The 121,437-nt window shown below is 39.2% G+C and overlaps 1 protein-coding gene and 1 long non-coding RNA gene across 4 annotated transcripts; one reads left to right on the top strand and one right to left on the bottom strand.

Moving 5' to 3' along the window:
- Positions 1-16,568: 16,568 nt before the first annotated feature.
- Positions 16,569-21,731, bottom strand: LOC103680717. The gene is made up of 3 exons (XR_573159.2): positions 21,018-21,731; positions 20,696-20,854; positions 16,569-17,074 (listed from the first exon to the last, which is right to left on the bottom strand). It is a non-coding gene; the product is annotated as an uncharacterized LOC103680717 (long non-coding RNA).
- A 531-nt stretch (positions 21,732-22,262) lies between these two features.
- On the top strand, positions 22,263-115,375 carry OXSR1 (oxidative stress responsive kinase 1). Of its 3 annotated transcripts, XM_008710194.2 has the most exons (18): positions 22,263-22,685; positions 40,196-40,308; positions 49,453-49,561; positions 57,243-57,384; positions 69,589-69,644; positions 82,744-82,853; positions 85,827-85,928; positions 87,412-87,545; positions 92,532-92,580; positions 93,207-93,272; positions 95,869-95,991; positions 100,875-100,910; positions 104,173-104,319; positions 105,708-105,772; positions 109,599-109,651; positions 111,070-111,138; positions 112,214-112,278; positions 112,699-115,375. In XM_008710194.2, exons 1-18 carry the CDS (start codon positions 22,616-22,618, stop codon positions 112,771-112,773), a joined length of 1,584 nt encoding a protein of 527 aa, XP_008708416.2. In that variant the 5' UTR covers positions 22,263-22,615; the 3' UTR covers positions 112,774-115,375. The 3 variants fall into 3 exon arrangements, with proteins under 3 accessions (XP_008708416.2, XP_040492886.1, XP_040492887.1); XM_040636952.1 differs by lacking the exon at positions 112,214-112,278; XM_040636953.1 differs by lacking the exons at positions 22,263-22,685; positions 40,196-40,308; positions 49,453-49,561 and adding an exon at positions 51,943-52,188.
- Positions 115,376-121,437: the final 6,062 nt, after the last annotated feature.

The raw sequence follows: 121,437 nt of genomic DNA, 5'->3' as shown, positions 1-121,437 counted from the left end.
TAGGCACATGACTGTTCATTTACGTATATATATGACCAAGAAAAGTCAGAGATGGAAACCACTGGAGAACAGAGAGAATTAAGAGCTTTTCATCAGGCAATCCCAAAGCTCTCTGTCCTTTTCCTCTTCTTTGCCTCTGTATGCCTCTGTTCCAGCTGAATTGTAACAATCTCAAATTGTTCCTTCCTCTTTTTCAGGTTTTCATCATCTTCAGACTTTCTAGAGATTGAAGAGACATTCAAACCAAATCTTTGAGCTCTTTCCTTTAGTTTATCCAGGTTAACCATAGGTTTGGCATCAGATGACAGGCCTTTTGAAGGAACTGAAGAAATCCCAAATCTCACTGCCCAGGAGGCGGTCTTACTCTCCAAGCTCACAGGCACATTGAATTGTTCAGCTCTCTTCTGCATTTCCTCAGTCTGTGGTATCTCAGATGCAATTTTTACCACTTTCTTCTCTGCAGCCACATCAACAGATGCTGCTCCATCTCAGGGGGTTCTTCCTCTTTGACAGACAGTTCTATGGGCTTTGGTTCTTTTTCCTGTCTCACCTCCCAGTACATTTTCTTCATTTGCCTCCTCTTCAGCATACTTTCAAGCTATACCTGGAGCTGGGGCGCCTGGGTGGCTCAGTAGGTTAAGTGTCTGCCTCCAGCTCAGATCATGATCCCAGCATCCTGGGATTGAGCCTCACATTGGGCTCCCTGCTTGATGGGAAGCCTGCTTCTCCCTCTCCCTCTGCCTGCTGCTTCCCCTGCTTGTGCTGTCAAATAAATAGCATCTTAAAAAAAAAAAAAAAGATATGCCTAGAGCCCGTTCATAAGATCTTGTTTTATTCCCTCAGTCTCCAAATCACGAGCAAGACATTACTGTTTTAGTTCATCAAGCTTTGGCTTATGGAGCTCCACTGTCTCTGCCGCCATCTTCTTACCCCACTAGTCTACTCACAAACGCACTTTAAACCAACAACAACAAAAAATAGTCTTGGCAAAGAAATAAAGGAAATGAAGAACTAAATTGAAAATCTAGACCTGAAAAAAAGTGAAAAAAAAAAAAACCCTCACTGGATGAGTTCTATGGTAAAATGGAGAGGACAAAGGAAAGAATCAATGAACTTGAAGACAGATAATAGAAATTACCCAATCTGATCAGACAGAGAATAGATTGAAAAAAAAGTTAACAGTATCTCAAGAATTTGTGGGATTTTGAGAAAACATCTAATATTTGTGTTGCTGTGATGTGGAAATGGTGGGGTTTGGAGCCAATAGACCAGAAAGAATTCTTGAGATGTCTTCACTGCAGTGGTTTTATTAAAGGACAGGGACAGGACCTGTGGTGGGAAAGAGATGTACTGGGGTTGTGAGGAATTATACTTTGGAGTTGGGAGAAGTAAAGACAAAGGAAGTTTCCAAAAGGATTTTCATATTTAAAGAGGACTGGATCTTGGAGGTCAGGTTAATATTAAGATAAGGTTGCCTTTTGCTTAGCATATTATCATTAAGGCAGCTAAGCTCCTTGAAGAAGGTCATTCTGCCTGTCCCAGGTACTTGTCAATGGGCTGTAAGTCATAAGGAGATTTAATTTAAAGTACAATTCCTTTGCCTTTATTCTCCACATCAATTGGAATTCCAAAAGCAGAAGAGAAAGAAGGTAGGGCTTTAAAAGCATTCAAATAAATATAGCTGAATATTTTCCAAATATGACAAAAGACCTAAACCTACAGATTCAAGAAACTGATCAAATCCCAAACAAGATTAACCCCCCCAAAAATCTATACCAAGATATATCATAGTCAAACTTCTGAAAACTAAAGACAAAATCTTGAAAGCATCCAGGGAGAAATGACACCTTCCCTATAATGGAAAAACAATTTGAATGACATCAGATTTCTCATTGGAAGCCTTAGAGATCAGAAAAAGTGGCATAATATTTCCTTTCCTTTTCGGCACAACATTTCTAAGTGCTAAAAGAAAAGAACTGTCAACTCAAAATTCTACATCCAGTGAGAATCGAGAATGAAGAGGACATGGACATTCTCAGATGAAGAAAAACAATGACAATTTGTCAACAGCAGACCTACCCTTAAAAAGTAGCTACAGGAAGTTTTCAAAAGAGAAATTAAATGATTAAAAAAGGAATCTTGGAACATCAAGATGGAAGAACTAAAGTGTGAAAATAAGTTAATATGTTTTCCTTCCCTGTTTGAGTTTTCTAAATGACATCTGATGGTTTAAGCAAAGGATTAGTGGTTGCGTATAGGATAAATTAGGGAAGTTGGTAAGTGTAGTTATAATTTCTCCTTCAAGCAACTGCACAATGAAAAGGAGAAATGAAGTGATGGCTGGCCAGGAGGAGGGACTCTGGGGTTCCTATGACTTCCTCTTTCCTCAAAAGATCAAAGCCCACCAGGCCCAGTCTAGTGTCCCCTCCCAGTCTGGTGTCTCCTGTCCCATATACTCACTCATGCATTGCCTGATGTGATTCTCAATTTATACAGAGGAAATTTTAAGACCATTATAAACAGGGGCAGGTAAAGGGACTTGAAGGGAAGAAATTTTTGACATCTCGCTGAAACTGGTAATGTTAACACAAGTAGAACTGAGATAAATGATATACATACAATATTATACTGAGTACCTACTAAATCTCTATAAAAAGAAATACTCTTCAAACTCTGTCAATAAATCAAAATGAAATTCTACACAAATGACCAAATTATATGGGGTGCCTGGGTGACTCGGTTAAGTGTCTGCCTTTGGCTGGGGTCATGATCCCAGGGTCCTAGGATCAAGACCCACATCAGGCTCCCTGCTTGGCTGGGAGCCTGCTTCTCCCCCTGCTTGTGCTCTGTGTGTGTCAAATAAATAAATCTTTTTAAAAAATGAGCAAAATTATAGAAACAGAGACTAGATTAGTCAGGTGTTAGGGCTGCTGGGGGGGGGAAGGGAGTATGTATATAATGTATATATAATTCTTATATTCTTTATCCATTCATCTATCAGTGGGCACTTAGGTTGTTTCCATGTATCGGCAATTATAAATAACGCTGCTATGAACATGGTAGTGCAGATATGTCTTTGACACGGTGTTTTCATTTCCTTTGGATATACACCGAGAAGTGGAATTGCTGCATCATATGCTAGTTTTATTTTTAATTTTTTTGAGGAATTGCCATACTGCTTTCCATACCAGCTCTGCTAGTTTATATTCCCACCAACAGTGCATGAGGGTTTGTCTTCACATCCTTGCCAGAATTTACCTACTATCTTGTTTTTAAAAAAGAATACTCTTCATTATAAAAATGATCACTGGTAATACATATTTATGCATAAATAAAAGTCTTTATATTTTCAACTAGCATTTTATGTTGGGAAAATGAACCAAATTATGTTTTTTGAGGATCTACTCATTACATAAGCTCTGGTCAAAAGCAGAATTCAAACAAAACAAACAGGGCTCTGTCCTCAAGGAACTTAAAGCCCAAGGAATCAAGGCACAAATGCAGGAAAACCTTCATAACTCAAGAGTTACACAAGATAGCCCTCCATAACAGAAAGGCTAGATTGTGCCAGAGAAAGCATGTCTTACAAGTTCTGAGGGCAGGCTTCTGTGGGCCAAGTCTTGAAAAACCCCCATGGAGGCAGATAACCTTGAAGTGGGCTTTGAAAGGTAGAGTTGGTGGAGCCGGAGATTCAAGCAGTAAGGAAATAACTTAAGATGGATGGGGAAAGTGAGAGACACACTGGGAGCTGGTGGACTGGAAGGACAAGACCCTCTGATTCAGTAGGGAGCCCCTGGAATGGAGGCTGCAACTGGGTACATTGATCTGGGCAGGAAAGGGCTAAACCAGAATGTAGAGATTAGTTTAGTGGTTGTGTGCAGGACAGATCAGGGAAGTGGATAAGCACAGTGGTAATGTCTGCTTCAGACAACTGCATAAACAAGAATGAGAAACGAAGTGACTGCTGGTTGGGAGGAACAACTCTGGGATCCCCAGAATCTCCTCAAACCTCACAAGGTTCATTCCAGTGTCCCCTATCCCAAGCACTCAGCGTTAATTCAACCTGCAACTACCCAAACCTGAGGTCCTGAGGTCCGAGGAGTGGGCCAAGTCCAAGGAGGCAAGTCTCACATGGTCCCTGCTATATTAGGTTCTCCTCCTCCTCCTCCTCCTCCTCCTCCTCTTCCTCCTCTTCCTCCTCCTCCTCCTTCTTTTTTTTTTTTTTAAGATTTTATTTATTTGACAGAGAGAGACAGCCAGTGAGAGAGGGAACACAAGCAGGGGGAGTGGGAAAGGAAGAAGCAGGCTCCCAGTGGAAGAGCCTGATGTGGGGCTTGATCCCAGAACTCCGGGATCACGCCCTGAGCCGAAGGCAGACGCTTAATGACTGAGCCACCCAGGCGCCCCTATATTAGGTGCTTCTGACTGAGTATCCATAAGTGAAAATGAATGTTTAAAGACCACCACCCTTATCCACTTCATAACCTCCTTCTAGAGTAGCCAACAGAAATATATAAGCCACACATGTATTTTTAGATTCTCTAGTAATGTATTAAAAGAGTAAAAATAGGTAAAATTAACTTTAAAATATATTTTATTTAACCCAATATATGTAAAATATCATTTTAACATGTAATCTATATGAAAACTCTTGATGAGATTTTAACTAGTTTTCAGTCTTCAAAACCCAGTGCATATGTACACTTACAGCACATCTCAAGTTAGACTAGCCACACTTCAAATGCTCAATAGGCACACATGTGGCTGGTGGCTATCATACAGGACTATGTAGCCATAAAACCTTGCTACTCAAAGTGTGGTCCTTGGACCAGCAGCATCAACATCACCTGTTAAAAATAAGGAATCTTAGGCCCCGCTCCAGACCTAATTCATCAGATTCTCTAAAAGGATCCCCGGATAATCCATAGGTACAAAAAATTGAACAGTTCTGCCTCATATATTAGAGGAGAGAGATACAGGGTGCACAGAGTTTTGGCTGTTCGACATCAACGTTTCTTCTAGTCGTCAAAGTTCCACACCATGATTTCACTCAGTCCTAGCTCTAAGAGATCTAAGCCAACCAGCACTTCTTGGTGCTGAGCGCTATGGTTCATTCAGGTAGTTCATGTGAGCCAACAAGAGTCAATGAGACCCAATGAATCCTTTGATAGATTCCACTGTGTTTGAATGAAAAAGGCCGTGCACTCTGGAGCCATTTGGGGGCATGATGGGAGAGCCTGCCTGTATATGGGGCCTGTGAATGGAGGAAAAACCACATATGACCACCTCATTTCAGCCCGTTTCAAGGCTTACAGCTTGACTTTTCAGACGTGTGAGCCAGTAAATTACTTATTTGTTTAAACTTGTTTGGGTTGTGTGCTAGATAGATATCGGTCTCCTCCTCCACCTCTCCTCCCCTGGGTCTCTACCAGGCTCTGAGCCTCAGGGTATTGACATTCAAGGATTACATCAATAGGCTCCCTTTGCCCTCTGGTTCTCTATTGGGCTTGGCCAATGGGAGGTACCAGCAGGAGATCGGAGAGTCAGAAGAGATTGAAGTCAGGGTATGTATTCCACTTGCCTCCCTTCTTGCAAGCTTGCTGAGGGCTAACTTCTTCCTGTCAAAGGCTACAATCACTTTCAGGTAGCTTTCTCCTTCACTTACCTTCTCTGGTTCCAGTAGTCCTCTGTCTCCCTGCTCCTTCATGGCCTAGGGCTGTTTGCTCCCCAAGGTTGCCAGTCCTGGACTACTGCACAGTCCTTTTGGTTTCCCTATTCCCTGACCGTGACTCTGCAAAAAGCTCCTTTATCAAACTCTCCTCGAGGTATCCATTTTGAGTGTGCAATTTATTTCCTTTTGGGACCTGACTGGTACAATAATTAGTATCAGGAGTGGTCTTAAAATAGGATTACACACACCCACACAATGAGCTATTACTCAGACATAAAAAAGAATGAGATCTTGCCATCTGTGACAACATGGATGGACCTAGAGGGTACTATGCTAAGTGAAATAAGTCAGACAGAGAAAGACAAATACCATATAATTCCACTTATACGTGGAATCTAAAAAACAAAACATATAAGCAAGCAAACAACAAACAAAAAACAGAAACAGACTCTTAAATGCAGAGGACAAACTGGTGGTTGCCAGAGGGGAGGTGGTAGGGGGATGGGTGAAATAGATGAAGAGGATTAAGAGGTACAAACATCTAGTTATAAAATAAGTGATGGAGATCAAAGTACAGGATAGGGAATGTAGTCAATGATATTGTAATAACACTGTATGGTGACAGATGGTAACTCCAGTTACTGTGGTGAGCACTGCATAATATATAGAATTGTTGAAAGAAAAAAGGATTCCAGAATTGAGTTGCTCATGTATATGAGAAAGACATGGATAACCTACTTGTCGGGGTGAAATGGGACCCTGGCAATCCATAACTTGCAGTGTTATCACATATAAGCCAATTATCACTGGGAGTGGCATGGGATAAAGCAAAGGTAGAGGAGGATCAAGATTTGAGTAGATTAAACCAACCTGAAGTACCTATCACAAACTGTGTATTATCTAGTCCAGTGAGCCATAAAATTGGAGAGGCATATCAACCTGCCATTATAAAATATAAATGGTATATACTGGTCAGGTCCAAAGGCATAGAACTACCTGATTCCCCTCGTATCCAATGCCGCTGCCTGACCACATCTCCTTCAACCTTCTTCCCATGCCCTCAAGAGGAACAAATAAGGTCAGTTGGCGGAGGAAAAGAAAGCACAGGCTTCTCTTACAGAAGCAGCCAGAAGTGTTGTACCCCAGCCTACTCTGGAGTGGCTCCCAAAGTGAAGGAATATTCTCCAGTGAGCAGAGATCTAACCTGATTTGTGGGTAGTAACTAATAGGCTGTCCAGCTGGTCAGGAATTTACAGAGAATAAGATCTGAAGACCAGGGACAAGGAGGTCAAGGGAAGGATAGACTTCTTGCCATCCACAAAGTATAAAGATGTTCACGTTCCACATAAATGCTCATCCAAGGGCCTCTGTTGTAGACGAGACTCTGAATAATCGGGAGGACAAGATGATCCAACCCGTGGACATCAGAAGGCCTCTTCCTCAGATACTCTGGTGCTTGGTCAATAGACCCATTTACAAAGTGGCTATGGGGACAGGAAAGGAGACGGTGATAGGCTTAACAGCATAGACTTGCCCTCACCAAGGTGATCCGGCTACTGCCAACATTTTCTTTGTGTGAGTGTGTGGGGGGTATTTTAACTACAAATTCAAAAATTTTAATAGAACTCTACGCAGGTTATCTATTTTTTTCATAAATAAGATTTGACAGTTTGTGTCTTTCAAGAAATGCATCCATTTTGGGGTGCCTGGGTGGCTCAGCTGGTTAAGCGTCTGCCTTCAGCTCAGGTCACGATCCCAGGGTTCTGTGACGGAGCCCCGTGTTGGGCTCTCTGCTTAGCAGGGGAGTCTGCTTCTCCCTCTCCCTCCCCTCATTCATGTTCTCTCAATTAAAATCTTTAAAAAATAAAGGCATAAAAAAAAAGAGAAATGCATCCTTTTAAATTTATTGGCATTAAGTTTTTCATGATATTTCTAAATTATCCTTTCAATATTTGTAAAAACTGTGATGATGTCAACTCAATCATTCCTGATATTGGAAACCTGTGTTATCTGTACTCTTGAGCAGTCAGACTACTGGTTTAAAAACTGTAGAGATCTGGGGCGCCTGGGTGGCACAGCGGTTAAGCGTCTGCCTTGGGCTCAGGGCGTGATCCCGGCGTTGTGGGATCGAGCCCCACGTCAGGCTCCTCTGCTACGAGCCTGCTTCTTCCTCTCCCACTCCCCCTGCTTGTGTTCCCTCTCTCGCTGGCTGTCTCTATCTCTGTCAAATAAATAAATAAAATCTTAAATAAATAAATAAATAAATAAAAACTGTAGAGATTTGTTTTTCTCAAAGAATCAGTTTTTTTAGTTTCACTGATTTTTCTCTATTTTTTGTTTAGTATTTCACTGAATTTCACTCTGGTCATTATTTCTTTTCTTCTGTTTACTTTGAGTTCAAATGACTCTTTTTTTCCCCGATTTACTAAGATGGAGGCTGAGGTCATTGATTTTTGACCGTTCTTCTGTAACATAGGATACTTAGTGCTACACATTTCCCTGAGTACTGCTGCTGAGTGTCCGGCTTGTTTATTCAGAAGCTGTGTTGAGCCCAGAAATGGTACCACTGCCGTAGGGACCAGCCAGACGCCTGGATACTGAACCCCTTTCAACATGCTGGGGAAAGTTGTCTTTACAGGAGTAGACACTTAGCATGGAAATGGATTTGCCTCCCCCGCCTGCAGCATTTCTGCCAGCATCACCAGTTTCGGACTTGCAAAATGCCACATTTATCTCACACTATGCTGCTTCCATCAAAGTGACACATTTTATGGCAAACCAAGTGGGACGGTGGCCTCACGCTCTTAGAATTCCTGGTCTTACCACATGTTCTATCACCCAGAAAGAGCTAGTTTGGTAGAACAGTGGGTTGGCCTGTTTAAGGCTCAGTTTATAAGCCTTAAAAATCAGCAGCCAGTCTACAGCACCATCTCCCCCATAGCCAGAATGCATGGCTTTGGGAAACAGGGGTAAGGAGGGGTTCACCCAATGAACTACAAAGAAATTTTTGTGCTTCTCATCTCTGCAAACTTGGGCTTCGTGGGTTTGGAAGTTCTAGTGCCAAAGAGAAGGATGCTTCCACCAGGGAACACATCCATGGTTCCATTAAACTATTAGAAGAAACTGCCTCCTGACTGATAAACGCCATGGCAGAGACTGTTCTCAAAATCTAGCTTCCTTTTCTTTCCTTGAGAATAGAACTCCAGAGTTTGTTTGGTTGTTTTTTTTTTTTTTTTTTTAAAGATTTTATTTGAGAGAGAAAGAAAATGAGAGAGAGATAGAGAACATGAGAGGAGGGAGGGTCAGAGGGAGAAGCAGACTCCCCGCTGAGCAGGAAGCCCAATGCGGGACTCAATCCCTATCCCGATCCCGGGACTCCAGCATCATGACCTGAGCCGAAGGCAGTCACTTAACCAACTGAGCCACCCAGGTGCCCCAGAACTCCAGAGTTTTAACTGGAGTTAAAATGGTCACCCTGCTGAACACCATAGGTGACATTATCATTTACAAGACATTTATTCCTTCTCTCCTCTCCTCTCTTTGTGAGAGTATACGTCCTGCCCCACTGATGTTGAGTTTGGGTATGTGACTTGTGTGGGCCAATGGGATGTTCGCAGACATGATCTAAGAAAAGGCTTTAAATATGCTTGTGAGGAGCGCCTGGGTGGCACAGTGGTTAAGCGTCTGCCTTCGGCTCAGGGCATGATACGGGCGTTATGGGATCGAGCCCCACATCAGGCTCCTCCGCTGTGAGCCTGCTTCTTCCTCTCCCACTCCTCCTGCTTGTGTTCTCTCTCTCTCGTTGGCTGTCTCTATCTCTGTCGAATAAATAAATAAAATCTTAAAAAAATATATGCTTGTGAAATTGGTGGGCTCAGACCTTCATCTTGCCATTCTGATTCTGGACAGGTAAGTGCAGAAGTAAAAGGGTTCATACCTCTGCCAGGTCACCAATCTTACTCTAAGGAAATCTTCTCCACATAGCTTATAACCTATGTACATAACTTACCAAGGCATATGTATGTTGCTATAACCATGGAAGTCATTACCGTGAAGAGCACGTGGCCTGGGGAGCGTGCTGAGGGCAAGAGGAGGAGAGGTACATCCCAGAGGATGAGATCTGAAACCAAGCTGTGGTGAGCCATGTCCAGCTGAATCCAACATAGACTAGCCAAACACCAGTGCATCTGTAGACACGTGAACGAGAAATTAATGCTTACTGTTGGCTGCCACTGATATTTTGTGGGTGTTACACAGCATTTTTGTGGCCACAACTAACTGAGACCCTAAGTGTGGCCATGTGACTAACTTTTGGGAATTAGGATGGAAGAGGAAGTTATACATGCAACTTTTAGTTCATGACCTCAGCAGTAAGGTGTGTGCCCTCTACTTTTCCTCTTCATGCTGCAGGAATGTGGTGATGGGAACCAAGAGCTGCATGCTGAGGATGGTAGACACAAGATGGGAAGGGCCTGGGATCTCGACACTATGGCATTGAACTATCAGCATAGGACCGCTTACACTCAGACTTTTATGTCAGAAAGAAACAAATTTTTATTTTGGTTATCAATACAGCAGGAATGCTAGCAACCTAATGTAGCATGGGTTTTCTGTCAGTAGCAACCAGGAGGTCCTAACTGAGAAATCATTTTGTTGCAAGCCCCCTGCAGTGTTCATCCAACCACAGTCCCATGATGTCTGCTGCTGGTCTCCTTCTTGCTCTACTGTGGGTCCTGCCCATTGACCACTGCACACTGGTCTGCCTTGGATTGCTGCTGCTCCTGTCACGAAGGCTCCCATTTCCTGCTGTACTGCTAGTGGTGAGGGTATATCTGACTTGAGTGAAGGGCTAACTGTAACTGGACACTTTATATGCCTGCCCTATAGTCTAAAGCACAAGAAAAATTAAAGCAGGGATGCATGTTTACTCACCCTGTAAGTCAGACAATGCAAAGACAATGGAGCTTCTGTTTTCTAAAATCTAATCTTTCTCATATGCCCCTGCCCTGCTGGGTGCACGAAGGGGAGATTTAGACTTGCCAGTAAATAATAGATAGGATTAGTTTGGTTCAAACAGTGTCTTTGGGGGTAACTTGGTCTCTCTTAAGTAAATGCTGCTTCTCTTTTCCCTTCCCCTTCATCTTTTCTTTTTTTAAAGATTTTATGTATTTATTTGAGAGAGAGAGACAGCCAGCAAGAGGGGGAACACAAGCCTGGGGGGTGGGAGAGGAAGAAGCAGTCTCACAGTGGAGGAACCTGATGCGGGGCTCAATCCCATAACGTCGGGATCAAACCCTGAGCTGAAGGCAGACGCTTAATGGCTGAGCCACCCAGGAGCCCCGCCCTTGATCTTTTCAAGATAGTTATCTGGGAGTATGCGAAAGGAAAGATACAAACATGACTATGTGATAGAAGGAAAGAGCTTCCTTGGATCCCTGTGAGCAGGTCCTTATACTGTCCTCTGGTTCTGCCACGAAATACTGGGTTTGATTCCTGAGTTCCCATAATTACCTGCTGAGATGCAGGGGGCCTAATCTGGTCTTTGGAGTGTGATGCCAGCACCTAGAGCTGAAGTCCATTGTCCCAACATATGCCTTCTCCCAAAAAGTCCTACCTCTGCAGGCTTTTCATTCCAACTCTCAGTGTAAGCCTCTACAACACTTCCTCATGCCTTCTTGGGGCACAGAGAAGCTTTTGATCTCCTGTGGAACAAGTTTAGGCTGTCAGGGACTGGGTACCGTATACTGGTTTTCATTGGCCTAGATTCTGCCCTCCATCATTGCTACATTATTGTTCCTACAGTATTTTGGTCACGATGCAAAGCTAAGCGCAAGGCTCCTCCTAGCAGCCTGCAGCCTCCCTGATGCCATACCTGGGGAAGTGGTCTACAAGCCTCTGATGTTCTTGGGTTCTTCATAGTCTCTGTATCTGTCTTCTAGAGTTTCCCCCGGTCAAGATCCGGATGGACTGGGGAGGATGGGTAGGGGAAAATGAGAACCCTGGAGCATGCCTGCCTTCCTTCCTTTCCCTCTTCTGTTTCTCCTGTCCACATGCCTGCAGGTTGGAAAACACACATGTTACTTTATTTCCTCTTCCTTTTTTCCAGGGCAATGACCCTCATGATCTGGACATTATAGGCAGTTGGGGTTTCATCCCTACAGTATGGAAGGAGCACCATGCTCTGACTGAATTAGGCATGGCTTCTGATATGAAGGCTGCAGGGTATTTGTGAACTACGGCCCTCCAAGAACAATTATATTGATGGTTCATCCCTCGAATGTTACCTGTTGAAAGGTTAAGGCACTCTGCTGGGGTGCTTTGTGCAAGCATCCTAGTTGCTGGCTCTACTCTACTACCCTCAGGTCTGCCCACTTCTCTTTTTCAAATATTCACAGTGCAAATTCCTTTCTATTCTTTCTACACCCAGGGGTATGGCACTAAGATCAGCTCCCTTACCTCGGGCAATCTGTGGACACGCGCATCTCCTGGCCATACATTTCCTACAGCCTGATTTATTTAACCTGTAAGAATGCCACATTTGTATGTGCCCTTGCATATGCACCTGCTTCCCCAGGACCCTCCAAGGGCTTCTCGGCACTCCAGATATGCTTCTTTCCAAGGTTTCCCTACCAGGTGAAACATTAGTAACACACCATGCGCACCATATGCACATTTACAGGTGAAATGATCCAACTTCTTATTGAGAAAGGTTTTTTCTTGCTGCAACACAGTCTCTACAGCTTTACTTTCTGAAGACCAGTGGGTGCTGGTGCAATATGTGGAGTTAGTTCCTCTTTTCNCCCTGCTTTCAGGCTGTTCCCCAAGGCTTACCAGGCACATAAGAAGGCCCATGAGAGCACCAACTATTCTATAATAGTTACCACAATGCTACCAAATCTTTAACTATTTTTCTCTCTGGGATTTTGGTAGATTAAATTCTTAGACAAGGCATACTGTAGAACACTTTTATGTAATTCTATTTAAGAGGTCAGGGTGGGCTTTGTTATCTTCACGCCCCACTAGATGCTCTATGGGAGCATGGCATGGGGATGTGGGAGGGCTAACTGGGTTAGCATTTACCAAAGAGAGATCAAGTTTCCCCCATAAGACTGAACCAGAAGAGTCTGTTAATAGTAGGATAACACCTTCTCTGTCTGCTGGATGGGGTACTCAGACTCTGCTCTAAGGTCACAGGGAGCCCTCCCTCTGTCATGGTCTGTTGCCATTCACCAGGGAAATAACACCAGTTCTGGGGGCCAGGTCCCTTTGGGAGAATGGAAGGCAATTTCCTCTTTAGGCAGACTGCTCACAGCTGTGCATATAGAGAATGGTTCATAATCTGGGCACTGCATTTGATAGGGCACTTTTGGACCCATTTCTTGTGTCCTGAATTTTCCAACTCAATGTCCAGGCAACGGGGGGCCTAATTTTGGTAGACCTGAAACCTGAATTCACTTTTTCAGGTTGGGTGCTGAAGGCAAACAAGCCCTCACAATTCCCTGAGAATCAAAGAGAAAGCCTTTATTTCCTTCATCAGATTTTGCAATCAGAAATGAGGCAGTGCCGGGGCGCCTGGGTGGCTCAGTCGTTAAGCATCTGCGTTTGGCTCAGGTCATGATCCCAGGGTCCTGGGATCGAGCCCGGCATCGGGCTCCTCTGCTGGGAGCCTGCTTCTTCCTCTCTCACCCCCCCTGCTTGTGTTCCCTCTCTCGCTGGCTGTCTCTCTCTCTGTCAAATAAATAAATAAAATCTTAAAAAAAAAAAAAAAAAAAAGAAATGAGGCAGTGCCATTGGCAGCAGGGCAGCAGTATGGAGTGAACGACATCACGCACATGGTGGTGGAAACCTGTTTGTCCTGAGTAAGCAGACCCGGGTCAGACGTACAGCAGGCACTGCTGCTCAACCTCCATCCCCAGAATGCGTCCTTGCTCTATTCCCACCAACTAGTAAATGACAGCTGTCACTTATTCAGCACTCACAACAAGGCAGGTACTGTGCTAGGCATTTCCAAGAATTTCTGGAGGCAAGTTCCTCAAACTTTCTGAGTTTGTTTCCTCATCTGTAAAACTGGCATAAAAACCTCACAAGGTTATTTCACTGACTATATGAGGTATTTATATCCCTTAGCACACTGCCTGGCACATCATAAGCACTTAAATCTAATTGTTGCTACAAAGATTTTATTGGGCTTTTTATCTGAATTTATATTAGGAAACTAGCCATTAAGTTCTAGGCTGTCTGAATCTATTCAGCTCCTGAGTTCAGAGAGGGAGGGATACCAAGTTATCAGGTTCCTGAGTTTAATGAGAGATACCTATAGTTTTAAATTTTCAGAGATTCTGAAACCCCTGCCTGAGGATGAGAAGTAAATGGCATATACCTTTTTGTAAACTTCCCCAGAAAGGAGAAAAATGTGGTTCTTCATACATTTCTAAATTGTCATCATGCTAGCAGAGCTTAAGGTGGGTGAAAAAGCAATACAAAATACGAAACCCAAAACTCCACAAAAATCCTTTGATTCCTTTCTAGTGATAGGGTATTCCCCACTCCTCATGGGTGACCCACAACCTAATCTGAAATACAGAATAATCACAAAAAGAGAAGACTATGGGTCCGTGGCAGCACAGGCTCAGCGCCCAGAAATGGTTTGGGTGAGGTGGAAAGCGTACATGACTTCACTCAGGCCTGGAGCAATCCCAAAGCATTCAAAGTGTTGGGGGGGGGGGAACCATCAGCTGAAGCTGTCAGAGCCAGCAAGACTTGGACAGGTGGACAAGAAAAATGGCGTCCCTGAAAAGAAGACCAATCTGAACAAAGGGGCCAAGGGAGGCACAGTGAAACCAGGTTGAAGAGCATGCTGGAAGGCCCCTCAGTGTGAAAGAAAAGAGCACGTTGTGGAGTACTATAAACATCAGTACTGCCTGAGATATGAAACTTAAACATACACAAGTAATTGAGCACTTGTAACCCGAATCTTGAAAGTCTTCTGTGTGACTGACACTGGTGGCATCCCTCTCCTTTCCCTAGAGCCAATCACCAAACTGGATTTTTTTGTTTCCTTGCTCTTCGTATCAAATACAGAAAAGCTTATTCAATTGTGCCTACTTTTGACCTTTTTGTGAGTGCAATCACAGTATATGTATTCTTCTGTTACTTTGTTTCTACTGTTTTGGAGATTTCTCTGAGTTTTTTATATAGCTGTAATAAGTACCTTTCCACTGTACAGTACCCATTCTATAGATTTTTTTAAAAAGATTTTATTTATTTCTTGACAGAGAGAGAGAAAGAGACAGCCAGTGAGAGATGGAACACAAGCAGGGGGAGTGGGAGAGGAAGAAGCAGGCTCCCAGCGGAGGAGCCTGGGATCACACCCTGAGCCGAAGGCAGACGCTTAGCTTAACGACTGAGCCACCAAGGCGCCCCCCACTCTATAGATGTTTTTACATTCCATTTGGGTGACGTCTTTTGTTTAGCTAGTCATTATAAAGCCTACTGATATAAGCATAAGTATTTATATATATATTACTCAGAATATACGCAGAGGAGTTTATTCAGGATCGATACCAAGGAGTGGAACTGCTGGGCTGCAGGGGAAGCGCAGGTGCTACTTTGCTAGGGAATACCAACCTGCTTTCCAAAGAGTTGTATCAAGTGACGTTCAACTAGCAAAGTCATAATTTCTGTTGCTCTTCATCTTCGTCAACACTTGGTATTTTCTGGCTTTTAAATTTTGCCCCGCTGGTAAGGGTGAAATGGTATCTCACTTTAGTTTTAATTTGCATTTCCTTGATTATTATTGCAGCTGAGGTTTCTATTTCTGGGTCCCCAATATACTCTTGTGAAACATCTCCAGAGGCAAGAGAAACAAAAGAAAAAATGAACTTGTGGGACTTCATCAAGATAAAAAGCTTCTGCACAGCCAAGGAAACAGTCAAAAAAACTAAGAGGCAGCCCACGGAATGGGAGAAGATATTTGCAAATGACACTACAGATGAAAGACTAGTATCCAAGATCTACAAAGAACTTCTCAAACTCAATACACGAGAAACAAATAAATAAAAAAATGGGCAGAAGATATGAACAGACACTTTTCCAATGAAGACATACAAATGGCTAACAGACACATGAAAAAATGTTCAAAACCATTAGCCATCAGAGAAATTCAAATCAAAACCACCTTGAGATACCACCTTACGCCAGCCAGAATGGCAAAAATGGACAAGGCAGGAAACAACAAACGTTGGAGAGGATGTGGAGAAAGGGGATCCCTCTTACACTGTTGGTGGGAATGCAAGTTGGTACAGCCACTTTGGAAAATAGTGTGGAGGTTCCTCAAAAAGTTAAAAATAGAGCTACCCTATGACCCAGCAATTGCACTACTGGGTATTTACCCCAAAGATACAGATGTAGTGAAGAGAAGGGCCATATGCACGCCAATGTTCATAGCAGCATTGTCCACAATAGCTAAATCATGGAAGGAGCCAAGATGCCCTTCAACAGATGAATGGATAAAGAAGATGTGGTCCATATATACAATGGAATATTACTCAGCCATCAGAAAGAACGATTACCCAACATTTGCAGCAACATGGATGGGACTGGAGGAGATTATGCTAAGTGAAATGAGTCAAGCAGAGAAAGACAATTATCATATGGTTTCACTCATTTATGGAACATAAGAAATAGCAGGAAGATCCATAGGAGAAGGAAGGGAAGAATGAAGTGGGGGTAAACAGAAGGGGGAATGAACCATGAGAGACTATGGACTCTGGGAAACAAACTGAGGGCTTCAGAGGGGAGGAGAGTGGGGGATTGGGACAGACGGGTGATGGGTATTAAGGAGGGCACATATTGCATGGAGCATTGGGTGTTATACGCAAACAATGAATCATGCAACACTACATCAAAAACTAAGGATGTACTGTATGGTGACTAACATAATAAAAAATTAAAAAACAAAAAACAAAATACTGCTGTGGAATCAATCTAAATGAATTACTTCAACAATTTACATTGTTAGTGCTATAAATTACTGGAATGTTTTGTTCTTACGGTTATAACAAGACATATAAAGCAAATGTGTCTTGCACCTCCAAACATCTCCCAGAACTTATTCTATATATTCACATACACGTATGTTATAGACTAAACTTTTGTGTCTCCCCCAAATTCATATACTGAAATCCTAATCCTGAACGCGCTATTAGAATTACTGCTGGAAGGTAATTAAGTTATAAGGGTGGAGCCCTTGTAAATGGGATTAAGGCTTTCTCCTGCTCTCTGCTCTGTGCCATATGAGGAAACAATGAAAAGACAACCATCCACAAGCCAGGAAGCAGGCTCTCACCAGACACCAGATCTGCCAGCACCTTGATCTTGGACTTCCCAGACTCCACTCCAGAACTGTGAGAAAAAGACGTTTGTTGTTTAAACAAGCGGTCAACGGTAATTTGTTATAGTAGCCCAAACTAAGCAATGCTGAAATCTATTTTATCCACGACTTGTTTACCTTAATTGTAGATCATCCCATTCCAATATGCATAGATGTACTTCATTCTTTCTAACTGCTGTCTAATAGTCCACGGTATGGATGACCCATAATTTCAGTCTCCTCTTTAATTAATTTTTGAACCGGTAATATTTGGATTTATAAAATCCAATGTGTACAAGAGCATATTCCTTCTACTCCTCTTCCTCAACAAATCAGTAGCACTGGCCTGGAGACAACGAAAGTTAGCAGCTGCGGTAGAAGATTGGCCAGATGCTCACCACTCTTATTTCTTCTTCCTGAGCACAGGGGAAGCCACGTCCCAGTTTCCTTGACTTTGGCTGGGGTCAGACAACCCGGTCTGACCAACACAACATGGGAGGAAGTAACAGACACAAGTTCCAGTGTCCGCTACCTTTCGTGGTTTTCTCTCTCTTAGCTAACCAGCTGGCTGAATGCAGAGTCCAGTGGAGGACTCCAAAGAGGCCCTAGTAGATGGCGCCACAAGACATTAGAATCCAACATCTCTGATTCTCTGCTTGGAGGAGAAGAACTAGGAACATCTGTATTGGACTTTACGTGAGAAATAAGCTTTTGGGTTAAACCAGTCAACTTTTGGGGTTGTAATTTTAGCTAGCATTAATTATAACAACACACACATTTCTTATGTATCCTGAAATGTTTGAAGTAATATATACAAACAATTGCCAGTCCTCTGTCAACAGACATGTAGATTACTTCCAGTTTTTCCCTATTACAATGATGCTACAATAAACATCCTAATGAGGTAGGTTTTTAGACATAGTAAACCTTTAAGAGTAGTGTTTGAAATGGAGCAGGCACCTAGCAACCTGCGTCACCTCAGTGAGGTATTTCCCATCTTTTCCTTAATTCAGCTTGAGCTCATCAAGTTGGCTGCAAGGTGCCAGTCTGAGGTGAACTTCAATCTACTCCCTGGCTCAGAATCCAGCGTGATGCTGAGATTCTCCTTCCTGCACAGAATGATTTTTTTCCTACAGTAACCTTTGCACCTACCTATTTCTTACACACTCTGAGTGCCTGTCCCCTTGGACATTCATTTCCTGGGTTTGCCAAGATATCAGCTTCTCACCAGGCTCCACACTCCTAGTTTGTGCATGTCTCCTATAGTCTCATGCTCCATCTATTTATTCACCACAACACCTGAATATGTGCCTGTGTGGGGTACTGTTCCAGGCACAAGGGGGGAAGCACACCTATGTAAGGTATGGGTGTTGTCCCCTTTCATAACAAGAGATGATATTATACCACATGTGACATGCGATAGGGACTGATGAGGTGGGGGGCAGACTCCAGCAATCTACAGTTGGTCCTGGCACTGACATGGAAGTGCTGAGAAAACTGGTTTATAACAAAGACATAAAATTGTGCTTTTCTTTATTCAGGTTACTTATATAGGATACACATCGATTTCTAGACTTCAAAAATTTTCTTTCATTAAAGGAGCCTACAAAACTTGAATTATTACAACTGTAATTACCACTTGAAAGCATCACTAGTCCTGAAATCAGTCCTTTTTCCTCTATCCTGTAGGTGCTAAAAGCAGAACACAATGCAGGTAAGCTGCTTAAAGGCAACAAAGAAAGAAGGTGAAGCATGAATATACTTTCCCTCTGGGTTTCTCAGTCCAGGCAGTGATTCTCAACTTTTGGGTTTATACACTGTAGTAGATGCTGTCTATACCTTGGGGGCTTACTCTGGAGTTTGCTTTCAGAGCATTCCAGTACGTGAGGAAGACCGCCTGTGTCTGTAGCCTGAGTGCATTCTCTGACTTCAGGAGCATGCTTTTCCCAGCACTGAGCTGGACAGAAATACAGGAGCATTAATACCCTAAAGAGGGAAAGGAGGTGGTGGGTAAGTACCTCAGCTACCTTGCTTCTTCGTGGGACAATTCTGGGGTGTGTTTCTGTTTCTCAGTTCACCGCATGATTGAGCCCACACAGTAACCCCTCATTAATTCACCCTTTAATGACTTTCCTTCCTGTCTCACTTCTCCACCCTGTCAGAGTGCCTCTTGGGGACACCTCCTAAATAAACTATTTGCATCCAAATCCTGGTTTCAGTGCCTGATTTTGGGAGAAACCCAAACTAACACAAACACTTTTTTGAAAATGTGAGGGAAAAACAAGGTCTCTCTCCCCAGGAAAATATGTCATACTTTCAAGAAACCTAGATAGGATTTAGTAAAATTTTGATATTAGGGCCAGGCTTCCAGAATCACCCTAACTTCTCTCCCTCCTCCCACTTCCATCTTCCAAAACATTACTGAGGGAGCCATATACAAGGACTAGCAGCCTAAGAGGAATGAAAGTATCACTTTAATAGATTCAGAAGTGCCTAAAACCCCTTTTACCTGTTTAAATACTCTCTGTATGAACGGCGTCCTCTACAGTTTTCTCTTAGAGGGTGTTCGCCAAACTCCTTTTTTCTAGCACAGTATACAGATGGTCCGCAATTTACAATGGGTCAACTTATAATTTTTAGACTTAATGATGGTACATTCTACATTTGGTAGAAACTGTACTTCAAATTTTGAATTTGGATCTCTTCCCAGGCTAGTGCTATGTGGGAAAATCTTCTCCTGTGAGGCTGGCCAGGGGCAGCTGTTGCAGCTCCCAGTCAGCCACGTAATCACCAGGGTAAACAACCATACACTTACAACCATCCTGTACCCATACAGCCATTCTGTTTTTTACTTTCGATACAGTATTCAATCAATTACATGAGATATTCAATACTTAATTATAAAACAGGCTCTTTATTAGATGACTTTGCCCAACTGTAGGTGAATGTAAGTGTTCTGAGCATGTTTAAGGTAGTCCAGGCTAAACTATGATTTTGGGGGTTAGGTATATTAAGTGCATTTTCGCTTACAATATTCAACTTACGATGGGTTTATTGGGACATAACCCAATCATAAGTTGAAGAAGATCTGTGCCGGCCTTTTCTGCATGATGCCTTATGACATAACTATTTATCTACGTATATGCTTAGTTGTTTGCTGTTTCTCTACTAGACATATATGCTCCACGAAAACAGGAACTAAGCCACTTTGTTTACCACTGTATACCCGGTATTTATGACAATGTTCTCACATGGAAGATACTCCATAACCAGAGAAAGAGGTTGAGGTTTGGGCTCCCGGGCTCCAATAGACACCAATTCCTTGCTCATTAAAAACATGGACTCAACCTCTTCAGGCCACATGGAGAAAGCCCCAGAGTAGGCAAAATAAAATGATCAGATCTGCAGAGCAGATTCTGGCTCAACTACACCATCAAGCTATGCGTGTGGAGGAGGGAGAAAAGAACTCATTGATGAATGTATAGTGACCCTCCCCACCCACCAAGAATGTGGGTCAATTAATAAACTAATTTTCACTATTAGGTTAGTAGCTCTTTTCCTTGGGGAAGGGGGAGAAAGGAAGGTGGTCAAAATCTCACCCTGAAGTATATACTATTCTGCATGTAATTTCAAGGGAGTAAAACAAAACTTACACAAACTTCTGAAGTCCGTCCATGGTCCATGCAGGCCAACAATCCCAGGTTAACAATCTCTGTGGATTTGTTTTTAACCAGTACAAACCTTGAGATCTCTAATCTTTACCAACAGATTTAGCTCCTATCTGATATATTTGATCCTCATCCCTCTTCTCCCTGCAAAAAGAAAGGCAACACATGGCTGTAAAGGTGTCAGTGGTAATGGCTGAAATAAATTCCTGCAGCAAGGCCTGTGCTCTGCTTTCAAACTTGGGAAATGGCCCTTTGGCTGCGACTGGAATATTCTATCTTGTAAAGTTCCCACCTGTTGAAATGTTACCTTTGCAGGGCCTGGTACAAATGCCAAGTCTTCCACGAGAAACGTTCTCCAATCCCACCAACCAGGAAACCTAACAGTTCCATTCTCGCAGCTCCTAGTTGACTACTTTTGTTTTATGGTCAGTGGCCCTCCTATAGCAGACCTCAGCACAGGACTTCCAGGGCCTGCCAGGAAGGTCTCAGCGAAGGTCTCTCTTAATGACTACTGTCATTAACGTCTGAAAGGTGCTCGAGGGAACAGTTTTGCACCAGGCCCAATTCATGCTGATCCTCTTTCTTCCATTTTACCAAACGCGTTCAATTTTCACCTCAGGAATTTCCCCAATGGACTTAAGTGGTCAACCTGAGAAAACTCAGGTTCAGGGAGGTCACACAAAAGTCAAGGCCCTTGCAACGACGCCAAACCACATGGACCGAATATCACTTCTTTAATGGCCCAAGCCGCGGCAAGACAAAAAGCCCAACTTTTCGAGGCCCCCAAAGACAGGTTTGAGCTCTGGATCCAAAGTTGAGAATGGACAAGAACTTCCTCCCTGCCCAATAAGGTGACAGAGAGGGCGGCGATAAACGCTGCAGAGAGCACTTCCGCCTTGCGAAAAGTGTTGTCAAGGGACAAGCTTCCAGTTCCATTCCCGGCCCACAGCTCAAGGCCTTTCATCCTAGCAGGCAGTTGTCCACACCCCAAGGCTACCCCACCCAGCTGCGCCCTCCAGCTTCTCCACACCCTGCCAAGCCGTTTGCACGTCTCGAGGGTGTGACGGTTACGCAGTGACATCACTCCGGGAAAAGGGCAAAGCTAGCAAGGTCCTGGCGATCTTCACGCGGTCCTGGCGCTGAGAAGCGTGCAGAAAGTCTAGAGGCGGGACTAACTTTGACTGACGTCCACACCCACCCATTGCCTTTCTGATTCCTTCTCAAACAAACCAATAAATGAGACGACGGAGACGGCAACGTGCCCCAGACCCAAGGAGTGGCTCCGCCCCCTCCACTTGGGCATCCTTTGGTCTCCATGATTAGTGTGGCTACCACCTTTTTGCTACTTTAGGCCCTCTTCTGGCTTTCCGATACCCTCTCTGAACTCCTTCCTAAGCATTTGTTCCCTTCCACTGTCAACTTCCACCTTCTCGGGATTCTTGCTGGCTCGGTGCCTATACAGCCACACTTGAGATGGCGGCCGGAGGCGGGACCAAGGCGGGGCCTGCCCGGCGCGGTGACGTCAGCGCGCTGCGTGTCGGCAGGTGGAGGGAGAAGGGAAAGTTTGGCCCGTGCGTGGGGCTGGGGTGGAGGGCGGGACAGAGGGGTTGGGCCCAGGCGAATACTCTGTCGCTGCTGCAGCGGAGGCCGAGGCCGGGACTTGGGCCGGGCGGGGAGTGCCGGACGCGGAGGAGCAGCGGGCGAGGTCCGCTGGAGCTTCGAGTCCCCGCCGCTCTGCCGCGCGGTGACCCCGCGCCCAGACGCCGTCCGACCCGAGGCTGTTCCCAAGGCGGTTGGTGGGGGCGCGGCGGCGGCGGCGGCGGTGGTTGGGGGTGGGGAGAGGCGCGGCGAGGAGACGAGAGAGGTCAGCGAGTTTGAGGGAGGATCGCGAGCCGTGCCGCCGTCATGTCCGAGGACTCGAGCGCCCTGCCCTGGTCCATCAACAGGGACGATTACGAGCTGCAGGAGGTGATCGGTGAGAGCTGGCGCCGCTGAGGGGGGAGGCGCCGCGTTGGGTGGCGGGTGACACGCGGGAACGTGGGTACCCGCGGGAGCTCGGGGAGCGCAGGACTCACAGATAACTCGTGGGCGCTCGTGGGGTCCGGGGTTTGTAGGGCGCGTGGGTGAGCCTTCGGGTTTGTGCAGCGCGTGCGAGGCGGGTAGGGGATTTTGTGGCGAGCCTGTGAGGCTGGTGGGGTGGGGTTTGAGGGGCTCGTGAGCGATTTGGGTAGTGACAGATATTTGAACCTGAGCGATATTTGGGTAGTGACAGATATTTGAACCTGGGTCTGGGAGGGGAAGAAAAGTGCAGGCACTGGACAGGCCTTTAGGAGGCTGTGTGAGGCTGTTGAGTTGTGGGCACAGCCACCTATTTTGGGGATTGTGGGATAGGAGGTTTTAGTTCATTCCCGCGCTGGTGTGAGAACACTAGAGTGCCCACGAAGTGCCAAACATTGCTGGGGTGGAGCTGAGGATCCTCTCCAGATGAAGCTGAAGGTACCGGGCACCGAGGCAACGTAGACACAACTTCCTACTGTTCGGGAGTAACAGTCTAGTCAGGGAGGTAGACATTGAATAAGTAGACAAATGAAAAGAATTTCAAGGTTTGGCAAGTGCTAGGAGGGAAATAAACAAGATGTTCTGATAGAGAGTGACCTGGAGACCTAGTTAGGTTGATTTCAAGGAAAATTCTTTTTCTGAGGCGTTGACATTTAAGTTGACCGCTGAAGGATGAGGACTCTTAGGATTCCAGGGAAGATTTTTCCCTACTGAGGGATGAGGAAGTGCAAAGGACCTGAGGAGGGAAAGAGCTTGATGGGTTTCAGGACCTGAAGGAAAACTGGCAAGGATAGAAAGGGGATCTTCTCAGGCTTGGTAAGGTTTTTGGAATTTTGTTCTAAGTGTATTGGAGGGCTTCAAGCAGAGACAGGACATGATCTGAGGGATCTGGCTGCTGTGCGTGGAGTGGATTTGAGGTCCAGGAATACCAGTTGGCAGAGACCAAAACTTGCACAAACGTGGATTGTAATTCTCAGGCACAGTGACTGGGGGAGGGTGGGGACTTGGGATGAGGGGAGTATTTGTTGGACAACAATAATCCAGTGACTTTAGAAATCAAAAGGGGGTGGGTTTAGCTACACAGAAGCTCAATCTCACTGACATGAGCAGACCCCTCTGTATTGGAGGAAGGAGATTGTCTACTTTGCTAGATCAGCATCCTGTCCTAAAATTAGTTATAACAAAGACTGGCTGAAAACTCCTTAGCTGCCTTAAGAGTTGTGTTTATTGCAATGTGTCTGTATTTTAGAGAGACTTTATCATATTTCTTTTTTTTTTCTTTTTTCCTTTTTTTCCTCTTGTTTCAAAACAAATCTGGGCTAAGTTTTATCTGAAAGAAATCATATCTTTTTCCTTAAGCCACGTCATGGGTGTCCTTGCTAGGTATTTGACATGTACTGGTTTGTTCTAAAGACAGCTAGCTAGGTCTCTGTCTTGATTGATTGCTTCTGGGTCCCTCAGTCAGTTTCATACTGAAGAAAGAAATTAAGTGAGAGATTTGAAAATGATGTCTGAAAAGTAAGGGAAGGGGATCCTTTTCATTGTTTTGGAAAAGGAATTTTGCTTTCCTTTCTGGAAAGGTATACATCTTTCTGTGGTCATTTTTTATGCCCAGCTGTTAAAGGTGGCATAGGGTTCTAGACACTTAGAAACTTATTAATTTGGTATCCGCGTGCCAGTAGGGGGTCTGTGAGTGGGCAAAAGGGAGTCTTAGTCCTCTGGGTTAAGGTTAGTCTTCATCTCATTCTTAAAGTGGGCCCTGGGTAAAAGGTTAAGAACTCCAATGTGATTTGACCATTTTATTTTTAAAAATAACTTTACTGAGGTGTAATTTAATGCTCTTCACCCATTTTTAGGTACAAAATCCAGTGGTTTTTAGTAGATTTACTGTGCTGTGCACCAGCCAGCATAATCCAGTTTTAGAGTATATTCATCACCCAGTAAGATCCTTGTGCCTGTTTACAGTTAATCCCTGTTCCCGCCCCCAGCCCCAGGAACCGCAAATCTTTCTGTCTCTATAGGTTTGCCTTTTCTGGACATTTTCTGTAAATGAGGTCATAATAACATATTGTCTTTTGTGTTGGGCTTATTTCACTTAGCAAATATTTTTTCATTTGTAAAAACAGTTTTACTGGGTTATAATTTATATACCACAGAATCCACCTGTATAAGTTTACAATTCTATAATTTTTTAGTAAATTTACAGAGTTGTTCAGTCATCCCCACAGTCCAATTTTAGAACATTTCCATCATTCCAGAAAGATGCCTCATGTCCATTTGCAGTCACTCCCTGTTCCCACCCCCTGCTGCAGGCAACCACAAATCTACTTTCTGCCTCTATAGATTTGCCTTTTCTGTATATTCATGTAAATATAATCATATAATATGTGATCCTTTATGTTGGTTTCTTTGACTTACTGTAATGTTTTCCGAAGTTCATCGATGTTGTAGCCTGTATCAGTACCTTGATTCCTTTTTATTGGACACCACATAATGGACATTGGGTTGTTTCTGCTTTTTGGCGATTTGGGATAATGCTGTTATGAGTATTCACTCATCAGATCTTCATGTGAACATGTTTCATTTTCCTTGAGTGGAATTACTGGGTCATATGGCAAATTTATGCTTAACTTTTTAAGAAACTTATAAACCTTTTCAGAATGACTGTATCATTTTTCATTCCCACCAGCCATGTATGAGGGTTCCTATTTATCATTGTCAGCATTTGTTGTCTTTGATTATAGCCATCCTGGTGGGTATGAAGTGGTATCTAGTGGCTCTGTTTTGCATTTCTTAAATGACTACTGAGGGTGAGTATCTTTTCATGTGTTTATTTACTAGCTTTTCATATATCTCCTTTGGTGAAATGTCTATTCAAATGTTTTGCCCATTTGGGTTGCACTTGGGTTATTTTCCTATTGAGTTATAGGGTGTGTGTGTATGTGTTCATTTGGTTGTCAGTCCTTCACCTGATACATGATTTCAAGTATTTTTCCCCCTGGTCTGTAGCTTGTCTTTTCATTTTCTTAATGGTGACTTTTAAGGCAAAAAAGCTTTGAATTTCGATAAGGTTTTATTTATCACTTTTTCTTTTATTGATGATACTTTTAGTGGCGTAGCTAAGAAATTTTTACTAATCCAACATTACAAAGACTTTCTTTCCTGTGTTTTCTTCTAAGTGTTATAGTTTTAGCTCTTACATTTAGACCTCCAATACATTTTGAGTTAATTTTTTAAGGAATGATGTGAGGTAAGATGAACCATCTGTTTCACAGATGAGGACATTGGGGCGTAAAAAGGTAAAATGACCAGTCATAGAGCTAATTAGTGCACAGCTAACACCTGTGTCCAACTCTCCTGTTGCCTAATTCAGCATCCTTGTTTCTGTGTAGGAATTTGATTGGTTTTTGTATATAAAATGGAAAATAATAGTCCTAGTCTGACAAAGGGAAATTTTGAGGGTTTAAGTGAAATTAATTAAAGGAAATATTCTTAAAATGAGGGATTAAGGGAAATACAATGAAAAATTAATAGGAGCAGATACTTTGAAGGTGACCCTTTTGGATATAGTAGAATTTTTCTTTTGTGTATCCTATTTTGTAAGTTTTAAATGTCTCCCCCTCATTTGTAAATTCCCTAAAGTTCCCAACAGGGAGGGGAAAAAGATTCTTTTCCTTGAACTATAGCTTATTACAAGTAGCCAGCCCCAACAAAGTGGTGTATTCTTATTCTGAATTTGCTTCCATGCTGAAATGTTCAGAATACAATATTTTGTAATAAGCTATAATCTCCAAAATGAATCTTTGTGATTTTTTCAAACTACACCTAATTTTTTCAGGAAACAAATGATTAGAGTTCAGAAAAAGAAGTTTGGGGGATCATTTGAATTTTCTGTTTTCAAAGAATTTTATTTTAAGGCAGTGGTTACATGATGTTTCCTTTCTGATCAAAGCACATGCATTTATTTGAAATGTAATTTTTTTTTACACTTTCTACTTAGCCTATAATATTTGTAGGGTTGGGGCGCCTGGGTGGCACAGTCGGTTGAGTGTTGGACTCTTGGTTTCGGCTCAGGTCTGATATCAGCATCATGGGATTGAGCGCCTCTTCAGGCTCTGTGCTCAGAGCGGAGTCTGCTTGGGTTTCTCTCTCCCTCAGGTGCCCCCCCCCCCCCGCTGTCTGACAAATAAACTTTTTTTAAGATTTTATTTATTTATTTGAGAGAGAGAGATTGAGCAAGAGCATAAGCCAGGGGGAAGAGGCATAGGGAGAAGCAGACTCCCCCACTGAGCAAAAAGAGCCCTACGTGGGGCTCAGTCCCAGGACCTTGGGATCATGACCTGAGCCGAAGGCAGATGCTTAACCGACTAAGCCACCCAGGTTCCCCCTTAAGATCTGTTTTTAATAAGGTATGATTTCTCTAGCTTCGATACTTTGGTGAGGGCAACTCATTAGCTTTATTCTCTACTTTCTCCTCTCCTTTTTTATTTTCATTATTGTTCACTAGCCACACATTTTGGTATCTGAAAGTAGTGGTTGTCAGGTACAGGTTCCAGGATCCCACCTCTAGCCCCTCCATAAATGTGAAAGACATCATGCTTTATCAATAGAATGATGCTTAATGGTTAGTGTATTTTCTCCCCCTGATTGGGAGACTTAGCTATGGTGATACAATCAATAAAGGCCAGCATTGGGCCAACAACCTCATAAGGCTGTATCAGATAAGGGATTGCATTGGCCGCATGTAATGGAAAACAAATAATAATAGCTTAGTAAAGTACCTTTTCAGCCTTCTGTAACTGGAGTGGCAGCCTCTGTGCCCTAATTAAGCACCCAGGCTCCTAGTTTTTACTCCACCGCACTTAGCATGTAACTCTCATTCTCATAGTTGTAGCGTAGTTGTTCTACCCCTAGCCTCATGCTTGTGTTCTAGCCTGGAAGAATATGGCAAAAGGACAAAGGTACGTGATGCCTGAGTTGGCTCCCTTTCAAAGAACTTTCTTTCCTGGAAGCCTTACCCAGTGACTTCCATTTCTAGTTTATTGGCCAGAACCATGTAATTTGGCCATTTGCAAGGGAGGCTAAGAAATAAAGCTTTTTAGCTGGGCACATTATTACTTAAGCAAAATAGGTCAAGGTTCTCTTATTAAAGAAGAAGGGAAAATTTTATGTTGGATAGACAATTAAAAATGTTGGCTTTGGTGGTTTTTTTTAATTAAAATAGTTGAATACATTACAAGTAAGTAATTTAACCATAGTAATCAGTTAATAAGTGTTAGCTTTACTCTAAAGCGGCAGTTGCTAACCAGTTAAGATCATGGTATTGAGTCATCCTGTAGTTATGGTTTCTAGACCCTACTCTGCCTCTTACTAGTTTATGACCTAAGTCTTATTTTTGTAATTATTATTATTATTATTATTGCATTAGATGAAAAAGTGAAATGCAAGTAAAAGTGCTCAGCATGGCACACAGAATAAATGTTCGATAAATGTTAATGCTCCTGATGGTAATAATGAGCTCATGCCCATGAAGACTGGGCCATTTTTGTGTTTGCTCTGCCTTAAATGAGTAATTTTTTCCCTTGAACTTCTATTACGTGGCAGGTACTGTTCTGGATGTTAGGGATACAGCAGTGAAGCAGACAGAAATCCCTGCTTTTATGGAGTTTATAGGATTATAAACTGGTGGTGATAAAAGTGGTGATAAAAGACAAAAATAAAGCAGAGAAAGGGGTTGGAGACTGCTAGGGATAGAGGTGAGGTTTTTTTTTTTTTTTTTTTAAGATTTGTTTATTTTAGAGAGAGAGAGCGGTGGGAGGGGCAGAGGGAGAGAGAGTCTCAAGCGGACTCCCCACTGAGTGCAGAGCCCAACGCAGGGCTCAGTCCCAGGACCCTGAGGCCATGACCTGAACCTAAATCAAGAGTCTGAAGCCCAACCCACTGAGCCACCCAGGCGCCCCTAGAGGTGAGTTTTAACTAGGTCAGGGAAAGCCTCACTGAGAAGATGATATTTGAGAAAAGACCTGAAGGAGGTGAGCAAGTGAATATTGTGGTTATCTGCAGGAAGCTTGTTCCAGGCAGAGGGAGCAGCAGGAGTGAAGACCCTGACGTGGAATGGAAGCATGCTCATGTGACTAAGGAATAGGAGGCAAGAGTGGCTGGAGCAGAGTGAGATGTGGTGAGGAGGCAGACTGGAAAAGATCAGAAGAGAAGGGAGGTAGGGTTGTGTGGTCCTGACCATAAGATGAGGTGAAACCTTGTAAGTCATTGTGGGTACCTGGCTTTTGCTTTGAGTAAGAATGAAAATCATTGCAGGGTTTTGAGCGGAGGGTGAATATAACTGTGTTTTAATAGGATAATTCAAATCTGCTGTGTAGAGAATAGTTTTGTAAGGGTGAAAGGGTGGGAAGAAAACTTTATCCAGTGGGGAGAGGTAGTATTAGAGGTGGTGAGAAGTAATCAGGTGCTGGATATAACATAGTTTGGAGTTAGAGAGTTGCCATTGGATTAGATGTGAAAAGATTCTAAGAGTTTTGGCTGGAGCATCCGGAAGGATGGAGTTACCATCCGTTGAGATGAGAGATTACCAGAGTGAATAGGGGACAGAAAGATGATTCATTACAAAACCATCAGGCTGTGTGAATAATCACTGAAAGCATATGGCAGTGTGTCTTTATTTTCATCTTTGTATGGAGAGAATAGCATGATTTTTATGATGATGACTATTCTTACAGCTGTTTTACCGGTTCTAGGAGCTTTAATTTGCAACATGACGCTGACAAGAGAAAAGGGTTTTTAAAATTGTAATTTCCTTATATTTCCCTTGATTCAGGTGACAGTGCCTTAATCATCTTTCAGAATGATGAGTCTGGGCTAGCTCTTTAGTCGAATGCAAAACCTTACTAAAGAACACTTAAAATCTTTAGAATATGTATCTGTTATAATGATGGCTGGCCAAGATTTGGAGGAAATTATCTTCAGCTGATTTCCTTTATTTTTTCCTCACAGTTAGGAATAATATCCATTTTTAACTTTATTTCTTAAATTTCTGTGTCTAGTAAAGTGGCCAGAGACTAAACATTTTTTTAGTCCTCCTCATGCCTTTGGGCATCTCCTTTTCTGTCTTGAGGGATGTAGTTACCCAGTTTGAAGAATTTTAGGAGAAAGCTCATTCATATTTTTGTATACTTAATCCATTCTGTATGTAATGTATGTTAAGACTGCAGTTTAAGAGCTCAGTAGGAGGGACGCTTGGGTGTCTCAGTTAAGGGTATGTCTTCTGCTGGGATTGAGTCCCACATCCGGCTCCCTGCTCAGTGGGGAGTCTGCTTCTCCCTCTGCCTGCCCCCCCCCCTTGTGCTCTCTCTCACTCACTCTCCCTCAAATAAATAAAATCTTAAAAAAAAAAGAGCTCACTAGGAGAGGACAGAACAGTGGAAAAAACGGGGACGTAGGGAATGGTACATGGAGGATACACAACTGTGTAAAGTAGTGAAAGTCTGAATTAGGATGTTCTATTGGAAACTGGTTTACATTTTCCATTATATTATTCTTCACATTAGTCCCATGCTTAGTATTGGGCATTAGAGCAGTAGCTTTTACACTTTTCACTAAACCGTTCCTAAGAGATTTCTTTTACAATTTGCATGTGTTTTTATAATGAAGTAAAAGTTTCACTAAGTAACATTTACTATGTGCCATGCATACTTATGTTTTCTATTTGACTGTATTTACTCTAAGAAAAGTGATGGCTGAAACTCCATAAATTGACTTGTAGTTTGAAAAATTCCTCATAAAGGAACATGCCTTAAAGAGACGAGTATTTTTAAAATTTGTATCTCTCTCTTTTTAAAAAATATTTTATTTTATTTTTATTTTAAGTAGACACCATGCCTAACATGGGACTCGAACTCACGACCCTGAGATTAAGAGTCACATGTTCTACCAGTTGAGCCAACCAGGGCCCCAAAATCTGTATCTCTAATCCTGTGTTTTCAAAGTCTTTCGAAAAATTGGTGAATAGTTATAAAGACATTTTAAAGGTATTCTTCCTGTCCTCTTATCTACATTATATAATTATTTTCTGTGAGTAAATTTTTTCTGATGAAAGATAGAACATCCTTAGCTATTCTGAATTAGTGGTGTTGAGTATTGCATTTTTACTGAATTACCATAAGCCTTTATGTTAGAACCTTAAAATATTTTTCAGTTTCTGAATAGTGTTTTGGTATTTGGGGAATATAATATGAAGGTCAATGAAAGTGATTTATTGTTAGCATGGAAGAACTGGAGCCTGCAAGTCTCTTTTTATCATTAAATGTGGGAAGTGCTGGCGACTTTGTCTTTCGGCCTTTTGTTAAATCACATCTTGCTTCTAGGGAGAATTTTTATTAAATGAGTGATTCTTTGTGTAAAAGAAAGGTATTTTAGTATGTAGACAATTATGATTTATAATACCTAGGTTGAGTGTTTCATTATTAGTGAAATCAAGTCTGTGCTTAATAATGACTAGGAATTAACTCCCCAAATTGCTATGTCTGTATTTTTAATGCCAGCATGGTTTTGGTTTATGTATGATATGACATTAGTATGTTTAAAGCTAGTATTTCAAATTTTGTATAAATAATCAATGCTTGATTTTCCAGGGGTAGAGTAAGTGGTTTGAGAGTTGATACTGGTTTAAAAAAATACCACTAGGTAGCACATTTGCAAAAAATAAAATGATAACGTGTCAGGGAATACCTTTAACATATTGGAAGACATCTGTTATCTAGGATCGAAGGTACCCTGTAGAGGCCTCATTGTGTCTTCTTTGGCTTAAGAATGCCTCTCATCTTTGCCTGATAGATATGTGACCTGCATGATTAGCTTCCTTCCTCTGGGACTTCCCAGAGTGGGGCAGCGGCCTCTCACTGAAGGCAAGAGAGTTGTTAAATTTTCTAAAGGCATTGCATGCAAAAGAACTTGGAAAGGAAAGGATGGGAGAGGGAGAAAAGTTAATGCCAGGCACTACTGTACTGCTTAGTTCTGTCTCATACTCATGTGCAGAGCAAAGGGAGTTCAGCGAAGAAGCAAACTGCAAACTATTTCAATAGTAGCCTATTGGATCGATCGTTCTTATCAAGGAATATGTTAGTGATCCTAAACTATTGTCAAAATAATTCAAGTACACTATTGGATAATGTCATTGAATGGCAATGTGTTCTTGAATATTGGATTTTATTTTGAATTTTGCATGTCATGAGCTTTGTGCAGAGTTTTTGCTTGGTTTGTTATAGTTGTGATTTGGGTTTATCCATATCAGTGTTGACTGTGGTTGTGTATGTATGGCTTTGATCAGGGACTTTCAAATGGATTTCAGTGTAATGAACAAATTCTGTTGAATTTATATAATTGTATGTAAATTGCTTTCAAATCTTAATATCTATAGCACATTTATACTGTTAGAAATTTGATGTCATACTTGAAGGGATTTTTTAGTAACAGCTTTATTGAGATACAATTTACATACTATGAAATTTGCCCTTTTAAAAGGTTTGCTGTTCCGTGTATTCACAGAGTTGTGCAGCCATCACCACTGTCTAATTCCAGAACATTTTCATAGCTCTAGAAACTCCATATCCATTAGCTGCACTCCCCATTTCCCCCTTTCTCTAGTCTCTGGCAACCTCTAATCTACTTTCTGCATGTATGGATTTGCCTATTCTGGACATTCTACATAAATAGAATCATACTGATGTGAAATGTTGGGGTCTGGGAGCGAATGGTCAAGAAAGAATTCTTGAGACGTCCTCGGTGCCAAAAAAGTGTGGTTTTATTGAAGCATGGGGACAGGACCTCTGGGCAGAAAGAGCTACACTGGGATTGTGAGGAGTGACTGATTACGTACTTTCAAGTTGGAACGGAGTTAGGGATAGCATAAGTCTCTAAAGAATTTGGAAGCGAGGTTTCCAGGACCTTGAGGGGCTAGCTATTGTTAGGAAAAGGACATTTACTACTGTCTAGTAAAACTTTAGTCATAAGATTCTTCAGATGTCTATCAGTGGGCCATATGCTTGGAGGATGATTACTAACATATATCTTTGGGGCGGGGGTAGAGATAAAGGAAGTTTCCAAAGAGATTTTTACAGGATCCTGGATATCGGGCTATTAATGTCAAGCTAAGGTTGCCTTTTGCCTCTAGGAAAATATTAACACTGAAGTAGCTAATAAGCTCCTGGAAGGTTACTCTGCCTGTCTCAAGTAGGGCTGTAAGTTATAAGGAAGTGTAATTTTTTTCTTTTGCCTTTGTTCTCTATATCAGTGCCATATATGGCCTTTTGTGTCTGGCGTATTTACTTAGCATGTTTTCATGGTTTGTCCATGTTGTAGCATGTATCAGAACTCTTATTTCTTTTTATTGCCAGATAGTATTACCATTGTGTGAATATACCACATTGTCTTACTCTGTTCCTCAGTTGATGGGCATTTGGGTTGTTTCCACTTTTTGGCTTTTATGAGTAATATTGCAGTGAACGTCTGTGTGAAAGTATTTATGTGTGTACGTTTTTTGTTTTCTTGGGTATATACCTAGAGGTTGAAGTTCTTGGCTGTATGGTAATCTGTGCTTAACATTTTGAGGAACTGCCAGACTCTTTTCTAAGGCTAGTGCATCATTGTACAGTCCCACCAGCAACGTAGGAGGCTTCCAGTTTCTCCACATCCTTACCAACACTTGTTACTGTCTTTTTGATTACAGCCATCTTAGTGGATGTGAAGTGTTATCTTGCTATGGTTTTGTGAAGAGATTTTTAAAATTGAAAACTTTGTATTACAAAGTGTTAGCTATTGTAGCTTGTGTGTTTATTTTTAAAGTAAATATTTGAGGGAATATATAAGAACAATAAATAGTAATTAATGAAATAACTTTTAACACTGAAATAAATGATAATTACAAAGGGTAAATTTAATACTATGTTGTCTGAGCCTGACTTTTTTAGATATTTCACTATAGTTAGACCATATAAACATAGGTAACTCTCAGTTCGTGTTTAAGATAGTCTTTTCTTTGCCATATTCTGGTGTTCAGGTAAGTTGACTTGTAACTTGAAAATGATTTCAAAATCATAACCAAGCCTTTTTTCTTTCTTAGAAAGAAATTTCTTAAATTTCCTAGAATCCAGAAATCTTCTGGAAGATTTGCATATTTCATTTTAAGATGGTATGATATCTCTTGCTCAGTCTGATGGGGGCCCCCTAATGTGGGGTGACAACCTGGTGGAAGCCAGCAGTGCAGGCAAAGGATTCACCAAGGCAGAACAAAGGAGAAAGGAGATAGAAGTTTACTGAATATACTGCAAAGGAGCAGCAAGACACAGAGAGAAGGAGAGCAGAGAGAGGGAAGGAGGGAGGGGGAGAGCCACATAGAGACACACACATACAGAGACAGAGACAGATGTAAGTAGCCCATTGGTTAGTTAGAGCCTATGGATATTTTCATATGGGTCGCCGGTGGGCCTGTGGGTCCCCGTGGGTCCTTTCTACATTCCATTGTTCAAGCCTGTTTGCCTAAAAACAACCTCTACAGATGGTAGAAATGGAAATTTTTTCTGGTAATATACATAATAATATGATGGCAAATTGGGAAAAATGAACATTTAAGGATGGAATACTGTATATTTTTTATTTTGTCTTCTGGTGATAAGGTCCTCCTTTTCACTGTTAACTGCTTCTAATTGTTTCTGTGGATTTTTTAAAGAAAACTTTTAACACATATGTATCCTTTTGTAGAGTGTTTTGCTTTGCTTTTTTTCACTTAGATAATTTAAGTTTTAAAGCCCCAGGTGTTAAATTGCCATATACTTCTCTTGGATGATCTAATTAGCTCTTTTACAGGCTCTCGTAGAATCTTATTAAAGTAAATATCTCATTCTCCAAACTGAATCCTTTGCCTGAGAGTGGCTAGGTAGTATTTCCCCCAGAATATTGAAAGCATGTTGCATTTTACATGAAGCATTGTGCTCAAGGTTGCTTTTTCTTAATATAATTACTGTGCAGTACATAGAGCACTTTTTCTTTCCCTGTGTTCTCATTTGCCAACATTTGGATAAAAATCGCTATTTGGGAAGGGGATGGGAGAAAGTAGAGGAAGGAGGAAAAATTTAATGATTGCTCATTTTTCCTTTTTTAGTATTTACAATTCAGTTTTGTTCAAGGCTGAGTATTTGTACAGGACAGTGTTTAGTCTCTGGTCATACCAGTGATTAAAACTGTGAAAAAAACCAATGTTAGTGGAATGGGTATAGATGGGGAGTTGGTGAGGGTGATTTTTCTTCATGCATTTTGCTTAAGATTCAAGTACCTTAGAAGTGTAATAAACCTGCCCTGTGCCAAATACTTAAGACACAGCAATGTCTTTTAACAGTTTAAACATTTAACAAGAAGATAAAGGGTAAAGAAATGAACAGTAGCGACAATTATTGAGCATTTATGTGTCCCTGGCACATAGGCAGGAAATGAAGACTTACTCTGCTAACAGTAGTGGGGCTGAAGTTTGACTCTGTGTTTTGCATGAAGCTTCCTGAAGTTGGGTGAGTTGTACATTGGGCTTTCAAAGGAGGGGCAGGTATGGATTAATACGTAGAAAGCAGGGTAAATGGCATCTGCAGAGGCCTGGAGATGGGGATAAATGAATTGCATCTGGAATGTGGAAAACAAGTTGTTCAGTTATCAAGTGGTACTGTGTCAAGTAGCTGCTGTGGTTTACTGATCTGATGAGTGACATTGTGCAAATGGTGTTTGAAGATTATGTTATTAATGGCAGAGGACGGGTTGAAGCCTTTTTTTTTCTCTCAAACCACAGAATTTACTCAGATTTTGTTGGTTTTATGTATACTGTACTTATTTGTGTGTGTGTATCTATATAGTTCTATGCAGTTTTGTTACATGTGTGCTTTTGTGGAACTACCAGTAAACTCAAGATACAGAACTTTATCCCACCACAGAGTTCCCTCAGACCACTGATAGCCGGGCTACTGATAGTGGTACTTAACCTCTCTCTCCACATCCGTATTCCCTGACAAGCACTCATCTGTTCTCCGTCTTTGTTGTTATTTCAAGAGTGTAATATACAAATGGAGTCCTAAAAAAGTGTAACTTTTTGAGATTGGCTTTTTTTACTCAGCATAATGCCCTTACGGTTCATCCAAGTAATTGTGCATATTAATCGTTTGTTCATTTTTCTTGCTGAATAGTATTTCTCTGTATGGATGATTCTGTTCTTCTGCCAATACCACATTGTCTTGATTACTCTAACTATATCATAAGTCTTTTTTAAAAAAATTAATCAGTCAGCATTTATTTTTTGAGAACCTAATATGTATTTTTTTAATTGAAGTATAATTGTCATGCAGTAGCCTGTTAGGTGTACGTCATAATGATTTGATTTTTGATCCTTTTGAAATGATCCTCGTGATAAGTCCAGTTACTGTCTGTTACCATAAAAAGTTATTACAGTTTCATCGACTATATTCCCTATGCTGTACTTTATATCCCCATGAGTTACCTTTTTTATAACTGGAAGTTTGAACCTATAGTAAGTCTTGAAGTTAGATAGTATGAATCCTTCAGCTTTGTTCTTCATAAAAGAACTTCATATAAACTTTAGAATGAGCTTGTCTGTGTACAAAATACCTTGCTGGGGTTTTGATAGGAATTGCTTTAAACTTATATATAGTCATTTTGGGGAGTATTGACGTCTTCAGTATGTTGAGTTTTCTAATCCATGAACATGGTAAGTTTCTCCCAATTTTTAGACCTTCTTTGCTTTCTTTCATCAGTATTTTATAATTTTCAGGATACGTATCCTCTTCATATTTTATTGGATTTATACCTAAGTATTTCATTTGGGGGGAGCAATTGTAAATGATAACTGCATTTTAAAATTTTGGTTTCTACTTGTGTTTGCATATGGAAATGAAGTTGATTTTCATATGTTGATCTTGTATCTTGCAACCTTGCAAAACTGTCTTACAAATTCTGGGAACTTTTTTTGTACATTCCTTGGGATTTTCTTTATAAACAACCATGCCATCTAAAATAAGGACAGTTTTGTTTTCTTCTTTTCCAACCTGTGTGCCTCTTATTTCTTTTGCTTTATAATGAAGGCTAGGATTTCCAGTACTCTGTTGCTTATGAGTGATGAGAATGGACATCCTTGCCTTTTTCCCAATCTTAGAAGGAAGATATTGGGTCATTCACCATTGAGTATGTTGTTTGCTATAAGTTTTTTTGTAGGTGTTCTTTATGAAGTTGAAGAAGTTCCCCTCATTTCCTAGTTTGCTGAGAGCTTTTTATTATGAATGGTGTTGAATTTTTTTTAATGATTTTCTGTGTCAATTGACATGATCATATGATTTTTTTTCTTTAGCTTATTGATATGTATTGCATTGATTTTTTTTTTTTTTTTCATATTGTACCAGTCTTGCATGCTTGGAATACATGTTACTTGGTTGTGGTGTATTAGCTATTTTGGATTCAATTTGCTAATTTGTTAAGGATTTTGCAGCTAACTTCATGAGAGAGATTGGTCTGTAATTTTCTTAATTCTTGTGATGTCTTTGTCTGCTTTTGGGATTGGTAATAATCGGTTTCATAAAGTGAGTTGGGATGTGTTCCCACTTCTTGCATTTCTGGAAAACGTGTAAAATGGCTATTAATTCTTCTGTCAATGTTTGGTAAAATTCTCCAGTGAAACCATCTGGGCCTGGGGATTTTTTCAAGAACTTTTAAATTACAAATTTGATTTCTTTAATAGTGTTAGTATTATTCAGGTTATGTGTTTTATCTTGACTGAGTTTTGATAGTTATTTTCAAAGAATTGGCCCATTTTTTCCTAAATTGTGTAATTATGAGCTAAAGTTTTTTTGTTTGTTTTGGTTTTTTTTAAGATTTTATTTTAAAGTAATTGCTACACCCAACGTGGGGCTCCAACTCAAAACCCTGATATCAAGAGTTTTATGCTCTACCGCCTGAGCCAGCCAGGCGCCCCGAGCTAAAGTTGTTTGTAGTATTCTTTTATCTTTTTTAAGAAGTTGAGGTAGAAGTTGTATAACATAAACCCCACCATTTTAAAAGTGTACATTTCAGTGGTTTTTTAGTATATTCATGCTATTTTGCAACTGTTGTCTAATTCCAGAGCATTTTCATCACCCCAGAAAGAAATCCTTTTCCCACTAAGCAGTAACTTCCCATTGTCTTCTCTTCCTAGCCCCTGGAAATTAGTAATGTATTTTCTGAATGGATTTTCCTGATTTGGACATTTAATATAAATGGAGTCATACAGTTTGTGATTGGTTTATTTCACACAGCATAATATTTTCGTGGTTATCCATGTTATTGAATATATCAGTACTTGTTCTTTGGTTCATGGTCCCATCACTCTGACCTCTGCTTTCATTATCTCATCTTCTTCTCGGACTCTCCTGCCTTTCTCTTATAAAAGAAAGACCTTTATAATTACCTTGGGCCCACCCAGATTATCCAGGGTAATCTTCTCATCCTTAATTTAATTGAAAAACACATGCGAAGTCTTTTTTGCAATATAAGGTAATGTTCACAGGTTTCAAGGATTAGGACATGGATACTTTGTGGGAGGCCATTATTTTACCTACCACATGGACTTTAGATTTTTTATTATTATCCACTGCTCCCTGAGGCTCTGTTCTTTATTTTTCAGTCCATTTTCTCTCTGTTGTTTAGATCCAGTAAACTGTTGCTCTTGTCCTCAGGACCGAATTTATCCTGTCATCTCTACTGTTGAGCCTATCCAACACATTTTTATTTTGGAAATTGCATATTTCAGTTGTATACATAGTTTCCATTTGGTAGTTTTTAAAAAAATAACCTCTGTTTCTTTGCTGAAATTTTCTGTTTTTTTTTTTTTATCTAAGAGAATTCTTAATTGTTTATTGAAGTATTTTTATGGTGACAGCTTTAAAATTCTTGTCAGATAATTCCAGATTGTGGTTCATTTTGGTGTTGGCATCAGTATGGTTCTCTTTCTTATTCATGTGTGTTTTTCCTGATTCTTGGTGTGTGAGTTTTAAAAAATTTTATCCTGGAATCTAAGACATTAATGTCAGGAGAGTCTTTATCCTGTTTAAATCTTCTATTTTTGTAGGCAAATAACTCTATTTAGGTTTAGTGTGTAGGTTCTGGACTGCTTTTGGGAGCTGTGTATTTCCTATGATAATTTAGTTTTCAGAGCTCTTGCAGTGCTATTCTCTTCTTTATTATTCTGGCATCACAGGAACTCCTGCTTGATCTCTACAGGTGTTGCACGGGCTGACTGGTAGGTGTGGGTCCCCATCTCTGCTACTGCTAAGGGCAGATTAGCTGGACGTTGCCCAAGTGTGGCAAATACGGCCTACTGCTGTCTGGGGATGGGGTGGAGGCCCTGCTAATGCCAATGTTGTAGTGAGTTGGGGTCTCCTGCTATCCTGGATAGGGACTGGGGAGTCCTGGGAAGGGTCTGTCTCCCCTTTAGGTCTCTGATAAGCTTCCCCTTTTACAGTCCTTTGGCCAGAAAGCAAGATTTTCTCATTTGTTTGTCTGTCTGTGTTGATGGTTCTGGGTTGCAGGCTTTTCCTCACATCCCAAGGCCCCTAGCTCATCTACCTTCTTTCCACCTGTCAGGGCCATTATATGATTGTTAAATTATTTCTAGGGTATTCAGGTGTATTTAGAGGAGAGGAATAGGGAAATGTGAGCCTGTGCCATCATGCGCTAGAACTGGAACTGTAGCCCTTTTGATTCTTCCTCCCAGCTGGTATTAATAGCAATTCTATGAAATGGTCAAGGCTTTGGCTTTTATTGACACCCTACTTTTTCGAGTGTTATCTGTCGTTGAGTGTAGGAACTAGATAAGAACTATTCTCTTGTTAATTTTATTTTATTATTTATTTTTCTTTTTAGAGAGAGAGAGCATGTCCCCAAGCTGGAGGTGAGGGGGAGAGGGAGAGAGAAAATCTTTTTTTTTTTTTTTTTAAAGATTTTTACTTATTTATTTAACAGAGATAGAGACAGCCAGCGAGAGAGGGAACACAGCAGGGAGAGTGGGAGAGGAAGAAGCAGGCTCACAGTGGAGGAGCCTGATGTGGGGCTCGATCCCATAACGCCGGGATCACGCCCTGAGCTGAAGGCAGACGCTTAACCGCTGTGCCACCCAGGCGCCCCAGGAGAGAGAAAATCTTAAGTGGAGCCCAGTGCGGGGCTCAGTCTCACAACTCTGAGATCAGGACCTGAGCTGAAATTAAGAGTCAGGTGCTTAACTGACTGAGCCACCCAGGCACCCCAAATTATTTTCTTGTTTAAATTGTGTGGGAATTAGAAATGTCATGTTTTTACCTATTCATCTATTTATTTACTCATTTATGTATTTATTTTTAGGAAGTGGAGCAACAGCTGTGGTCCAAGCAGCATATTGTGCCCCTAAGAAGGAGAAAGTGGCAATCAAACGGATAAACCTTGAGAAATGTCAGACTAGCATGGATGAACTCCTGGTATGCACATTTCATATTTTTTATGTGAAGAAATATACTCGTATGTGTATTCATGTTGGAGTGGGAAATAACTTGAAATTTTTGATTACTTTTCCAAAAAAAAAGGTGTTGTGATTTGCTCGTTAAGTAATGCTTATTATAAATTCATAAAAATCCAGTTCTAATCCTGGATTAGAATTAATTAAATTTAGTTAATTTAAATTAAGTTAAATTTAAATTAAGTTAATTTAAATTAAGTTAAATTAAATTCTAAATTAATTTAGAATTAAAATTAGTTCTAATCCTCTCATTCTGAGATTAACACTTGCTATATAGTCTTTTAGACTGTGCACATTTAAATATCTTTGTATTTCTATGATAATGTAATCATTTATTCTTTTCATTGAAAAATTTATCAAATTCTTTCTGTATCTATAAATATGAATTAATACACCTTTCAGTATGTATGTAATGTTCCACTGCATAGGTAGACCACATTTTATTTAACCTGTTTCTCATATTGGACAATTACCTTTTTCCTCTTTTTTATTGTTTTAAACAATGCTTGTTTACTGCTCTCTTTCCTTAAAATAGTATCATGCAATCATGATACCTGGTCAAATGGAATATGCTTTAAAAGGCTTTGGCCTCCTAGGAACATGGTACCAATCTGCATTCTGACCATTGATGCAAGATGAGAGGTAGAAGGTGGCATTGCCTTCTCCAAAGTCTAGGGGAAAAGAGAAGAAAAGGAGTCTCAGGGATTAATAGCTGCAAGAGATGTTCTGTGACATTAAAAGCCAGACACACAGGGATTGTTTTATACTACTTTTATGAACCGTGACACCCAGAGTTGTTTTGAGTATATAGTAAGTGCTCAGTAAAGGACATGAGATTTTCAAATCATTTAACTTTGTAAATCCTCAGTTTCTTCAGCTTAAAATGGAAGTAATAACATCTGCTTTGTGTACCTCCTGAGGTTTTCCTTCCTTTTTTTAAAAAAAAATTTTAAAAGCTATTTATTTATTTATTTATTTATTTATTTAGAGAGTGGGGGGAGGGGCAGAGGAAGAGAGAATCTCAAGCAGACTCCATGCTAAGTGTGGAGCCTGATGCAGGGCTTGATCTCACAACCCTGAAATCATGACCTGACCCAAAATCAAGAGTTGGATGCTTAATTGACTGAGCCACCCAGGCTCTCCCTTCATGAGGTTTTTCTTGAGGATCAAATGATCCAGTACTTGAAAACTATAAACTGCCATACGAATAGGGACTAATGTTATTTTATTAAGTATTTCTCTAAGGTCACGTACAGCTAGTGATAGAGAGGCAGGAGTTATCACTGGGATGATCTAACACTCCAGAAGTCTTTCTGCTCCCAGGTTGGATTTAATTTCTGGTGGAGCCTGTGCTGAGTATTAAGGAATATTGGAATAAAAGGAAAAGAGATAATAGAATTATGTATTGAACTTTCAGCAGATTAAAGAAATGCATTTCTTCAGGGGTTGGTAATGTGTGAGCAGAAGCTAAAAAAGAAAAGTGCTAGAGTGATCTTGAGCCTCTTTGGTGAGAGAACATAACACACACTGGGAAAGAGATGCTGATGGAAATCCTGGGTACTGATCTTAGATTTACAGGTGGCCACAACCCCTTAGAGCATCATTTAGGTATTTGAACTGCAGTGATCAGAAAAGAAGGCTGTAAATTGTAAACTAATTGTTTTGAGGAAAAACAGAATTTTTAACCTACATATTAAGACTGGAATTTGAGAAGCCCAGTATGAATTTGTATCATTTGCCGGTTATTTTACATAACCCGTAAGGATAGCATAAAGGTGAATGAAAGTCTTATTTATTCCCTCATGATTAAAGAAATGGAGGTTCAAAGTTTACATAACTTGACTGTGCCCACATGATGGTAACAGCAAACATCTGTTTAGTGATAGGCACTTAAGTGTACTTTACCCTCATAAACGCCTCCATGAGACAGGTGGTAGCTCCAGTTTAGATGAAGGAAATAAATCATACAATAAGTGACAGTCTGGATTAAAAATCAGGTCTTTCTGAGTGAAGTCTAGTATTTTCTACTTCATGTAATGGTAACTAATTATAATCTTGGTTCAAAAGTAGAAAGACCATCTATTCTTGGATATTTGACATCTTGAAAATAATATCTGTGTTATAACACTAGGGCCTTACTTATAGAGGGATGCAAATTTGGTATAGCTTAGTAAAAGAAAAAAAATAAATTAGACCTCCATAATTTTGCCCACATAGTCCAGTAAGCTTTACATTACAAATATAGTATTTATATATTTAGCAAATAAGGAGGGGGAGAAGTGACTTCTAGTAAAACAATTTTTTTATTTTTTATAATTTTATTTATTTGAGACAGAGAGAGCATGAGTGGTGGGGAGGGGCTGAGGAGAGGGACAAGCAGACTCCGTGCTGAGCACAGAGCCCCAGGTGGGACTCTATCCCAGGACCCTGTGATCATGACCTGCGCTGAAGGTAGATGCTTAACCGAATGAGCCACCCAGGTGCCCCTTAATAAGACAAATTTAAAATAATAGGCCTTTTTGGTGGGCAAACAAGTTAAGATACCACTAAAGTCTAAAGAAACATTGAGAATATAAAGAGGGCTGAATTTATATGTGGTGTTTGTAGTGTCAGGGACCTGAGATCTGAGTGAGAAGGGCTCCATTTCTAAGAGATAAGAAGCCCTTTAGTTTGTCTTAGAAAATCTATTAGATCCGCATACCAAACTTGTGGTATCATGATTTTAAATTTGTTTTCAAAATGGTCTCTACTGTAATATAGAAAGGGTGCTGACGTGAACCAGGTTCTAGGTGTGTATCCTGTGTGACAGTTACTAGTGAGGAGGCAGCATATTGTTCCTTTCTCTTGTCAAAATGTTTTCTTGTCTGACAACCTTTGCTAAGTGTGATGGGAAAATCGGCTGTCAAATCTTACTACATTTATTTTTTCCAGAGATGTTACTCACAGGCACACTAAGCAGCGTTTTGAGCTTTTTCTCTTCTCTGGTAGATGTTAGGACTAGATTCATTGGCCAGACAGCTGAGGGGAACATGAAGAGGCTTAAAATGTCTTTCCTTCTACTGGGAGGCTCACAGTCCAGTTGAAGAGGTAAGGCTCTTGCCTCTTGCACAAGGCTGAGTATGATAGACTCCTAGGAGAGGTGTTAAGTACTGTGAAGTAAGAGGAGGAGGCTTGCTCCTTGTATACCCAGGGCTGGGTATGCTTTGAACAGAGATAGATAGAAACCCTACCAGGCAGGGGTTTAGAATTAGGAAAGAATTCTTTTTTATGTATATATTCATAAATATTAATATAACTGAAACAACATTTTCATAAAACAATTCTTAATTCTGTGGACTGCACTCTGATTTTCTATTTCTTTTTTGTTTCTAACTTTATCTACTTAGTTTGTGTCATGGCCCATGTGGGTTGCAACCCATGGTTTGCGGTACACAGGGCCACACAAAGAGGTATGTAGACTCTAAACTGAGGCAGTAACAGTGATAAGGGAAAGGAAAACACATTCCATAGACATTTTATAGATAGAAGAATTGTTTTATTTATTATTATTATTTTTTTTGGTGGGCAGCAAAGCAGGGTTTGTTGAGCAATAGCAAAGTGATAGCACAAAGCTCCTGAGGAGGGAGGGGACCTGAGGCGTTGCCCCAATTGTTAGTTTTAGAATGAACATTCCATGAGGGTAGGGACTTTATTGTGTTTAGTCAGTATAAATGAATGAGTAAATTAACATTACTTGAGGACTGACTGAATGGTGTGAAGTGGAGGAAAACTGCTTGCATTGGAGTAGTAAAAAACCAGGAGTAGGGGCGCCTGGGTGGCTCAGTTGGTTAAGCGGCTGCCTTCAGCTCAGGTCATGATCCCAGGGTCCTGCGATCGAGTCCCGCATTGGGCTCCCTGCTTTGTGGGGAGCCTGCTTTTCCCTCTCCCTCTGCCTGCCGTTCCCCCTGTTTGTGCTCTTTCTCTCTCTTGCTCTTTCTCTCTCTTGCTCTTTCTCTCTCTTGCCCTCTCTCTCTGTCATATAAATAAATAAAATCTTTAAAAAAAAAAAAGAAAGAAAGAAAACCAGGAGTAAACGTTAGAAATCAAGATGAGTGAGTTCCAGGAAAGAATGAAAGTCATCGTTAAGCAATGCTTGAGAAAGCTTCATGTGGAGAACAGAGAAGTCCACACAAAAGCTCTGGCAGCAGCAGGTAACAGGACTTTCAAGAAAGCACTTTCAGTAGGAGGGGTGGAATTCATTTCCATGTGGAAGGGAGCTACTGAGAAATTTGAGTCAGAGTGAATATAGCACTCCTGCAAAGCACTTAGATATTTATTTTTGCTTGAGAGGAGAAGGAAAAGGAAAAGGATTACTCCAATGGGAGTTAAAATAAAGGAACCCCCCCCCCACACACCCCACCTTTGAAGGAATAGAAGAGAAGGAAAGAAATATTTAAGGCCTTTTCAGTTTGCATTTGATGGTTCTCTGATAGTCTCCTGTTAGAGGACCTTTTGTGGTTCCCCCTCCCAGGGTAGAGCTGAAAATCCTTAGCTTCACTTTTAAAGTTTCACCCCAATTCTGTGTGTGTGAGTTGTTACCTTCTGTCTCCCCTCCCCCATTCAGTTGGTCACCAAGTCCTGTGATTTATACCTCTTCAGTATACCTCTTGACTCCTTCCTTTCTTTCCATTCATATTGCCATATATTTATTTATTTATTTAAGATTTTTATTTATTTATTTGACAGCACAAGCAGGGGGAGCGAGCAGGGAGAGGGAGAAGCAGGCTCCCCACTGAGCAGGAAGCCGGATGTGGGACTCAATCCCAGGACCCTGGGATCAAGACCAGAGCGGAAGGCAGATGCTTAACCGACTGAGCCACCCAGGCGCCCTGCCTTGTATTTTTTAAAAACTATTTTGAGGTAGTTTTAAACTTCTAGAAGAGTTACAAAAGAAGTACAGAAAGTTCCCATATGCTGTCCACCCATCTTCTCCTAACGGTAACATGACCATGGTGTTTATCCATGATTATCCAAACTGAGTAACTAGTTCTTTATCGATTTTCAGGCTACTTTTCATCCCTCACACAGGTCATAGTAACAGTATTCAACAGTGTCGTTGCCTCTAGTCGTGCCTTCTCTCATTTATTTTCTATATTGGAGCCATAGTGATTTTTATGAAACGGTACATATGGTTAAACCTTTGATGCCTTCTCTTTGCTGTTAGGATGAAGCCTAAATTCTTGAACACAGTTACATGGTCCTTTTGATATGGTCCCATGTAATTAAACAGTCAAACCCATAAAGTCTAGTTATTTTTCTTGTGTCAGTGTAGTAAAACTTCTTACAGGAAGCCTTCCCTGATTATCATTCCTATTTTCTGATAATTTGCCTCTCCAGTGAAATCATGTAGCATCTGGTACTTCTCCTATCCAACTGTTTATCATTGTGTGTTGTTAAATTAATATTTGTCTAACATCTTCACCAGTAGTCATTGTAGTCAAGCAGCTAGCACTGTGCCTGGCACATAGTAGGCACTTGGTAGATATCTGTTGAAAGTATGAACCACTTACCCTAGACAGGCTTACTCATTGTGTCCTAAAATATGTTTTGCATATTTTATCTTTTTTTTTTTTTTTTGTAATTATGTGTGCCTTTCACCTTACACTGCTGTAATTTCCCCATATCCTGCAGAACTAAACCTGGTTCCCACCTCTCTTGAGAGGACTTCTTGCCTGCCTTCACTGTTCTTTCCAATGGATTCTTGTAATATTTACTATCTTTACTACTCATTGGCAATATATGTTGTCATATATTTGTTCTCATATGTACTTCTCTTATCTCTTTTAATCTTGTATAACTATGTCAACAGGGAGGTGCTTACTTTAGTTTTACTTAGTTTTTAGTACAGAAGACTATGCTGGTGACTTTGGAGGTTGCAGAAATGTATATGATAAGATCCTTGGTATAAAGGAATTTACATTCAAGTAGAGAAGATGAGAAAAGAAAAACTAATGTTCATGGAGCAGTGCTTTTGAATCAGATTATGGGCAACTTTTACACAATTGATTTTTACTTAACAAATACCAAGGTCATAGGGCAAGTACAGTACTTGAATAAGTAAAAAGTTATATAAAGTACTATAGGATTTAATTCATTCAGTGAATATTTATTGAAGGTGTACTGTGTGCCAGGCACAGTGGTAAGTGCCATGAATACAGTCTTAGCTTTCACTGAGCTTAAAGTTTTGTGAAGGATACAGAAAAATAAGCAGTTATAGTATAATATGATAAGTTCTGCAGTGTTTAGAGAATCCACTTTTTTTCATGGATTTTTTAAATTCAAGTATAGTTAACATACAGTGTTATATTAGTTTCGGGTGTACAGTATAATGATTCAACAATTCTGTGCATTACTTAGTGCTCATCACGATAAAGGTACTCTTTAATTCCCTTTATCTGTTTTACCCCCCCCCCCATTTCCCCTCTGGCAACCACCAATTTGTTCTCTGTATTTAAGAGAGTGGTTTTTTTTGGTCTCTTTCTTTGTGTTTTTTTTTTTTTTTTTTTTTTTTAAAGATTTTATTTGTTTATTTGACAGAGACAGCCAGTGAGAGAGGGAACACAAGCAGGGGGAGTGGGAGAGGAAGAAGCAGGCTCCTAGCGGAGGAGCCTGATGTGGGGCTCGATCCCAGAACGCCGGGATCACGCCCTGAGCCGAAGGCAGACGCTTAACCGCTGTGCCACCCAGGCGCCCCTGTTTGTTTTGTTTCTTAAATTCCACATATGAGTGAAATCATATGGTATTTGTCTTCCTCTCACTTACCTCACTTAACATTATACCATCTAGGTCCATCCATGTTGTTACATATGGCAAGATGTCATTCTTTTTTTATGACTGAATAATAGTTCAGTGTGTGCGTGCATGCGTGTGTGTGTGTGTGTGTAATATGCATCGGCTTACATTTAAGGATCCACTTTTAAGTACTTGCTTTATGGAGTTCTCAGTCCACCAGGGAGGGACAGGTAAATAAGTACCCAAGGTACTGTTCAGTACATATGTGCCGTGATATAAAGAGATACACAAGGAGTTTGGAAGCCAAGAGACACCTAACTCAACTTGGGGAGCTGGTGGAATTGATATTTTGGCTAGATCAGAAGGAAGAATTAGCATTTTTTGCCAGGGTAGAATAAATGAGGGATGTACATTTGAAGTAGAGGGAACAGTAGCATTAAATATCCATGGTTAGAAGAAGCATGCTCACCTGGGGTTTACTATGGCTGGATTATAGAGGGTATGCTGGAGTAGGGGTCAGTGAGGGAGTAGGATTGAGACTAGAGAGGTGAGCAGGGCCCAGATCACTCAGGGCTCTGTAAGTCCTTTTGTCACACCCAAGCTAATCTAAATTCATAACCTGAGGTAGAATAAGCTTAGAGGGAGCTCAGGTTTCTACTTTGGACTTAGTTTCTGATCTTTCCATTTCAGGATATTTCTCATTAGAGTGAGAATTGTTAATTATTTCACCAAAATGGGAAGAAACTATTTTCAAAATAAAGTAAAACCCACAAACTAAAAAGCACCCTCTACCTGAATAGACATTTTTCCAAAGAAGACATCCAGATGGCCAACAGACACATGAAAAGATGCTCAACATCACTCATCATGAGGGAAATGCAAATCAAAACCACAATAACGTATCAACTCACATCTGTTAGAATGGCTAAAATAAAAAAGACAAATAACAAGTGTTGGCAAGGATGTGGAGAAAAGGGAACCTTCATGCACTATTGGTAGGAATGTAAATTGTTGCAACCACTATGGAAAACAGTGTGGAGGCACCTCAAAAAATTAAAAATAGAACTACCATATGATCCAGTGATTAATTCTGCTGCTGGGTATTTACCCAAAGAAAATGAAAATGCTAATTTGAAAAGATATTTGCACCCTTATGTTTATTGCCATAGCCAAGATACAGAGGCAACCCAAGTGTCCACCTATAGATGAATAGATAAAAAAGATGTAATTTTACACACACACACAGAGACAGACACACACACAGTGGAATACTACTCAGCCATAAAAAGAATGGAATCTTGTCATTTGTGACAATGTGGATGGGCCTAGAGGGTATTATGCTAAGTGAAGTAAAACAGACAAGGCAAATAACATACGATTTCTCTTACATGTGGAATCTAAGAAATGAAACAAGTGAACAAATGAAAAACAGGCTATTAAATACAGAGAACAGACTCACTGCCATGGGCCAGGGAGATTGGTAAGAGAGATAAAGGGGGTTAAGAGATATAAACTTACAGTTATAAAATAAGTCACAAAGATGGAAAGAAAGTACAGCATGGGAATATAGTCAGTAGTATCATAGTAATGTTGTATGGTGACAGATGGTGACTACATTTGTGGTGAGCAGTGAGTACTATATAGAATTGTCAAATCACTATGTTGTATTCCTAAAACTAATGCAACATTGTATGTCAACTGTACTTCAATAATAAAAGTAAATTAAAAAATAAAGTGGGGCACCTGGGTGGCTGTGTTGGTTAAGTGTCCGACTTGATTTCGGCTCAGGTCATGATCTCAGGGTTGTGAGATTGAGCCCCAAGTCTGGCTCCTCATTCAGCATGGAGTCCGCTGGAGATTCTCTATTCCTTTCCCTTTGCCCCTCCCCCTGCTCGTGTGTGCACACCCTCTCTCTCTCACTCTGTCTGTCTCTGAAATGAAATTTAAAAAGAAAATAAAGACACTTTAAGACAAGCAAGATAAAGCAAAAACCACCCTCTATTTATTAGTAATTATCCTCTGTGGCTGCAAAACCAGATTTCCCAAGAGAGTTTTTCAAGGGCACCTTGAAGAAAAACATGTCCTAGTGGAGGCCTCTGTGGTGCTATGTAATGCTGTGATTAATAGTGCATGTTTCTAGTTTCAAAGATTATGAATGGAATTAGTAGTCAGAATGGACTAAGGGAAACGGAGGAGTTTTTCGGTTTAACTGCTCTCGAAAAGGTCAGAGCCATGGCTCACAAAGGTTGTAATATAGTCTTGGGATTTTCAAATCTGAATTCACTAACTTGAAGGCTTGCATCTAATAAATTATCATGGTTTCTCTTCTTTGTAGAAAGAAATTCAAGCCATGAGTCAGTGCCATCATCCTAATATTGTGTCTTACTACACGTCTTTTGTGGTAAAAGATGAGCTGTGGCTAGTCATGAAGCTGCTCAGTGGAGGTGAGTAGAGTACAATGAATTGCTAACTTCCACTGGTTGGAAAATCCCTAAAAGTATTCTTTTTTATTCTGGTTTGGTGTTCATGGACATTTGCATTTGAGGAAATACTGAAAATACAGTATCTACTAAAGATGCTAGTGTATGAGCTGAGACAGTTTTCACACATGGCATTTGGCTGCCATGCCTCTTAATCTGTGATGATTCCCTCCAGCTTCCTCTATTCCATGACAGAAACTTATTGAAGGTTCTAGTCTGGAGGGTCTGAGAATAACTATCTTGTAGAATGACCCACATTTTGGATTTATCTGCTCATTTCTTCCTGGTGATACTTCACTTGATTTGTATTCCTCTCTTTCTTGCAAATTGAAAATTGGACCCAAAGGCTTGATTAGATTTAAGTTAAAATTTTTTGACAATATTTCGTGAGTAATGCTGTGTGTTCATAGTGCATCATACTGGAAAGTATTTGTACTCTTGTTATATATTTAATGGTGATGTTACTTTTGATTGCTTCAGGTTTTGACAGGTAGGCCTCAGCACGGAAAGGTTAACTTTTTTCCCTTTGCAGCTAGCAAGTAATCTGTGAGGTGATACTCGGGCACTGTGAGTATCCAGTTCCCCACCTCAGGCTTTTTTTTTTTAAGATTTTATTTATTTATTTGAGAGCAAGAGAGCGCACAAGCAGGGGGGAGGAGCAGAGGGAAAGGGAGAAGCAGACTTCCTGCTGAGCAGGGAGCCAGACTCAGGGCTAGATCCCAGGACTCTGGGATCATGACCAGAGCTGAAAGCAGATGCTTAACCAGCGGAGCCACCCAGGTGCCCCCTCGCCACCTAATAAGTCTTTCATTTAATGATTTTAGCATCTACTCATAATCCTTGTTTAAATCAATTATTCTGTCAAGGGTTGCACAATGGTAACTTATGGTATCCTTTCTTTTACACTTAAAAACTAGCATTCTTCTGTGTAAAGGAACTTTACCTCATTAACTGGGGCTCTTTGATTTAGTAGTTCCTACTAAAAATGGAAGGTATATAATTGATTCTTTTTTTTAAGAATCAATTTTCAGAGTAAAAATTTGGTTTAATATTCACCTCCAACAGTAACAAATGAGAGGGTTCCCCCCCCCTTTTTCCTGTTGGGTAAGGCTTTTATATTTTTTGAATATCATTATATAGACACACAGAATTTTATGTATTTAGTGACTTTCAGTCAGTTTTACTCTATTTTTTTGATGCTTAGATTGTCCAAAATTTTGTCAGTGAGTCTCACTTTAAGCTTACTCTTGTGTCCTTTTGACATGAATCCATTAGTCTTTGGTTACTTCCTAGTTTTTTGGTTCAAGATTTCCTAGGGTCACATTTATATTGCTTTTACCAGACCCAGAAGCAGCCAGTATTCTAAGGTTTTTTTTTTTTTTTTTTAAAGATTTTATTTATTTATTTGACACAGAGAGACAGCCAGTGAGAGAGGGAACACAAGCAGGGGGAGTGGGAGAGGAAGAAGCAGGCTCCTAGCAGAGGAGCCTGATGTGGGGCTGGATCCCAGAATGCTGGGATCATGCCCTAAGCTGGAGGCAGACGCTTAACGACTGTGCCACCCAGGCGCCCCATAAGGGGTTCTAATCTTTGTTAGGAGAAAGGTATCCAGAGAGCATAACTGGGATGTTGGGGATGTTCATTGCTACTACGTTGTCATCATTTCAAGTTGTAAGAACTTGGAAATATAGTGTATTAAAAATTATGATTTGAAATTAGTGTTTCCAGTTTGTTTAACATTATAGACTTTTAAGACTTCTTTTTTAAATTATACTTGAGTCTCTTCTCTTACACAGAAAATTTTGATCCCCAATATTAATATAATTAATTATGGTGCTTTATCCTGCAGTATGTATACAATTACTTCTGCTCAGGCCCTTAGAATAAAATGTAAGTATTGCTGATTGCCAACAGCGGGCCATCATCGTGTATAGATTGAAATGTTTTATTATGGTTACCTGAATGCCCAAGTCACCTAGTAAATTAGACATTTTGCCAAGGCATGGATTTGGATCATGTGGCAAGATTGAGACAACCACCCAACCTCCCCATCACTATGCTTCTTGGTTTTTGTTTGCATATGTATTTTGTGTGGGAGCATGATTTTCCGTTTTAGAATTGATAATATAGTACCTCATTGAACGCCTTACTTCCACAGAGAAGCCGTAAAGGAAAGAGCATAGGCTTTAGAATTAAATTCCACTTTTCCTACTTAGTAGGTTTATGTCATTGGGCAAGCTATTTAAACTCTTTGAACCTGTTACTTTTCTGTCAAATGGGGATACCTTTCTGTATTTTAGGGTATTGGGGTGTAATAAATGAGGTGACGTATGTCACCAACTGTCATTGTGCTGACATGTAGATGCACAAGAAATTTAGCCATTAATAATAATCCCTTATTATTTGGTGCTTTTCAGTGTAGCCAGAATCACCTTTTTGTTTCAATCCCATTAGTGTCACACTGGAGAAACTGGATGGCTTTGTTAAAGGCCCTGTTCATATGATGGTTGGAATCCTTGCTAACACCAACCACCTTTCAAGATGGTGGTCAAGCATGGTTCTTTCAGTATGGACAGATATGGGAATATTAGGTAATACTGTATCTTTCATTATTGATCACCTATAGCATAATTTTCGTTATTTGTAATTTACAAAAATGTATAATACAAAGTTTTTAATGTTTTGCTTAAAAGTCCTCTGATGAATAAGAGTACATTGTCTTGCTTAATTCCTTCATCCATACCTGTATGCCAGCCCATCCTTTCTGCTACTCCTAAGCAGAATGAATACATATTTTTAAAGAATCCCTGTTTCTTTCTCAGGGAGTATATATTCTGATCTTAGAAGGGACAGGACATGTAGCTGGGTGGGATGTGTTTTAGAGGTACCACTCTGTCCTTCCTGGTCTTAGGTTCCTGGGACAGTGCCCAATTTTTCCAGCCCTGGGACTCAGCAGATTTCCTGGAGGATAATTTTCAAACATATTCCAGCCATTAGCTCTCTTTTTAATTATTTATATTTTTATGAGTCAGCATAATCTTATATCTAAACTTTTAAGATATTAAAGAATTGACATCTCTTTTTAGGAAAATGAAGTCTTGCTTTTTTAGTTACAAAGCGAGTAAACATTTAAACCAAAGAGGTACATTAAACACTTTTTAGAAAACAAAAGATAGAACTAAGCACAACTTTAAAATGTTTTTAAAATACAGAGAAACTGTGCCAAGATTTAGAGCTCAATTAAAATTCCATTCATCAAATACTTATTGATGACCAATACATTGCTGAATCATGCTGTTAGTTCCTTGCTCTTAGGGGCCTCATGGCTAATAAGGAAAAGTTACAATTAAATAATTATAAGTATGTAGAGGACCAGGAAGAAGTATCAGGTGCCAGGGGTACAGGTACCAGGAGAATGTGACCTTACTGAGGGAGAATAGATGCGGTGGGGTTAACAAAGACTTCCCTCAGGAGGTGATACTTAGCTGAGACCTAGAGAATTGGTGATAATTAGCAACGTGAAGTGGGAGGTAGAGGTGGTATCAAGGGAAAGATGGGGGAAGTGATCCAGATAGAGGGAACACTGTGCAGAGAAGGTTCTGGAGTCAGGATAGAGGTGTATGGTGTGAACTGATGGAGACCTACAGTTGGAGCCGAGAGAGTAAGAGAAGACCATTGATAAGCAGGGGCTCCCTTTGAATAATAATATAAATAACCAGAGTTAACAGAAGTATCTTTAGACTGCCTTCTTTCACATCAACTTTTTTAGCCAAAATATTTAAAACAAAAGTATATTGTTCATTTAGCAACATTGCCCTGATGTAGAATTTATTAAACTAATTAAATCATAAACTGAATTGCAGTTATCACTTTTAAACCTATCAAGCAGGTGGACATCGTGGTTAAAGTAAGTTTAGATTCAGTGTGTCAATATTATAGTCATTTCTTAACTGCTTCCTTGTAACTGATACTCCTCTGTGAATTAAACTCTGATGTTGAATATTGGAGTATATTAGCATAGGAAGTAAATCTTCAGAAATTGGAAGCAGTTCTGATCTAAATAGCTATTTCTGCAATTTACTAGTACCAAACTGCAATTTAAGAGTTTTAGAAATCAAAGTAATTAAGAAAGCTTAATTGCCAATTAAGAAGAGAGAGAATTACCTGTAGGACTGAGAGGCATGCATTGTGGCATTGAAGAAACCTAATTTAAATTCACTCTCTTAGTGAATTATTTTGTTGTTTAGAGATGCTCTCAAGTTTGTCATCTTCCAAGACATAAAAAGTATGGGAACTTCTTTAATCTAAGCAGGACCCAGGTAAAATACCTGGTATTAATAATAGTGACCAGCTTTGGTTGTTAAAGCAACAGTAGAGTGGCATGTCTGTTTGAAATGGAATACTTAGCCCAAGCAAATTTTGTCACCTTTGAAACCTTCCATGGCTCAGGAAGACACAAAACCCAGTGGTTAAATAGTGGTTGAAGCTTCTTGGCAGAAATTCTAGTAACCAAAATGAGTGAATTTTGGATTCAAAGAGTGTTTTTTCATAAAAGTAAACTGAGGAAATGAACATGTTGACTGAATAATTTGAGCTGTAATCATGAGACTTAACAGGTGTCTAAACCAGCAGCTGTTCTGTCACTTTTTCAATATTATTTTAATATTTAGTAATGATTTTCTTGGGCAGTTTAAGTATTGCATTGCTTTTTAAATGTTCTATGCCATGGGCTAGGAAAGCAGACATGAGATGGATTTTTTGGAATAGGTGTCTACATTTCGGCTTTTTGCTTTGTTACCAAATTTGTACCCATTCCCGCTTGTTTTCTAGTCTCCTTGATTTTACTAATGCTTACATTTCAGTGGACACTGGTCATCAGGTAGCCAAGTTTGTTAAAATATGTCTTCTAGGGCCTACTGTGGATCTCTTGAATGACAGTCTGCGAGATCTGGAAATCTGCATTTTTAACTAGTTTGCCAACTAATCCCTTCATGTGTTAAAGTTCGAGAACTGATTATCCCTGCAGAATATTTCTTTCAGATTGTGCCCAAGGACATAAGATGGTGTGTGCTGTTATAGCCTTCCCTCGTTATTACTGCTCCTTAAGTGTTAATTGAATCATCCAGTGATAATATACAGTCTTCTTTTGCTTAACGTATTTTACCTTCACTTTTCTTAGTTGATATGAAGAGTTCTATGTAATTTCGATATTTGAGGAAGGAGGATTATAAGCAACATCATCATGTTAGATGCTGCAAGATGCTGAAGAAATAATTCAGGAAAAAATGGATACCTTCCAGGCCCAAGATTTGTCAGTTAAAGATCAACGTCTTCCTGACATAATTATCCCTCCACCTGTAAGGGAAGACCGAAATGGAAAAGAAACTGTATATAAGAAGAGGGGATTTCTTGGGGTACCTGGGTGGCTCAGTTGGTTAAGTGTCTGTCTTTGGCCTAGGTCATGATCCCAGGGTCCTGCCCACATCAGGCTCCCTGCTCAGTGGGGAGTCTGCTTCTCCCTCTCTCACTCACCCTGCTGGTGTTCCCTCTCTCCCTGTGTCTCTCTCTGTTCAATAAATAAATAAAATCTTTAAAAAAAAATCTTTTAAGATTTTAAAAAGGAGTTCCTGCTTCAAACTCGTTAAAAAATACAGATCTAATAACTTTCTGTATGCCCCAAGTCTCTCTTGCTCCATTTTTTTGATCCCTCAAACTGGAAGTTCCCAGAAAGTCAGCAGTTATACCATGTGTATCTTGACATAGTTTGTGGTATCCAGATCTAGTCTTGCATCTAATATGGCCAAATTGTTGAATAAATAAATTGTGTTAATTTTTAATTCCTAGCAGGAATTTCTTCCTTTGCATTCCTTATTTTAGATACTCTTTATATTACAAACATGTAATTCAGTTGGCATTTATTTATACAACTGTCTTCTTACTAGGCAGTTCCTATGTGGCCTGAATTTCTCAGAAGAATGAAACATATAGCCTGTTGGTATAGTTACTCTGCTTTGGGGACTAATATGTGATTGATTAAACTAAGCAGAACAAAATGTCTCCTTTAGGCCTCTCCCTGTGTGAGTCACAGTCTTGTGAATCCCAGCAATAAAGAGGGGAAAGTATGTAATAATGTATTTGAAAATGCCACCTGGAATCTGGAGTCTTCTTGGTTCATTGTCTCCAGAGTAAACTGCCTGTCTCCTGGGGAGTGGCAGTGGCCTGGCTTCCAGAGAGGGGGGAAGAATTTGGGCATCTTCTTCCTGGATAAATGAACTTTCAACCAGTTTTCCTTTTTTCAGCCCTTTTCTTCAATCCCCTCTCATTTCCCCTTAGGTAGGCCTTGCTGTATGTGCTCTATAGGGATACGTTGTTTCCTGATTGGCACACACTCCTCCACAGGCATCGCAGTTCCAGATTGCTCTACTCTGCTTAGTCAGTTAACTTGTTCTGTGTTCCTTCCTCCAAAAAATGATTGTTGTTTCTCTTCCTTATCTTCTTTGTTTTCTTTTTCATCCTGGATTTATGCCTTTTTTTTTTCTATTGAGTTTATCAAGTTAGTGAATTTCAAGTGGGAGCTGAAGTAAGTGTGTGTGTTTTGAAGGATTTCATCTAGACCTTTCCATCTATTTGGAAGTACTTTTTTTCTTTTTTTTCTTGTAAGGGTGTGAAATAAAAGCACACACTAGGGCAAGTTTTCACCGTAAGTGTGTGTTTTAATTTTAGTCTTGATCATGGAGGTCTTGAGCCAAGAAATGGAAATCTAGTCTTTTCTGTCCTATTTATGTTATATTCTACTTCTTGGCACAATTTCTGAGATCAGAGATTGTTTTGTTTTGATTCTGTGATCTTTATGGGCCATTGTACTGTCAGAAATCGTATGAATCTCTAGCAAGCTTTTTTTGATTATAATAATTAGTTACGGTAGTCAACATTCTATGATTTTAATTACTACGTAGGTGTCTTTTCCCTGTCTCCCCCCAGTTTTTAGTCAGAGCATTATTTCTGATCTGGGGAAGAATAAGAGTGATAATACATCTGGTATTATCGTATAGATAATACGTCTATTATTGAAAGAGAGCTGCCATTTTTATCCTTTTCATTTTTTTCTTGCCTTACCTATTTTATTATTATTTATTAATCTGAAGAATAATTTTAACCCTTAAGTTAGTTTGCATATACATGTGATCTTTACTTGCTAAGCATTTCTTCTGTAATTTGACCTGCATTGCAATTGTATTTTTGTATATTTATTCATACAATGTTGCATAATCTGATCCGTTGTTGGAAACCTAAAGTAGTCAATGATATCTTACCACTAAAGTGTTATTGATGGGTATGGTTTACCTAGGTATTCTTCAGATGTGGTTAAAAATCCTCTTACCTTTTCCAAATTCTTATTTTAAAAGTCTAAAGGAGATGCTGGTGTAACACTGCTATTTGGATATTAGGGTGCTTTCTGTTTTAGATTGCAATCAAGAATATGTTACTAATATTAAACGTCTGTATTTCCTTGTATTTGCTTTTTTTTTCCTTTCCTACACAATTAAATTTATGAAAAGGCTTACCTGTGGATTGATTTCAAAATGGCTCTGAATTATATTGAATGAGTCAAAAATTTATGGCAAATTTTGTCTTCTGTTTTCAGGTTCTGTTCTAGATATTATTAAGCACATTGTGGCAAAGGGGGAGCACAAAAGTGGAGTCCTAGATGAACCTACCATTGCTACAATACTCAGAGAAGTGCTGGAAGGGTTGGAATACCTGCATAAAAATGGACAGATTCACAGGTATGTAAAAGACAACACTCTACTGTTTTGGAAAACGTAGTAGTTGTGCTGTATCATTTTGTTGAGACTATTCCCCATTTTTCTGCAGAATTGATCATAATCTCTGAGTGTTATGGCTTTTTGTATCACTAGTTTTAGCACATTGTGGTTAGGATTTTAATTACACAGCTAGCAAGTATTTAAAAAGTAACATATTTTAGTCGAATTGAAAAATACAAAAACAGGAAAAATTCATCATTTCCTGTTAGGAGGCAATCATTGCAATCACTGATGACATTTCGTGATATTTCTTTCCAGTTTCTTTTATATGCTTAAAAGATACTTAAGACAAAACTATGTATAGGTTTTATTGTTGTTTTTTTTTTTACCTTGAGTATTTTCTCAAATTACTGAAAGCTCTTTGTAAAATAACTTTTTATTAAGACTTTTTTTTTTAATGTAAAAAGATATGTATCATTTCATAGTCCAAGTATTCCTGGTTGTCTCTATCTGTTCAGTCCCTGGGTAGGGATAATAAGAATCCAAATGGCGATGGATGGTATGTTACCCAAATCTGTTTAATCCCTGGATTTAGTTTTCCTTCATATCAGGCAATCTTTTCAGCCATTCTTAAGGATAGTCTCATTGGATATAAGAATTTGCTGTTGACATGGCTTTTCTCTCAGCAATTGAAAGATGCTGTACTACTTCATTCTGGCCTTCAGGGTTTCAGATGAGAAGTCTGTCGTTTGAATTGATGTTCTAATATGTTATTTTTCCCTGGCTTCTTTCAAGATTTTTTTGTCTTTGGTTTTCTGAAGTTTAATTATGATTTCTTGGTGTTGATTTCTTCAGGTTTATTCTGTGTGTGGTTCCCAAACTTCTCGAATCTGTAGGATTTTGCCTTTTACCAAGTCTGGGGAGTTTTTAGCCATTATCATCTTTGGGTAGTTTTTCAACCCATTTTTTTCCTCCTCTTTTTTCTGGGACTCCGATAATGCAAATGTTAGCTGTTCTGTTATTGTGCTGTAAACCCTGAGGCTCAGCTTAATTTTTGTCATCCTGTTTCATTTCTCTGTTCAGATTGAATAAATTCTCTTGATTTGTTCTCAAGTTCTCATTCTGTCCTCTGTATTCTGCTCTAGAACCCATTGAGTTTTCTATTTGTTATTGTAATTTTTTAGGTAATTTGGTTCTTTTTTATAGCTTTTCTCTGCTGATATTTTCTGTTTTTCATTTGTTTTGATAATCCTAAACTGCATGTTGAAGCATTTTTATAATGGCTGCTTTAAAATTCTTGTCAGGTAATTCCAAGATCTGATTCATTTCAGTGGTGATGTCAGTTAATTGTCTTCACTTATTAAAGTTCTTCCTGGTTCTTGATATGATGAGTGATTTTTTAATTGTACCCTGGATATTTTGGATATATGTTAGGAGACTCTTGATCCCCTTTAAATATATATTTTAGCAGATATTTACCCTGTTTGGGGTTAATATATAAGTCTTGGTCTACTTTCGTGGGCTGTAGTTCCAGTGACAGTCCTTACAGTGCTGTTCTGGTTTGTTTTTTCACCTGGCACTATTGGGACTCTCTACTCAATCCATGCTGATACAACCATTGAGAGCAAAAATGCACGACCCCAGGCCTGGTGCTGCTAGGTGGAAGGTGGGAGATAGATGCTGTACCTGTGGGTCTGTGAGCACTTTTATGGGCCTACTCTGTGGGCCAGGCCACTTGGTGCCAGTGGGGCTCCCATTCATTCTCTGATGGTATTGCCTGTGGGGATGAAGGCATTTGCCTGAGCCATCTTTTGCTGCTGAATAGAGAGTTGGGAGATACTGGGCCTGGGTTGTCCTTTGCCACTGTGTGGAGGGCCAGGAAGTGCCGGGCCTGGGTTGTTCTCTGCAGCTGGATAGAGGCTGGGGGTTGCTGCTGGTGTGGGCAGTATGGGCCTACCTGCTGCAGTGGATGTGGGGCGGAGAATGGAGTTTCCCATTTGGTTCTTCATTTAAATGTCTGGTTCTGGCATAGTGGGCCAGCCTGCAACTCCAGCTATGTGGTCCTTTGCTAGGTTTGTGCTAGGTTGCCCCTTTCCTGCTTTTGGCCACAGAGAGCAGGCTTGGAGGTTTTTTTTTCTGTTTTTTTGTTTTGTTTTTGTTTGTCATCTATGCCTCTTGATACTAGTGCCCAGTCCAGGATATGTGAAATTAAAAGAAAAGTCAGAGAAGTCATAGAGTGCTCTTTGAAAGTGGACTTGGATTAGTGTAAATGTTTATAGCAAACTCTAACACAGCCACTAAAAAAAGAAAAAAGAATTAATATTGCAGAGAGGAGAGGAAAATGGAATCATGTAAAATGCTTAGTTAAAATCAAGGCAGAAAAACAGGTGGAAGACACAGCAAGATTGTAATCTTAAAAATCACCTACCTTTAAGGAACTAGAAAAGAAAACTAAGAACAAACTAGCCCAAAATTAGCAGAAGGAAGTAAATAAAAAGATCAGAATAGAAATATATGAAATACAGATGTTTTGGATGTGACACTAATAGCAAAAGCAACAAAAGAAAAATTAAATGACTGGGACTACACCATACTAAAAAGCTTCTTCATGGCAAAGCAAAACCATCAACAAAATGAAAGGGCAACCTAGGAATGGGAGAAAATATTTGCAAACCACATTATCCAGTAAGGGATTAATATCCAAAAATATACAAGGAACTCCTACAACTTAGAGACAAAAAACGATAAATAACCTAACTAAAAAGGGGGAGGGGCTCCAAATAGACATTTTCCCAAAAAACGATATACAAGAAAAAGTACTCTATATCACTAATCCTTGGGGAAATGTGGTTAGAACCACAATAAGATACCATCTGACATCTGTTAGGATATCTGTTTTTAGAAAGACAGAGATAGCAGATGCTGGATGAGGATGTGGAGAAAAGGGACCTTTAGTGCACCAATGTTGGCGATGTAAACTAGCACAGCCACTATAGGAAACAGTAGGGAAGTTCCTTATAGAACTACCATATGATCCAGCATTTCCACTTCTGGGTATATACCCAAAGGAAGTGTAAAATCACTGTGTCAGAGCCAATTTGAAAACAACCTACGTATCCATCGAAGGGATAAAGATGTGGATTATTATTCAGCCATAAAAAAAAAAAGAAGGAAATCTTGCAGTTTGTGACAACACGGATGAACCTGGAACACATTATGCTAAGTGAATTGAGCCAGACAGAGAAAGACAAATACTGCATGGTATCACTTATAAGTGGAAAAAAAAAAGTCAAAATCATAGAAACAGATAGTAGAAAAGTGGTGTCCAGGGACTGGGGATTTGGGGATATAGGGAGACATTGGTAAAAGAGTACAAACTCAGTTATAAGATGAGTAAGTTCTGCTAAGAGAGTAGAACTTAAATGTTCTCACCAAAAAGTAAATATGTGAGGTGACAGATGTGTTAATTAACTCAATGGCGAGAATCCTTTCCCAGTGTATACATCTATCAGACCATCACATTGTAACACTTTAAATTTAATCTTACAATTTTGTCAGTTATACCTCAGTTTTTAAAAAATCACCTACTTAACCCTAATCCTTCAGCAAATAGATAAGCAAAGGCCCAGAAAAGTAACTGATTAAAGATCAGGCAACTGGGACGCCTGGGTGGCTCAGTCGGTTAAGCATCTGCCTTCAGCTCAGGTCACGATCCCAGGGCCCTGGGATCGAGCCGCATGGGTCTGCCTGCTCCCCCTGCTTGTGTGCTCTCTCTTGCTCTCTCGCTTTCTCTGACAAATAAGTAAAATCTTAAAAAAAATAAATAAAGATCAGACAACTATCAAGTGGTGAAACTTAGGTTTTAAGGAATAGAATATGGAGGGGGAAAAAAGCAAGGTATCTCCCCACCCCCACCACACACACACCTACAAACTTTTAATTAGGTTATTCTGAGAATAGCACCATTTTAAAGAAATTATGTCAGTGAAATTAGCCCATTTATAAAAGTATCTTAGTCTAGGAAAAAAATAATGCCTCTAGTTGTGTAAATTTTCCAACCAGCTTACATCTTAACAAAGAAAGGTGAACTCTTTTTATGGTAATGAAGCAGAACAGTTGACTCTAGGGAATAATATTCAAACTAGAAATCTTGGAAACATTGAAGGCATATTCTTCAGACAGTAGGACTTTTCATCTCAAATTATATCCATTTGTTTCGTACCTAGTTAAAATAATGTGTTAACAGATGACTGAAAAAGGGCATGACCAAAGGTGAAACATTTGGGAGTATATTTCCTGTGCTCTCAAGAGGAAAAGGTGCCCTGAAAAACAAGATTCCCATCCTCTGGACAGTGATAACCCTATGGATACATACCTTGATACTAGCAATAAGCATAATTCAGTTACTACCTCAGTTCTGATTTCATGTTCATCAAGCAATCTTCTAGAAAAAAAAAATGTGCCAGAAACTGCTAATTGGCCCCTAGCGTGTCTCTTCTTTTTGAATCATAAAAACATGACATTTTTACCGGGCATATGACCATCCAGCAGAAAGGCAACATTTCATAGTCTCCCATGAGGACCAGATACAGCTGTGTAAATTAGTGTCTAGCCACTGTGATGAGAACAAAAATGCATATACTATTTCAGAGTCGTTCCCTTAGCAGGTTTTGTCAACCCCCAGCCCTAGTGACATTAGGGCTGGACAGTGCTTTGTTGCAGGGGCTGTCCTGTGCATTATAGGGTTTATTTAGCAACATCCCTGGCTTCTACCCATTACATACCAGTAGCACCTCCCCCGCCCCAACCCAGTGTAACAACCAAAGATGTCTCCAGACATTGCCAAATGTCCTGAGAACCACCGCTAATAGAAAGTGGCATAATCTCTATTTCTCCTTTCCTTCCTTCCATTGAAATGTGGATGTGGTGATAAGCCATCTTGGACACCGTAACAGGAACTTAGGGATGGTAGAACAATGTGATAGAAGGAGCCTGAGTCCCTGATTCTGTGGAGTCACCGTGCTGGACCAATGTCACTTATGCCTAGACTATTATATGAGAGAAAAAAAAGCAGTCTTCTACAGCCATGTAGATCATCGGGGATTGATAAACTATAGCCCACCAGTTAAATCCAGCCTGATGTCTGTTTTTTGTAAAAGCAGCAACAAAACAGTCAGTGCCCATTCATTTACAGATTGCCTGTGGCTGCTTTAGCACTATGAAAACAAAATAATGGTGACAGAGAACATCTGGCCCATAAAGCCTAAAATATTTACTCTCTGGCCCTCTAAGAAAGTTTGTTGACCTCTGGTGTAGATAATAACAAGCATTCACTGAAACTTGTGTGCCATATAGTATTCTGAGTAAATCGTGTATGTTACCTCATTTAATCTTTATAGTTAATTGATGAGGTAAGCTACTCTCTCATCCCCATTTTACAGATGAGGAAACTATGGCAAAGAGAGGTAAGTAATTAGCCAGAAGTCACCTACCTAGTGACATAGCTGGGACCCAAATTTAGGCAGTGTGCTTCTAAAACCTGCTGGGAAGGAAAGACTATGCTAATCTGTGAAGCTGAGTATACGTTAATTTAATATCAGTTACATTTTTTTAGTTAACTAAATAGAATTTAGATCTGTCGCTGGAGTTATTTTCTTTAAATACACTATGTGTTGTCTCTTTTATTTAATATATCCAGTCCCTGTTTTAAAAGTCGAAATCTTCACCCAGAACACAGGAAAAAGTATGTTTTTTATCCTAAAACTTTACATATACAGACTTTATATAGTTAAAGGAATACACATTAAGGTCACTGTCTTTTTTAGAAAGCAGTGGATAGAGTCACATCAAGTTGAGGCAAAAATTCAATCTGTGTTCAGTTTTGTATGATTATAACATCTACTTTGAATATGTATCAGCCCTCATTTAGCTAAATGAGTAAAAGAGCCAGAAAAAATACTGGAAGAAAATAATGGCCCAAAATTGCCAAATCATGAACCATGACGAGGATGAATACAAAGAGATCTGAGTAGACACACTGTAGTTACACAGTATCTTGAAAACAGCAAGATTTGGAAAACAACTCATCATGTAGGGAGAGTGGGAAAGACAATGTTTGTGTCTCCTCAGAATTCATATGTTGAAACCTTATTAGTATTGTGATGGTATCTGGAGGTGGGGGTCTTTGGAGTGTGATTAAGTTATAAGGGTGGTGTGCCCCCATGAATGGGATTGTCCTTTTAAAAGAGACCCTAGAGAATTCCCTTGCTCCTTCTGCCATGTGAAAAGATGGTCACCTATTGTTAGAAGGTGGAAGAGGGTCAGTAATCTATCCTCCACACTGAGAAGGCATTTGGAGACCGAAAAATGACACGCATCACTCCATACTGTTTACACAGTTTTATTTGGAGTAACTTCCTGATAGGGGGATTGCATGGACTGACAGTCCAGGCAGCGGTGCGACTCTTCTCTGCCCCCATTCTCTGTCTAGTCCAGATCTTAACCAACAGTTTTTATAGTGTGAGGGGCATGGGGGTGATATCAAAGGGTAGTTACCTAAAGTGGCGCCTTCTCTGTGTGTCAGAACAAGCCTCCCACATCTGGTCAGGGCATTCATTAACCTCCACGGGGCCTGGAACATGTGGCTCCGCGGGAGGTCATTGTGCAGGCATGGACAAAAATGGAGGGCCAAAGGTGGAGTCAGTGTTGTCAGCACTCCTATGCCTATGAACCAGGAAGTGGATCCTCAGCAGACACCAAATCTGCCACTGCCTTGATCTTGGACTTCCCAGCCCCAACCGCGACAAATAAATGTTCATTGTTGAAACCACCCAGTCTGTGGTATTTTTGTTGTAGCAGCCTGAACAGAACAAGCTAAGACAGTAGCAATATGATTGAGAGCTGACCGATCAGAACAGTGGAGGCCAGAGATTAGTGAGAAGGGGCCCTACAACCCAACAACCCCTTCAGAATTCTTATCTTCCTGGGGAATTATTCCTATTTTTTAAAATTATATAATGGCCCTTTCCATTCCTAGAAATGCTTTTGTATTAAAGACAATTACATCTTATTTTAATATGGATGTACTAGCTTACTTTTGCTAAGCATGTCTTTCACTGTGGCTCATTTTTTCCTAGGGTCCTGATTTTATGAAGAGGTCTCAATTCTACTCTCAACTTTAAACTAGTCCAGTGCCATGTGTTCTGTTTAGGGGGTGGGTTTTAAAACCTGAGGTTTTAGCCATTTCTTCTCTCTCCTAAGGCTTACTCCTCTGGCTCCTAAGTGTCCCTTTCATTTTTGAAACTTGAGGATTTCCTTGTCTTTATTTCCTGTTCAGCTATGTGACAGTTTCCCTTCCTAATTTATCCAGCATTTCTTTGTTTGTAGCAGGGAAATGGTGGGTTTTGCAGCAAAGTCCTGGGCAGTAATGATGAAAGACTGTTTGCCATGTTACCGGAATGGATTCTCTATCTCATTCTTTAAATCAGAGACTCTCAACCTTGGCTGCTTATTGGAATCACCTGGGAAACTTCGGGCGAGTACTGATTCCTGGATCCATTGCAAGACATTCATTTAATTGGTCTGACATGAGGCATTGGCATTCGGGCTTTTAAAAGCTCCCCAAGTGATTCTAATGCAGCTGAGGTGGAGAACCCCTGCTTATACTTCAGTAGGAACCACTCTGAGTTGTGAGCTTCACTGAGACTTCAGCACACTTTGATGTTGGTCTTACTGGGAAACAGATGGACCTATTTAGTAGGTTTCTCTTGCTACTCCTCATCTTTATTTCTGGTCCATTTGTGTGTTAGCCTGGTGGCTTGGGTCAGATAATTTTCCTCCATCTTCACTATGATCCCCGCTGACCCTCTAGGCTTTAGAGGTTTTGACTAGGGTGAACAGGTGTCTGAATTAGACTTCTGCTTTTCTCTCTGCATCTACCTACTCCAGTATTTTTTCCTGTTAAGGAGGTTAGCTCTAACAGAAATGTTGGCTAGTTTAAGATGCCTAAATGTAGTGTATTTTCCAGCTTTCATTTTGATTCATTGCTTGTCTTGACTTTTTTCAAAATTTCCACAAACTGTGCCTATTGATGAGTCATAAAAATGTCCTGGGCAGTAACTTTTGCTGTGTGCTAATGAAAAAGTCAAGCATGTCTATGATAGTCCTTTTAATTTTACAAGGAATTTGTAACTTTGGTGCAATAGCGACACGTGAGAAATGGCATTAAGCTGTGAAAAACAAAACTCACTGTTCTTATTTAAGAGTGGATGGTAGATTTAACCGGTGGGGCTGCTGGGTTGCTTGATATTCTTTGTGGCAAAGTAAAAAATGGTTTTTAAGGACTCTGTTGATTTCCAGATATTTAGTTACAAATCTTTTCCTTGAAAGGTCAGTTGTCCTGTTGGGTAGGAGGGCAGACTGTTGTGTTTGATTGTCCAGTGAGCCATTTAGCTTTGTGATATTCCTCTGCTTTTATTCCTGGAAGCTGTTCTACAGATTGCACTTTGGTTTCTTTCTTTTTCTTTTCTTTTCTTTTTTTAAAGATTTATATATTTGAGAGAGAGAGAGTGAGTGCAAGTGTGAGTGGGGGGAGGATCAGAGGGAGAGAATCTCAAGCAAACTCTGCTGACCGATCTCATGACCCTGAGATCATGACCTGAGCCAAAGTCAAGAGTTGGATGCTTAACCAACTGAGCCACCCAGGAGCCCCTGCGCTTTGGTTTTAAATGGGAAACAAGAATTGATTATCTGAGGAGTTGATCAGGAAAAGTAGTCACCCAAAGTGCAGGCTCTACTGAAAATGGATTACTCCCTCTTCGCTTATGAAAGACAAAAGCTTATGAAACATTTGAATAGGTAATACATATATGTGGCTTAAAAATTGAAAAAGCACAAAATGGTATATGATAATAAACAAGTCCTGTCAATATCAGCTGTGCTAAGTCATGTTGATACTATGTACTCTTGATATGATGTGATGAAAGTGGCACTTCTGTGGCCTTCCTTCCAAAAACTCCTAACACCAGTCTCATCATGAGGAAAATTCCATTAGAGGGGCATCCTACAAAATACTTGGCCATTACTCCTCAAAACTGTCAAAACATCAAAAACAAGGAAAGTCAAAGAAACTGTCACAGACAAGAGGAACCTAAGAAGACAATAATTAAATTTAATATGGAATCCTGAATGGAATCCTGGGACAGAAAAAGGACATTAGGTAAAAAATTTTTAAAATATGAGTAAATCGAGGACTTGAATAGTGGTGCATCAATATTGGTCTCATTAAATGTACCATACAAATGTAAGATGTTAATAATGGCAGAAACTGTAAGGTGTAGGGAACTCCTCTGCACTATCTTCTCATTTTCTGTGTAAATCTAAAACTGTTCTAAAAAATAAAGTATTCTTTAAAAAGTCTTCTTCCTTTCCTGAACCTCTAGTACCCTGGTCTAAAGGGACCCACTTCTTGCCATTTTTCTTGTGTCTCCTTTGAGAGAGATTCTATGCCAATATAAACATAATATATGTATATTCTTCTTTCTCCTTAAAAAAAAAAAAAGACAGTGGCAACGTACATGCATAGTATTATTTCACTTCTTATTTGGTGATTTTTCCATATTATCTCATATATTCATTACTATTCATAGTATTTCATTATAAAGATATACCACAGTTTAACTGGTTTCCTGTTGTTGGATAGTTAAGTTGTCTTGTTTGACTGCCGGTGTATTAATTTATAACCCTGTCATTTGGAACAGAGTTAGGAGGTGGGAATTGGGGTTTGGGATGGTGGGAAGGGGATAGTCAAGTTTTATTTTGGTATTTAGCTGGATTCATTCATTCATTTTTTTAAATTTAATACTCCACCTATATCTGGGAGAGGATTTGAGGGAGATTGTTTAGTTATTTAAATCTATTTGATGAATATCTTGGAGATGCCTCCTGTGCACTAATCATAAGTGCAGGTGATACAGAAATCTGTTAAGGTATAGGTCCAGATCTTTTTTTTTTTTTAAGATTTTTATTTATTTATTTGAGAGAGAGATTGAACGAGAGAGAAAGAGAGCAGAGAGTGAGCATAAGTGGGGGAGGAGCAGAGGGAGAAGAAGAAGCAGACTTCCCCATTGAGCAGGGAGCCTGATGCAGGGCTCAATCCCTGGACTCCAGGATCATGACTTGAACTGAAGGCAGATGCTAGGTGCCCCAGTACAGGTCCAGATCTTAGCTCATGGTGAAAGAGCCCCAAGAATATAATGATATTTTTATAGTCTCTGCTAACACTGTGCTACAGAAACACAAACGAGGAAGTAACTAAACTATACATTTTGAGTTTTAGATGTCATTCCGGATGAGCTCAAAAGGCAGTTGAAGGTTCATGGTTGACTCAGTTGGATGGTTTTTGTCATCAAAGGAAGGGAAGGTCCTCAATTTTCTCCTGTTCGTAGTATTCGTAGTATCTGGAGTCAGAGACTTTATGTTTGTAGAACAGACTTAGCTGCCTCCACTCTAAGTTGGCCTCTGGGAGAATGTCCTGTAAATTGCTTAGATTCATAAGCAGTGAAGAATACTCAGTAGCATGATTTCCTTATGCTTCAGTATGCATTTAGGAAAAGTACTGTATACTGTGGTTTGGTGAAGCTGCTACACACAGTTGTGAAACTATTGTTAATTTTTCCCCAATGACTGGTTATATCTAAAGATGCAGGAGGGGACGCCTGAGTGGCTCAGTCGGTTAAGCTGCTGCCTTCGGCTCAGGTCATGATTCCAGGATCCTGGGATCAAGTCCTGCATCAGGCTCCTTGCTCAGCGGGGAGCCTGCTTCTCCCTCTGCCTGCTCTGCCTACTGCTCCCCGTGATTGTGCTCTCTCTCTGACAAATAAATAAAATCTTAAAAAAAAAAAATAAAGATGCAGGAGAAGGCAGGGACAGGGAGAAGGATGAAGTGTTGTGCTTTTCACCGGTTCTTTTTTGTGGTAGAGCTTTCCTCCATGAGCTAGTCTTGTTCTTCTTTCTTGTCTAGCTTCAAAGACTGGCTCTCTTTTGTTTATTTAATTATATATTTATTTTTAATTACAAAATAAATACGTGATTGCATTTCCACAAGATATTTAAACACTGTTTCTCTTGACTCCAATTCCATTCTTTTCCAAAGAAGGAACCATTTATTGCTCTCATTTGGTATATATGAAAAGTGTGTGTGTGTGTGTGCACGCGTGCGCACGCGTGTGCATGTGTGCGTGTGTTTTACATTAACAGTGTCCTACAGAATGCGCTGTCCTCTTATTTGATATGTTCACTTAGTAGGATGTATTAGATGATATTTCAAGGCATAACATGTTGATTGACCTTATTCCATTTTTATGGCTATAACAAAATTAGTTCAATATTTCTGCTATTGTTGGCCTTCTGGGTTGTTACCATTTTTGCTTTGTTATTACAAACAACGTTGTAGTGACCCCCCCTTGTATATTTGGGGGTTTCTCCGGGTTATTGAGAAGTGAATTTGCTGCTCTTAGGATACTTCTAACACATTGTTACACGAGAAAAACAAGTTGTAGATTTGACTGGTTAGTGTCTTATCATTTATGTTGGAAGATAAGCCCAGATACGTCACAGGAACATATTCTATTGACTAGACTGGTAATAGTTGGAAACTTTGATACTAGACTTGAGAATGGTGGTCAGAGGGACTTTGGGCTTTTCAGTGATGTTTAGGTTTTTATAACAAGACTGTGTGCATGTCCTATTTGAATTATAGTTACCGATAAAAATATAAAGATGTTTGAATAATTTATATCCATCTTTATGCCTCAGACATAGAATAGTCCCTGTTTTCAACCACATACTGACCATTTAAAAATTTTCATCATGTATTAGGCTGTGGGAAAACAAATCATTATGTTTCAAAAAGTAGAATTAGGTGATGGTAGGTGAGGGTCACATTCTTTGGCCATTGTTATCCCAGTCAAGTATTTAATCATCTTGGGTTTTCTGAATTTTACAGTAAAAAGCTATCTGTTATTGTAGCTTCTAGTTTATAATATTTAGATTCTTGTACAAGTGACTGAAATTTAAAAATTTTTTACTATAGACCTTAATACTCTTTATGTAAGATAAGAGTATTTAAATATTACCATTTTTGTGTGAATACAGTAAACAATTGCTTAAATTATGTGACTCCAAAGAGTAGGTGTTTTTTAATATGTAACTTTTTTTTTCTTAAAGAGATGTGAAAGCTGGAAATATTCTTCTTGGAGAAGATGGCTCAGTACAGATTGCAGGTAATGATTAGTATTTCTTTTTATTTTGATTTAATGGTCAGTAGAACCACCTTACTTATCTTTTGTGTTTTCAGAGCCAGTTTTCTCTTCTAGTCCCTGGACTGTCTCTAGTCAAGCAGACTATGTTGGCATATCCCTGCTGTCTCTCAAGATATCCTACACTATTCATCCTTCATTTTTGATCTCAGACACTTTTCTGTCCATTAGTCATTACCTTCCAGTTATCACTTCTTATCCCCATGGAGTCATCTTCTGTGAGTTCTCATAGCATTCTGTGCTTTCCTTTGAAGGAGAGATACTCAAGAAACCTCACTGTATTTATGAATTAATATGCTGTAGAGGGGTGATACAGAGCTGCTTCTGTCTGGAGATGATTGGGGTATTTGCCAGTGAGGAGAAGGCGTCTGAGAGGTGGAAGTGCACTTTTTGCAGCTTCAGAACTGAAGAGATAAGAGCTGGAGTCCAGGGCCTGCCAGAGGTGGCCATGCTGGTGAAATACCCCTTGTCCAGGCTGAGACTCCAGAGTGGCTGTACTGCAGGATTGTTGAGCAAGCCACTCATCTGAGGCCTCCGCTTGGTCCCACCCTGCTGGGTAGTCAGGTGTTTGACAGGAGGAAGATAATCGCCCAGACCATAAATTATTTCTTCAGCTTTAGAGGATAATTTAGGTGCACATTTTCCTTCATGCCCCAACCTAAGGAAATATTTTAACAAAGCCACATAATGCTTCAGATAAAAGAAAATATTGATAAATTTGACTCCTTTAAAATTCACAGCTATTTATTGAAAGAGGAACAAATACTTTATCATCACTAATAAGCAAAAAGGCAAACAGTAGAGAAGATATTTGCGGCATAATAACTGATATAGGGCTCAGATTTAGAATATATAAAGAACTCATTAAGAAAAATCAGATAAGGTTGGTTAAGCATCTGCCTTTGGGTCAGGTTATGATGCCAGGGTCCTGGGATTGAGTCCCACATCGGGCTCCACCTGCTCTGCGGGAAGCCTCTTCCGCGTGCGCGCACGCGCTCTCTCTCTCTCTCTCTGTTTGCCACTCCCCCTGCTTGTGCTCTCTCTTTCTCTCTGTCAAATAAATAAATAAAATCTTAAAAAAAAAAAAAAAGAAAAAACAGATAAAAAATGGGCAGACGACTTCCCAAATGAAGACATCAAAACATAAATGTAATAAAAGATGTTCAACCTCACTATAATCAGTTAAATGCCTATATTATAGGCATGCCTTGTAGATATTGTGGGTTTGGGTCCAGACCACCACAGTAAAGCAAATATTGCAATAAGGCAAATCAGATGAATTTGTTGGTTTCCCACTGTGTATAAAAGTTATGTTTACACTATACTATAGCTTATTAAATGCTCAGTACAGTGTTTCCAAAAAAACCAGTGCATACCTTAATTAAAAATACTTTGTTGCTAAACATGCTAACCATCCTTTGAGCTTTCAGTGAGTCATAATCTTTTTGCTGGTAGAGGGTCTTGTCTCCATGTTGATGGCTGCTGGCTGATCAAGGTGGTAGCTGCTGAAGGCTGGGGTGGCTGTGACAGTTTCCTAAAATAAGACAACAATGACATTTGCTACAGCAGTTGACTCTTCACAGATGATTTCTCTGTAGCATGCAGTGCTGTTTTACCCACAGAAGAACATTTTTCAAAATTGGAGTCAGTCCTCTCAAACCTTGCTTTATCAACTAAGTTTATGTAATATTCTAAATGCTTTGTTGTCATTTCAACAATCTTCACAGCATCTTTACCAGGAATAGATTCCATCTTGAGAAACCATTTTCTTTGCTCAGCTATAAGAAGCAATTCCTCATTCGCTCAAGTTTTATCATGAGATGCAGCAATTCAGTCCCATATTCAGGCACCACTTCTCATTCTAGTTCTCTTGCTGTTTCTACCACATCTGCAGCTATGTCCTCCACTAAAGTCTTGAACCCCTCAAAGTCATCCATGAGGGTTGGAATCAACTTCTTCCAGATTCCTGTTAATGTTTTTATTTTGACCTCTTCCCATGGATCATGAATGTTCTTAATGGCATCTAGAATAGTGAATTCTTTTCCAGGTTTTCAGTTTACTTTGCCCAGACCCAGTAGAGGATTCACTAGCCGTATAGAATGTGTTCAATAATAAGACTTGAAAGTCAAAATTACTCCTTGCTCCAAGGGCTGCAGAATGGATGTTGTGTTAGCAGGCATGAAAACAATATTAATCTCATTGTATGACTCCAGTGGAGCTCTTGGGTAACCAAGTGCATTGTCAATGAGCAGTAGTATATATTTTTTAAAAGATTTTATTTATTTTAGAGAGTGTGCATGTGAACAGGGGGAGGGGCAGGGGGAGCAGGAGAGAATCTCAAGCAGATTTTGGACTGAGTGTGGAGCCCAACATGGGTCTTGATCTCATAACCCTGAGATATGACCTGAGTCAAAACCAAGAGTCAGTTGGATGCTTGACCAGCTGAGCCACTCAGGCGCCCCAATGAGCAATAATATTTTGAAAGGAATCTTTTTTCCTGAGTGGTAGGTCTCAACTTAAAATATTTAGTAAACCTTGTAAACAGATGTGCTGTCATCCGGGCTTTATTCTTCCATTTACAGAGCACAGGAAGAGTAGATTGAGCATCATTCTTAAGGGCCCTAGCATTTGTGGACTGCACATTGGTTTCAACTTAAAAGTCAGCAGCTGCATTAGCCCCTAACAAGAGAGTCAGCTTGTCCTTTGAAGCTTTGAAACTAGGCATTGACCTCTCTAGCTAGTAAGTCCAGTTTCTTCCAATAGAAGGCTGTTTTGTCTTCAGTGAAAATCTGTTGTTTAGTGCAGCCATCTTCATGAATTAACTTAGCTAGATCTTCTGGATAACTTGTTGCTGTACTTGCTGCTCCACCTTGCACTTCTGTGTTATGGAGATGACTTCTTTCCTTAAACCTAATGAACCAACCTCTGCTAGCTTTGAGCTTTTCTTCTGCAGCTTCCTCACCTCTCTCAGCCTTCCTATAATTGAAGAGAGTTAGGGTCTTGCTCTGGATTAGGCTTTGGCATAAGGGAATGTTGGGGCTGGTTTGATCTTCTGTCCAGGCCACTAAGACTTCATATCAGCAATAAGGCTGTCTTGCTTTTCTTATTTGTGTGTTCACTGGAGTAGCACTTTTAATTTCCTTTGAGAACTTTTCTTTTGTATTCACACCTTCCCTAACTGGCACAGGAGACCTAGTTTTTTGCCTATTTCGGCTTTCAACATGCCTTCCTTACTGAGCGTAATCATTTCTAGCTTTTGAGTTAAAGAGAGAGACTGTGACTCTTCCTTCACATGAACACTTAGAGGCCCTTGTAGGGCCTAATAATTTAATTGGCCTAATTTAAATATTATTGTGTCTCAGGGAATAGGGAGGCCTAAGGAGACAGAGAAGGATAGGGGAATGGCTGGTCAGTGGAGCATTCAAAACACACACATTTATTTATTAAGTTCTCTATCTTATAAGGACCTGGTTTGTGGGTACCCCCAAAATAATGACAATAATAACATCAAAAATCACTAACACAGATTACCATAGCAAATACAGTGATAATGAAAATCTTTGGAATAGTGCAAGAATTATCAAAATGTGACAGAGATAAGAAGTAAGCAAATGTTGTTGGAAAAATTGTGCCAACAGACTTGCTCAATGCAGGGTTGCCGTAGACCTTCAGTTTGTAAAAAAAAAAAAAAAAAAAAAACCCAAAAAACCAAAAAAACCACAGTATTTGTGAAGCATAGTAAGTCAAAGCATTAAAAAACGAGCTATGCCTATAAAATAACATTGGGATACCAAGTTATACTGGCTGACCTGGCAAAAACATCTGACGCTACAGTTGTTGGTGTCATTATAAAGCAAGGAAAAATCTCATTCCAGTGGTGGGAGAATTAAATACATGAAGTATGCATACCCTAAAACTTTGGCTTCTAGGTGTATGGCCTAGAGAAGATCATGCTTATGTGTGCCACAGGGCTCATAAGCATTGAAAGGTTGAAACAGTCCCAATACCCTTCAATAGTAGAATGGATAAATATGAATAAATTGTGGTTAATTTGCGCTTTTGAACTACAACTACATTCAAAAGCATTAATAAGTTATGCAAAGATAAGGTGAAAGAAAACAGTTGAAATAGAATATATAGCATATGATTTCATTTATATAGGTTCAAAACCAAGTACAATTATGCTGTATTGTGTAGAAAGGTAAAAACAAGTGGTAGAAAACTAAAGAAGAGAGGATTCTGGGAAGATGGTGAAGTAGGAAACACCAGAAATCTCTCCACATCTAGACAACAACTGAACCAGCAGAAATCTATCTGATGTAACTGTTTTATAATTCTGCAGTTCCTTTGAAGGTTTGTAAGTTCTAGGGGAAGGTTTGGAAGGTAAATTGTGGTTAATTTCAGTCAATTTCAGAGCTACCTATTCCCTAGCCATCAGCCTCCTGGCAGGCCCCGTGCACCTGTTTTAGGAGCAACTTGCACACAGGTTGTGGGACCCACAGTGGGCAAAGTGGACCCTGTCTTCCAAATATGGATCTGTGCTCTGATCACTGATTGCTGCTCCTGATCACATTGGTGCAGATAAAGAGGCAGACAGCCATTGTTGTGACACCCCCTCCCCTCCAGATGACTTCCAGGGACTTAAAGGAACAGCACCTTTTTTTCCTTCCCTTTGTTTTTTCTCCCATTTTTGGAGCCAGACATTTAAAAATAATCACATTGGTGGGGAAAATTGGAAAATGACTGCACATGCCAGGAAAAGGTATAGAAAAGTCCTGAGAAGAGCTTGTTTATACTTAAGGCTGATGCTTGACACAGAAATAGTCTATAACAACCAAAATAAAAACAGCAACAAAATTTAAGCATCAAACCTTGGGAAAGGGAGATGATCCGATTTCCAGAATAACTACATCATTAGACTCAAATGTCCAGTTTTAAACAAAAACAAATCACAAGGCATTCAATGAAACAGTAAAGTATAACCCATTCAAAGGAAATAAATAATAGAAACTGTCACTGAAAAAGCCCTGACGGCAGATATACTAGACAAAGAAAACTAAAGGAAGATGTGAATAAATGCAAGAAAACAATGTGTGCATAAAACGGAGCTACCAATAAGGAGAAAGAACCAAAAAACAAAAAAGAAATTCTGGAGCTAAAAAGTACAGTAGCTTGTATTATGAATGAAAAGCCCACTAGAAGGATTCAAATGCAAATGCAGATTTGAACTGGCTGAAAAAAGAATTGATAAATTTGAAAACAGGAAAGTGGAAATAATAGTGTCTAAGGAACAGGAAGGAAAAAGACTGAAGATAAGTGAACAGAGCTTAAGGGACCTGTTTGACACCATCAAGCAGACCAGCACACATGTGGAAAGTCCCAGGAGGAGAGAGAAATGGGCAGAGAGATATTTGAATAACTAATGGTTGTAAACTTTCCAAAACTGATGGAAACGTGAATATAAACATCCAAGAAGCTTAGTGATCTCCAAGTAAGATGAACTCTGAAAGACCCTACACATTATAATCAAACTTATGAAAGCCAAAGAAAAAGAATCTTGAAAGGAGGAAGATAAAAGTGACTCGACACATACGAGGGATCCTCAATATGGCTGTCAGCAGGTGTCTCATCAGAAACTTTGGAGGCCAGAAGGCAGGAGGCCAATATATTCACAGTGGTTAAAGAAAAAATTTGTCAATCAAGAATCCTATATCTGGTAAAACTATCCTTCAGATTGAGGGATAAATCTCGACATTGCCAGATAAACAAAAGGTGAAGAAATTTGTTTCTGATAGATCTGCCTGCAAGAAATGCTCATGGGAGTCCTGCAAGGTGGAATGAAAGGACACTAGACAGTAACTCGATGCAGTATGAAGAAATAAAGATCTCATAAAGGTAAATACATGGGCAAGTATACAAGCTAGTATTATTGTAACAGTGGTTTGTGACTTCACTTTTTTTTTCTACATAATAACATTACTAAAAACAGTTAATGGTCTAAAAGTTAATATTACGGTAACTGGTTTGTGAATCCAAAACATGTTTTCTGCTTAAGAGACCAGTGTATTTAAAAGAATTACCAGTTCATGTTTTTGAGCATACAGTATGTTAAGATATAATTTTGTGACAGTAACCAGCAGGGGTGGGGATAGTACTATAAAGAAGAGATTTTGTGTTATTGAAGTTAGGCTGGTATAAATTCAAGATTTTTTTAAAGAAATTTTCTTTTTTAATTAAGTAATCTCTATGCCCAACATGAGGCTCAAACTCATGTTGCATGCTGTACTGACTGAGCCAGCCAGTGCCCTAGGCTGGTATAAATTCATATTCGAGTATGATAACTTTAGAATGTTAAATGTAATCTCTATGGTAATCAAAAACAAAATAGTTACTATAAACAAAAGGAAATGCGAAAAAAATTAAGCATTTCACAACAAAAAGTCAACAGAAAAGCAACACAGGAAATGAGGGACAAAAAAGCTATAAGACATATGGAAAACAAATAGGACAATGACAGACGTCAGTCCTTCCTTATTGGTAATTGCTTCAAATGTAAATGGATTAACTCTCCAATCAAAAGACAGAGATTGGTAGAACAGATGAAAATACTTAACCCAACTATATACTGTCTGTAAGGGACTCATTTTAGATCCCAGACACAAATACATTGAAAGTGAAAGGATAGAAAAAGGATGTTCCATACAAATAGTATCCAAGAGAACAGAGGTGGCTATTCTAGTATCAGAGAAAATAAACTTTAAGTCAAAAAGGGTTACCAAAAAAAGCCCAAAACACAAAAAGGGTTACAAAACAAATAAGGACTTTACCTATTAACAAAAGATTCAGTACAGCAAAAAGATACATCAATTATAAATATTTGTACACATAATAACATACTAACAAAATATATGAAGGAAACACTACTGTAAGAACTGAAGAGAGCTTCACATTAGCAGTTGGAAACTTCCATACTCCATTCACAATAATGGATACAATAGGAGATAAGGAAATGAAAGACTTAATACTATACAGTACACCACCTAGAACTAACAGACATAGAGAACTCAACAGGATCAGAATATACATTCTTCTCAAGTGCACATGGGGCATTTTCTGGGGTAGACCATGTTAGACCACATATTAAGTCCCAATAGATTTTACTTTATTTTATTAAAGATTTATTTATTTATAGAGAAAGAGTATGCATGAGTGGGGGGGAGGTGAGAGGGAGAGAGAATCCTCAAGCAGACTCCTCCCTGCTGAGCATGGATACTGACTGAGGGCTCGCCAGGAACGTGAGATCATGACCTGAGCTAACCTAGAGTTGACTGCTTAACCAGCTGAGCCACCCAGGTGTCCCAAGTCCCAAAAGATTTTAAAAGATATTATACAAAATACTTTCTCTGACCACTGTGGATAGTGAGAAATCAATAGCAGAAGACTAAAAATTTCACCAATTTGCAGAAATTAAGCAACACATACTCAAACAAGGAATGGAAAAAGGAAAGCTTCACAACGGAAATTAAAAAATACTTAGGAATGAAAACAAAATCACAATATATCAAAACTATGGGTCATAGCAAAAGTATTGCTAAGGGGCAAGTTTGTAGCTATAGACATTTTATTTAAAAAATAAGATAGCAAACCAACAACCTTACTTTATACCTTAAGGAACTAGAAAATGAAGAAACTAAACCCAATGCTAGCAGAAGGAAGAAAATAATAAAATTTAGAGAAGAGATGAAGGAAATAGAGAATAGAGAAGCAGTAGAGAGGTGATTCTTTGGAAGGATCACCAAAATTGACAAACCTTTAGCTTGATGGACTAGGAAAGAAGGAGAGAAGACTCAAATGACAAAAATTGCAAGTGAAGTAGATACATCAGACAAAGCAGACTTTAGAACAAAGATCGTAATAAGAGTTAAAGAAGGGCATTACATGGGATGCCTGAGTGGCTCAGTTGGTTAAGCATCTGCCTTCAGCTCAGGTCATGGTCCCAGAGTCCTGGAATGGAGTCCTGCATTGGGCTTCTTGTTCAGTGGGGAGCCTGCTTCTCCCTTTGCCTGCCGCTTCCCCTGCTTGTGCTCTATTTCTCTGTGTGTCTCTCTAACAAATAAATAAATCTTAAAAAAAAAAAGAAAAAAAAAGGAAGGGCATTACATAATGATAAATTGGTCAATCGAAAAAAGGATAAAACATCTGTAAATATTTATGCACCCAACATTAGAAGCATCTAATTATAAAAAGTAAATATTAATAGACCTAAAGGGAGAAATAGATAGTAATACAATAAGATTAGGGGGCTTAAATACCCCCACTTAAATCAGTGGATAGATCATCCAAACAGAAAATCAAGAAGGAAACATCAGCCTTAAATGATACGTTAGGCCAGAAATAGACTTAATATACATTTACAAAACATTCCATCCTCAAACAGTAGAATACACTTTCTTCTCAAGTACACATGGAGCATTTTTCAAGACAGAACATATGTTAGTCCACCAACTAAGTCTTAATAAATTTAAGAGGCCTGAAATCAAATCAAGCATATTTTCCAACCATGCTTGGTTGGAAACTAGAAATTCATGTGAAGAAAATGGGAAAATTTACAAATACCTGGAGCTTAAACAACATGCTACTGAACAACCAATGGGTCAACAATGAAACTAAAAAATACCTTGTGACAAATGAAAATGGAAATATACCACATTTATTGGATGCAGCAAAAGCAGGTCTTCCCACCCGAATCACTAGTCTCTTTGTTCTGAAAACAAAAGCAGTTCTAAAAGGGAAGTTCATAGTGATAAATGCCTACCCCAAGAAATAAAATATCAAACAAATTTATACCTCAAGGAACTAGAAAAAGAAGAACAAATGAAACCCAGTTAGCAGAAGGAAGGAAATAACAAAGACTAGAACAGAAATAAATGACATACAGACTGTAATGACAATAGAAAAGATCATTGAAATAAGAACTAGTTCTTTGAAAAGATAAACAAAATTGGCAAACCTCTAGCTTAGATTCACCAAGAGAAGGAGGATTCAAGTAAATAAAATGAGAAATGAAAAAAATATGAAAGAGAAGCTACAGCTGATATTAGAGAAAGGATTGTAAGCAACTACTGTGAACAATCATATGCTGACAAATCGGGCAATTTAGAAGAAATGGGTAAATTTCTGGAAACATACAACCTACCAAGACTGAATCATGATGAAATAGAAAACCTAAGCAGACTAATTCAGTTACTAGTAAAGAGAATGAATCAGTAGTCAAAAACCTCCCAACAAACAAAAGTCCAGTACCAGACAGCTTCACTGGTGAATTCTACCAAACATTGAAAGAATTAATACCAATCCCTGTCAAACTCTTCCAAAAAATAGTAAGAGGTGGAAACTCTTTTAAATACATTTTATGAGGCCAGCCTTACTCTGATACCAAAACCAGACAGGAATGCCACAAAAAAAGAAAATTACAGGCCAATATTCTGATGGACATAGATACAAAAATCTTGAACAAAATATTAGTAAACTCAGTTTAGCAATACATTAAAAGGACCATATACCTTGATGTAGTAGTGGGTCTTATTCCAGGGATGCAAGGATTGTTCAACACCTGCAAATTAGTCAGTGTGATATACCATATTAACAAAATGAAGGATAAAAAGTATATCATCTCAACAGATGTGGTAAAAGCATTTAACAAAATTCAGCATCCGTCTCTGATTCTCTATAAAGCCAGTACAGAGGGAGCTACCTCAACATAACAAAGGTCATGCATGACAAGCCCACAGCTAACATTATACTTAGTCGTAGAAAGCTGAAAGCGTTTCTTGTAAGATCATGAACCAAGACAAGGATGCCCACTCTTGCCACTTTTATTCAGTGTAGTACTAGCCAAAGCCGTTAGGCAAGAAAAAGAAATCAAAGGCACCCAAATTAGAAAGCAAGAAGTAAAACTGAAACTGTGCAAATGACATGATATTAAATATAGAAAATCCTAAAGACTCCATCAGAAAACTGTGATAATGATAAAATTTAGTAAAGTTGCAGGATACAAAATCTGTAAATGCAAATCTGTTGCATTTCTGTACATTAATAACGAAATTAAGAAAACAATCATTTATAGTTGCATCCAAAAAAGTAAAATACCTAGTAATAAATTTAACCAAAGAGGTAAAAGACCAATGTGTGGAGAACTCTAAGACATTAAAGAAAGATGTTGGAGACGTAAACAGAAAGATATTCTATGCTTATGAGTTGGAAGAGTTTATATTGTTAAAATGTCTATACTGCCTGAAACAAAATACAGATTCTTTGTAATTCCAATCAAAATTATAATGGCATTTTTCCAATCCTAAAATTTATGTGGAACCATAAAAAACCTCAAATAGCCAAAGCAGTTTTGAGAAAGAACAAAGCTGGAGACATGATGCTTCCTGATTTCAAAGTATAGTGTGAATCTGTAATAATTAAACAGTGTGTTACTGGCGTAAAATGGACACATAGATCAATGGTACAGAATAGAAAGCCCAGAAATAACCCCCCACACACATATGGCAATTAATTTATCCTAAAGGAGTCAAGAGTATACAGTGGGGAGAGGATAGTCTCTACAATAAATGGTGTTGGGAAAATTAAACAGCCAGATGTAAAAGAATGAAGCCAGAGCACCATCTAAGATCATATGCAAAAATTAACTCAAATTAAGGACTTGAATGTAAGATATGAAACCATAAAATACCTAGAAAACATGGATGGCAGTCTCCTTGATATAGGTCTTGGTGATGATTTTTTGAATCTGACACCAAAAGCAACTAAGGTAAAAACGAACCAATAGGAATATCAGACTAAAAATCTGCACAACAAAAGAGATCAACAAAATGAAAAGGCATCCTAGTGAATGGGAGAAAATATTTGCAAATCATATATCTGGTAAGGGACTAATATCCAGGGACGCCTGGGTGGCTCAGTTGGTTAAGCGTCTGCCTTCGGCTCAGGTCATGATCCTGGGGTCCTGGGATCGAGTCCCGCATCGGGTTCCCTGCTCAGCAGGGAGCCTGCTTATCCCTCTTCCTGCTGCTCCCCCTGCGCTTGCGCGCTCTCTCTCTCTCTCTGACAAATAAATAAAATCTTTTAAAAAAAGGGACTAATATCCAAAATACGTAAAGAATTGGTACAACTCAGTATCAAAACTGAACAATCTGATCAAGAAATGGGCAGAAAATTTGAATAGACATTTTTCCAAAGAAGACATACAGATTGCCAACAGGTAAATTGAAAAGATCCTCCATGTCATTAATTATTAGGGAAATGCAAGTCAGAGCCTCACACACATCGAGATACTGTCTTACACCTGTTAGAATGGTTATTATCAAAAAGACTGGAAACAACAAGCATTGGCAAGGATGTGGAAAAACCAGAACCCTTATGCAGTGTTGGTGGGAATGTAAATTGGTACAGCCAGTGGAAAACAGTATGGAGGTTCCTCAGAAAATTAAAAATAGAACTGTTATATGACCTAGTAATTCCACTTCTGGGTATTTATCTGAGGAAAGTGAAAACACTAACTCAGAAAGAAATATGCATGTTCATTGCGGTATTATTTACAATAGCAAAGAATACACAATGGAGAAAAGGACAGTATCTTCAATAAAGTGGTATTGGGAAAATTGGACAGCCTCCTGCAAAATAGTGAAGCTGGATTGGATCACTCTCTTACACTGTAGATAAAAATTAACTCAAAATAGATTAAAGACTTGAGCATAAGACCTGAAACCATAAAGCTCTTAGAAGGAAACATAGGTAGTAAGCTCATTGATGTAGGTCTCAGAATGGATAGAGAAATTGTGGTGTATACATATGGTGGAATATCATTCAGTCATAAAAAATAATGAAATCTTGTCATTTGTGCCATTGTGTGTATAAGACCTTGAGGGCTTTGTGCTATGTGTAGTAAGACAGTGAAAGACTAATCTTTTTTATATATGGAGTCTACTATATATATTAGACCTTAAGCTCATAGATACAGAGAACGGATTGGTGGTTGCCAGAGGCAGGGGTGGGGGATAGCAAAAATGGGTGAACTCGTTTTTAGTTTAAATTGTATTTTTTTGAGACTATGGGCTTAAGTAGACTTTTCTCCAGAGAGGACATACAAATTGCTAATAAGCACGTGAAAAGATGTTCAACATCACTTATCATTAGGGAAATGCAAATCGGAACTACAGTGAGATCCCACCTTGCATACATCAGGATGGCTACTATCAAAAAACCCCGTAAAACTAGAAAATACAGGGGATGTGGAAAAATTGGAATCTTAGTTCACTGTTGGTGGCCATGTAAAATGGTACAGCTGCTGTGGAAAATAATATGGCAGTTCCTCAAAGAATGAAAAACAAAATTACTGTGTAATCCAGCAATTCCACTTCTGGGTATAGACTCCCAAAGAACTGAGAGCAGGGACTCAAACAATTATTAGGACACCCATTTTCACAGCAGCATTTTCTCCATGGCTAAAATGGGGAAGCAGCCCAAGTGTCCATTAACAGATGAAAGAATACACAAAATGTGGTATGTACATACAATGGGATATTATTCAGCTTATAAAGGAAGGAAATTCTGTAATACTCTACAAAAGTGGATAAACGTTGAGGACATTATGCTAAGTAAAATAACCCAGCTACAAAAAACAAATACTATATGACTTTATTTATATGAAGTCCATAGAGTATTCAGAATCACAGAGGCAGAAAGTTAGAATGATGGTTGCCAATGACTGGGGAGAAGAAGAATGAGGAGTTATTGTGTAATGGGTACGGATTTTTTGTCTGGGAAGGATGCTAATAGAATGGATTGAAGCAGGGAGGAAAATCTGTTGAGATGGTGATGTGTGAGGGTAGAGAGTGGAATGAGGGACCCATTAAGCTATGTCTTAATTTAGTCAAGAATTTCAGTGGAAAGAAGAGAAAGTGTCATGTTGTTTGTATGTAGGACTGTATTATTTTCCTATCCACCTATGTTAGTTACTGTACTTCTAAATACTTTGCTCTTGTATCTATTTCAGACTTTGGGGTTAGTGCTTTTTTAGCAACTGGTGGTGATATTACCCGAAATAAAGTGAGAAAGACCTTTGTTGGAACTCCTTGCTGGATGGCACCTGAAGTTATGGAACAGGTACTTTGTCTTTCGTTTTTTTAAAAATGGCTTATGGTTTTGTACAGAATGGAAAAAAAAAACAGTAGCATTTGCTTTTGTTTGGTGTATAGGTTTCCCCCACTAATGGAAAGTAGTTCTGTGAAACCTTTTGTAAGCTGAAATGGCACAAAGCAAAGAAACAGTTACCACTGATTTATTTGTAAAAATTTTTCAGCATTTCCAGACCCAAAGAATAACCTCTTTTAGGCCTTTCTGATACCATAGAATACCTCTTGCTACTGGATACACAAAATAAATTGAAATGAAGCACAGATGCTCACACAGTTCAAAGCTCTGGTGGCCTGAGCTGAGTGTGGTTCCCTGGGAAAGAGCTGAGCGACTGGGGCTGCCTCCATAAGGGCTGGCTGCAAAGCAAACGCTCAACATCATTTTCACTTTTTTCGTAAAAGCGAAAATCCTCTTCTGATTTCTTTCAATAGTGTAAACAGGAACTACTGTAGGTCTTTCGTATAAGCCAAATGGCTTAATGGGAACTTTGAAACAGTAGGGGATACGTGTGCTAGGTTAGCTTTGGGAAATGCATGTTTCTGTTTCTTGGTTAAGATAGCGATCCACCCTTAACAACAACAGACCTCTAGATCTTTACAAATGATACATGAAACTCAGGATTTGTACCACACACAACCTAAGGAACAATATAATGAAGATTGGTATTAGTTGCATTAATAATAGTTTCCTTGTTTACAAATTACATGACCTAATCTTTGTACACGTAGATTCACTGCTGTGGTTCTTGAAGGACTGGTTTTGCCCACAACCCCATTTCCCATTTGCTTTCTAACAGCTACAGTCAGAAGTTGCTCATCTAGTCATCTTATGGAAACTCTGCTAATTCTCAAATCAGTGCTCATTTCTTATTCCTCGTCTTACTTGTTCTCTTATCATTTGAAACAGTTGCTCATTTCCACCTTTACTTACATCTTTAGCTTCCCTAGTATAGTTTCCTCGTTCTTCCCCTGTCGGTCCAGGCTGTGTCTCTGACTTCTTTTCTGCCTTCCTTCTACTTCCTGGGACCTTGTTCTTGAATTCTTCTCTCACTAGTTAGTCTCATCTCCACTTCCCATCTATTATATTTTCTTTTTAGTTTTTTTTTTTTAAGATTGATTGATTGATTTTATTTTTTAAGTAGGCTCCACACCCACTGTGGGGCTTGAGCTCAACAACCCTGAGTTTGAGAGTTTCATGCTCTACTGACTGAGCCAGCCAGGTGCCCCTAAAGACTTTTTTAAAGGTTTTATTTATTTGAGAGAGAGAGAGCATGCACATGAGCTAGGGGAGGGGCGGAGGGAGGGAGAGAGGGACAAGTAGACTCCACACTGAGTGCAGAGCCCAACGCAGGGTTTGATCTCATGACCCTGAGATCATGACCTGAGCTGAAATCAAGAGTGGGATGCTTAACCACCCAGGTACCCCCCAAAGATTTTATTTTTAACTAATCTCTACACCCAGTGTGGGGCTCGAACCCACAGTCCCCAGATCAAGAATCATATGCTCCACTGATTGAGTCAGCCAGGCGCCCCCCCCCACCTATTATATTTTCTAAAGTATATCCATGCATAGTCGTATTTCCTAAGCTCCTAGGTAGAGGTTTCCAGCTTCTTATAGATGTTTTACATAAATGTCTTTTAAGTATATCAAAGTCAGTATGTAGAACTGAATTCACTTTTAACTCTGTTATAATGCCTGTATTCACCCTGTTGGTGAGGGAAGCATTCCCACCTTAGGGTTATGTAGTTGCTGAACACCTGACACTGGACTGGTGGGACTGACAGCAGTTTATTAGTCATGTACACACAGAGCTGCAGGGAGGAGGACACTACATGTCACATGTGACTCCACTCAGGAAGAGAGTGAATAAACAGTTGCTGTGGGAAACAGTCTTTGTAGTATCAAGAGAGTGAGGCGCCCCTCAGTTTCCTTGCAAGGGTGATTGGCTCATTTGAATAATTCTGAGGGCTGGTGGGGAGCTGAAACCTGCTACTCAAGGCTGAGCAGGAACTTTGCCTGATCCAGTTGATAAGCAGCGTTGTTGGGATAGGGGATCTTATCCTTAGGAGCAGACTGGGGAGGGGAACTTACACTTAGCTCATTAGAGGCCCACCTTATTTTACCAAATGTCAAGGCAGCACATTATATGGAACTTCAATTTCTGGTCCCAAACCACACATTCCCCCCACCTATTTCTTCTCCTGTGTTGCTTAGGATAGAAAATGAAAATATTTAATTTTACATTGTGCTCATGACAGTATAAAAGGACAGAAATTTGGCCAGATGTTCATATCAACAACTTGGAAAATATTCAAACCCCTTGTATCTTTTTTCATTATAAAAATTAAGGTGATAAAACAAGATGATAACATAGAAAATTTGGAAAACCAAAGACTTAGCACTATTGCCTAACAATTTTGTTCTAGTTCTTTCCTTTTTCTAAAAAAAAAAAAAAAAAAGATTATATACTTTCATAATAAGTATCAAAACTTGTGAAGAATTTTGTATTCTTTTTTCTTTATAAATGCTTTATCACAAGTGGTTTTCCATATTTTCATATAGAATTCATTTACATTGCTTTTAGTTGACTATATAACATTTTTTTAAGTGAGTATTCCATACTTAACAGTTTCCCCATTGTTGGGGAACATCATTCAGATTGCTTTTTCTTTTTTCTTCAGTTACCAAGTATATTTATTTAGCTTTTGCCTACTGTAGATTATTTTATTGGTTTAAAGCTCATGATTCTTGATACATATTGGAAGCTACCTTTTAAAAGTGCTTTTAGGGGTGCCTGGCTGGCTCAGTCAGAAGAGCATACTACACTTGATTTCAGGGTCATGGGTTCAAGCCCCACACTGGGTGTAGAGATTGCTAAAAAAAAAAATTAAAGTGCTTTTAGGGTGTTAAAAATAATCATGTACATCTTTATGTTCTTTACAGGTCCGAGGCTATGATTTCAAAGCTGACATCTGGAGTTTTGGGATCACAGCAATTGAACTGGCCACAGGGGCAGCTCCTTATCATAAGTATCCACCAATGAAGGTGAGATTCAGTCAAAATACTGCCCCAGCCCCATGTCCTAGTTTCTTTTCAGAGCCTACTCCTAGGAAATAAATGGATTTGAAAAGGATGAGTTTTTAGAACTGTAAAGTGGAAATCTATTTTGAGGCCAAAGGAATGGTTTATTTTTTAAAAAGAGGTGGGGGAGGAGATGAGGTTTATTTTTCATCCACCACAGGCAGTGAGTCCTATAATTGTAGCCAGATGTACACCTTAGCCTGTTTGCTCAGAATGAGAAATACCTCCATCCTTTAGTAATTCCATTTCAGTAAATATAAATTGAATCTGAAAAGCAAGTATTAATTCTGACTACAGCCCCCTATATTCTTTAGTGTTGATGTTGTGTTTAGAAAGTGGCTTATGGGGCACCTGGGTAGCGCAGTCGTTAAGCGTCTGCCTTCGGTTCAGGGCGTGATCCCGGCGTTCTGGGATCGAGCCCCACATCAGGCTCCTCCACTGGGAGCCTGATTCTTCCTCTCCCACTCCCCCTGCTTGTGTTCCCTCTCTCGCTGCCTGTCTCTCTGTCAAATGAATAAATGAAATCTTCAAAAAAAAAAAAGTGGCTTATGCTTTTATAAAAAAGTCACACAATATAGAAGAATCACCCCAGATCTCACTATATAAACATGACCTTCCTTATTAACACCTCTGTGCATCAAGCTAGTATGTTGCCATGAAAGTCAAAGAAAGAGGCAGAATAATCAAAATTGCCAGTTACTTCAGAGAAGGTAGGAGGAGTGAAAACTGAAAAAGGCTGCAGCTCTGTTAACTAGGCATCGTCAGTGGTTTCTCAGAAGTGGCTGAGAAGTTCTGGGAAGAGAAAGCCAGATTACAGGGGGTCATGTTAAAACAGAGCCATGGATAGGTAAAATCAGCAAGATCACATTTTTAATTGTGCTGTGGTTTTATTTATTTATTTATTTATTTCTTGATTGTATTTTATTTTTAAATTTGCTATGCTTTTAATTTTTTTATAAAGATTTTTTAAGATAAGGGCTCTTTTTTTTTTTTTTAAGATTTTATTTATTTTTTTGTGCGAGAGAGAGAGTACAAGCAGGGGGAGCAGCATGCAGAGCAGGCAGAGGGAGAAGCAGGCTCCCCACTGAGCAAGGAGCCTGATGCAGAACTCGATCCCAGGACCCTTAACTGATGGAGCCACCCAGGCTTCCCTGATTTTAATTTTTTTTAAAGGTAGTTTGGCAGTATAAGAATGGGGACAGAGGACATGAAGAAAAGACATTCAGTGCTGATACAGTTGAGCCCTTGCAGGCACTTTACCTGGGAAGCCAACTATCTGTAGGATATTATTTGTGTGGAAAACACCTAAATAACTCTGTGTTCCAAATAACTGAACTAAAGTGAACTGCTTATGTATTGGGAGGTTGTCTGTATTGAAGAATTTTGGCCACAATACTCAACTTTACTGAGTCATGAGAAGTTTATATTATATTGAAAATTCTTCCAGGTTTTAATGCTAACACTACAAAATGATCCTCCTTCTTTGGAAACTGGTGTTCAAGATAAAGAAATGCTGAAAAAATACGGAAAATCGTTTAGGAAAATGATTTCATTGTGCCTTCAGAAGGATCCAGAAAAAAGGTAAAATATGAGATCAAGCTTATGTTTCTCTTCATCTAATATTGTAACCATTGTGGGAAGTCTTAAGTATCACATACATACATTCACGTGCAGGAAATTATTTGTGCATATTCAAATATATTTATTTAAATATAAACTTTAGAAAAAATTCACAAAGACTATTACACTAGATTGGAAATGAATGAATTACTTTCTCCCTTCTTAAATAGTTCAGCTATTTCCTGGTTAATTTTTTATAAATTTGTATGTTATGAATTCTGTGTTAATACCATGTTAGTGGGATGGCTTGTTTTCAAATGTATTTAAAAGTCATAAGCAAATATATTTTGATGCTGTTTACAATTTTAATAACAAAAGAAATACACACAGCAAATGTTATATCTAATGCCAAATAACCATATATATTTCCTTATTGAAAAGATATTTTTTAATGAGTGAACCAAAAATGCAGAGTGCTTCCTTGTTAACACTAGACAGATTAGAAGGCCAGTAAGTGAATAAACATGGTCATCTAATGTCTGTATCGTTATGAATTGAACAGAATCAAATGATGTTGGAGGTCATTGAGTACAACCTTTTATCTTTGAGGTCAACCAGCTACCTAGTCATTGAGGTCGGACTTGAATCCAAAACTTCTGATTCCTTACCTAGGGCTCTGTTTCCACTGTATCTCATTTTTCTGTTTCACATATATATTCCACTCAGTTTTTTAGCGCTAAGAGTTTTTAAATTTTGGTTTCTCTAACAATCAACAAAAGTAAAAGATTTTAATTGATATCCTTAGTCATTTCTTTAGTATATTTCATGGGACTTCAGAATTTACTGTTGGAAATATTGGAAAGTGTAAGAAAAACAGGTAGCAAAGTTCAAACCTGTGCTATTAGAACTTTTTTTCTGTTTCTGAATAAATTGGTATAAAAGATAAGGAATACTTTTGCTTCTGCTTAGTTAATTGTCTAAAATAACATAATTTTTTTGTTACGAATACCCAGAAATGCTGAGTGAATTTATCAAACTTAAAAATCCAAATCCAGGGATAAGCTTGCAATAAAGGGAGATGCTCAGGTGCAAGAAATAATGAGGATGACCTAAATCAGAGAAGAAATATCATGAACTAATCCTGTGGCTACCCTCAGTGAGACACTGTTCATTTCAATAACATACTTAGTTAGATTTCTGATTTCCACATGGGGACTGGACATGAGATAACTGGGCCCAGCCACTGGGAGTTCTGAACTGAGATCCCTGCTTATGGCTAAGACCTTTACAAGTCTGCCTTCTAAGTAAAAGGACAGACCAGAAAACAAAATATGGTTCATCATCACAAAGACAAAACAAAATTTCTCCTGAATAATCCATTCCTCTGACCTGGACATTCTGTAAGTTGACAGTCTGAATTTATATGACCCATATTATCCAGGAACCCACAAGATTAGAGAATAAAAAAATATTGCCAAGCCAGTTTTATTTCTGGCAGAAGCAATTAGAAAACTGTATCATTCAAATTGTTCCAGACTCCAGATCTGTGAGATTCCTGCAAATAATGCCCCACTGAAGAGATCAGAAGCTGAAATTATAAAACACACAGTAAAATACTACACGGCAGACTGGAGTCAGCAGATACAGGAAGCAGAAGGATTAGTGCTCCGAGAACTTTGGATAATGCAAAGATGCCTCAAAAAACTATAAAATAAGTATATTTAAAATAATTAAAATGCTAATGGAGGAAATCAAAACCATAAGAACTTGGTCACCATTGTGACCAAGAAAACAAACAAATGGAGCTGCTAGAAATGAAAAATACAATAACTCAGCTTTCCCTTGAGTATAGGCTAGACTTAGTGTCTTGCTTCTGAAAAATAGAATATGAAAAAGGAAAAATAGCAGCTTTAGAGTGGAAAAACCTGGCGGACACCTCCTTCACAAGTGATCAGGTTAACATTAGCAGTAATAAGACATACGGATTATTACATACTCCCGGATATGATACAAGGCAAAGGGCATATCACTTCTGAGGTATTCCTTCCCCAAATCTTTCACTTCAATCTGTAATGAGAAAACATCAGACAAAGCCAGATTGAGGAATATGCTATAAACTCCCCGACCAGCACTCTTCAGGAGTGAGGAAAGGGATGACTGAGAAAGTGGTACAGATTGGAGGAGATTAAGGAGACATGAAGACTAAAAGCAACATGGTGTCCTGGGTTAGATCCTGGAGCAGAGAAAGGATGTTAGTGCAAAAACTGGGGAAACCTGAATAAAGTCTATAATATAATGTACCAATATTAATATTTTAAAGTCTGTAGCAATGTTAATATTTTTAGTTAATTTCTTGATAATTATATCACAGTTATGTAAAATGTTAACATTGGGGGGAACTGGTGACAGGTATGTAGGAACTCTGTACTATCTTTGCATCTCTTCTGTAAGCCTAAAATTATTTCAAAAGAAAAAGGAGCTGTAGAATATCTTATTTCCAGTTCGTAAACCAAAATTATACCTTGTTTAGAACACTTCTAAGTTAAAAAAGAAACAAAACTTCAGTGGAGTGGTTAAACAAAACAGCCATTAAAATAAAAAAGATAATTATTTATTGACTACTCATCAAGTTACTGGGTACTTTTGTAAACACAGCGTACATATCATCTCATTTAATTTTTACAGTGATCGTATGAGGGTGGTGCTGTTATTTTCTGTTTTACAAATGAAGAAACTGAATCAGAGTGGTTAAGTAACATTGCCCAAAGTCACACAGTTAATACATGTTGGAGCTAGAATTCCAACCCATACAATTTGACTATGGAGTTTCTGCTCTTAATCACACTACGTACACTATACTGAGGAAGTTGCTCAGAATGCAGCATAGAAAGATTTTTTAAAAATGGAAATATAAAAGAAAGATGAGTATTTGGGGGATCGAATGAGAAGGTTCAGTGTGTGTGCGCACGCACATGTACATACACATATACATGGATATGTTTATGTAGACTTTGCAGGAGAGACTAGAGAGAATGGGAGAAGCAATATTCAAAGAAATAATGGCTGAGAATTTTCTAGAATTGATGAAATACCTATATCCTCAGATTAAAGAACCATCGCCCCTAATTCCAAGCAGTATTCCCCTTTCCCCATTTGTACACAAGTCATGAAACTGCTGTATTCAAAGGCAAAGAGAATCTGTTAAATGCAAGCTAAGGGGGCAAATTACTTATTGAGGAATAGTAGGTAGACTGACAGCCACTTTCCTTTTTTTTTTTTTTTTTTAAGATTTTATTTATTTATTTTGACAGAGAGAGACAGCCAGCAAGAGAGGGAACACAAGGAGTGGGAGTGGGAGAGGAAGAAGCAGGCTCATAGTGGAGAAGCCTGATGTGGGGCTCGATCCCAGAACGCCGGGATCACACCCTGAGCCGAAGGCAGACGCTTAACTACTGCACCACCCAGGTGCCCCTGACAGCCACTTTCCTAATAATAACAACAGTTGAGGCCAGAATATACTGGAACAATGCTGAGAGAAAATAGCTGTTAACACAGAAGTCCCCATCTAGTGAAACTATTACCTAAGAATAAGCATGAAATTAAGATTTTTTCAGACAGAAATTGAGTTTCCAATCATTTTTATCACTTAAAGAACTCCTAGAAATTGTACTCTAGGAAGAAGAACATGAACCCAAAGAAAAGGATGAATCAGAAGCAATGTTGTGCAAACTGTTGAACATACTGAAATCTTGACTGGATGAAAAAATAGGAAGGATAATGTCTACTTTCAGTTTGCATAGCACTTTTACATCTCTTAATCTGTACAGTAATCCTCTGAGGCCCTAGTTCTTAAGCGTGAGTGCACGTTAGAATCTCCCAGGGAGTTTTAAAAACTACCGATAAACAGAAGGGGAAATGAACCATGAGAGACTGTGGACTCTGGGAAACAAACTGAGGTCTTCAGAGGGGAGGAGGGTGGGGGAATGGGATAGGCTGGTGATGGGTATTAAGGAGGGCACGTATTGCATGGTGCACTGGGTGTTATACGCAACTAATGAATCATCGAACTGTACATCAAAAATCAGGGATGTACTGTATGGTGACTAACATAATAAAAATATTATTTAAAAAAAAAAAAAAACCAAAAAACTACTGATGCATTCCCCCCCCCCAGATTCTGCTTTAATTGGTATGGGGTACAGCCTGGGCGTTGGGGTTTGTTTTAAAAGTCCCAGCTATTATAATGCACAGTAATGTTTAAGAAGCACTGCCTTCAGGGGCTTGACCAGAACCTTAGAGAAGAGATTTGTTTAGGGTTACCTGGTAAGTGTGTGATATAATCAGGTCCAGTCTCTTAAAGTGTAGTATGTTTATTCTTTATTCCCAGTCATACTATTTAAAAGTTTGTAAAATTGACAATGGTAATACCTTTATTCAAAGAAAGAAAGACTGTCCAGCTAAGAACTGAGTGTAGATTCAATTTGGGGAATATATACATTACTTTTAGAATCTTCAGTTTTTAAAAGGAAATTGTTAGACCTACTTTTAAGAATATGTAGTTTCCTAAGTTGAAGGCTGGCAGGCAGGCATATGTCAAGAGGCACAGGACTTGATTTGGTTCATTTCCTCTTTGTGAAGTTAAATGTATTTTTATGCCTTGTTAAAGTAGATATTGTCTACTCTTCTTGGGAAATGATATTCTTGGGAAAATAATAGCAAATATTTTGGAAGCCACTAAGGAGTCATGATTCCAGAAGAAACATTTCACTAATGAATATTGCAGAGGACCTATGATAATTATCAGAACATTTCTGTTTGAGTTTTCTTCTCTACTCAGTGTCTTATACCGAGTTAGTTTATCCTGCTTTTTGCTTTTTAGCCCGTTAAGGAAAGTGGAGAACACTGAGATTTTATCTTGCTGCTCAAGAAATCCTTTTCTCATTTTTGAAGATGGAAACCCACAATTACACTTGAATTAACTATTAAAACGTTCTTTTCTGGTTTTAGACCAACAGCAGCAGAACTGTTAAGGCACAAATTTTTCCAAAAAGCAAAGGTAGGAAACTTATTTGATTTTGTGTGTTCATGTGATCCTCCTCAGTTACCTAAATTAGATTTACTGCTCAGAAGTTGCTTTTGCTTAATATGATAATGTTTGGAAAAGTGATGGTAGATCAAATAATTGCTGGGGGCATTATCTGTACAACCTTTTGTAATTAAGACACATGCTTTAGAATTAGTAAATGTATTTTTCATATAAATTAATTTAAACATAAGTTTAAATTTATAACAGGAACAATGAATATTAAATTTTGCCATTAGTAGTATAATCTGCGAAAAATACTCAACTCTCATTTCAGGGTTCACTACTGAGTTAGTAAACATCTCATTTCCCAAAGAGAACAGATAAGTGGGAAGTTACTGGTCCCAAAGGACGTATGATAAAGCAAACTTCTCATAGATAATGGTTCATATGGAACACCAAAGCTCTGTCTGAATTTGTGAAAGTGTGGTAGTAATGTACTAAAGGAGCTTCAGAATTTAAAAAAAAAGAATGGAAGCTTTCCTCAAACTTCTTTATAAAGCAGTTACTATATCACATTTTAATTGTAGTGACTATTTCTGTGTGTTTCTTTGGTTCAATAAAAACTTGTAAGAAGAAAACTTATTTTTCCTCTCCAGAATAAAGAATTTCTTCAAGAAAAAATACTGCAGAGAGCACCGACTATTTCTGAAAGAGCTAAGAAGGTAAATGAAGATTTAACTCCGGTTTCCTAGGAAATTGGTTAAATTTACTTCTGCATTTTGAAAGTATATGTTAAGTAATGCTTTGTTAATGGTTGTATTACTCATTTTTCCCCAACCCTTTCTTTAGCATTCTTTGATATATTCATTCGGTAAATATTATTAGTCTACAGTATGTCTAGGTGTGCTGTCTACTAGAATGAAAAGGTATGTTACACAATTGATTACTTAATTCTAGACTCTGTTATATCACTGTTTGTAGCTACCAGAGTGAGTTGTAAAGTTTGGCCCTTTCTTCACACTACACAGAAAATAATGAAGACCCATTAGGGTGACTGTAATAAAAACGTCAGACAGTAGCAAGTGTGATAAAGATGTAGGGGAATTGGAACCTTCACACGCTAATGATGAAAATGTGAAATGGTACAGTCACTTTAGAAAGTAGTCTGGCAGTTTCTAAAAAGACTAAACAAAGCTGCCATCCGACCCAGCAATTCCACTCCTACGCATACTTGGGAGAATTGAACACATGTACACACAAAGCTACGTACATGGATGTTCCCAGCAGCATTATTCATAATAACTAAAAAGTGGAAACAGCCTGATTATCCATCTATGGATGAATGGATATATAAAATGTCATGTGTCCATAAGATAGAATATTATTCAGCAATAAAAAGGAATGAAGTACTGATATATGTCATAACATGGATGAACCTTTAAAACATTATGCTTAATTGTGGAAGCTGGTTACAAAAGGCCACATATTATATGATTCTGTTTATGTGAAATGTCCAGAATAGGCAAATGTGTAGAGACAGAAAGTAGATTCGAGGTTACCCAGGACTGGGATTATACAGAAATGGGCAGTGACTACTAACGGGTCTGGAGTGTTTTTTTTGCCATGTGGAGGAGTGATGAAAGTGATCTAGATTTAATTATGGTGATAGTTTCACAACTTGGAATATACTAAAAAGAATTGAATTGTGTACCTTAAATGGGTTAATTATATGATATATGAATATATCTTATTAAAGCTGTTACATAAAAGGAGCATTTGGACACTGATACCACCATGGACAAAAAGCTCTTGGAAATGGAAAACATTATAGAAGAAATGAAAATAGTTAATACACAAGTTGTATGGTAAAGCTGAGAAAATTTCCCAGAAAATACTCCAAAAGGCCAAGAGAGAGATAACAGGAGAAAAAAGACAGCAGCATTAGAGGATCATTTAAGAAGGTTCAGTCTTTGAGTGAAGAATTCAGAAAAGCAGAACGGAGAAAAGTAGAAGAAAGAAAATCACTGAAGAAATAATTCAAGAAAAATTTCCAAAATGGATAGTCATGAATTTCCAGATTGGAAGAGCCCAAGTACGGAGCAGAATGAATGGAAATAAACCAGCACTAAGACACATTGCTGGAATACTAGAGGCAAAAAAGAAGATCCTGTAGCTTCCAGAGAAGGGGGAAAGATGATGGATAGGTTTGGAAATCATAATGACATTAGTAGCTCCTCTGCAAGCCAGGTCACAACAAAACAGTTGTATACAACGTTATGAAAGAAAATGATTTCTAGTAAGCCGAACTTTTTTTTTTTCTTTAACCAGGCCTACTAATAAGTGTGGGGATGGAATCAAGAAAGTTGAGAAATGCATGGCTTTAATTAGCGTGGCATGCTAATAATGGAGGAAGTGCTTAAACTGAGAAAGAGGAAGTCATATGACAGGTGGTAGAGGGAGATCTGAAGTCCAGACTTGGTGTGAAACCAGTCTAGGGTAGAGCAGATGAGGAGGCTTGGTGAGAGTCTTCCTCTAGAAGGTGACCCTGAGGAGTGCCTAATGTGTATGAACACAGCTGAGAGACAATTTGGGGGTAAATATGACAAGTACATAGAAATAAGCAAATGTTATTATTCCAAGAAAATAAAAAAGTTATACAGGAGAGAAAAGTAATTGTAATACACAGTAAGGCTTAAGTGTCTCAATATAATCATGTGGTGGAAATACTGAATATTGATTTAACCAAAATTTCACTGTATCTTGAGAAAAGAGTTATGGGGGTTGATAACAGGGTTAAATTCTCATCTTTCATAGTGGGAAGTCCAGTAGATAATTCCTAAAACCAAAAAATCAAGGGATAATAATAAGAACACATTACTTAGAGGAATATAAATTTAAAAAGGATATGCTAGAATGAGTTGAAAGTGATTCCCTGTAAGAGGATAAAAGTTAGAGGATTGCTGTTTTTCTTAACAAAACTTGCACATATACAGTATTCTTGAAACTGCAGGTATAATTATGATTTTTAAAATTAAAAAAAAAGAATCTTCTCTATCTTGGGTTTATTTTGAGGCTGAAAAAAATTTTTTTAGACCTCTCAGAACATGAAACCATTAATAAGATTTAGTCTGTGACTTTACATAAGAAGGATTTGGATGGTGTTTGGGCCCACAAGTGTAGAGGTATAAGGAAAGTCAGTGGCTGGAGTAAAGACAGGTAATAGAGTACAGAGAGCAAATGAGGAGTGCAAGATATAGATAGTATATATAGTAAATACCAAACACCACCATAATCCACATCTCTTTTCCCAATGTGCAGGTTCGGAGAGTACCAGGTTCCAGTGGCCGCCTCCATAAGACAGAAGATGGCGGCTGGGAGTGGAGTGATGATGAATTTGATGAAGAAAGTGAGGAAGGGAAAGCAGCAATTTCACAACTCAGGGTAAGTCTTGTTAAACTCTATGCTTAAGATAGAGCTCTATCTTTTTGTCCGAAGCCTCTGAGATAATACTATATATTCTGGTTCTGTCTGGCTTAACCACCTAAAATATAAAAAATACAAGTGTTAGTGACAGAATTTCCTTGAACAAGTTATTAACAGTAGGAGCCCATTTAATCCTACATGGAAAAGTGGACTGACACATCTGTTTGAATATGATATTTAGGGTATATAAAAATGGCCAAAATCTAGAGATGTAAACTGTGTCTGAGATGAGAATACACTGGATAGGATTGATGACTGATTAGACATTGCAGAAGAAGAGATCACTGAACTAAAAAACCTATCAAAACTTTGTCCCTGAAGTCTGCTAACTTTCTACCTGAAGAGGAACAGTATGCCTTTCTTTAGGTGCTATATCCTAGATGGCGTGTATTTGTGTGTGTGTGTTTACTAGAAGCAGTAAAGACAAAGGTCTTGTTTCCTAAAGTTAATGCCTCAAGTTGATTGTTAGGACTCATTCCCAGGAGTAGAAATGTGTACGGGACATGTTAATGTTTGAGGTTCATTAAGCCTTGACTGCCTAAAACCTTTTTGTGGTAATAGTGGTGGGTGGGTGGTATATCTCTGCCTGTCTGTAAGATCTGCTCTGCCATAGTACTTACGACTTCACTGATCAACACTCTTTGTTGATCTTGTAAAAGGAAGTCTTTGAGTCTAGTCTTTTCGCAGAGCTAAGTTTGTAAAGACCTTGCCAATGAAAATCGGCAAAAATTTATTACGTTCTAACCTTGGAAAGTTCTTCAGAAAATAACAAATATAAACATTTGTTTATGTACAATTGTGAGTTTATTAAAATGTGAGACTGGTTTCTTTTCTCCTTATTTTCATATGATTCCTCCTTAAATTAGGTATTGTTTTGTAATGTTACATTAAAGTGATCAGAGGAAGCCAGAGGCACATGAATCTTGTAGTTCTAGCTTCCTATGAAAGAGATTTTTCATAGGAATTTTTCCTCTGACTAACAAATTATATTTGGGAAGATAAATTACAGTGTTTCAGTGTCTGATTATTACCCCCTAGCTATCTGCAAGAGAATTTATTTAAAATTTTGTAGTTTTGAAATACTTAGAGTAGCTTTTTTATAGCCTAATACACTGGTATATAATTAGCATAGAAAATTATATACTTTGTTATCTGAATAAATAACTTTCTGTATTTCTCATGTTCTTCTTCTGACCATTTTTGAGGACATGAATTCTTTTGTAAAAGGAAAGTCTTTTAAAACTAAATTGGATTACCTTGAAAATACACACCATGATCAAGTGGGGTGGTCTTGCAAGGATGGTTCAATATTAGGAAATCTTACAATATTAATAGGCCTAAAGATAGATGAAAAAACTTTGACAAAATCTAATAGGCCTAACGAGAAGACAAATCATATTCTTACTTTCACATGTTCTGGAAAAACTTTGACGAAATTCAGCACATGTTCACAATAAAGGCTCTTGTGTACATCCAAATTTCCATCTTTATATCATTTTCTTTCTCCTGAAGAACTTTCCTTAACATTTCTTGTGGTATGGATCTGCTGGTGATGATTTCTTTGAGGTTTTTTTGTCTGAAAATGTCTATATTTCACTTTTGTCTTGAAAAGATATGTTTGCTAGGTATGGACTTTTAGACTGATAGGCGTTTTCTTTCATTATTAAAGATGTTGTTTCACCGTATTCTTGTTTTTATTGTTTCTGTTGAGAAATCTGTGGTATCCTTGTCTTGTTCTTTTATAAGTTATATGTCTTTTTACTCTGGCTGCTTTTAAGATTTTTTTTGAATGGTATTGAGCAATTTAATTATGATATGCCTGGGTTTTTTTTGTTTGTTTTCATGTTTCTTGTGCTTGGGGTTTACTGAGCTTGTATCTGTCAGGGTTAATAGGTTTCTATCAAGTTTGGAAATTTTTCAGCTATTATATTTTCAAATAATTTTTTCTGCCCTTCATGCCCCTTGGAGACTCCAGTAACATGTATATGAGGCTGCTTAAAATTGCCAGCTTACTGATTTTCTTTTCATTTTTAAAAAATTCCCTTTTTACTCAGTCTCATTTTTCACAGTTTCTATTGCCGGCTTTCGGGTTCATCTTTCCTTCTGTAGTGCCTAATTGCTGCTAATCCCATTCAATCTATTTTATATCACAGACATTAAATATTTTAGAAGTTTGATTTTGTGTTCGTTTTTACACCTTCATGTCTCTACTTTTTGAAGATAATGTGAGATGTAATAACTCTAGTATAGTTATAATAACCATTTTAATGTCCTTCTCTGCTCATTCTAACACTTATGTCAGGTCTGGAGCAGTTTTGTTTGATTGATTATTCCCTTTATTATGCTTGAAGAGTGTTTTCTTGAGTTAAGGAAATAGGGCTAAGAGTCCGGGGAGGCCAAGGCAGATGAAATCGATAAGGTAGAGTACCAGGGAGGAGAGAGCTGTGCAGTGAGAGAAGCTTGGAAGTCTACAGAGCTTCCTTTTTGAGTGTTCAGCAGAACACTCTTCAAGAAATATATGTGAGAAAACCACCTGAGACTGGATAACAGCACCCAGCATTCAGAGAGAGCCAGGAACAGTGCCTCTTTCCACCAGGCAGAGTGGAGAAGCCTGTAATTCACAAGGCTTTGGGTAGAGTTCTTAGAAAGGTCTTGTCTAACTAGTGGGGAGCATATGGCCCTAGACTGAACACTGCTGCAGATCCAGCTAACAACTCATAAAGCAAGATCCAGAAGGATTAAACCATTTCCAAGTAACAAAGCTCGAGAAGATTTATAGCAGTACAAAATTATCAGCTTGCAACAAGGTAAAATTCATAGCATCTGGCATCCACTCAAAGATTACCAGTAGTCAAAGAGTCAGGAAGACAATAACAGTGAGCACATTTATACCCAGATCTTGGTCTTTAATGTCATTCTCTACGAAAAGAATGAGGGCTTCTTGGAGAAATAGCGGATTCTGGGGATTACATCGGGAAAATACAGGATGAATCTGGAATATCTTCTTTTGTCAAAAAGAAAAGTTTTTTATTAAAAGGAAAGGTCATAATTTGATAACACAAGGGCCAGGTTGAATGAGCTCCCACTGACCAAATTAGAATTGAACTATCAAAATCATTCAGTGCAATAATAAATTGCTAACCATTTTAAAAATAGGAATCCATGAGTCCATGTCAATAATGAATAGGTGGATGAATAACTGGGGGGTGGCTAGTTCTTCATTACAGTAAATTGCCAATGCTAACTAGTAAATGTGGAGGAGTATTGGAGGGGAAAATCATTTTTAACCATGGTAAAGCAGTCGTAAAGACTAGGTCAAAGATCATCAGTGGTTGCTAAGTATAGGGGAAATTTTTGATGAGCAGGTTATTTACAGGGTCTTGAAGTGTCCCTCCACAGATTGCCTATTAGTTGCAAGGAGAAAAATAATTACTGCGTCCTGGAGAACTTAGAAAATGTCTTTTACATTATTATGAAATTTACCGAAGTTGGTAACTTCAGTAGTGTGAAGTTATATAAGAGAATATCCCTATTAAGAAATACACAGTGTCTGTTCAGTGGTAAACAGCTAGGTTATATGCAACATATTCTCAAATGTGATTGGTTAAATATATATATTTAGAAAGAGAGAAAGTGAACATTTAAATAGGAAAGCAGATAAGGAGAAAAGGTTAATGATGGGTGAATCTGGTATACTTCTGTTCTTTGTACTATTCTTATTCTAACAACTTTTCTGTAAGTTTGAAATTATTTCCAAATATTAAGTTTGAAAAAAAAAAAAGGTTTTGTTTTGGCCATATACTTGCTGTGATATATTAGCTATCACCTGAAGCTTGATTCTCCTTAATAAAGTGGTGATGAAGATTCACGGAAACCTAAGCTGACTTTTTAAGTAGTCTAAATTTATGCTTGGTAGAATTGACCATAAACTGATACTTGTTTAGAGATAGGGTAAAGGTTTTTTTTTTGTATTCTCCAGTTGCCTGTATCCAGAATCACTACTGTTATGATTTACTAAAATAAATTTAGCTTAGATGTTCATATGACAGATTACAACTGGTTTTTCAATTTTGGCTCAAGAGTTTTCTCCATTGAAGTGCATAACCTGAATTACTCTGCTTTGAAGATACGTTGGGTAATTAGCTTGAAAGCTTACATTTGGTCTGGGTTATTATATATATAATATGTTCATGATTACACTGGGTGTTATACGCAACTGATGAATTATTGAACTCTACATCTGAAACTAATGATGTACTATATGTTGGCTAATTGAATTTAAATAAAAAAATAATAATATGTTCATGGTTAGTAGAAAGAATTTGACTTTGAAGAATATGACCTCCTACTGCCTTAGAACTCAGTCCCATTATGTTTGCTTATAAACCTCAAGTTGTGAACTCTTAAAATACCATAGGGGGGCGTCTGGGTAGCACAGTGGTTAAGCGTCTGCCTTCAGCTCAGGGCGTGATCCCGGCGTTCTGGGTTCGAGCCCCACATCAGGCTCCTCCACTGGGAGCCTGCTTCTTCCTCTCCCACTCCCCCTGCTTGTGTTCCCTCTCTTGCTGGCTGTCTCTCTCTCTCTGTCAAATGAATAATATAAATAAAATCTTTAAAAAAAAAAAAGATTAATAGGGCATTGATGTTTTAAAGGCTACCTAGACAAAGGAATGCAATAGTATCATGATATTTTCTTTTTCCAGAAAACTTTGGCTAGAGTTACCAGTGACTTAACTTATGGATCACAATGAAATGGAGTTTACTTGCATTTCAACATTCTGTGCAGTTTGGAACTGACTCTAAGTTTTGAGTTAGTAATCCTTTTTTTGTATTTCTTTTAGTCTCCCCGAGTGAAAGAATCAATATCAAATTCTGAGGTAAGTAGTTGTGGTTTTTGAATCATTAAAAATCAATCGTTTTGTTTCGTTTTGGTTTTAATGTTAAGCATGTTTTTTTATATGTGCCTAAATGGGAATGAGAATTTACAGCATTCAGATTTCATCAGAGGTATTGATTCTGGGGGTGCCTGGGTGGCTCAGTGGTTAAGTGTCTGCCTTACGGCTCAGGGCGTGATCCCGGAGTCCTGGGGTCGAGCCCCACATTAGGCTCCTCCGCTGGGAACCTGCTTCTTCCTCTCCCACTCCCCCTGCTTGTGTTCCCTCTCTCACTGGCTCTCTCTCTCTTTCTCAAATAAATAAATAAAATCTTTAAAAAAAAAAAAAAAAGAGGTATTGATTCTGAGTTTAAAAGGACTTCTGCAGTAAGTTGGTGCCATTGTGCTATTTTTAAAAGTTGACCTAAAAGGCCCAGAAAGTTGTTCCTTCCTTACTTGCCTGACTTTATGATTTACTTTCCTGGCTTGGGTAGCTTGAAGTGGAAAGTGGTCATTTTGCATTAATCTGTCCAGGAATTTGTCATATGCTACCTTTTCTTTTTGTTTTTTTCCCCACCTATTGTCTTCTCTTGTCATGTAGATTCTGTTATCTTTGGTTATTGCCTCATGGTGATAGGGAACCCTACTGAACAGAGTCCTGTTAGGCTGGCCTGCCTTATGCTCATTTCTTGAAGGTAACAATTATTTCAGGAGATACATTCTGTCATACATTCTTCCTTCTAGCAGCTTGCATTCCAAGCTCAGTATTTGGTTTAATGATACATGTCTTGCCCCCTTAAATCAGTTTGTTTTTGCCCCTGTGCTTAAAAGTACCTATTTTTCTACTTGATTTGTGTGTATAGCATACGATTTTTGCACACCATTATGTACAGGATTTGTGTACATAGTATTGTGTTAAGACTGAAAATAAATACTGTGCTTCAGCATATTTACAGGCCAGTGTCTGACAATTTATATCAGAACTGCGGTTCACTAAGATTCCTGGCTTCTCTGAGTCTTGCTGCGTGGTAGAATTGCATCTCCCTACCCCTTGAAGTTACTCATGGCCATGGCAGTTGCTTTGGACAATGAAATGTGAGCAGAAAGAAGAGCCCTGGGTTGTTGTTCCCTGGGTCCCCTGGCCCCTGCCACCACGGCCTGTATCCCCAAATGAGGATGATCCCAAACAGCCTCTGCTGGCCAGAGATAGATGTGAAGTGTGAAGAAATAAATTCTCTTCTTGTAATCTCCTGAGAATTTAAGACTGTTTCTTACTCTAACTTTATCTTGACTAGTTCTTAGTTTCTCCACAGTTGAGAGGAGAGGGCATGTTACAGATAATCCAGAGTTGTTCTTGTGACCTTCTCCTTGTCCCTTTGCCTCAGTAGCCTCCCCACATGGACTCTCAGGCGTTCATCCTCACACTCCTGTGCTCGTTACTTTGTGGTTGTGCTTGAAATCCATGGTGAAGTACACATAACATAAAAGTTACCATCTTAACCTTGCTGAAGGGTACAGTTCAGTGACGTTTAGTACATTCACACTGTTGTGCGGCCATCATCACCACCATCCATCTCCAGATGAGCAATCACCCCATTTTTTCCTCCCCCCCAGCCCCTGGCAGCCACCATTCTACCTTCTCTGAATTCTACTGTATATAGACCTCATGTAAGTGGAATCACGTAGTATTTGTCCTTTGTGACTGGCTTATCTTAGCCAGCATAATGCCCTCTGGGTTCATCCATGTAATATGTGTCAGAATTCCCTTCCTTTCTTCCTTTTTGAGGCTGGATAATATTCCATCGTATGTATCTACCACATTTGTTTATCCGTTTGGGCAGACACTTGGGTTGCTTTCACCTTTGGGCTGTTGCGAATAATTCCACTGTGAACATGGCTACATAATAAATATTTGTTTTAGTTCCTGCTTTCAAGTCTTTGGGGTCTGTACCCAGAAGGGAATCATTCTATTTTTAATTTTTTGAGGAATCACCTCATTGTTTTCCGTCATGGCTGCACTGTTCTACACTCTCACCTCAGTGCGCAAGGATCCAGTTTCTCATTGCTTGGTTTTGTCTAACCTTTCTGTTCTTATTACAGGTAAACGCATGTGTGTGCAATTTGGAAACTCCTTTTGAATGCTAATACTTAACATTAACATTTTCAAAACTAATCTTAATGTTCTGTTTTTATATCAAAACCCAGAACCAAAGTTACTTTTAATTTCCTCTGTATGAAATTAAATGAACACAAAATTGTACTACTTTGTCTCTTGATTTTGTTTATGTAATATCAGCTGTTAGACCTCTCTTGTTGCCCTTTCAGTTTTTTCTCCATCAATTCTAAATTTTAGCCAATTTTAGCATTTTTTCACCAACTTTAATTTTGAATATGTGTAAGTTGATTTTCTACTCACATCAGTCTTTTCTCCCCATGTTACATAATTAAAATTTATAAAATATTTGAAACATGCAAAATTATATATACATATAATGTCTGTGTTGGTTATAAAGCTTCACATCTGTTTTGAAAAGCATTTCAGATGTTAGTGAATCACTGATTGTCTTTCTTTTTAAATAATGGAAGGTTCCCAGACCTAGAAAAATGTAGCTTCTGTAATTTAGTATTACTACTTAATTCTGTGCCTTGGAGGTGCTCTTTTATTGGGCAAAGGGAATAGAATAGATGTAGTTAAAAATAAATGCGATGCAATGAAATGTTATTCTGAAGGAAAAAAGCGAACTATAGGCTAGAACATGGCTGAACCTCAAAACACTGTGCCAAGTGAAATAAGCCAGACACAACAGAGTGCTTGCATTTTGTTTGTATGAAAGATCCAGAAAAGGCAAACTGATGGAGACTGAAAGTAGATCAGTGGTCACCTAGGGCTGAGTGTGGGAGCAGGAATTAAATGTAAATGGGCACAGAGAACTTTCGGAGTTGATGAAAATGTTCTAAAACTAGATTGTAGTGATGTTTGCACAAGTATAAATTTTCTAGAAATCATTGAATTGTATACCTACAGTGGGTAAATTTAGTGGGATGTGAATTACACCTCAAAAAAGTTGTTATAAACAGTAAAAGCCTCGTAGAACTCTTTGACTTCCATTTGAAATAGGTGTCTTGAGGAGAGGTAGAGTTGTGGCAGTACACTACACAAAAACCACTTTGAAGATGTCAGCCCGTGAGGCTCTGCTTGCCCATCAGTACACCTGCCTCCTTTTCCACTCCACTAAAGCAGCCCTGTGTGGATGTTTTTGTTACAGCTCTTTCCAACAACTGATCCCGTGGGTACTTTACTTCAAGTTCCAGAACAGATCACTGCTCATCTACCTCAGCCAGCTGGGCACACGCCGGCACAGCCAACTCCAGTCTCTCCCCCACCCCCCGCAGAGCCGGCAAAAACAGCTCAGGTAAAGCAGGGGTGCACGTTAATGGCCGGCCTTCTGGGTCGATGAAGAAAGCAGAAATGATGCGGAACACAACCTTATGTAATAAGGTTGATATTGTGGTAGATTTTAAAATAAGTTAGAAATTGTATTTTCACAGTTTTCAATGTATGCAGATAAGAGAACTTTTCAAGGATCACATAGGTTTTTTAAGCAGCAAAATATAGTTAACAATGGAAACATTCCAAATATCAGAAATTTGGGGGATAATTTTTCATCAGCTTTTTATGAGATCATTATTGTGTCTGCAGCTGACGGAGTTCACCTTGGCACTAGGATTGTTAGCAGTTCTGTTTCCTTTTCATCCGCTTATGCTTGTATTATTAATAAATCTCAATCCATGATTTCCTTGTATCACTCTTTTTTAAAATATTTGTCAGTTTTGTGAGGGTTGATTTTATTGAAGTGATGTAATCTGTGCACATCCTCAGTCACACACAAACGTCACTAAATCCTCATGCACTGAAAGCGGTTGAGGGAAGGAGGGCCCCACTGTGAATCACTCCCTCTCTTCCCTCAGGAAACTCCAAATACTTTGCGCAACACATGATCTTATGCTCCCTGGTTGGAGTGAGGTTTCCAGAGTTTGTTCATTTATTAAATATTAGAGACTTCATTTTTTTTTTCTAACATTTTAGACTGAAAGAGGTGAAGATGGAAGTTCTGATTTTTTTTCTTTTGCATCCTAGTGGTGTTCTGCCTTTGAAGGCCACTGCTCTGAGAGCTTCCTGTTAGTCATTTAATCTTTTCATCAAGCCCAAGCTTTCCATTTCTTTCCATCATCTCCAAAAAGATACTATTGTCTTATGAAAACTGATGGAAAGATTGGATTTGCTTTATAAACAACTTAAATAGAATATATATTCTCTAGTAAGCAAGGGATAACTTACAATTCAGAGAGGATTAGTTTCCCCATTAAAAGACCAGGAATCTCAGTCTGGGTGGCTTCCTAAGGGGCAGCCAGTTTAGATCCTACCTTGTATATTGCTGTATGATACACTGGCAGATTTTTTTAAAGGGAAAAACCCAGCTATAGTGTCTTTCACTCTTGTGGAGGGAAAGAGGGATCTGAATAATACAAAATGTAAATGTGGCTATGTATGGAATTTCATGTGGGTTTGAGAATTCTCTTTTTAATTGTGCTTGACTCAGGCTGACGTTCAGCTCTTGTTGCTGCCTTGGAGTGCATGTCCTACCATAGCAGGAACTGTCCCAGCAGCTGGTCTGGGTCTGGCCTCACCGAGAGCCGGAGGAAATTGCTGCCATGTGGACATTTCCTCTGCTGATGGCCATTAGTCACCTTCATGCTTCGTAGTCCAGGCATTGACTTTATACCTTTCAATGCTTTTTAGGCTCTGCCTTCAGGAGCAGGCTCACAAGAAACCAAGATCCCAATCAGCCTAGTACTCAGATTAAGGTGAGTAAACATCTTGTTTGTTTCCTGAATACGCTATGCTGTTTTCTATTTGAAAGTGACTCTTCTTTCTAATAGTCTGTGCCTGAGAGTAACTGGATGAGATCGTGTGCCCTCCAGTGTTAAGTGCTGGGCGTTGCAGGGGTACTGTTGCCCTCAGATGTAATAGCAACAGGGCGTCTGGGTGGCATAGTGGGTTGAGCGTCCAACTCTTGGTTTCATCTCAGGGTTGTGAGATTGAGCCCCGTCAGGCTTCACGCTGAGCGTGGAGTCTGCTTAACATTCTCTCTCCTTCTGCCCCTCTCTGCTCCCTCTCCTCTAAAATAAATAAAATCTTTAAAAAAAAAAAAGAAGAAGAAGAATAGCAACATTGCAAGGACGCAACATAACCTGGACGTTAACTAACACACACATTCTCTTAGCGGTTTTTCCATTAGTGGTTTTTTTCAATATAGCTAGTTTAGGTTCTGTAATTGAGTATGGTCTGTAATTGAGGAACGGTTTTTAGGGGAACAGCACTGGTTGGCTTATCTGAAGATTAGGCTTGTAATTTTGACCATATATCGTGGACTCTGAAATCAACTGACCCAAGAGTGGAGTGCTTTCTGATTGTGATAGATCATATTAAGGCCTTGTTCTTAAAAGATGAAAGGAAAACCCTCTAAGTATATATTTGGTCTCTTTCTCTGTTTTATAGCAGGTGTTCTGAATCAGTGGTTCTTTGTGGCATCTTATAGACAGGCTCTGACAGATTGCTCACAGGAAGTGCCATAGGTGGTAATCTGTTCATTCTAACCCTCTCCTTTGTCAGGCAGTTGTATTAGGATTGCAGAGCTTGTTAGAATAGCAATGGCTGTTGTATTGTTCTAATTGGGTCTCATTCTATTTGTAAAACTAGAAGTATTACCTGAGACAACTCAGACCTTCTTTAACTACCACTAACATTTTGTAAAAGGATTTCATTGAATTACCATGGGCTCATTCCTCTTCCCACATATGATTTCCTACTCTTCTTCTCGGTATGACCATAATTAGAGATAGAAGCAGCAAGACCTGTTTTGAGAATGTTTTTGATTCTACCACTGGGAGCAATGAAACTGTGCCATAAATGTGAAGAAAGCAGATTTGGTTACCTTTCCTTTACGAAAACCTATTCATCTCAAACAGTTTTGAACTCATTAGAATGTCTTGATAATCTTGTCCAATTTTGATTGTACAAAAAGAATACCACTTGTTTCTTTTAAAAGCACTTTTTTGAAATCATATAGCAGCTAATAGTACAAAACTTATATTTGACATGTGCTTCAGGAAGGTAGAGAAGATACTTGTAAGTGATGCAGCCAGCTTTTTGAGAGGGTGGTTTTTTAATGTGCTGTGTTCCAGACTTGTTTATGGAAGAAGAGGCTATATTCTCACTCTCACTGGTGAAGACTGAAGTGAAACGACTAGAAGAGATGGTAGACATATTTAGTCCAGCTTAGTGTCTTGTCTTTGAAGGCATTTGTGCATGCCAGTTCAATCACTGAAATGATGCTCAGCATTCGATCTTCCTTTTATTCAGCTTTCAGAAAGATGGTTTGAACAATTACATATCAAGCAGACTATATATCACACTGTTGCTTATTGTGGCAGGCTCCCAAGTAAAGAGCTAATAAAATGCCTCACTTGTTAATCAGGTCTAGGTTGGAAGCCGATCTGTATTACGTACTTAGCATAGGTTAAAGACATTTCAGGTGGCACACATGCAGAAGTACAAACCTGTATACAGGTGCAAAGAGAAGGCAATGCGCCATTTGGGGGCAGGTTGTGTTAGAGATGGGTAGGTACATTCTAAACACAACTTCAGTAACATCCTCAAGTATCTGTCAGGTAGACCTAAGCCCTGTGCATTGTTTAGATAAGGTGGATTTGGGTCCTTAGTGATCAAGCATGTCTGCCTTTACACATAATATTCTAAATTCTCCACTTTAACCAGAACCTCCAGGGAGCCTGGTTAATCTCAGTATGTGGTTTGCTGAGTGATCACTGTAAGTATCCCTCACCAGTCACGTTTAAATCTCTGGAGCCATGTATGAACTGCTGCCTGAGGTCCCACTCCTTTTCTCATCTTCTCTTCCTTCCCCCTCATCCTCTCACCTCCTGTGGAATTTGGGAGATCATGATGTATTTCATTTTGTGAATATGCCAAGACTGAGCACCTGTGGTGGGCAAGGCACTCTTCTAGGCATAGAGAACCCAGGGGTGGGATTGAGGAGGAAAAGGGTATCCTGTATCTTTTTTTTTTTTAATGCTGCCACATTTTTTTTTTATTTTAATTCCAGTATTAAAATAATTTAATTCCAGTTAACATGTGGTGTTAGTTTCAGGTATATAATGTAGTGATTCAGCAGTTCTGTTTTATATTCCTCAGTGCTCATCAAGATAAATGTACTCTTAATCCCCATCCCCTATTTCACCTGTCCCCCTTCCCACCTCCCCTCTGGTCACCAGTATAGTTAAGAGTTTGTTTTTTGGTTTGTTTCTTTTTTTCCTTTGTTCATTTGTTTTGTTTCTTAAATTCTACATATGAGTGAAATCATATTTGTCCTTCTCTGACTGACTTATTTCCGTTAGCATTATACTCTCTAGTTCCATTCATGTTGTTGTAGATGGCAAGATCTCATTCTTTTTTATGGCTGAGCAATATTCCATTGTATGTATACACATCTTCTTATCTGTCCCTCAGTTGATGGACACTTGAGTTGCTTCCATATCTTGGCTCTTGTAAATAATGCAACAGTAAACATACGGGTGCATGTATTCCTTTCAATCAGTGTGTTTCTGTTCTTTGGGTAAATACCCAGTAGTGTAATTACTGGATTATCTGGTAGTTCTATCTTTAACTTTTTGAGGAATTTCCACACTGTTTTCCACAGAGGCTGTACCAGTTGGCATTCCCACCAGCAGTGCACAAGGGTTCTATTTCTCCACATCCTCACCAACGCATGTTGTTTCTTGTGTTGTTGATTCTGCCATTCTGACAAGAGTGAGATGGTATCTCATTGTGGTTTTGATTTGTATTTCCCTGATGGTGAGTGATGTTGAGCTGCTTCTCATGTGTCTATTGGCCATCTGGATGTCTTTGGAAAAATGTCTGTTTCTGTCCTTTGCCCGTTTTTTAATTGGATTATTTGGGGTTTTTTGGTGTTGCATTGGGTAAGTCTTTTGTATTATTTTGGATACTAATCCTTTCATCCCGTATCATTTTAATTATACCTTCCTGTGCACATACATTTTCCTCTTAGTTTATATGATATCTTAGTGGGACTAAGGATGGGAATAGGCATATAAGAATCTCCTCAAAAGCATGAGGGCTTTTTGGTTTTGTTTTGTTTTTTTCTTACTTTGTGCTTGGGTGGTTTTTTCCCCTCATTTATTAATTTCCAGTATAATTAAAGTACAGTGCGATATTAGTTTCGGGTATAGAATATAATGATTCAGCAGTTCTATGCATTATTTGGTGTTCCTCACAACAAGTGTACTCTTAATCCCTTTCACCTATTAGCACGAGGTTTTTATATTGATTAATGGAGGAAATAAATTAAGACTAACATAATATAATAAAAAACATTAAAAATAAAATAAAATAAAAGGGTTGTAGGACAGTTAGTTGTTGGTCACTCTGAGTAGTTTGCTATGAGCCCTACAGTGTGAGCTCATTAGGATGGATCATAGGATCCGTGAGAATAGAATGATCTTTTTTTGAGGCACAGCTTTCCTGTTATATGTTAGCAGAGTCAGTATGCATAAATCCTGAAATTTATTTTACACATTCCCTTTTCTTTTGTAGGAATTCAAAAAAAGAACTAAATGATATTCGATTCGAGTTTACTCCTGGGAGAGGTGAGAAATGTGTTATGATGTTTTTGTTCTTTAGATATATTTTGCTTTTAAAAGATAATGAAAGTATTCCTGGTTTAAAGGGTTTGGGCAGCATATGAATAAAATAAAAATTCAATTTATTTACTACTAACCTCATTTATAAAACCTAGTATAATACAAACAGTAATGAATGTAGCTCTAATTTACTGCCTACTGTAATAGGCCAGGCATTATGCTAAGCTTTCTGTCTCATTAAATTCTTAGAACAGACCCCTAAGGAAGATTATTGTTCCCGTTGCATAGGTGATGAAATCCAGGCTTAGAGGGGAGGTAACTTGTCATTTCCACAGCTGGGAATAGGTGCAGCTGAAATTCATATCCACCCTTGTCAGGGTGCAGAGTTCTGACTCTCATTACTAACATGGTTGTCCTCCATGACAGTAAAGAAGAAGCAAGGCTTCCAGGCTCCTCTCTTCCCAGGCTGAAGCTGAGTCCTGTCAGGCATAGTTTCTGGCCATGAACTTCTCCCTGGGATGAGGCTTGTTTCTTTTTTGCCTTTGTTACTCAAGGGTTCAGACTGGGGAGGTGGCCAGCAGCCAGCACTTTCGTCCTGTGTGCCATGCTCATTCTTCCTGCTGTCTTGGTATCATCAGCAGCTAGGTATGAAAGAGAACAGAAGCAGGTGTGCAGAAGTGTTATCTGTTTCACTGTTTAAAACCAGGAACAGTCCCATTTTAAGGAACTAATTCAAGTCACTGGTCATCAGCACAAATGTGTCCCCACCCACTCCCCAGTGGTCCACCTGTTCCTCTCAGGGGCTCAGTGTTCAGCCCTCAGAAAGCAGCAACACTGACTCAGTTGGAGATGAGATCAATTAGGGATGCTGTGTCCTTGTCTTCGTTTCCATTACAACCATTGATCAGATTTATGATCTAAAATCACTAGATATGAAGAAAAGCCCACCAGAATAAAAAAGAAAATGACTTTAGCAAAAAACCTGGGGTGTGATCTCCAAAGAGAAGAGATTACAATTTGTTCTTTCAAGATGTATTTGAAAAGAAATCATTGCATTGTACTAGCCCTGGAGATGTTGCACACACGTCATCACATCTCAGAGCTGATGGGACTTAGAGCCAGGGCTGCCCTCAGAAAGGGACTTACCTCTGCAGCATCACTGTCACCTACAAGTTATCTTTACCCTGAGTTGATACTGGCCATCTGGTTGGTAGAGATTCTGCCCTCTAGCTAGACCTGAGAGAACCTCCCACTTGAGATAAGCCCAGTGGTGAGAAACCTTTGTGGGAGGAAGACCCCACCTGCCTCATTGGTTCTGTGAATTTAGCAGCTAGCTTGGGCCTGGCAATGCCAACATCCGCTGTAAGAGTTAGCAGTGACATGCATGCACAAGAAACGGAGCACCTTCTTTTTTTTCCTTGCAGATACAGCGGAGGGTGTCTCTCAGGAACTCATTTCTGCTGGCCTGGTCGATGGAAGGGATTTAGTAATAGGTAACTACTTTGTGCTCTGCCCTTTGCCCTGGTGTCTCTGTGTATTTAGGACCTAGAAAACACGCTTTGATTCCATTGGGAAGGTCTCATGGGTCTTGGAGTGGTCTTGGCATTGCTGAAATACAGGTATTGGGAACAGTTCCTCATAAAAAAGAAAATCTCATTTCTGAGTTCACTTCGTGACTTCCACGACAGTAAGTGAAAGCTGGGAGACTCTAGTAGAATTGATGACGTAAGTCACAATTTACAAAGTAAACTTAGCCATATCTAGTTCATTTTGGAGGGTGAAACTCTGCCCTTATAGAGCTAAGAAAGAGGTAAGCAAAACTCTTTTGAAGTTTATTTCTAGAAAGTAAGAAAAGGTACAGTCGGCCCATGTGTACAATGTTATTGAAGAAAAAGATCATTGTCTAGGGCTAGTCAGCAAAGTTTTCCTATAAAGGACCAGTTAGTAAATAGTTTAGGCTTTGTGGGCCGTGCACTGTCTCCATCCTCTTTAAACCACTCTTAGCCCACAGCCAGACTAGAAACACGGTACGGGCCAGAGTTTGCCAACTGCCAGTGTAGGGCTTTCTGGCCCATGAGTAGGCAGATCCTTCCTCTTTCACCTGTGTGTCTTGCTCCAATTAATACAGCATCTTAAAGAAAGCTATTTTGACCATGATTCAAGATTTATTTGTGCTTAGAGTTGAGTTTATTTATTTATTTATTTATTTATTTTTTAAAGATTTTATTTATTTATTTGACAGAGATAGAGACAGCCAGCGAGAGAGGGAACACAAGCAGGGGGAGTGGGAGAGGAAGAAGCAGGCTCATAGTGGAGGAGCCTGACGTGGGGCTCGATCCCGTAACGCCGGGATCACGCCCTGAGCTGAAGGCAGACGCTTAACCGCTGTGCCACCCAGGCGCCCCTAGAGTTGAGTTTAAAAGATAACTTTTGTTTGGGGAGTGATTTATCTTTCTGCTTCCATATTGGTTGAACATAGAAGATTCTGAGCTATCATTTAAGTTTTTAAAATATGGTAGAAAGTGGATTTAGTTAGCTTCTCATTACTTTCTGTTTGTATGATTACAGTGGCAGCAAATTTGCAGAAAATTGTGGAAGAACCTCAGTCGAATCGATCTGTCACTTTCAAACTGGTACTCATCTCATCTTCCTCTTTATTAAACTGTCCTTACACAGCAGCAGCCTCTGCAGACCAGCTTCTATATTCCCTGAGTAATGAGAATATTAAAATATGGTGGACTGTGTTCATTTAGCCTCCCCAAGGCCCTAGGCCATTGTCTCCTTTTGAGTGGCCTCCCTCTGCTCTCCCTTCCCAGGAAGTCTCCTATCCCAGGCCCTTGACTCTTCTTAAGAGAAAGCGTTAGCCAGTCTGACTCCAGCTTTGTACTCAGACCCCACCTTTTCTGGAAGAGACACCTTCATCTGCATCCTGTTTGTATCCCAGGGACCTGTACCCCATTGTCTTCCTTTCCATAGTCCTTATATCAGTTTTAATTGCTACCTGCAGTTTTGTTTACAAATAACCACAGCTTCTCATTTTTTTTGGTTCTCAGGCATCTGGTGTCGAAGGGTCGGATATTCCTGATGATGGTAAACTAATAGGATTTGCCCAGCTCAGCATCAGCTAAACCACAGCCCTGGAAGAGGCGGCCTAAGGAGATTCCACACATGCGTATCTCTGTTGCTTCTGTTGGCCTAAACCCACTACTGCCAAAGAACCCAGCAACAAACCTCCCGGCTAGGAGCTTTAGAGGTCTTTCTTTATGTTCTTCCTGCCATCATTCCCCCTTTTTCCCACAGGGAAAGAAAAGTTGGATCACCAGTGGCCAGCATCCCTTTAAAGAGTTCCGTTAGTAAACATACTGCACGTGTCCCCTATCTTCCTCCATCTGAGAAGGGGACTGTGCCTCAAGGCTCAGGAGGGAGATCTGTCAGCTCATCTTGCCTTACTCCAATGATGGCGCTGGGTGGAAAGTAGCAGCTATATTGGGCTTCCTCATTCTGCCTGTTCTCCCACACCTGACAGGATGTGGGCATCTAGGGATATCTCTTTACCACTGAAGTAGCAATTAAAAGTTGATTGTTTATCTGGAGCCCAGAGAATTTAATTTAGTGATTTTTTTTTTTTTTTAATCTGATGTGAATTCTAGCAACGTTTGTTAGGAAAAAGCACAGCCTCAGAAAGAGGCAGCCTAAACTGTGTTCTTGTTTTGTTCATGTTTCTAAGCGTTTTGCTGAAGCTGCTCTCAGGCACCCCTCTTCATCACTCCCTCCAGAAAGGGTTGCTAGCCTTAACTTCAGCTGGTGCAAAACATCTGACTGTAGTTGAACTTCAGCCGTCAGATCCTTCAAAGTGGAACTTTGGACTGTTTTTAGCAAAAACATCAAGTAATGGCTTGTAAAAGTGAATTTCCCCAGCAGTGGTTTTGAACAGGAAAAATCATAACTCATATCATTGTGGAAGTATTTATTTTCAAATCTTAAAAAATTCAGTTGAAGAAAAACTGCTCCTCAATCCTCCCATGAAAATTTGCCTGGCCTCCATGTCATGAGGAAATGCAAGGCTGAGCTTTCTACAGCAATAAAGGAGACTCACAGGCCAGCGAAGCCTGCCTTCCGCCCCTCTCCTGCACTGACCCTTTGGAGGGGGTCCACACTTCTGTGCGCTGAACCTGACCCAGGATGGAAAGTGAAACCACATGTGCCGTGACTTTTAGGATTTATGAGTAGACAGTGTTCATTTGATTTTCTATAGAAATAATATAAATTATTCTTTAGGTTTAAAAAAGAGCACTCATAATGCAATATGCGAGTAATCAGTGGGGCCGATTTTCTTTCCTACTGTTTCACAGTCAGCCTCTGTCAAACTGCAAGTAGCCCTAACAGTTTTTGTATAAGAAAGGGACACTCAATCTGGCCTTAAAATGACACACAAAGGTGGGCTTTGGCCCCACGGAAAGGGGAGTATTGCCTCTTACAGAATCGCTCGAGCCCTTTCCAGCACTGTTGGTCTGTGAATAACAAGATCGCTTCACCTAGTTTTCTCTTCGAGTATCTCTGGAAGCTTTCCCCACAACTGAGTTGTCGCAGCTCTTGTTTCGTTCTGAGCTTGTTGTTTTAGTCATGGGCTTTCTTCCCCTGCCCTGGGTGCAAAGGCATACTTGGAAAAGAGTGATGTTGGGGAGAGGGAGGGGGGCATGGTTTTGGGGTGGCCGTTTGGAGGAAAGTAGATGAGAGGATCGGACACCAAAGTCCAGGGTCCCAGCAGGATTGGTAAAAAGTGGGAGCCTGCCAAGCGTTGAGAGGGAAAAGATTGATCAGCTTGCTGGAAAAATATTTAGCTTTTCTTTTTCTTTTCTTTCTTTTTTTTTTTCTTTAAGGGGTTTGGAATAATATACGAAAAAGAGATAGTGTCCTTTTTGGCACAAGGCTAGTGGCTTACCTTTGAGTCTATTTTGGTTTCAGGCAAGCCATCATCTACTTATTGATAAATCCAATGGGTGGTGGCCTCAGTCTGTTCTAGCATTCTGTTTGGAAGTGGTCTAGAGCCCAGGCTGGAGGTGAGCAGCAGCCATTCCCCTGTTCAGTTTTCCCCAGCCAGCCATGACTTTTAAACTGCAGTGGGACAGGCATGCCAATAGAAGTAGGCTGTGGCTTTCTCTTTCTTTTCAGTTCATTTTTTGCCCTGCTGGGAATTAGGAGCCAGACACCAAGCCCCAGGACAGTGTTATTTCTTCTGCATGATGTATGGTGGACTCCCTTTGCTGACTTAAGCAGCGATGCTGAGAGAATACGTGAACGGAAACTTCCCAGGTTGGGCAGCACGTGACCTAGTGAGTGACCTTGCTCCTTTCCAGGAGCAGTGGTTCAGGGTACACCTCTGTCTCTAGGTCTCCAGGATCCCTTGGTCCCTGGGGGTAGGGACTAATTTAGCACAAGGTAACATGTGCCAATGCTATTTGTGAAATGTATGGTCTTACTCTAAATGACTAATGGATTTGTTTGGGTTTTTTGTTTTTTTTTTAAGTTTTGAACCAAATCCTAGAGCCAGCTGATACTATTTAATAATCTGAGGATAGAATAATGGTGTATCAATAAACGGAGGTTCCTCCTTATGACATATGCTAGATTATGGAAGATGTAAAATATTTGACCTTCCCCCTCCCTTTTTTTGACTTTGTATTTTGCTGCATGTTTCCTTCATTTTTAATCAATAAAGAGTAAATTGTCTGTGGCGGTGTAAGGATTCTTTATAAACTTCAGTGCTTGCTGGTGGGGAACTGTGAGGAATGGGTCAAGGAGTCACTACTAACTTAATTTCTCACACGAATGGAGAAAAACCAAAGTGCACATAAACTTAAAAATGTGTGTATTGATCTCCAAATTATCTAGAACAGCTTAAAGCCATCGTAGAAATGGGGAAACTGAAATCCCAAAAGGGAGAGAGAAGATAATGGCCAGGGAAATTTCATAGCATAGGGCACAAAACTTGTACTATCTTTTCTGTTCGATTCTACTTATGCTGTTGGATAGGGAAAGAGGCCACCCTCAAGCCCTTACGAGTCCCTTTCGGAAAATTCAGAGCAGGGCTGAACTTGTTGTATTTGACTTTGATGTTGAAATGGTGGGGTTACATGTGAGAGTCTAGGCCCCTCTGTATTCTTCCACCTCCCAGATAAATACTCTTGATCATAATACCTTCTCCAAGAAGGTGTCCTTCTGGGACAGGGCTGCTTATGGATCCTCATAATTCTGAGCTCAGGCACTGACAGGATTGTATCTGAGTGAATTTGCTTTCAAGATAAGCAGGTTGTAAAAGTGGACACTGAGGCACTTGGATGGCTAATAATCTCATTCACTTTAAGTGAATTTAAATTATTCAATTTTTCTTCTGAGAGCAGATAATAAATAATAGCACAGAATTTCAGTTGGAGTAGATTAAATTGTTTGATTAATTAAAAGTTTGACTAATGTTCTTTTTATGTGAAATATACTTAGCAGTTCAAAGTGGAAAAAAATCTAATCCTGGAGAGGATTGTCATCATAGAACTTGAAAGAAATATTGACTTGATAGTTTCCTATTTTATGCTCAATAGAAAATTCCATTTCATTTGATTTCTTAGGAATTTCCTATATCCTTTAAACATGAAAGATGTGAGAAGAAAGATGTCTTATGACCAGAAACCTAAAACTTGAACAAATTCTTTATAATTTCCAAGATGATAAGGGCCACTCCTAGTTTACTGAGCTCCATACTGTACAGATGGCATGCTTTTTGTCCCTTAATTAAAAGACTAAAATCTCCAAAAAAAAAAAAAAAAAAAAGGTTGTAAAAGTGGACTGACTCTGAGGCGCCTGGATGGCTCTGTTGGTTTAGCGTCCTGCTCTTGATTTCAGCTGAGGTCATGATCTCAGGGTCCTGAGATGGAGCTTCGTGTGGGGCCCTATCAGGCTCTAGCCTCAGGGCAGAGTCTGCTTGAGATTAGTTCCCTCTCTGCCCCACCCCCCACTCATTCACACGCTCTCCGTCTCGAAAATATATAAAATCTTTTCTAAAAAGTGGACTCTGACTATTGTTGGGACAGAGGGGGTGCTAGTTACTCAAAAGTGACTGTGGTGTATGTGGGGGGAGGTGGCAGGGCAAGAATAAATAGAGCCTTTCTGTTGCCCATTGTCTAACAAGATCCGATGTTGTCAAGAGGCCTGATTCCTTAGCTCTACCTCCTCATAGTAGCAGTTCTCAGTGCAACGGTTCATGGATTTCTCCTTTACAACAGTTCATCTACAACACACATTCTGCCTTTTTAAAGAAATTGGCTTCATTTTTTTTAGCGTAGTTTTAGTTTCACAGTGAAATTGAGCAGAAAGTACAGCGTTCCCATATACCCTTTGACCCCATACAGTCACAGCTTGCCCCACTGTCAACAACCTGCGCCAGAGTGGTACACTTGTGACAATCAGTGAACCCACATTGACGTCATTATCGCCCAAAGACAGTAGTTGACATTCAGGTTCACTCTTGGCTGTTGTGTGTTCTAAAAATTCAGACAAGTGTATAGCGACATGAATCCATCATTATATAAAATAGCTTTACTACTCTAAAATCCCCTGTACGCCACCCGTCCATCTCTCCCTTCCCTCTAGTCCCTGGCAACCACTCATCTCTTTATGTCTCCATAGTTTTTTGCCTTTTCCAAAGTGTCATGTATTTAGAATCCTACAGTATGTCGCCTTTTCAGAATGGCCTCTTTTGCTCGGTAATATGCACTTACAGGTCTCCGCTGTGTGTGTGTGGTTAAATAGCTTTCTTAGTGCTGAATAATATCCTACTTCTAGATGTACCACAGTTTATTAATCCATTTACCTATGGGTTACTTTCAAGTTTTGACAATTACGAATAAAGCTGCTGTAAACATCAATATGGAGGTTTTGTGTGGATATGAGTTTTTAACTCCTTTTGGTAATTACTCAGGAGCCTGACTGTGGATTGTATGGTAAAGGAATAGTTTCTTAGGAGACCACAGTGTCTGTGCTATTTTGCATTCCCACCAAGGAATGAAAGAGCTTCTGTTGCTCTACATCCTTGCCACCATTTGGTGGTGTCAGTGTTTAAGACGCAATTCTTTTTTTTTTTTTTTTAATGATTTTTTATTATATTATGTTAGTCACCATACAGTACATCCCCGGTTTTCGATGTAAGGCTCGATGATTCATTAGTTGTGTATAACACCCAGTGCACCATGCAATACGTGCCCTCCTTACTACCCATCACTGGTCTATCCCATTCCCCCACCCCCCTCCCCTCTGAAGTCCTCAGTTTGTTTCTCATAGTCCATAGTCTCTCATGTTTCATTCCCCCTTCTGATTACCCCCCCTTTCTTTATCCCTTTCTTCCCCTACCGATCATCCTAGTTCTTATGTTCCATAGATGAGAGAAATCATATGATAGTTGTCTTTCTCTGCTTGACTTATTTCACTTAGCATTATCTCCTCCAGTGCCGTCCATGTTGTAGCAAATGTTGAGAACTCGTTCTTTCTGATAGCTGAGTAATATTCCATTGTATATATGGACCACAACTTCTTAATCCAGTCATCTGTTGAAGGGCATCTCGGCTCCTTCCACGATTTAGCTATTGTGGACATTGCTGCTATGAACATTGGGGTGCATATGGCCCTTCTCTTCACTACGTCTGTATCTTTGGGGTAAATACCCAGTAGTGCAATGGCTGGATCATAGGGTAGCTCAATTTTTAACTTTTTAAGGGACCTCCACACTGTTTTCCAGAGTGGCTGTACCAACTTGCATTCCCACCAACAATGTAGGAGGGATCCCCTTTCTCCACATCCTCTCCAACAATTGTTGTTTCTTGCCTTGTCTATTTTTGCCATTCTAACTGGCGTAAGGTGGTATCTCAGTGTGGTTTTGATTTGAATTTCCTTGATGGCTAATGATTTTGAACATTTTTTCATGTGTCTGTTAGCCATTTGTATGTCTTCATTGGAAAAGTGTCTGTTCATATCTTCTGCCCATTTTTTGATTTGTTTATTTGTTTCTCGTGTATTGAGTTTGAGAAGTTCTTTGTAGATCTTGGATACCAGTCCTTTACCTGTAGTGTCATTTGCAAATATATTCTCCCATTCCGTGGTCTGCCTCTTAGTTTTTCTCACTGTTTCCTTGGCTGTGCAGAAACTTTTAATCTTGATGAAGTCCCATAAATTCATTTTATCTTTTGTTTCTCTTGCCTTTGGGGATGTGTCATGAAAAAGGTTGCTTTGGCCGATGTCGTAGAGGTTGTTGCCTATGTTCTCCTCTAGAATTTTGATGGATTCCTGTCTCACATCGAGGTCTTTCATCCATTTGGAGTTTATCTTTGTGTATGGTGTGAGAGAGTGTCAAGTTTCATTCTTTTGCATGTAGCTGTAAGACGCAATTCTAATAGGCGTATAGTGATGCCTTGTTTTAATTTGCAATTCTTTAATGAGATGGTGTGGAACATCTTTTCATATGTTTATTTGCCTTCTGTATACTTAAGTGAGGTGTCTGTTCAAGTCTTTTTTCCATTTTTTTTATTTTAATGTTTTTTTATTATATTATGTTAGTCACCATACAGTACATCCCTGGTTTCTGATGTAAAGTTCGATGATTCATTAGTTGTGTATAACACCCAGTGCACCATGCAATACCTGCCCTCCTTACTACCCATCACCAGTCTATCCCATTCCCCCACCCCCTCCCCTCTGAAGCCCTCAGTTTGTTTCTCAGAGTCCATAGTCTCTCATGCTTCATTCCCCCTTCTGATTACCCCCCCTTTCTTTATCCCTTTCTTCCCATACCGATCTTCCTTTTTAATAAGGTTGTTTTCTTATTGTTAAGTTTTAAGAGTTCTTTGTGTATTTTATATAAAAGTCCTTTATCAGAAGGAAACATACCTCATTTTACTGCACTTTGCTTTATTGTGCTTTGCAGATACTACGTTTTTTACAAGTCGAAAGTGTGTGGCAACCCTGCATTGAGCATGTCTCTCAGTGCCATTTTTCCAATAGCATTTGCTCACTTTATGTCTTTGTGTCAATAAAGTATTTTTTAATTAAGGCATGTATATTGTTATTTTAGACATAATGTTATCGCACACTTATTACACTACCACATAGTGTAAACATAACTTTTATATTCAGTGGGAAACCAGAAAAATCATTTGACTGCCTTTATTGCAATGTTGGCTTTCTTGCAGTGACCTTGACCCAACCTGCATTATCTCCAAGGTCTGTCTTTTTATGTCTTTGCAAATATTTTCTCCAGTCTGTGTGGCTTGTCTTTTTTTTTTTTTTTTTTTTTGGCAGAGCGGGAGGTTTTAATCCTAATGTAGTCTAGCTTATCTATCCTTCCTTAAATGGATCATATCTTCCTGCTCTATCTCAAAAAATGTTACCATACCCAAAGTCATCTAGATATTTGCTTATGTTGTCTTCTAAGAGTTGTGTAGTTTTGAATTTTGCATTGGGATCTACGATCCACTTTGAATTAATTTTCTTGAAGAGTATAAAATCTGTATCTAGAGTTATTTTATGGCCTATGGGTGTTCAGTTGCATGTGGGTGTCCAGCACCATTTGTTGAAAAGACTATTTTTCCTCCATTGTATTGTCTTTGCTCTTTGGTCAAAGGTCAGTTGAATCTGTAAGTCTATTTTTAGTCCCTATATTCTGTTCCACTGATAATGTTTATTTTTTTGCCAATACTATACTCGCTTGATTACAATAGCTTTATCTAAGTCTTGAAGTCAGGTATTGTCAGTCCTTTGGCTTTGTTCTTCTCCGTCAATATTGTGTTGGCTATTCTTGGTCTTTCATGTCTCCATATAAACTCTAGAATGAGTTTCTCAATTTTCACAAAAACTTACTGGGATTTTGATTGGAATTGTTCTCTGTCAACAGATCAAGTTGGGAAGAACTGACATCTTAACTATCCATGAACATAGAAATCTCTCCATTTTCAGTTCATTGATTTTCTTCATCAGAATTTTCTAGTTTTCCTCATATAGATCTTTTACATATTTGTTAGATACTATTTCATTTTGGGGATGCTAATGTAAATGGTATATTGTATTTTTTATTTCAAATTCCACTTGTTTGTTGTTGATATATAGGAAGTGATTAGCATTTGTATCTTAACCTTATATCCTGCAAACTTACTATAAACACTTTGTTCCAGGAGTATTTTTGTCAGTTCTTTTGGGTTTTCTAATAGATACTGGTATCTGGTGGATAATCACGTCATCTATAAACAAAGACCATTTTCTTTCTTTCTAATCTATATATATATATACCTTCATTTCCTTCTTTTTTTTTTTTAGATTTATTTTATTTATCATTAGAGAACACAAATGGGGGGAGGGGAAAAGGGCAAGGATCTCAAGCAGACTGCTCCAAGTGTGGAGCCCAACATGGGGCTCAATTTCAAGACCCCGAGATCATGACCTAAGCCAAAATCAAGAGTCAGACTCTCGATTGAGTCACCCAGGTGCCCTTCATTTCCTTTTATATTGCATTAGCTGGGATATGTAATAGGTTGTTGAAAAGCAGAGGTGAGAGAGGGTATTCTTGTCTTCCTGATTTTAGTGGAAAAGCTTCTAAGTTTCTCTTAAGTACGATGTTATCTATAGGATTTTCATAGATGTTCTTTTTTAATAACATTTTAAAAATTTAAATTCAATTAACATATAACGTATTATTTGTTTCAGGGGTACTGGTCTGTGATTCATCAGTCTTATATAATACCCAGTACTCATTACAA

The sequence above is a fragment of the Ursus maritimus genome, unplaced genomic scaffold (genome assembly GCF_017311325.1).
Source record: "Ursus maritimus isolate PB19 unplaced genomic scaffold, ASM1731132v1 scaffold_20, whole genome shotgun sequence".
NCBI classification, from domain to species: domain Eukaryota; kingdom Metazoa; phylum Chordata; class Mammalia; order Carnivora; family Ursidae; genus Ursus; species Ursus maritimus.
This window is presented reverse-complemented; position numbering and strand designations above follow the sequence as displayed.

Excerpts from the sequence above, each read along its gene's own strand:
- OXSR1 (XM_008710194.2), top strand. The coding sequence starts at position 22,616 with ATGTCCGAGGACTCGAGCGCCCTGCCCTGGTCCATCAACAGGGACGAT. Across the intron at positions 57,385-69,588 it reads AAAAATGGACAGATTCACAG|AGATGTGAAAGCTGGAAATA; the intron begins GTATGTAAAAGA and ends TTTTTCTTAAAG. Across the intron at positions 82,854-85,826 it reads CACCTGAAGTTATGGAACAG|GTCCGAGGCTATGATTTCAA; the intron begins GTACTTTGTCTT and ends TGTTCTTTACAG.